Source organism: Cryptomeria japonica, chromosome 10 (assembly GCF_030272615.1).
Source record: "Cryptomeria japonica chromosome 10, Sugi_1.0, whole genome shotgun sequence".
NCBI classification, from domain to species: Eukaryota; Viridiplantae; Streptophyta; class Pinopsida; order Cupressales; family Cupressaceae; genus Cryptomeria; species Cryptomeria japonica.
The window spans coordinates 89,542,011-89,686,189 of record NC_081414.1 but is presented as its reverse complement, the minus strand read 5'-3'; the positions used below and the strand labels follow the sequence as shown (position 1 = coordinate 89,686,189).

The 144,179-nt window shown below is 36.7% G+C and overlaps 1 protein-coding gene across 1 annotated transcript; it reads right to left on the bottom strand.

The window, feature by feature from the left end:
• Window positions 1-47,475: 47,475 nt before the first annotated feature.
• On the bottom strand, window positions 47,476-112,002 carry LOC131031528 (protein transport protein SEC23 E). Its single transcript, XM_057962664.2, has 12 exons — window positions 110,998-112,002; window positions 107,293-107,466; window positions 91,193-91,354; window positions 77,978-78,120; window positions 62,883-62,958; window positions 62,550-62,725; window positions 62,351-62,432; window positions 50,237-50,314; window positions 49,734-49,895; window positions 49,366-49,629; window positions 48,307-48,411; window positions 47,476-48,107 (listed from the first exon to the last, which is right to left on the bottom strand). Exons 1-12 carry the CDS (start codon window positions 111,730-111,732, stop codon window positions 47,961-47,963), a joined length of 2,304 nt encoding a protein of 767 aa, XP_057818647.1. The 5' UTR covers window positions 111,733-112,002; the 3' UTR covers window positions 47,476-47,960.
• Between the last annotated feature and the right edge of the window lie 32,177 nt (window positions 112,003-144,179).

The following is a 144,179-nucleotide window of genomic DNA, read 5'->3' as shown; positions in this document are numbered from 1 at the left end:
AAAAAAAATTAAAATTAAAAAATTAAAAAATCATAAAAAATCATAAAAATCCTAAAAATTGGAAAATTCTACAATTCATCTTTGGAGGGGGCATGCACACATGCATCATTCGTAAATCATTTTTATCAAGTGAGTATCGAAGTCTAGGGCATCGAGCAAATTTTTATTTGAACCAACGTGTCACTAACACATTGCTTCAAAGAGAGGCAAAATGTATACACTAAATGTTGGACTGGAGAGAATTAATTAAATATAAAGATATTTAATTAATTAGCCTTTATTCCTCTACTTATAAATAAATTGAAAAATTTATTCATATAGTTCACATTTCTTTAATTTTTCCCATCGTAATTCATTTCTTCTATTTTTCCTAATTAAATGAACGAATTTAATAATTTGATTTATTTAATTAGTTCCTCTCATTAAATTTGAATTTTTAATTCAAATTGTCACATGGCTCCTAATCCATAACCACCTAACCTAACCTCTTTCTAACCTAACCCATCCAGTCTAACCTTGGGTTTAACTAACCCTATCCCCTCCAACTTCCTCATCCTAACCTCCTATGGGTTGGTTATCCTCTCTTGGGGACACATGGCATCTTTGCCACATGTCCTTCATCTCCATCCCACTTGCATTGTTGTTGGAATTTTCTAGAGATTTTTTGCCACTTGTCCCTCTAGGGATGACAAGTGTTTTATCTCTCAGCCTCCTCTCTAACTTCTTCATTTTAGACTATTGATCTCTCCAGACTAAATCTCCATTGTTGAATCCTGCCACCTCGGCTTTTGCATTGGAAAATGTATAAAAACCTCTCTTCTCAACCTTGAGGGGACCCTTAGCATCATTAGCATTACAATAATTTTAAATATCTTGAGCATTATAGCAACTTTAGCATCATAATAGAATCTTTTCATTATAGTAATGGAATTCCTTGCATCTTAAGTATAGAAATCATGATAATTTAGAATGTATCTCATTATTTAAATCATAGATTTGCATCATTTCAGTCTCATTTCTTATGTACTCATCTTGCGAATATGCAACTAAGAGCCAACCCATAATCTCACAAGGTCCTTGAGAATAGAGAATAATGGGATGATTTTAGGGAGTTTTCTAATTTGCTTATTTGTTGTACTCTCTAATGTAATGTTCCAATAAGTGTGTGTTTAATGTTTTATGGCAAGATTCAAATATTTTTGCACACATATGGCTTTCACAAAAATTATAAATATTTATATAACAAACCGAAAGAGTACCACTTGGGTCGTTCCCTCTCACCCAATCGTTCAAGAGGAAGGCCTGTCTACCTAAAAAGAAGTAAATCAAGTGTCATTAACACTTTTCTCTTGCACCCAGGGGAGAGAATAGTATGTGTTAATAGTAGGTCCGCTCGCATGCACAAGTGTGCCAAACACCAAAGAAACTGATTTATTTTAAGCCCAATTCAAAGATTGTTTACTCTAAAAAAAAAAAAGCACTCTCCTAATCTACCTCTCCAAACAAGTACTTAGTAGTTTGAGGTATTATTTATGTCTTTGACTAATCGAAATACCTTTCTTGCACTTTCACATTGTCACATGCTACAATCAAATTATCAATTACACAAAAAAACTCCAAGAATAGAGACAAATCCAAAACAGAACATCATTAGCCTATCTAGTTGAATGTGAAATAGTATCTAAACTTATGTGAAATAGTATCTATACTTATGCGACACAATGTATGTACTAATGCAAATTTCTGTATATACTAATACAATACACTGTCTATACTTATGCAACACATTGTTTATACTTATGTGAAACACTTATCTGTAGACAAACAAAATGACAAATCTGACCTTGCCAATAGAGAGGTTAGTTTTTCACAAATTATAACTAGAAATATAAACGTGATCTTAGGAGAATGTTGTATTTTTGGATGTATGCTAGGACTCGTTGTTGGTATTGAAAATATTTGATTTGTTCTTATGGTTGGTTAATTAGCTAATCTTCTTGAAAGGTCCTAACATATTATTTCTGTAACCGTTTGCGCTCTGCTAGTTGTCGAGATCCTGCACGCTTAATCTTAACACAACAAGCCATATGGTTAAAACATTGCAAATTTATCTACTTGCTTCATTTAGTAAAATTTCTCTTGACTGGAAGCAAAATAGAATCAAAAATTGAAAGGCGACCCTAGAAATAACCTAACCAACTTATAAAGCTTATGTGAAACACTAAACAAGCTTATGTTGAACGTCGATTGACGTATGCGAAATGCGGACAAGACGTATGTGAAATTATAGCAAGACTTATGTGAAAAGCCTTATTTGATCCTTCAAATGAGATGTTTTGTGACTCCAAGTGCCAAATCATGCAATTCAAAAACATTATTTAAACAACAACAAAAGATTAAAATGACCCATGAAGTGGGTCCCAACAGGCGCGCCAGAATTGTGAGTGAAAATGTGCAAATGAAATGAAAGACATTTAACAATATAAGTACACAAAATCCATTCAAACACTCAAGACTAGAAGATTCAAAAAGAAAATTAAACAATGTAATAGCAATTAAAATGCAAACTCTAGATTTATCCTTCAATTTGATGGTCCTCTGATTTGGTGTGTGCTTGTTGAATGATAGATGCCCAATTATGCTCCATGATAGTGAATTCAAGGTGGAAACTAAGCAAGATGTTATACAAAATGCTATGCTAAATGGATGTGGATGAGTAAAAGATGAGCAAATATTTCTGCATTATGGGGCTGTGATAATGAAAATGGATGAACAATTCTAAATTATGGAAGTATTAAAATGAAAGTGGATGATCAAGGAAGGAAAATGGGGGGTTTAAATAGACTAGAGGGAGAGATAGAGAGGGATGAGAGGAATCCCCGTATCCTTGAGAAGGGCATGTGTCATGGAAGCAAATGACATGTGTCCTTAAGAATGACATGTGTCATTTGAAAGAATGACATGTGTCCTTGAGGACACATGCCCATTTGGGAGCAAGACACCCAATTTAGAAGGTTCTATTTGAAAAGAGATTATAAAATAGGGGTTTTCTCATGGTTTATTAAATTTGAGATATTTTCCCAAATTTTAGGGAATCAGTTCCCCCAAAAATGAGGATATTTCCATGACTTAAGATATTTGGGATATTTTCCCAAACTTTAGGGAATTAATTACTCCAAAAATGAGCATATTTCCATGGTTTGAATATTTGGGATGTTTTCTCCAAATTTTAGGAAATGGTTCCCTCAAAAATGAGGATTTCTCCATGGTTTAGATATTTGGGATATTTTCCCCAAATTTTAGGAAATGATTCCCTCAAAAATGAGGATTTCTCCATGATTTAGATATTTGGGATATTTTCCCCAAATTTTAGGAAATTTGAGATATTTTGGGAATTCACACATATGATGAGGGATAAGGGATAGGGTTGACTAAACCCTTGGTTGGTTTAGGTGGGTTAGGCTAGAGGAAGGGTTAGATAGGGGTTAAAGTTGGGAGACATGTGGGGAAATAAAATTAATTAATTTAATTAATTAATTCTATGAGGGAATATGAGGAGGAAAGGATAAAAGTGATTTAAATAATCAAATTAGGCATTTGATTTATTTAATAGAGGAAAAGGGTCAACTTTAATTAATTAAATGATTTATGATTGTCAAATAATTAGTTAAATGAGGATTGTATTGTAATTAATAAGATTAAATATCTAGAAGGAGGGAACGTCAATTAATTAAATAATGCGTAGTTATTTAATTAAAGGCACATTCAAAATAGATAACTTCAATTAATTAAATTAATCAAATTTAGGTGTCTACAACATGTTCTAATTTAATCATTTTTTTCTCATTTATGTGACTACATTAACATTGTTGTTGTAGTTTCCTAAAACTCTCACATCTAGTTCATCGCCTTGTCATTGTGTCCACCATCTGGTGTGTGTTTTAGTGCTAGAACTTATCTTGGCATTTTCTTCTCTCTTGATTGCGAATTCTTTTCTTTAGGTCTCTTACATCACTTGCAAGTACTACTTTGGACACTGATAGTAGTGTTGGCTCAACTATTGACTATGCAAGTGTTGTGACTGGTAAGGTGGTCAATTCCTTATAGGGTTTCCTCGATCGATGTGTTGTTGAATTTCATGCTCATGGCCCAAATTTGTTCTCTGCTATAGGTGTCCAGAAATAAAGATTTAGTTCAAAATGTTGATTTCAATGTCAAGTTTGGCCAAAAAGTGTAGCCTACTATTGTGAGATCACCCTATGAGGAATTTGAAGGAGGTATGTAGGGAGAGGGATTTTTTTGTTAGTGATCTAATTAGCTCTACCCAAGAATAAAAAATTATCAGTCTTGTGTGTGAGACTTAGTGTTCCCTCAACTTGCTTTCCTCAAATAGGGAAAAAGAAAGATGGAAAATGTAATCCCACAATATTATTTAGAGATAGACATTACTAGAAACCATGTTCTATGTTAGTTGTTTTTATTCTCATTTATGTGAATAGATTAAAATTGTTGTCATAGTTTCCTAAAACCCTCACATCTAGTTTATCACCTTCCTTATCACTGTGTCCACCAATCGGTGTGTGTTTTGGTGATTCTCTCTTCATTGGGGTTTCTTGTCTTTAAGGCCCTAATAGTGGTGTTGGTTTAGTTATTGTCTATGTAGGTGTTTTGACTAGTAAGGTGGTCAATTCTTCATAGGTTTTCCTCAGTCAATGTGTTGTTGAACCTAATGCTCATGGCCCAAATTTTTTCTCATCATCACACCCAAGTGCCTCTCCTGCATTTAGTTTGAACACAACTTCTAATTATGCTCACATTAATGGTTGAGTTTTTGGCAACTGCATTGGAGCTGGAATTGATAATGTTGTCAGTGCCCTACCCACTACGAGTAGTCTTGGTCACTCTTTTGGTGCTAAAGTTGTTAATGTGAAGACAATCCACTAACCTTTGTGTCCTTTGTCAATTCTAGGAAATCTCACCTTTTAAGGGATAAACTACCACCCATCCCCCATGAACAACCTCCCCCTGCGGTGATTTGTGTGAAAGATATGTTGGAATATGAATATTTATATCTTCATAGGGGCTTGGTTTATAAATTTAATAATATCTAGCTTACCTTCTCTATTTTGCATTGAAGGGGATGCATGCCATGATCCATAGGCATATTTAATGTTCTTTTTTAATACTGTCTCTATCACTTTCTACATGGGCTACTCTACATTTACTCAAATATTGTGGATACTAATATCACAGAGCCTTTTCACAAAGACATTGTTTTAATGGTGGGGGGCAAGCTTCAAACTCAACTACATGATTATGAGGCTCTCCCCTTTAATTGTAAAAATTACTCTACAATTAACTACCTAGCTATTGATTCTCCACTTTCCTAATGCAAGGTGCTACGACGTGGTGGAAAAATGCCAATGAAGATCACTTGGTCATTCATGCCTTTAAGTCACGAATTGATGGTCCCTCTTAGGATGACCAATCTTTTCAATCTCTTGCAGTTGGTGTAACTCAAGTGAATCTCACTCCTACTGATGCATCAACTCATATTGGTGAGTCCCAACCACTTCTACTATGACTACTCAATTAATGGTGTCATTCAATTCAGATCTATTTTAGCCTACATAGGAGGTGATCATTCAATATAATCCAACTCCCTACTTCCTACTACACACATTGTCGGGGCCTCTATGGAGGAATCCTCCTCCTGTGCTTGTCCTAGGTTAGTTGACTTGGATGATGATATTTACTAGGTTGTTATAGAAAGGCAAAAGATAAGTCTTCCTAAATATTTCTAAATCTCATACTAGGGTAAAGAATTAGATTGAATAGAGTAGGGTTTGACTTTTTCTAGGTTGTCGCTTGTGGAATAATGATTACCCCAAGGGATAGAACTAGTCATAGTTGGACGATCTTGTTTCTTGTGGAATAATTATTACACCAAAGGATAGATAGTTGGATGTTCCTGTTGCTTGTGGAATAATGATTCGCCCAAGGGATGGAATTGGTCATACTTGGACGTTACTACTACTTGTGGAATAATGATTACCCAAAGGGATGGAACGGGTCATAGTTGGACATTCTTTTCTCTTGTAGAATAATAATTACCCCAAGGGATAGATCTGGTCATGTAGATGGATTTTCCTCCCACTTGTGGGATAAGAGGCGAGTTGTCATGATTGTATGATTGCATTCTCTTGGGATTAACATGGGAGTGGCTTTTGGTAGACCTATCATATTTCCTTCCCCAAACCCTAATGTGCTTGGATACTAGAGTAAATCTATGGATACATTCTAGTCAAAGAGAAGGGATATAACAATGCATATATTCGCGTGTATGTTTTGTGTTTGTATATACTCATACGTAAACTTTGTGTTTTTTATGTGTATGCTTCATGTTTGGTCCATACCTGATGTGTTTGCAGTATGTCTACTCAATGAGTGTATATGACTATTGTAAACATATTTTTATCATGAGTTTTCTAATTTTAGTTAATCTAAATGAGATCAAACCAAGAGGATATGAGCCTGTTTAGAAAATAACATTTCATTTAAGGTCATAGATGTGTGCCATGATTCTAATCCTCATCTTAATATATGTTAAATTCACCCTTGCTTTAACACAAAGAGATATCCATGATATTGTGTAAACAATGAAATACAAATCTCCAAGGATTGGTCTAGGACCTTCATGATTCAATTTGAGAAATAGAAACCTACATTGCTTGAGGACAAGCAATCTTGGGAAGGTCGGACTATCATGCCCCAATCTAAGATGGTGGTTGTAATAAATATCAAACCTTCATATTATATCAAACCCTTGGCAACTAGAAAAAAAGAATGCTTTTAAATTAAATAAAATATTTTTCTTTTGGTTTGCCAACCTCCTTTTAGATTAGTGCCTAGTTTTAAGCAAGGTTTTGTAAATAAAAAATATATATAATTAACCTTCATGTTGGTTGACTCATTACTAGTAAAGGTAGTGGTGAAATAAAGATAAAATAAGATAAGTTTATGGGGTTGACCCCCTTGGTTTGGGTGGCTACTTTGGAGGCAAAAATTCAAATTAAATAAAATATTTTCCCTCCCTTGGCCAACCTAATTGAAGAGGTATATTTTTTTGGTAAAAGGGCATATTGAGGTGTATAAATAGGAGGTTGAATGGATCAGTTCATCGTTAATTCGAAAGGAATAACTCTTCGATTTTAGAGAAAAATATAAGTAGAATTAAGAAGAGAATCAAATCTAATATAGATAACAAATTCAGGCATACAACAATTTGATATTATAGTTGTGATTTGGGCAAAAAAATAGGGAATTTACAAAAGGGGACCTTACAGTTATATCCTTGAATTCCTTGTTGTTTCTTATGTTTTGGTTGTTGTCGTGTTTGGAAACTTGGCTATAGTGATGTGTATATTTGTCTTGTTTCATTGGATTGTTTTTTGTCTCATAACTCATTAGACATATTCCATCTACCAATGAGTTGTCTCATTGTACAAGGTTCCAAGCACTTTCATGTCCTTTTTTAATCAAATAACAAAAATATTATTGTAGTTGCTCATTTACAATCTTGGTATTGATAGCCCCTTTAGTTGTCTCATTATTATGTGTTTGACGTGGACATACTTGTCAATATAAAAAAAGGTTTGGGTTCTTTCAAAAACCCTCATTTACCTTTAATAATAATAAGTAGTAGTTTATCCATAATAACACTATTTCAATGAACTGGTCATAATTGTCGCTAGCAATGGATTTATCTATTCTATACATCACATTACCATTCCCATATTAGCAAGCACCAAGGTCCCTATTGATGATCACATTGTTTAACACTTTGTACCAAACAACATTGGTCGACATCACATAGTTAGAGGTCTGTAGTGTCAAAAATTGCATACCCCTTTGTAATTTGACCTACATCTTTTATAACCACTTTGGTGTCCATTCCCCTAGCACCTAAGTAGCCTCACTTTAGGCCTTGCATCAACCTTTTCCCTCTAAGGATGATCAAGACATCTTTTGACAGCTATCCTTTATCTTTTGTTTTATGTTAGCTGTGTGTCTCTCTTATCACTTATCGTTTCTGAGCATAATTTTTCTAGACACAAGCGCATTGCACGGATGTCCGCACACCACGCATTAGTCCTACAACATCTTAACATTTGAATGACATTTTTGAGCGTGTCTTTCCACTTGTCACAGCTTGCGCATGTCAGTGGAAACAGCCCCGAATCTTTCAAACGGCTCGCCAACCCTCTTTTCCCTCTTCTCTCTTTTAAATCTATCTTTTCTCTCCATTCAACCTCTCTTCATTATTCAACCTCTCTTAGACTCTCTTACACTCTCTTGGTCTCTCTCTTGGCTCTCACAGCTTTCTCTTGTTCTTGCTCTTGCTACAACACTCTCAAGCTTTCACAATAATCTCTTACAACTCTCGTGGCTTTCTCAAGTCTCTTTGTTAATATCCTTCTATCTATTTACTTATCTCAACATTGAGCATCTTGGGATTTATCACATCCCTCTTCTATCATTTATCATTTATCTTATCTTTCATTTATTTTATTTATCTATCTAGGTTGTCCGTGGAGGTGGAAACACCAAAACAAGGGTCTGACTGAGGTAGACTCCAAAACATAACCCCCAACATTTTCCTTCTTGTTTGTTTGCAGTTTTAAAAACATATGAAGAAGATCATTTAGGGGTAGATTTCAATCATGGACCAGTTGTGAGATTCTTTCTTTTCCCTCTTCTCAAGTCATTCTAATATTTCTCATTTTGTGTTATTAGCTTATCTTGTTATTTTTCCACATTTATTTAATATTATAATAGTATCTGCTACCCCCATACAGTTTATGTGTTTTGTCTGTATTGACGACAGCGCGCCGCGCTAGTGTCCTATCTTTGCGCCCTTGTCCTGAGGACAAAGACTCAACAAAGTCATCTGGGACTCTCGTTTGTAGCCTATTAGCTTAGCTTTTCATTTTTATCCCCTAGCTCATCCTTAGTGCTAGTTTGAGTAAGGTAGTGGTGGATCGATTTGTCCTTTGAGATTTATCATCTTGAGGTGACAAATCCCCTCCTCTACAAGGTCCAAAAATTATTTAGATAGAAAACCTTTGAAGTAGTTGAAAAACTAGGATATCATCATTTTGGGGAAGTTGATTTCCCCCACAACCATATTAAGCTAAAGATAATGAACCCTACCTTGAAGTGTCTTTCAAATAAGAGGTGGTGGAGTGGGAAGAATTTTTCAAAAAGGTCATTTTGATCTACAAATTTCAAAAACAAATGGCCAAATTTGGTAAATTACCATAATTTTTTTACTCTTCCTTGGAATCCTTTGATGAGAGTAGGTTGTTCATCTTAACATGCACAAAAGAATGGTTCCTATAGACACCTATTTTTGTCCACCCAATTAAATAAATTTATATTTTTTTAATTATCATTCATCCAACTATTAATTAAATTCAAATTTAATTAATCATTTCTCCTTTTCAACTATTAATTAAATTAAATATTCAATTAATTCACCCCAACCCCCTTCTTCTATTAATTAAATAAATTATTCAATTTAATTCACTTAACCAAATTATAACTTTTAATTAAATAAATAAATCATTTTTGTTTAATTAAATCCCCCTCTCACATTTAAATAAATTAACATTTTATTTATTTAAAATCCTAAAATCCATCACTCACTTATACTTTCTACAAAATGCAAGTTGCATTTTAATCCTTCTTCAAATCTTGTCTAAACCCCTATTATTAGCCTAAACCTCTTCTAAATATTTGCACATTCCTAAACTAAGGGATTAGAGAAGAGTCACTTCTCACAAGCATTTAAGGCTCATACAAAGTATTAAAAGCCTTTTCCCTTCCACAAGCAAGCCCACATGGGTCTTTGATCAAACTAACCCACCTTTGACCCTTGGTTAAAGACTTATCCATTAATCCAACCATCCATGGTAACCCTAAAGTCTCTTCAAGAATTTAATGCTTTGACTAATCTAACCATTTAACCCTTGCACATTCCTTTACCTCTTGGATAAAATCTTTATTTGTTAACCTAACCTTAACTCAACTACCCATGGTAACAATCATGTCTCTTCAGGCATTTAACACTTTGTCCCTCTCCTCTCAAGCCTTCTCATGTTGACACTTGTCAACATGTGATTGGGTTGAGGAGGAGTGCATGGATTGAGGATCACCTCTTCCTCAAACAATCCTAACCCTTCTTCAATCAATTGAATCTCAAGCCTTCATTTGCCCATTTCATCTATAAATAGGATTCATTCCTTCATTATCAGAAGTCGCAAGTCCCAATCTCAAGATCTAGGTTTTGTCTCTATTTGTCTCTCTCATACACAAGCATTTTAGATCATAATATCATTATCAATAGCATAGCAATCTCATTGTCAATAGCATAGTAATTTCATTATCATAGCTCAATTATAGCAACATTGTTATTATCTCATAGATCTTAAATTGCATATCATATCAGTATCAAAGTACTCATTCTTTAGGTTGTCATTCTTAAGGTCAAGTGCTCAATGATCTAAGAGAAAAATCATGACTTCGGGAATCCTTAGAGATAGAGAAACAATGGAACTCTTTTGAAGGATTATTTTATTTAATTTGTTTATCAATTAAATCCTTTCATATATAATGTTTCATTGGTGTGTTATTCACATTGTTGTTGATTGATTGTCACACATTTGTTGCACACATTTTTGTCGCCCATCATGGGGCCTGTCCCTGAAATTTTTAACAATTTTTGTGTAGGTTCAAGGACAGGTTTTTAACAGAGTCCCAAAATAGCACATAAGTTACAAATTGTAGCACTTTGAGCATAAATTTTAGTGCATAGGAGCTCTGTTACAGCACATTGAAGGTCCAGAGCAGTGCATTTACGCCAATTTTCTACGTGTCAACGGACCATTCTATTATGTATTCCTTTCTTTTAGCCCATTAAGTCATCAGACTAGCACATTGAATTCAATTAGTAGGGCATAGATAAAAAATTTATTAGTGCATTGATTGCAAACTTTATCTCTTCCATGCTTTGTTTTAGCGCATATGATTATTTTGACAAAATTTGAAAATCCAAGATTAATCTGTATTATTATGTTTTGTAGGTACCTAATGTGTTGTCAAAAAACAATAATTTGAACCAATACACTATCAAAGACTAGATTTAAAACTACTAATGATGCTTGCTTGGTTAAATTAGGAATCTATCTTAATTAAGAGGTTGATGAATATCAGTTTTGCCTTGTTTTGTGATAGGTCTATGCTCTCCCCTTAGTTGGGTGACCAAAATGCCAGTCTCACTTTCAATTTTTGCATTAGGATAAAACCTTTTAGCAGGCATGCCTTCTCGAGTAGCCTATAAGGTTGGGTGAGAGGAGAACGACCTAAGTGGAGAATAGATAACACCAAGTATACCAACCCACTATAATCAAATGTGGATTGTGATAAAAAACACATCCAATGGTGGTGTTCATTGATAGCCTTCCCCTAGTATCCTTGAGATACGTAAAGATTTTTTTCTAAAGGTTGGGAAGCCTCTTGAGGGAGATTATCACTGATGCACCGAACGAACCCCTTACTAAAAACTTTTAAGTGTATAAGCCAAGCTAATTCATTTATCCAAACATTGTAGTATCACAGTGTAAGGGTGGGGAAGAATCTGCCCCTAAGAACTCACCATACTACTCCCAAGAAAATGATCTGATTGAGAAAAAATTCTCTTTGGTTCAACTTCTGGAAAAAGGCAAAAAAATGGGCACACTCTAGGGTGTGACAAGGTTGTTTGAGCTGAAGGAGTTCCAAGATGTGGGCTATGGTATTATTAATGACCCTTGAGAATTAAAAAAGTTTGACTGATGTGTCTTCATTATTCAAAACCAGTGAAAAAAAAGGGGATTTGAAAAGATCCTTGAGCATACACTCATTATTTAGATTATAAGATGCAACAAATCGAAATTGCTATCTTATTACTTGTCGTTGTATTTTTCAGACATTGTTCAGAAGATCATCCATTAAATGCTCAAATTTTTCACTCCAAACACAGTCAAAATGGTAAAAATTTCCAATCACAGAGCATATTAATGTATTTAATTCAAACATTAGCACATGCACATGGTCTAACAGTGCATAGAGGTTTTATTTCATCACAGAGAAGCAATATAGTATTGCATTGATAGAAAACATTAGTGCATCAAGTGTCAATAGTAGCACATCAAGAAAGTAGAATTTTCAACTTTCAATGTTGTCAAAACAATTCAATTACCCCTAGTGTAGTGCATATATAGGACAGCTTAGTAAACCTAGAGGATAGCATAGCACATAGATGAAACAAAGTAGCGCATTGATCTGATATTTTAGCACATTGGCTACCTATTTTCGCGCATGTACCTATTAACACCTTAGAAAATAAAAAACCAATTTTAGATACCCTTTTAATGGTTGAGATTCCTTTTATCACAATATCAGTTATAAGCTTAGAAAAATCAATTTATTGCAAGTACAACCATTTCATATAAACTTGGATCAAACACCTTAAAGTGCTCAATTATCACTCTAATCTCTAATTTTCAGCAGAGTTTCACTATCAGGATATGTCATCCTTTATCATGAAACAAGGCTACAAATTAGATTACCCTAGTCATATCAATAGGAAGGATCTTTCCTATTTGACTTAGGTATCTCATATTAAATTGCCACTCACAACAAAAATCAAAAGTTTAAAACAATTTCAATCACTTGTATGACCATTTACCGTCGACTGAAAAAAAGGAAACTTAGTCAAAAATAAATCTTAAAGAACATAAGTTTTCTCTACACAAACCACAAACTCTTGTTATAACATCGTACATTCCTACACTATTTTTGTGATTATCTACATGGTCATAAAAGTGATTTTGATGAAGAATCTTTGAGATCCTGTGTCTTTCACAAAGATCTTCCTTATCCCAATTTCTAAATAGAAGTCGTCAAATCTCCTTGTCCAATCTGCCTCAATAAGAAATCACCTATTGAAGTCATTCCTTATTCAGGGTAATCTTTCATTAAATCTCATTTAACCAAACCTTTCAAAATAGTCACAATTAGATCACTCGTATGCTTGTACTAACTAGAGCTCAAAAAAAAAACTCAAAGGAAAGGAAATGGAACCACAACTAATCATGGCAGAAAGAGAGTAAAATCCTTTTGAAAAGTATCAAGATATTGAAGTAGAGGAGATAACTGAGGAACTAATTCAAGAGGCTCAACAAGACCCCAAATTCCAAAATTTTATGGAAAAGCTTCTAGAAACTAAACTCAAAAAATAATTTTTGATATTGGCAAATCAAGGTGCTAAACTACATGATGATTTCGATATAAGAAAACTAAAAGAAAATTCCAAGAAAGCATAAATTGAGGCAAGAACCAATGATAGCAATCCATAGAATATGTTAACTCAACAAATTCAGGCTTTCCAACAACAAATGCAAGACATGCAAAGGGGAACAATGAGGAGATATGTCTTGGAAGACATTTGCCCCTATCCATTTGATCAAAATTTGAACATGATACCATTTCCACCAAATTGTGAAATTTCAAAATACAATAAATACAATGGCAAAATTGACCCACAAGACCATGTGAGATAATTTTGCACCATGAGTTTGGAATTTGCACACAATGACACCTATTTGATGATGTTGTTTCCAAGAAGTTTAGGTGGGCAATCTATGGAATGGCTATCAAAAATTATGTCGGGTATTAGAACATTCAAAAAGATGGTAAAGAAATTTGAATCTCAATATTCATACAATATTCAATACGAGATAAACATGTTTGATCTATGCAACACTAAACAAAAAAATGGTGAAACATTCCTTACATTCTTACAAAGATGGAGGCAATTATTTTCTAGATATTCTTGTCTGGTAGCTTAGAGAGAAAATATGGATATCTTTGTTGACAATCTAAATAGTGATGTGAGTTATACACTCCAACTACAATGTCCACCAGGTTTTGAAAAAATTGATCGAAAATGGCCTCAAAAGTGAGGAAGCCTTGGTTAAAAGAGGAGTATTGAAATTCTCTAAAGAAAACACAAAATTTTCCAATAATTATAGCAGTAACAATAACAATGACAAATCCAAATTCTGGACAAGAAACACGAACATTATTAATGATGGTGTAGCTGACGCACATAACATTAAACCAAAGAAACCTATCTTAAACTTATCAGGTACTACACCCTCAAACAATTGAGATAAAAACATATCTAAACCAGAACCTACACCATATCAAAGAAAATTTACACCTTTGGGGCAATCACTCGAATCAGCATTCAAAGATATTCTTACAAATAAACTCATAACGTTGCTAGATACACAATATTTCGAACCAAAATTCAAACCAACATGTTGGAATGACACACATCATTGTGAGTTTCATAGAAGCAAAGGTCATATAACAAATGATTTCCAAAGATTAAAACATTTAGTTCAAGACTTAATAGACAGAGGTGACATAATGGTGGAAGGACACAAAACAAATGATGATCATCAAGCATTCAAATATCCTCTTCCTAATTATGAAAAGGGAGAACCCTCTTCATCAAACAATAATGAGAACAAATTGAATTACATCTAAATGAAAATGTCATCAATCACATTTTGACATTTAACAACCAAGTAAATGTCATCAAAATCAAGGATAAACAAGAACATAGACTGATAAATGTGACCACACAAGGGTAGTCTAAGTTTGTATTGAAAGGCAACACTTCTAAAACATCTACTATTCCTTCAAATCATTAAATCCTAGTAGACCAATTACAGAAGGCACCACCACAAATATCCATATTAGAACTTCTTAAAATATCACCTGTGCATAAGGATATTCTAGAGAGAGCTCTAATGGACACCACAGTACCAAACAATTTGGATGTCAATCGATTCCTGGCCATGGTGGGGAATCTAATTGTGCCTCACAATCTATCATTTTTCAAGAACGATAGCGTCTCCTTAAGTCATCTCCATAACACTCCCCTCCATATTGAGGTTTTAAACATCAATATAAACATCGAATAAAACGTGTATTAATAGATGGAGGAGCTACTCTAAATATATGTACTTTAAAGCTTATCTGTGCATTGGGTTTCTCAAAAGAGGCTATAGATCCTAAGAGAAAGATAATTATACAAGCTTATGATGATGAAGAGAGATCTTTGGAAGGATTAGTGGTATTGCCCATCAGAGTAGGACCAATTCAGAAAGATACAATTTACCAAGTCTTGGATATAGAATTGTCCTATAACATAATCTTGGGTCAACCTTGGATCCGTGAAATGCAGGTAGTGCCATCTACCTACCACCAATGTGTGAAATTTCCCTATAATGACTAAGAAATATCAATCTCAGTATATTCTAATCCCTTCCAATACTGAAATAATCTCAAGAGAGTCCAAGATATCTTTGTACCACACAACAGGGAAGCTCTTGCATCTACTTCATCAAGCAGTGAAACCACACTCAATTCTTTATCCATAGATTTTGAGAAAAAGATTCAGCAGAAAGATAAGGGTATGGGAGACTATACTTTTGAACATTCTTTATGTCTATCAAAACTACCAGTTTCACCAAGATTCCATGGACAACCATCGACATTTAAACAACAATATTCATAGCCCATCAATCTCTTTGATGGTACATTTATCAAGGAAATAACTCTAGCAAATGAATCCAATGATAAAGACATCCTAAAATGCCTATACAAGGACAAAGAAGAAACCAAAGAAGCAGATTTAAATATCAAAGTACAAACAAAACAATATGGTAAAGGGTTCAACATCATGCAAAACATGGGATAGATGGAAATGGTTCTATTGGAAAAATAAAAGAAGGCATTCTAGAACCTATACAGCTTTCTTCTAAAAATACTATAGACAAATCAGGACTAGGTTTTGGACAAGACATTCTAGTTCGCACACAAGAAAAGAAGTATCTCGCAAACAACAAAATGAAGAAGCACCATGCAAATAGAAAGAGGTTGAAGTAGTTCATAAACAACAAGAAGAGGAATATGAGAAAAAACAAGAATTTTCTATCAAGAGAGAGGAAGCTACCCACAATCTTTATGACCAAATCCACATATTACAAGCTACTTCTGAAACAAATTCCAATGAATGGTAATGGGATTCGCCATATGAGGAGACTTGTGAAGATAAGGAGATTGATGTGATACAAACATATGCACCAATACTCTACGAAGGACAAAGCTTAGGGTATAGACCATTTGAATTTGGATCACAACATATCGATGACTCTAGTGAGGATGATTAGATTCAGAATGAGATAGACAATCCCGAGGAGAGTAATATCCTAGACCTCAACTTTGCTATCGCAAACCTTGGAAATATTTACATCATGACCCTTACTGCCTTAAACCTTAACCCACTAGATGATTTTGTATCATTGATACATCCTGAACTCATCGACTAGGAGCAAATAGAACCACTTAATATACCCACCTTCCAAGATGATGATGTAATTGTCCATCACCTTTGTTCAATGAATCTAGATTCATGTTCCACCATTGGTGAAGTAGTCACTGGTGAGGAGGGACCTCAAAGAGATAAATCTAGACCAATCAGAAAGAGTAAACACAATGGAAACACCAAGATATGATGGAGGCAATGCAGAAAATATTGTTTTATTGCATGAAATTTTATTACATCCAACCGGTAACAACCAAGTTACAACATACCGACTCATAGGCCTGGTAGAATAGGTCACAATCGAGACCTTGACTCTTATGATCTCTCTTCTATGCACAGTCTAGCTACTTGATTCTCTGATTGATTACATTCTAATGCGTAATTACATATATATATATATATATACATATACATATACATATACATATAGATATATACATATACATATACATATACATATACATATATATACATATCTACATATATATATATATATATATGTATATGTGTATATATATATATATGTATATATGTATATATGTATATGTATATATATATATATATATATGTATATATATATATACATATACATATACATATACATATACATATATACATATATACATATATATACACATATACATATATATACATATACATATCTACATATATATATATATATGTATATATATATATGTATATATATATATATATATGTATATATGTATATATGTATATATATATATATGTATATATATATCCATCCAAAGGATCCAGTCGGCCCAAAAGGGATCAAAACCCGAAGAACAAGACCTAACATGAAAATAACAAGGTCGGCCTCCGCCAAGAGATTCCTCTGGAAAATCCAAAGGATGAAATGTGGGTTGCGAGAAAACGTTGGCCACACACCAAAGAACATCGCAATCAATGCCCAAGGCTCCGAAAGCTTCGGAATGGGTTCCGGTAGAACACCAAAATAGGTCCAGGAAACTAGTAACAAAGGATTGTCAACCGGTAACAGGAAATTGTCATGGAAACCGGTAGCGATATCTTGTCAAAAAATGATCCAAATGTGATGTTGTCTAAAAGAAATAAGGATGATCAAGTCTTCAAGTAGAATCCAACTCCACAAGATCCAGTGAGCCAAAACCAGGACACGCAGAAAGGAAAACTGAAACTCCAAACAGAAAACAAAATAGAAAGGAAAATGTTTTTTGGTTGATGCAAGATTGCTATGAACCGGGGATGCTCCTGCATCAAACATCTGGGGTTATTGAAAAAGTGATCCTCTCACTTTATTGGGGTCAGAGAGAAACAAAGGCGGACTACCTTTTCTCGAGAAATCCAAGATGAATCTTCAATTGGTATGTCCTTCCATTTCACAAGATATTCCTTACACTAACTGCTTCGAGTACTACGCCCAATCCTACTATTCAAAATCTCTTCAATCTAATCTAGTTCCTTCTGGGGTAATTGTTTCTCCAAGTCTATAAAATTTTCCTCACTGAATTATGGTTTGTGATACTCATGAAGATCTACAATGTTGAATATAGGTGAAATACTTAGACTATCTGATAACTCCACTTCATATGCATTTCCAAAACTGAACTTCCTCAAAATCCTGCAACGTCCAAACTTCTTCATCTACAACTTGTTATAAGTTCCAGCCAGGAATCTCTCTTTTCTTAGATATACCATCACTTCATCCCCAACTTTAAATTCCTTATGTCTCTTCTTCTCATATACCTTCTCATTATACTTGTTGTTCATGTCTTCTAAATGTTGCTTAACCTGAATATGCAACGTTGCCATGTGATCTACAAAGTCTTTTACTTCTGAACTTCTCTGGTCTTCACTGCTAATGTCTCTCAACTCTAATATACCTCTAGGATGCACTCTGGTAACAATCTCAAAAGGTGTTCTTTTGGTACTTCTATTCACTGAATTGTTGTAGGCAAACTCTACTTGTGCAAGGATCAAATCTCAACTTCTGATTTTATCTCCCACTAAACATCTCAACAAATTTCCCAAACTCCGGTTAACAACTTTTGTCTGTCCATCAGTCTGTGGATGAAAAGTAGAACTGAACTTCAAATCTATCTTCATCTTCTTCCAAAGTATTCTCTAAAAATAGCCAACAAACTTAGTGTCTATCTGAAACTATGCTCTTAGGTAATCCATGCAATCTCACCACTTCCTTGAAAAATAGGTCTGCTACATGCAATGCATCTGATGTCTTCTTACAAGGTATGAAATGAGTCATCTTCAAGAATCTATCCACTACCAAAAATATAGAATCATTCCCTCTTAGTGTCTTAGGCAATCCAAGTACAAAATCCATGCGTATATCCTCCCAAGGTCTTACCGGTACTGTCAAAGGTTTATACAATCCCACATTCTAACTACTACCTTTTGCAACTTGATAAATTATACAACTTTTCACATATCTCTTAACATCCTTATGAATCTGGGGCCAAAAGTACTTCTCACTCACCAATGCTACTATTTTGTCAATGTCAAAATGTCCAGCTAGTTCTCCACTGTGTTTCTCCTTTATCGGATTTTCTCTCATAGAACTCTTAGGTATGCACAATTGAACTCCTCTGAATAACATCCCATCCTAAATGAAGTAATCCAACCATTTGTTTCTATCTACCATAACCGGTTCTTACATTTTCCAAGGTTCTGCAAAATTTGGGTCTTCATCATACAAGGTCTTCAAATATTCAAATCCTAATACTGACACTCTCATCTCTGTCAACAAATTCCTTCTCCTACTCAATGCATCAGCAACTTTGTTAGATTTCCCACTTCTATGTTTTAACACTAAGGTGTAACTCTACAAGAATTCTACCCATCTCATATGTCTCTGATTCAACTTACTTTGACTGTTCAAATACTGCAAAGCTTGATGATTTGCATACAACATAAACTCCTTAGGCAACAAGTAATGTATCCACTTTTTCAAGACTTGAACTATGGCATAAAACTCTTGATCATACACTAAATATATCCTTCGGGCATCATTCAATTTCTCACTTAAATAGGCTACGGATCTTCCTTCTTGACTCAAGACTGCTCCTATTGTTGTTCCACTTGCATCACAATCCACTTGGAATACTTTGTTGAAATACGGTAAAGCCAACATAGGTTGGTTAGTCACTTTCTCCTTCAACAGTTCAAAACTTTTGTGCTACGGTGATCCACTTGAATTCCTTCTGATCTCCTCTCATGGTCTCAGTCGTAGGGTTTCAAACTAAATTGAAATTTTTGATAAACTTCTGGTAAAAACAAGCCAATCCATGAAATGATCTTACCTCTCCAATGTTTTCCGGTGTAGGCCACTCAACAATTGCTTTCACTTTCTCAAGGTCCATCTTCAATCCATCCTTAGATATCACAAATCCCAAATAGACTAACTCATCCTTCATGAAAGTACACTTCTTGATATTGATTAGCAACTTCTCTTCTCTCAACCTCTGCAAAACTTGTCTTAACTACAAAAAATGCTCCTCTTTTGTCTTATGAAAAATCAGAATGTCATCTAAATACACAATAATAAACTTACCCAAAAATTTCTTCAATACCTCATTCATCAGCCTCATGAAAGTACTTAGTGCATTAGTCAATCCAAAGGGCATCACCAACCATTCATATAGTCCTTCATTTGTATTAAATGTTGTCTTCCACTCATCACCTTCTATGATCCTGATCTGATGATATCCACTCTTCAAATCTATCTTTGTAAAGTATTTTGCTCCACTCAAACAGTCCATTATGTCATCCATCCTAGGAAAAGGAAATCAGTATTTCACTATGATCTTGTTTATTTTTCTTGAATTGGTACACATTCTCCACTCTGCATTATTATTAGGTGCTAATGTTGTTGGTACTACACAAGGGATCAAACTCTCCCTCATCAAATCTTTCTTAAATAGCTCCTACACTTGTTTATTCAGTTCTTCATTCTCTGTCGATGTCAACCAGTGTGTAGCTTTGTTAGGCAAACTAGCTCTGAGAACCAAGTCCATGCAATGACTAATACTTTTCATAGGTGGAAATCTATAAGGTACATTATCTGAAATGATGTCGTCATATTCTGTCAGCAAATCCCTTATCTCTTCCGTGTGTTATCCTTCTAGTTCTGATCTCTCAATCTTCTTAGGAATTAAGGTAAAGCACACATTCTCATGTCTTAGTCCATCCATGAATTTCCTTCCATCTACTAAACAGATTCTAGTATTCATACAAAATTCATTCTTCAAAGGTTCCTCCAAAGGTAACAACGTTTTCTTCATCCCATTGGCCACAATAGTGTATGTATTATTCCTCCCATCATGTACTACCTGTCTATCAAACTACCAAGGCCTACCCAACAAAATATGACAAATATCCATAGGCAAGTTCTCGATGGAAGCTATCAAGAATTTCCCCAAAAATGAAGAAGAAAGGGCTCGGCTCGCAAAAATGGATAATGCTTCCTATTATCTCCCTAACCAGGTAAAACCTTTCTGGCAGAAAATGCTAAAAGTTTTAATGGAGTACCTTACGGTTGATGGAAGGTTTTTGAAAGTTTACAATCACTACTTTGTTATTCTTAACCATTTTCGCCATGGTTCTAAGATATCATTGCCATTCTACTTGGCCTCTTCCCTTAATGATAGCATGGCTGACCATGCCAAGAAACCTAATTCCCACCCTATGGCTCACCAAGGCCTTATTTTGTTAATATATGAGCATCTGAAGGGTAAAGCTAACGGTAATAGGGATGATCCCTTTGTGGAAAATGCGCACATTTTTGAGGATTATGAGGGCTCTGATTCTAATGAAGATTCTTCAAATCTTCCTCTGAATAAGAAATCAAGGGTTAGTGATGAAGCTAAAGAAGACACTGAAGAGAATGTTGATTCTGAGCAGGAGCAGGAGAAGGAGGTGAAAGAAGAGGTGGAGAATGAGCAGGAGAAGGAGGTTGAGAGTGAGGAAGGGGATGAGCAGAGAGAAGAGGATGTTGAAGAGTCAGAGGCGAAGGATAATCCCTATGTCTCTAATAACAGGGATGATGCTCAGCATAACACGGAGGAGGGAAACCCTAGGTCTGTGGAATCTACCCCAGATCTGGAAAACGTGAAATCCATTCTGAATGCTGCTAGAAATAGCACCCTGGAAATGTTCAATTTTCAGAAATGGGTGATTGATAACATCACTAGTATTCAGGATAAATAGAGAGATTTGGATTTTAAAATAGAAAATTTGATTAAGGATATCAACATTAAAGGTAAAGAGGATAATGCGGAGGATACAAGTGATGAAGACGATGAAAAAGAAATTTCGGACTGGACGGAAAGTGACATTATAAAGGGAGATTTGAAGCACCTTGAGGATGTGGTTAGGATTATCACAGAAAAGGGTGAGGTTGATAATGATATGATAAACAATTGGATTCAAAAAACTGAGAATGCTTTGAAGAAATTCATGGAGCATAGTCTGGTTGTGTTGAAGGTGTCCTCTCAAAACATGAATGTGTTGGTTGCTTGTCTAGAGAAGAACAAGCAGAATAAAGAAATGGAAATTATTGATGATGAGCTTGCTTCTAGTTCTGTTCTACACTCCTCCAGACGTAAAACCAGGCAAAATGCAAGTGAGCTGGAGCTGAAGACCATAGGCAATCAAAAGATGGAGGAAAATAAAGAACGGAAAGAGGCAGCCAATGCGATGATGATGTTGGTCAAGGATGCGAAAGAGACTATAAATATTTTCATCTAAAATCTAATTTGGTTTTAGGTTGCCAGTCTCTCACTAGCCTTGAGTTGTTCTTTTCTTTGGTTGTTGTTCTTTTTGTTGTTCTTTTGCAGCCTTTCTCTCTTTGTTCCATTTTATCTAGTTTCTCTATTTCTTATCTCTTCATTATGTAAGCGGGTTTCAGGTCCCTTAAAACTTGATTTTCCTTAATCAAAAACATTGTTCACTTACTAACAACTTATGTTCATCCTGAGTCCATGCTAGCTGATAAGGCTTAGGGTGTTTCAATCTCTCCAATTTCAACTTATTCACCATCTCTTTTGAAATAATATTATCTGAACTACCACTATCAATAATGACTTTACAACGCTTATTGAATACCTTACATCTGGTCTTGAACATATTCTTCCTCTGCAAGGGCTCTTCATCTCCTCCAGTATGACACAAATCTCTCCTCATCATCAACAGTTCTCCATCTTCTGGTTTATTGTCTAATCTAATGGGGTTTTCTTCCACCATTGTTTCTCTTCTAATAGTTTGTCTTCTTACACTCAAATGCATGATGTCCATCTACTCCACACTTAAAATAGGTTCCTCTAAATATCCTCTTGTCTTATCTCCCAAAATTCTCATTTTGGTAACCATCTAGTTCTCTCCTCCGATAGAAATTTATATCATCCTTCTGGTATGAATTACCTTATTTTCTCACTTCCTTGTCCTTATTCTGATCTATATTGGTTCCTCTTCCTCTGATATATCCTCTTCCTCCTTGAAATCTTCCTCTGGTAAACCTTCCACCTCTACCTCTCTGTCTATGTTCATGTCTTTTGTTTAACTTCTCTTCTGCCTTTAGGGCATACTAGTAGGCCTCTTCAACACTCTCCAAGTTGATCATACTGAGTTCATCTTGTATAGACATCTGCAATCCATTCAAATGTCTTTCAACTTGCTCAACTTTCTCATCAACATGTCTGTATCTGATATTCAACATGTAAAATGCTTCGGTGTACTCCTTCACACTAGATTCCTTCTGTCTCAAATTCTGCAACTTTCAAAACAGATCCACTTGATAATTCGTTGGCATGAACTTTTATTTCAACTTAGAAATCATCTGATCCCATGTCTCAATCTTCTCTTTACCTCTGCTATGTCTATCAACTTGAAAATACTCCCACCAAAGAGATGCATGACCTTTCAACCAGGTACAGGCATATTTCACCTTCCTCTCTTCTGCGGTGTTTTCAAAATAAAAATACTTCTCCATCTTTGAGATCGAATCCATCAACTCATCTAAATCTAACTTCCCATCATATTTTGGTGGGGTAAAATGAGGTTTAGTATTCGCCCTAATCAAAACCCTCAAAAACCTTTCCTCATCTGGATCAACTGTTGGTAGGTTTGCTTGTTCTGTCGAGGCTTCTTCTCCCTCGTCTTCACTTACATCTTCAATATGTCGGCCTCTTCTTTGAGTTGTCTCCATGGCTTCTAACCAGGCTTCTATTCCTTGCAACATCTCCATCATAGCAAGGTCTGCATTCTCATGCACTCCACCATTCCTAGCTCCTCTTCGTCCCATCATTCATGCTAGTCCTCTGCAGTTTCAGGTCAAATCCGCAATCCACCACCCTACAACAAAATTTAGGACACACAACCTCTGGAATGAAAATTCGCTTTGATACCACTTGAAGAAGTCACCGTTGAGGAGGGACCTCAAAGAGATCAATCTGGAACGGTCAGCAAGAGTAAACAAAACAGAAACACAAAGATATATTGGAGGCAATGCAGAACAAAGTGTTTTATTGCATGAAATTTGATTACATCCAACCAGTAACAACCAGGTTACAACATATCGGCTCACAGTCCTGGTAGAATAGGTCACAACCAGGACCTTGAATCTTATGATATATCTTGTATGCACAGTCTAGCTACTTGATTCTTTGATTGATTACATTCTAATGCATAATTACAAATATATATATATATATATATATCGATCCAAAGGATCCAGTCGGCCCAAAAGGTATCAAAACCCGAAGAACAAGACCTAACATGAAAATAACGAGGTCGGCCTCTGCCAAGAGATTCCTCTAGAAAATCCAAAGGATGAAATGTGGATCATGGGAAAAGGTTGGCCACATGCCAAGGAACATTGGAATCAACACCCAAGGCTCCGCAAGCTTTGGAATGGTTTATGGTAGATCGCTGAAATAGGTCTAGGCAATCGGTAACAAAGGATTGTCAACTGGTAACAGGAAAATGTCATGGAAACCGGTAGCGATATATTACCAGAAAATTATCCAAATGCGATGCAGTCTGGAAGCAAGAAAGATGATCAAGTCTTCAAGTAAAATCCAACTCCACACGATCTGGTGAGCCAAAACTGGGACACATAGAAACAAAAACTGAAACTTCAAATAGAAAACAAATCAGAAAGGAAAAAAATTTTGGTTGATGCAAGATTGCTATGAATCGAGGATGCTCCTGCATCAATTGGATATCATAACAAATCTTTTAAACATGGGAGTTCCAAGTCTTTTAGTCACAAAAAAAATTCAAGAAAAAAATCGATCTAATGGTGAAAACCCTGCAATGGCAGTGTTAGATCATAAAAAAGTAAAAAGAAAAGGCATATCCAATTGTGAAAACCTCTCTGAGGCACTAATGGATGAAAGACTTGACACTCTAACTGAGCATTATCAGGAAGGATCATCAATATTGATTGAGCTGACATAATCAATAAACATGGGCACTATAGAAACAACAAGGACCATACACCTGGCCGAATCATTGACAGATCAAGAGAGACCTAACTTCACAAAGTTTTTCCAAGAAAAGAAAATCAATTTTGCTTAGTCTTATGTTGATATGCCAAGGATAGATTCGGATTTAATCATGCACCACTTATCCATAGCTTCTCGGAGCCATGCCAGTAAAATAGAAGCTGAGAAAGATGCATCCACATATTCACTTCTAGTCAAAGCATAATTGAAAAAACTACTAGATGCAGGATTCATTCGGCCAATCGACTATGCAAAATGGATTTCCAACATTGGACTTGTATCAAAACTGGACAAGAGTATTCAGATATGCACGAACTTCAGAGACCTTAATAAAGCTTGTCCAAAGGATGACTTTCCTTTACCCAGTATAGATACAATTGTGTACTTAACAATAAGACACGCCATGTTATCACTCATGGATGGCATCTCAGGTTACAATCAAATCAAAATAGCACCTGAAGACTAGGACAAAATAGCTTTTACATGCTCATGGGGTACCTATTGTTGAAATGTCATGCCTTTTGGATTGAATAATGAAGGAGTGACCTATCAATGTGTCATGACCATAATCTTCCATGACATGATGCACACATTCATGGAGGACTATGTAGATAACTTACTAGCCAAATCATTCACAATGGGACACTTAGAGATCCTAGATAAAATCTTTCAACGATTGCAAATATTCAATGTACAGATAAATCTGAAGAAGTGTGTATTCGGAGTTACATCAAGTAAACTCCTAGGATACATAGTGTCAGCAAAGGGCATTAAGGTAGATCCAGCAAAATTACAAGCAATCGTGGAGATTCTACCTCCTAGAAACATCAGCAGGTTAAGATCGCTACAAGGAAGGCTACAATCCATCAGAAGATTCATCGCACAGTTGGCCGACAAATGTCTGCCTTTTACTCATTTACTACACAAGAATGTTCCTTTCATATGGGAGGAAAAATGTGAAGAAGCCTTTGATCAGTTAAAGCAATATCTGATGAATCCACCTATATTGATTCCACCAATAATAGAAAAAATGCTTCTTTTATACATCTCAGTAGGTATCATTGGGAGCTTTGCTAGCACACGAATATTCAACAAGCAAAGAAAGGGTGGTTTACTACATCAACAGGACATTGAGTGGTTATGAACTTAACTACACATTCATTGAAAGGGATTGTTTGGCTATAGTGTTTGCATCTCAAAAGTTGTGACACTATATGTTATCTCACAAAATCAAGCTTATAGCAAAGATAGATCCATTAAAATATCTACTTAGCAAAGCCGCTCTAATAGGTAGACTAGCAAAGTGGGTAATGATATTGAGCGATTTTGACATTCAATATATGGACATAAGAGCCATTGAGGGTCAAGCAATACTAGATTAGTTAGTTGAAGCACCATTGCAAGATAATCTTCTAATGCATATTGAATTCCTAGATACATATGTCCTAGAAGTTACAACACAATCATGGGTACTATACTTTGATGGATCTTAAACCCAACATGGATCGGATGTTGGAATCCTATTTGCCACTCCTCGAGGACACACAATCCCTAGATCCTACAGGTTAATGTTCCCCTACACAAACAAAATAGTTGAATATGAAGCACTAATCATTGGCATCAAACTAGCAGTAGAGTGGAAGATCACAGAGTTGCAAGACTATGGAGACTCTCAATTGGTCAATAATCGGGTCAATGATGACTATCAAACAAAGGAAGACAAACTGATGTTGTACAAGAAAACGATGGATGATTTTAAGAAATACTTTGTTGAGATCAAATTTGAACAAATTCCAAGACTCAACAATAAAGCTACAGATGCCATGGCAACCATCACCTCTTTTCTACAAATACTGAAAAAGAAGAATCGTTATAAGATCCTGGTGGAACAATTATTTTCCCCTACCTATGACAATCTCGATTCCCAAGTCGTATGCTAGCTGGTTGGTTCTGAATCTTCAACCTATGGGAAGATCTATACCTATCTCAAAGATAATACCCTTCCACCTGATTTATCCTAGAACCAAAAATGAAACTTTATCCATCAAGCAGCCCGTTACATCCTAACAGCTAATACGCTTTACCGATGGGGTCTTGATGGTACTCTCCATAGGTGTTTTGAATGTGACAAATCTGAAACTATCTTATGAGAAGTTCACGAAGGTATTTGTGGTACATAATCAAGTGGTCCTACTCTAGCCAAGAAATATTTCAGAATGGGATACTATTGGCCAAATAAGAAAAATAATCCTATCAATTTGCTAGAAAGTGCCAAAAATGCCAAATCCATGGAAATCTTATACATGCACCAGCACAGGAGCCGCAACAATTCATAACATCATGGTCGTTCTATCAATGGGGACTTGACCTTGTGGATAATATCCATATCTCCTCCTCAAATGGACACAAGCTCATAATCACAGCCAATGAGTATTTCACAAAGTGGATCAAAGTTGTTCCATTAACCACCATCACCGGCAAGAAAATATCCTCCTTCATTTTGAACTACATTATCTGTCAGTATGGCATTCCTAGTTCCATTATCACTAACAATGGTAGACCCTTCAAGAACCAATATGTGCAAGAAATTTGCAAAAGATTTCACATCCAGTGTCATTTTTCCACACCTTATTATCCTCAAGCGAATGGCCAAGTGGAAGCTTCAAAAAAAACCATTTTAAAGATCCTAAAGAAAATTGTGAACGGCACTGGTCGTGATTGGCATGTTCAATTAAACCCTGCCTTGTAGGCATACAGAACTAGCATCTGCACCCCTACCAGAGCCACACCATATGCACTTGTGTATGGATCAGAAGCCATTTTACCCATTGAGGTTGAGCTACCTTCACTCAAGGCATCATTGAAAGGACTCATCCCAGATGAGGAATACCGTGTATCTAGACTACAAGAGTTGCAGTTGCTAGATGAACGTCATCAACATGCTTTTAATCATATAAAAGCATATTAACAACGAATGTCCAGAAGCTACAACCACAAAGTAAGACCAAGAATGTTTCAGGTTGGTGACTTGGTACTAAAAGAGAATCCCCATAATCAACAGGATTGGGAAAAGAAGGGAAAGTTTGAACCAAACCGGCTACGTCCATTCATCATCATATCAGCATATGGATTTGGGACATATCAGTTATCTACACTAGAAGGGGACTTGTTTGATGAGCCTATCAATAGCATCCATCTCAAAAATTTATACACCTGAGTCATTCAATGCACGAAAAATACAAGAAAATACAAAAAAAATCAAAAAGGTGCAATAAAAGCAAATAGTGAAAACTTGGCAACATGCGTTATTTGTAATAGATCGGTTCTTCCAACTATTGGTACATATGTCATGCATCCACTTTTCGCTATCATTATCCATATATATACTAAAAAGCCTCATATACACCTTGGGCATCGCAGTAATGCCACACCATGGCTTGGTGATACTCACATATATCCATAATAAAAGGTTGTTTCTATACTGGAGGCAAAATATTGAACTCGGTGGGGGCAATCTACTTTGAGCGTAACACAATTCAAACAAACAGCAGTTGACAACATATTGAAAACAAAGATCACAAAGAAACTCAATGTTGAACATAGATCACAATTTTTGGAACCAACTTTCAAACTCAACATCAGGATCGGTAAAACAAAAACTCAATGGATGGTCTATTCTGAATCATGATTTAATCACTTTGGCAGAAAGGTTTGACTTCTGTATCTTGATTTTTGTTATCATATCTCCTAAGCGACTTATGGATGTCTTGAACTAGAGACGCGAGGAAGGAGAATGATATTTTTCTTTATCTACTATTTGTGAGTTGATCATTACTACTATGCAAATTTGTCACATTACGTGATCATTAACATATCATTGAAGACATTACGAATTTGCATAAGAAAAAAGTCAACTCTTGTCTATTTTACGCAAACAACACTCAGGTTTTCTTGGTTCCATACTACCTCAATGCGTGTGTCGTCTTGAAGTATCAAAATCCATGTAAGTTGTACTCAAGTCATCATGGTCCAATTATACCATCAATGTTTGTACTAACTTCCAACATTTTAAAAGCCCAATGATAATAAAAGAAGGGCATAACACAATTGATCGGTAGAATGAGAACTGTTAGAGATATCTTTTATTAGCTAATAATTTATTTAATTATTATCTATTATACTCTATGCTTAAGCTAAACTTAGGAATCTTATAATTCTTTAGGGTTTTCACCTTTAGGGTTTTGAGTATCCTCTTATAAGGATTCTCTCTTTGTATTTTCATAACAACTGTAATTATTGAATTGCATTCTTGTTGCACAATCAATATGACTCCTCTTTTCTAGATCTCTGAATTCTAGCCTCCATATCTTTTTTGCTTCTCTCCTTCTGTGACAGGTTTGTAGGATTTGAGAAATACAAATCTACAGAACCCAAAAGAAACCTGCATGCAAGAAACCTGTCACAGAGAAAGAGAGAGAATGAATACAAGGGTTTTGGTTCTGACAAAGAGAAAAGATGTATTATCAGAGAAAAAATGAATCAAGAATATGAATAATACAAGAGATCAATCCTTATAAAGGAGATCAACACCAAAAGGAAAACCTAACCCTAAGGTGTGAGCATTTAATAATTAAATATTAATTATTAAATGACTAATGTATGCATAAAGAGAAATCTTAAGAGGAGAGCAAAGTTAATTAATTACTTTACTCTAACACCCCCCCTTAAGATGAGCTACAATGCAGCTACAAAAAATGCAGAAGAAAGCAAAGGAACTACAATGCAAAAGAGGGTCCCGGCAACAAGGCCTGATCAGGTACCCGAATACAAGAAAATCTCTATAAAGCGGAGTAAAGGAGAAAACCCAGTGGGAAAAAACTCCTCTCCAAAAAGAGATAAAGAATCATGCTGAAAAGAAAACATGAAGGAAGGAAGGCCTCACTGAGACCCCCCAAGGACAACTTCCTTCACCCCAAGCATTGAGCGCAACTGAAGATAGCACGGAGATGCCAAAGGGTTAGTGAAGATGTCTGCAACCTGCTCCTCTGTAGGAATATACTCCAAGATGAGAGAACCATCCTGAATCAACTGCCTGATGAAGTGCATGTGGATTTCAATATGCTTTGTCCGCTGATGCTCCACTGGGTTGCGAGAAATGTGAATGGCACTCTGGTTGTCACACCAAAGAATAGTGGGACAATCTGGAGGAAACCCAAACTCTGTCATCGACTGCCGAAGCCATAAAACATCCTGACTGGCTAACACTGCTGCTCGGTACTCAGCCTCTGTAGATGATAATGCAATAGCAGACTGCTTCTTGCAAGACCATGTAATAGGACCAGAACCAAGGCAAAAAACGAAGCCAGAAGTAGACTTCCGATCATTGACATCACCAGCCCAATCGGAGTCAGTGAAGCCAATGATATGAGGGGATCCTGAAGAGTAGTGAATGCCATAATGTGTGGTGCCCCGAATATATCTCAAAATACGTTTGGTTGCTTGCCAATGGCTCTCATGAGGATCATGGGAGAACCGAGAGACAAGGTCAACCGCAAAGGAAAGATCAGGACGAGAATGGGTCAGGTACAACAGACTGCCAACCAACTGCCTGTATAAAGTGGGGTCTACTGAAGGAGTAGAGCAAGTTGAAGACAAAACAACACCTGACTGAAATGGAGTGGGGCCAGACTTGCAATCAAGCATGCCAAATCGCTGAAGCATATCAAGAGCATACTTCTCCTGAAAAATGGAAATCCCATCCGAAGACTGAATAACCTGTAGACCCAGAAAGAAGTGCAAGAGACCAAGATCTGTCATCTCAAACTGCTCCATCAAAGCTCTCTGAACACTCTGAATCATGGAGGATGAGCTACCTGTAATGATGAGATCATCTACATATAGCACTAGAATCAAAAGATCACCCTCCTGACGCTGAATATAGACTGTGTGATCGGAATGACAGCGTGTGAAGTGCAAGGAAAGCAAGAAGGAGTCCATCTTCTCATACCAAGCCCTGGGGGCTTGTTTGAGACCATACAATGAACATCAAAGTCTGCAAACCAAAGAAGTGTCCTGCAAAAAACCCTGAGGCTGCTCCATATAGATCTCCTCATGTAGGTCTCCATGCAAGAAGGCACTCTTCACATCCATCTGAAACATTGTCCATCCCTGTGAAGCTACAAGTGAAAGTACCAAGCGTATAGAATTCATCTTGGCGACAGGAGAAAAGGTCTCAGAGTAGTCAATACCCTCTACCTGACAAAACCCCTTCGCAATAAGACGAGCCTTATACTTATCAATAGAACCATCTGCAGCATACTTGGTACGATACACCCACTTGCACCGAACCAACTTTCTTCCCTTAGGAAGAGGACAAAGATCCCAAGTATGATTCTTCATCAAAGAAGAATACTCCTCATCCATGGCCCTATCCCACTCTGGGTGTCCTGTCGCCTCTGAAAAATTTTGAGGATCATCTGAAAGGGTATGACTCAAAAGACTAGAACCAGATGTCTGAGCACGAGTGCAACGAGTATCTGAAGGATCACCTACCAAAGAACCAGCTGCATCAACAGTATCACGGGCCCACTTCAGCAAAGACAGAGCAACTGGTGGTGGTGGAGATGGTGGATCATGATCTACATCATCCTCAAGAGATAAGTAATCCTCAAGAGATGAAGAGGAAGGAGTAGGCAATGAGGGAGAAGTTGGTGATGGAGAATCTATCTGAGGATAGCACTCATCAAACTGGACATCCCGTCGAAACAAGACCTCTCTGGAATCATGATCAAACAACCTGTATGCCTTAACATCCTCACAGTAGCCAACAAATACGAGTGGTCGGCTCTTCCTCTCCATGGCTATCCGCTGAGCATCAGGAATAAATGCCCAAGCCTCACTACCAAAAACTCAGAATGTAGAAACATCAGGCTTGACATGGGTCCAAGCCACCTCAGGAGTCATATGTCGTAATGCCTTATGGGGCATCCGATTCTGAATATAATTGGCACAATTGATTGCCTCAACCCAAAATGAAGAACTCATAGCTCGAGACTGTATCATACAATTTGCCATCTCCCGTAAGGTTCTGTTCTTTCTCTCAGCAACACCATTCTGTTGAGGGGTATAAGGAACTGTAAACTGATGCTGTAAACCATGCTCAGTGCAAAAATCTCTGAAAGCTTGATTGACATACTCCCCCCCATTATTTGTGTGTATCCTCCTGATAGAAAGTCCAGATTGCTTCTCCACAAATGTCTTAAACTTCCTGAAAGAGTCAAAGACATCAGACTTGTACTTAAGAAAGTACACCCATGTACGTCTGGAGAAGTCATCAATAAAAGTGAGTACATAACGGGCTCCTGAAAAAGGAGTCGGAAAGGACATAAGATCACTGTGTACCAACTCTAGGGCTGCCCTAGCACGAGAGGCTCGACCCTTAAGAAAAGGATCTCGATGATGTTTTCCAAGGACACAACCACGACATACACCATCCGTACAAGAAATCTGTGGAAGCCCAATCACAAGTGCCTGTGTACTCATCTACTGTAGATATCTGTAATTGACATGACCAAAACGCTCATGCCAAAGCCTGCTCACTGAATCTGCATGTTCTATAAGAGAGGAACCAACAGTGTCTGAACTCTCAAAGCCATCAAAACTATAAGTGAGATGCAGAATCCACACTCCCAGTAGCCACAACCAAGTCAGGATCATGAAGATCTCGAATAACCACATCATGAGGTGAGAACTCAACTGTCTTACTAGAGCCAGAGTGGCAAATCTGATAAACGGATAGAAGGTTTGTCGAAATGTCAGGAACCAAAAGCACATCCTGAAGACAACCACCATCCAATGAAACAGTACCAGAACCCTGAACGAAAAGTTGTGCCGAGTCACCAACTGCAATATGTCTAGTGCCTGTAGGAGCAAGAGCGGTGACCAAATCCTGTGTGTGTGTGTCATATGGTGAGAGGCACCAGAATCTAGAATCCAAGTGGACGCTGAGGACAATGCTCGTGCAGAAAGAGCATGACTTTTCCCTGTGGGCTGTGAAGGAGGTTGTGGTGCACTGATATTATGCTGCTGCATGGCTTCCTCCAAAGCCTCTAAACGTTTCCAACACCTGGAAACGGGATGTCCTTCCTTGCCACAAAAACTGCAAGGATCGCCTGATTTCTTCTTAGTCTTGGAGGAAGACTCACCAGACTTTGAAGATTTGCCCTATTTAGAATTGGACTGTGGTTTTGAATCAAACTTAGGTGGTGGCTTGGAGGGATTTTCACTAGCCTCTGAATCTTTCTTAGGCTTCGGTTTCTGCTTCTGTTTTCCTTTGGAGGACTAGGCTACCAATGCTTGGTTTTGTGAACCTGAAAGGGAATCCAACTGCTTAAGCTTAGCTTGCTCACGAGTCAGACGATCAGAAAAGACCTCAAAAGAAGGCATGACATGACGAGCACCCAAGGCATCCATGGTGGAATAGAAGGTCGAAGAGAAGATCTGAAATGGACCCCGAAGCTTGGAGAGAATCAGGAAAATGCACTCTGTATCAGTCTTAGTCTTACCACAACCCTGCAAGATAGATCTTTGTTGTTTGAACTTCATCAGAAAGTCCTCAATAGAAGGAAATGAATCAGGTACCAAGGAAGTTAACTCTGCCTCAAGCTGCAAAGCTCTGAACTCGTTGACAGTACCAAAAAGTCCTTCAAACTTGGTCCAAATGGCTTGAGGAGTGAGACAACCCTCAAGATGAAACTGAAGACTGTTGGAAATGTGTAAAGCCATCAATCCCATAGTCTGATCCATATTGTTCTTGTGTTGTATAATCTCAAAAGGACATGTCAACTGAGGCTGAACCTCATCCAAACAGGACCATAACCCTTTTGACTGGAGAAGAGTCATCATGCGACCCTTCCAAGTGTGGTAATTATGCGGTGTGAGAGATTCAATAGGTCTGTCTGCCATCCTGTGAACTGTGCCTCAACTGCTCTGAATTTTTAATTATTATTAAGTGGTCTTTTAGAACTAGATAGAAGATGCAGAAGGGGGTTTGATTTTTTTGTATTGGTGTTTGTAAATTCTATTTTTCCGATGTAAATAACAGAAAGCAAGAGAAAACACCCCCCCACAATGCAAAAAACTAATCCCCAGTACAAACTGAAAGCTAGAAAATGATAGAAAGCAATAACGAGTTGAGATAAAATTTGGAGCACCTGAAGAATTTTTTGATGAAATAGACTATAGATCTGGAAAGAGCACAGAACCACCTTTCCGACGCCTATTCGCTTGCAAAAAATGGAGTCTGTATGCAAAAGATATGGCTCCTGGAGTGCAAAAAACTTGTTCTGACTTTGACTGGCAAAAAACACTGCAAAACGGAAAAATCATAGAAAAAGACCCCAACAATTAGATTGGGCTCAGAACCAGCTTTCCAACGCCTATTTCCATTCGAAAATCCGAGCTAAAATGCTTGAGTTATGCCCGATTTTGTAAAAACAGCTTCAAAAGGCCCTGATAGGCCCTTTCAGCCCTCAAGGGCTAAAAAAAAGAAGCCCCTGGTCCGCTGGGCGACCAGGGGCTAGCGTTGTTTGGTGGCAGCGGCGGCGACGGCGCAGTGGCGGCGGGTGGCGAGCGGCGGGCGGGCGGCGGTCTGCGCTGGGCGGCGGCGTGGAGGTTACCGTCGGCTGCGGTGGCCGAGCGGTGGCCGCTGGGCTGGGCGGGGGCGGCGCTGGCCTTAACACTGGCTGCGCCTGCCGGAAACCAAAAAACAGCGATTTTTATAATTTTTTTTGAATTTTCCACCTCGGTTTTCGTGCCCCAGGGCCGTACGGCCTTGGGGCAAAAAAAAATTTGCCTCCTAGTGCAACTGTGTCCAAATCGGACGAATTTTATATGGAAATAGGGGTTTTTAGGCGCTACGAGCTCAACGGTGAGGTCCGTTTGGGCTCAAAGTGCACCGAAAAAAAATACCCCCTATTCCAAAATAAAAAACAGAAGACAAACACAGATCTGATACAACCAAAACCTGGATCTCAAAATCTTTCAAAAGTCTGAACAAGCTGCAGCAGATCTGGCTCTGATACCATGTAGGATTTGAGAAATACAAATCCACAGAACCCAAAAGAAACCTGCATGCAAGAAACCTGTCACAGAGAAAGAGAGAGAATGAATACAAGGGTTTTGGCTCTGACAAAGAGAAAAGATGTATTATCAGAGAAAAAATGAATCAAGAATATGAATAATACAAGAGATCAATCCTTATAAAGGAGATCAACACCAAAAGGAAAACCTAACCCTAAGGTGTGAGCATTTAATAATTAAATATTAATTATTAAATGACTAATGTATGCATAAAAAGAAATCTTAAGAGGAGAGCAAAGTTAATTAATTACTTTACTCTAACAAGGTTTGCATGCAGGTGATCTTTGGGAGCTGTAGAATTGATTTTTCTTCAACTCCAATATGGATTAAGAGCTCTAGATCTACATGCCCCTGTTCTCTTCATGAGATATTTTGAGCCTTGTTCTTCAGATCTATGTATTTGAGGGTTTGTGCAGTTGTTTTTTTTCTATTCTTGGGGGTAGCTGATTTTTTGGTACATTTTGGTGCCAGAAGGACCTCATAGTTGGATTCAGAAGGCTGATTGGACAAATTTTGATATATAATTTGCCTATTTTCAGTGACAGGGGCATCTAGGGCATGATTTTTTATTGGCACGTTTTTTTGAGCCACAAAAAATCCGTACAGATGTACCTGCAAATGTGTCAGAAAATTATTGTCAAAAAAAAATTAAAAAAATATTACCCTCTTTATGCCCTAAAAGAGGGGTTTTTTTTCTTTTGGTCGTAACTTGGGCATACGGAGGCATTTTTTGACAAATATTATATCATCGGAAATCTCTTCCCGAGCTCTATCCAGATCTGGAGGTTTGAATTTTTTATTTTTCTTTTTTGATGGTGTTTTTTTCTGTCAAAGTCAGAGGTTCATTTTTGCACTCCGAAAGACATAACTTGAGCATCCGAACTCCATTTTTCGAAAACTTTATATTGTTAGAAAGCTTGTTTTGTGTTCTTTCCATTTATATGAGCTTTCTTTCCAGATTCTACTCTAGGTATATTTTATTCAATTTTTTGTTTTTCAGCACTCTAGTGAATATCTTGGATGTTTCAAGTCTTGGGATCTCTTTCTTTGAGTAGGATGTCTCGTCTTTGGTTGTTCTTTCTGTTTCCAGTCTTATGTCTCTTTTGATCATTGTAGCATTTTATTTATGCAAACGCACTGAGATAAAGTGCCACCATGCATTGTATACTTGGGATCTTGCACATATTGTGTCTTATTGTACATGCACTACTTATAAAGTGTTATGGGGCGGTTGATGTTTGCCTTTGTTTGCCATCTACCTTTGTCACATGAGTGTTCCTTCCACGACATTAGCCTCTGTTGGCTTGATGATGATTGTAATGTATTCATCATTTGTTGTCATTGATGAAACACTCTCACACACACATGTGATTATATTGACTACTGGTGTAACTTCAATTGTTTATTCTGTCAACCGATATGTTAGAGGTTATACCAAGAGATTTATCTCTAACTGGTACTTTGTGTCAACCGGTATGTGCATAACAGACAATTTGTGATTATACTAAGTCAGCATCAAGACGAAGATCAAGATGGAGATCAAGCGGAGATTTAAGGACAATGGTTCATATGTTTTATTCAAACCGGTATTTGATTGTTCCAACCGGTATTTGATAATTTTGTGATGAGTTACCACATTTCGTGATGAGTTACTTGCACCGACTGCTTGGCGACAATTTTTGTGATGAATTATGATCACTTGTCTAGATACACTGCACCTTGGAAATGTGTTATGATTTCTTAAGGCCGACATGAAATCATAAGGTCTATATATTGACATCGCAATGAATTATTTGATATAGTGAAAAGTGTTATGTTATGTACGAAAGGAAAAAGAGTTAAGTTGAAGAGTATGAAGGAGAGAAGTGTTGAATATGTTTAGAAGGATCTGATTAAGCAAGTATTGTGCTACTCAGAACATATCAAACCATTCTTGTTGTTTTCTAACCATTACAGCAGAATCAAATACCCTAACCAGGTAAGCTCTAACAAGCTTCAGTGTATAAATCCTTTAACAGGGTGATCCATTAGTTTGGATTCTGAAATCCTCCACTGAGGTTACTCCTAACAGGGTACTACCTTTATCAGAGTATAAGCTTCTAATCAAGCTTTGGAATCTCTAACAAGATTCGCTCCTAGCAGAGCATTTTGTAGACCTTAACCGGTCAATTATCTATTACTGTATATAGTTAACTTGTGAGTTCCATCTCACCGTGGTGTTTAACTGTTTGGGTTTTCCACGTACAAACACTTGTGTTATGGTGGATGCTTTACTTTTTGTGGATGTTGTTATATCATTTTGGATTGCATGCATTGTGTTCAAAAGCTTTGTTAAGTTCATCTACCGGTTAGTGTTTGAAGTAGTTTTATTTTTGGTGTCACTAATTCACCCCCCCCCCTCAGTGCTTTTCAAGTCCATCAGCCTCATGATGTGTGTCAAGTGAGTGTTCCTTCCACAACATTGTGTACTTTATCTGCACCTTTGATGTTCGTGGTTCTTCGTCATGCAGTTCTTGTTGGTCATTATTTTTAGTGTACATGTCCCTCTCCCTTTTCAACATTATGGGGAGGTTTGTCCTGTTGTTCTAATACTTCCTTGGTTCGATTGATCAACTCTTCAAGCTTTGGTGTTTCATGTCATTTGTATCTTCGAGTTCAGTTGTTTGCCTTTGTTTGCCATCTGATTCGAGTAGTGTCATTTGAGGGCACTCATGCAGATTGCGATCTTCTCTACCTATTCATGTTCTATTTTAGAGGAGGTTCTTCAGATTAGCAGTTACTCTTTGACAATGTTTGAAGCTATTTCATGCTTCAGTGGTGTTCTTTTGAGACTCTGGTCGGTCCGGTCACTCCTTCTGGTAGCCCCGCCCAGAAACCCATGCTTCATCACCGCTTCGTACTCCCACCAGCCCCCGTTGACTGTCATCATCTGGCATCCTTCCCGACCGAGCACCCCATCGGTTGATCACTGCATAGTCCACCCCGTCGGGCTCTCGGCTTCCGACCCCGCCACCAAGACCTCCCCGATAACCTGCACTGGCTCCCGGCCAACCATGTGGCTCCCTCAAACATCGAGTCAATAGCACGTCATCAGCCACCTCGAATTTAGTACGACACGTCACTGATCAGTTTTCTGCCACATGTATAGTTCGTACGGTATTGACAGCCATGCAGGGGGAGGTGAAGTTTTTTCGACGGCTATACGGCCGTCAATTTTAAGCTCATAGATCATTGACATCAGCACCACATCAGCAGTATTTTGAAAAAAAATTACCCCCCTCTCATTAAGCTTTTCAATTTTGCAGTTCAACTTTGGAAGGCCATATCTTGCTCATTTTTGTTCCTTTTTTGGTGCAATTTTTTCTGAAATGGGCTATAATTTCATTCTCTTCGTAGTGATAAGAGGAATTTTCTAATTTTAATGGATGGATTTTTCACAATTTGCAGATCTTCATGACTATACTTGTCTAATCCCCAATTTTGCAACTTCAAAGGCTTCGTTTGGGGTCATACGACCTCCTTTTCTGGTGTCGTTTTTTTTTTAAGTACATAATTTTTCGTTTACTTTTATAGTCTGCCATTAGTTTGCAGTGATTTTGAGTATAAATTGTACTTTCAATATTTGGTCATTATTGGCTTATTTGGTACTTGTATCTTGTTTGGATCTCAATTTAGGTCACTAGCAGTATTTGTTGGAGTCTCTTATAGCCTATTTGAGGTAGTTGTAAGATGAAAATCAGAATTCCGCCTTGCTTTGTTTTGCAAGTGGCCCATTGTATACACACTAAGTATAAAGTGTCAAACCATCATTTTTTATTTTTTTTGGGGGGGGGGGGTTTCTTGATTGAGTAATTTGGGGGGGTGTCTTGTGTGATTTTGCATCTCTCTATCTTGTGTTTTTTTCATTTTGGTGTTATGGGTTCTCCTAAATTTCCACTTTTAACTCCTCATAATTATGCTTCATGGAAGATTAAGGCTTGGAGTAAACTAATGGAAAAGGGACTCATTCATTATGTAAATGGAACTGTAACAACACCACCTGATCCTAAGGTTCATCCTAATTCTCAAATTGAATGATTCACTAAGAATGCTATGGCACTTGGAACTCCTAGAAAGTATGTATCAGATGATCTCATTTTTCACATTGATAAGTATACTACAATTAAAGAGGCTTGGGATATTTATGAGAAATTGTATGGTCAAGTTGATGAAATTAAGAGCTACAATCTTGATAGTGAACTCACAACATTGAATCCCAAGGATTTTGATACAATCCAAGATTATGTCACAAAAGCAAATGAGCTAAGAGCAAAGCTTAAGGATTGTGGAATTGACAAAAATGATGCTCAATTGGTTTCTAACTTGTTGGGCAAACTTCCATCAGAGTATGCAGCCTTTGTATCTAGCTTTCACACCCATAGGTTATAATGCTCAAGGTTCCTCATACACTTCTCCCTCATTTGATGCATTCACGGAGATGTTGATACTTGAGCAATCTAAGTTGACCAAGATGGGGATTCTCAAATCTTCAAAGTCACAAGCTTTGGTGGCTAATAAAGGGAATCAAAGCAATCAAGGAAAAGGCAAGAACCAAAAGCAACCTAAGCCTAAACAAGATGGAGCACAATCATCCTCTCCGCAACAAGGTTATTCTACATCCTCACCTAAGAGGAAATCATATAAGGACAATCTTTTTTGTGCATATTGCAAGAAGTCAAGACATGATGAGCATCATTGTTACAAGAAGGATATTGATGAGTTGAAGAATCTTCTTGAGAAGAACAAAAACAACCTACCTTCTAGAATGTCTACTTTGGCTTCCAAAGAAAAGGATAAAGGAAAGGATCACTCTTTTGGGACAAATAAAGGAAAGGGACCAGCTCTTTGTGCTACTACCAGTCATGATTCAGGGAGATGGCTTCTAGATTCAAGGGCTTCTCATCATATGGCATCTTCGCAGTCTATGTTCTCTTCATTTGAGTCTTGCCACGTGCCACATATTTTGATGGGCAATCATACATACATGGATGTGATTGGGAAAGGATCTATTGCCATTGGCGAGAACTCCTTTAATGATGTGTTGTGTGTACCCCATTTGACAAACAATCTTCTTTCCATCTATCAAATCACACATGGAGCAACTAGGAAAATTGTGGAGTTCACACCTGATTCAGTTATCATTAGAGACTTGGAGACTAGAGCTATCATTACGACTAGGGTGGTTGATCATGCATCTCGGTTGTACTCTTTTTCACATTTTGGTCCTATTGATGAGGTTGATTCTTCCTATGTTGATGATTTAGATTTTGAGGAGAACTTTAGGTACTTGAACCTGAGGATTCTCACATGTGACCCCGTTCTTGAACCTTGCATTTCATCTCCTCTTCTTGATATCACATCACCTATTGCACCTAATGATGCAGCTAGTGCGATAGTTTTGCCTTCTTGTGATTCAGTGCAGCAGGATATTCCTTGTCTTCCAGCTTTAGTTGATTGGGATGCCTACTTGACAGACATTGTAGGTTTGTTTGTGGAGTCCAACATTCTAAATTTGGGAGACATCATTGATGACATTCATCTTCTCTTTGATGAAGATGATCCTTCTTCGATTGTTGTGAGGGAACAATCTGACCCTCTTGTGCATTCTCTACATGATCCTTCTTTCGAGGTTGACATGATTGTGGATACTTTTGTACAACAGTTGGCGGAGGTCTCTTTATCCTTAGAGGAGACATGTGAGTCTTTGGATCTTGTTCTACATTCTTCTCCACTAAATCTTGGAGTTCCTTTTTCAGCAGTGTGGAGCTCACCACCTTTGGAGGGGGTATCTTTCAGCATCGACATGGGGACACTTGAGCAGTTTTTAAGAGATTCTATTCATCATGAGTTTTTTTCCTACATATTGGGGAGACTTCATGGATACACCTTTGGTTTTGTTTCTTCCTAAGGGAAGGAACATTGTCCAACGTTCGTGGAGAAGTTTCTTCATACATCATTGAGCTTCTATCATTGGTGCAGATTCTGCATTGAGGGGGGGCTACATAGTCTCTATTCTTCTTCTCTCATATGGGTATTTGGGGGGGGGGGGGCGCTTTTTCCTCACATGGGATTTTGTTTCTCACATGCTTCTATGAGAGTTCTTTGTATAGTTTCATCTCCCTTTTGGGGAGGGTTTTTTTCCATTGGGTTTTTCTCTTTTTCCCCGATTTATGAGAGATTGCATTGGTTTGCATGCATTTGCAATTGTACATGGGTACCTAACATGGCCTAGTAGTCGGGACCCATCTTGCATTGCTTAGTTGCATTGTAGACTTAAGTGCATTCCCCTAAGTTGCACTTAAGGGGGGGTGTTGGTGTAATTAATTATTCATGTTGGATATCATTACACCTTACTTAAGTTTACTTAGGTATATGCATATCATAGTAGTTTGGGTATGAGACACTTGGGTGTTTGTGTCACATTGGGATACTGTGTGTAGGAGAATTTCCACCTTTTGTGGTCTTATCTTGCTATTACATTCCACATTCAATGGGTGATCCACCTCATGCGGAATATTGTATTGTTTCTCCTACCTACCACACCTATTTCCTACCTACCCTTGTTTCTTATTGAGTCACATGTCATGTTTGTGTGCCCACATATCCATATAGCCATGCCTATATAAGTAGGTTCATATTCATTGTATGTAACAATTGATGATCCAATTAATTAGTATTTTCATCTTGATAGAATACAGTTTATTCCTATCAATATTTTGTCTCTATTTTGTACTTTTCATTGAACTCTTGATCTTGGCAAAATCTCACAAATATGGGAGATACATCAAAAATGGCAGGAATCATTTCATATGCAAATAAATGTGTCTTTGCATCAAAATGGTACAAAATGTAGGTCAAATATGACACAAGGAGCTAAATTGCACTCCCTCCAGATGTTGTCATTCTAGTCGACCCTCATGTTGTTGCACCCCCAGCACCTGGATCTCCACCGAGTGGATCTCTGCGAAGTGGCCTAGTGACACCCCTACTCTTGGTCTGTGACTAACTCCATCCCAACCTGATACTTGTGGCCTGTGCATAACTCGGGGCTCGCTGATCCGCAGGAACACTGGCATAATATAACTGCCTGTAATACTCAATATCTCGAGCTAAACGTTGAATCGCCCTGATAGTCTCACCTGCGTTGGTCCCCTCAGCCACTGTCTACAATCTCTCAATTTAAGCCTTTGTCTATCAATAGCAACATCTCTATCTGCAATGATGATATCTCTCTCTACAGTTAGAGAGGAAATCTTTCCCTGGGTATGTGCTAACTACCCCTATGCCTGTCTCAATTGCCCTTGTAATCCATGTACCATAGTCTATAAGGCAGCTATCTGAGACTGTTGTTGATGGGGGGCACTCTAATCTGCACCTGCCTCTGTCTTGTTTGTGCTTATGCGGGAGCCTGACTAAATGTGCATGTTGTACCTGTATCATGTCTGGCAGCTCCCACAGTACTTGTGCCATGTGTAGGAGGGATCTCGGATCTCCTCCTTTGTGGTACTCTGACATCCAATCCCTACCTAGAACTGTTGCCACTTGCACCACCTGTATCACCTGATCCGCCTCAACCCTCACCACCACCATTATCATCATCCTTATCATCATCTCTTCGTCGGTTGGCCCCCCTCAGCTATGGCCTATCCTCATCATCATCAAAAGCTAGCACTGGCTCCTCATGACAGGACAATCCGGGTACTGCATGTGCAACAAAGTACTAAGAATACTCCATAGTCATCCCACCATCAATAACACCAGCGGCATAATCCCATATCTGTGGTGCCAAACCAAAATACTCTACACATGTCACCTCGTATGATATGGTTGGCCCCCACTCTGAAACGTCTTATTGTCGATGAGCATATAACGTTGCTCCATGAGGTACCCCCTGTACACTACCATACTATCGGTACACCCTCGTATAATGAATCTCTCTATAATGAACGATGTTTGTCCTATCAAATATCTGGAGGTGTAAACAAACGGCATCTCCCTATCATCCTTTGGCCATGGTTCACAATCTAAGTACGACCGCCATATCAATGAGTCTAGATCATCGAGTACCCGACACCAGTACTCCAATTTGCCCAGTTTACCCTGAACAACAATATCAGCATATCCAAAAACTGGTCTCTCTTTATCTTCCAAGGGTCGTGTAACAGCTATATGCTCCCACGCCCACACCTGTAACAATGTGATCCCAACTGATAGACTTGTCGCTCTCTGATACACCACCTGATGAAGCTCGCGATATAAATGTGCAAGCATGCAAGATCCCCAAGCATACCAAGTACCCTTTGTAATCATCATCTCCAATACTACTCCCCAACCAACTGAGAGTCCCTTCGACCTACGGTTGGGACATAAGAAGCCTCCAACAAATCCAACAAGTACTGATGGTAGTGGCTCATACAAATCAACCATCTCCTACTAGGGGATCTCGTAGCGGCCAATTTGATCATCATGGAAAATCTGTCTCAAAACCTTCGTACCTCCCTCCTTAATGTGCTCATATGGAACTAACTCTCTGACCATGGGGATCCTTCGAATCCGATAAACATTCTCAAAGGTGACTATCATCTCACCAGTCGCCAGATGGAAGGTGTTTGTGTCACTGTGTCGCCTCTTTGCCAATGCTATCAATAGACTCGTGTTAATCCTATACTAGGGCATCTCAACAATTGACGATAATCCACATCTCGGAAAAAGATCCAAATCAGCTTGCATCAATCAAGGAATCAAGCACCATGTCTTTGGGAATCACTCTCGAGACTATAGAACTCCTAAGTTCTCCTACAAATCATAACATATCGCAAAATCAACTTTTGATCAATCAAGTTATCAATCAAACTAATCAACTCAAATGAGATTTCAATCAATCTCGGTGAGCGCCTATTATTGATTCTCATTCATCGTGAAGACAATTATCATCTATTCTACCAAGCCTCAACACGACAAAAGCTGTCACGATCCAACATATCAAAGTCAAGGAAAAACATCAAATTTTTCATCATTTTGGGGCAGATGCGCTAGAATAGTGTGTCTAAGCGCCAAAAGGTTCAATGTGCTAGCAAAATCAATCTATGCGCTAAAACCTACTTCAAATGCACTATTCTCATCTATGTGCTAAAACAATCTATCAATGTGTTACTTTGACCTACCAATGCAATAAATTGACTAATGCACTGAAATACCCTATGGATGCGCAAGTTTATCTACCATATTTGTTATTTCATTCAATGCGCTAGAACCTACCTAAGCGCTAACAAACCTAGCCGATGCGTTAAACCTATGCCCTAGATCTTCATGCGCTAAAACAACAATCCTATGTGCTAAAACCTAATTCGCATGCACTAAATCGCAAAAACAGCGTGTGAAAAACATGAAAAATGTGCAAAAAAATTCAAAAAATTACACAAGCACATTTTTCAAGGTACTTACTGGAGGTCCATAAGCAACGGGTCGCTGATATCGCCTAACTCACTCGAATCGATGGGTATGATATGGAATCACCATTTTTCTCCACGAGCTCTCTTCTCAAAATCACATGCAAGAATGAATACAAATGACCATTCTTTTTCACTTTTTACTTTTTAAAAGAGGTAAAAAAAGGGGTAATTAAGTGGGAATGCAATTTTCCACTTGCTCAATCCAATTAATTAACAACATTTTTTATCATTTTATCAGGAAATGAATAGAGTATAAATCCATTAATCATAAAAAATTAAAAATTCTTAATAACTCAAAGAATAAAAAATCGTAAAAATTTCAAAAATCACCAAAAATCATAAACATTCAAAAATCTATCTGATTCATCTCCCGAGGGGGGATACTTGCATCATTATCTGACAATCAGCGTCTGGGGAGCATCGTTATTTGACAATCAACATCTGGGGCAAATCAAAAAAATTATCAACATCATCAATCAAATTTTTTCTTTAAATCAACATGTCGTCACACATCACTTCAAAGAGGGGCAAAATGTAAACACCTATTTCTGTCCACCCAATTAAATAAATTTTAATCCTTTATCCTTTCCAACTATTAATTGTTTAATTATCATTCAGTCAATTATAATCATTTCTTCTTTCCAGCTATTAATTAAATTAAATATTTAATTAATTCACCCCAACCCCCTCCTCCTATTAATTAAATAAATTATTCAATTTATTTAATTTAATTCACTTAACCAATTTTTAACTTTTAATCAAATAAATAAATCATATTTGTTTAATTAAATCCCCCTCTCACATTTAAATAAATTAATATTTATTTAAAACCCTAAAAGTCCATCCCTCACATCTAAATAGATAAATATTTATTTAAAATCCTAAAATCCATCACCCACTTGCACTTTCTAGAAAATGCAAGTCACATACTAATCCTTCTTCAAATCATGTCTAAACCCCTATTATTAGCCTAAACCTCTTCTAAATGTTTGCACATTCTGTCTAAGGGGTTGAGATTAGTTGGTTAAAGCATTGAGTTCTCAATGTGGAGACCCAAGTTCAACTCCCATGAGGGACACCTTTGTGTAGAATTATAAGTTGTGACTCTTGGTCTTCCATTGGTTGTACTTGTCTCATTGTTTAAAGTGGATTTCTAAGTTGTGACCTTCCATTGTTGTTTTTAGTTTGGTGCTTGAAAGGAGCTAGTATTTGTAATGAGTTTGCTCGAAAGGAGATTGTATTTGTAATAAGTGTATAACGTGGATGCTCGAATGAGCAAAAAATGAGCTTTGTGATTCTATGATACTTAATACAAAAAAATGTTTGCACATTCTTAAACTAAGGGATTGGAGAAGAGTCACTTCTCACAAGCATTTAAGGCTCTTACAAAGTATTAAAAACCTTTTCCCTTCCACAAGCAAGCCCACATGGGTCTTTGACGAAACTAGCCCACATGGGTCTTTGACGAAACTAACCCACCTTTGACCCTTTGTTAGAGACTTATCCATACCCAACCATCCATGGTAACCCTAAAGTTTCTTCAAGCATTTAATGTTTTGACTAATCTAGCTATTTAACCCTTGCACATTCCTTTAACCCTTGGATAAAAGTTTTATCCATTAACCTAACCTTAACTAAACCACCCATGGTAACCATCATGTCTCTTCAAGCATTTAATGCTTTGTCCCTCTCCTCTCAAGCTTTCTCATGTTGACAAGCACCCATGGTAACCATCATGTCTCTTCAAGCATTTAATGCTTTGTCCCTCTCCTCTCGAGCTTTCTCATGTTGACACTTGTCAACATGTGATTGGGTTGAGGAAGAGTGCATGGACTGAGGATGACCTCTTCCTCAAACAATCCTAACCCTTCTTCAATCAATTGAATCTCAACCCTCCATTTGCCCATTTCCTCTATAAATAGGATTCACTCCATTATCAGAAGTCCCAAGTCTCAATCTCAAGATCTAGGTTTTGTCTTTATTTGTCTCACACAAGCATTTTAGAAGCATTTTAGAAGCATTTTAGATCATAATATCATTATCAATAGCATAGTAATTTCATAAAAATTCAAATAAGGAAAATAAGGCTACCAGAACAGTTATAAAATTGTGTGCATGACAAACAAAGGTAAACATAGTTAAAGGTAAATAAGAACTTGTGAAAAGTAAATTATATACAATTAATAATATACCTTGAAAATGAAAATTTAAAAAACTCTCGTTATTTTACGATTCCTCCAAGAGGAGAAAAACAAACAAAAAACGAAAAAAACAAACAAACTATACTAGATGCAACTTCAACATTGGTTCAGTATGCACGAGATGGCTATGGTGACAAACTCCCACGTAGAATTTGACTCTTGCAAAAAAGCAATTTCAACTCTACAACAATGGTGTCCTCACAATATATAATTGACAGTAAAACAACGTTGATCAAATAAGACATCACATATGGACCAAGATAAGTCTTAGAAGTGGCCCAAAATGTATTTTGTTAAATGTATTCTTTACTTATTTTTTTACTATATAGCCAAAGCGACAATGCGGCACAAAAAAGCAGAATAATGAATCCACTAAGATGATTCAGAATACAAAATGGAAACCAGTATCCCCAGTTTCTGGTTACAAAAACAGATGTTTATGAAAGGAATAAGTTCACAAAATTCCTTCTTAATGTGGTGTGTTATCCTTGTTCTTAAGGATGAACTGGAAAGACCTTCCTCAAATTTTCAGGAAAAGATGTTAATATTAAAACCTCTCAATAATTATTGTTTTCAACTTCTTAATCATATTAAAGGAAACCAGAAAAAAATCTCGAGTGTACTAGTAACTTGTTTTTCCTGTGAACAAATTAACATTAAGGCAGAAAGTAAAATCGCATCCCCAAAATAGAGAGTAGAGTTTCATAATACAAAACGGAAACCAATATCCCTGGTTTCTGATAACAGATAAATATGCTCATCAATGAAACATGTCATCCACTAAAATGCCTTCTATCCGTGTTGTGAAATGCTTTTGCTCCATACAATGAACTGAACGGACTTTTCTCAATTTTGTTGTATCCACAAACAATTTATGAAACTTACTCGTGCAATAAATTTAAAAACAAATCCACCTTGCAAATATTTTATTGTTTGCAAGGCAGAAAGTACTTCCAACCAAAAGAATGATAGACATTTCTCGTAATTAGGAAAATGAAACAAATCAGTTTCAGTTCGAACCCAGAAGCTTGTAACCAACTTGGATTGAAGATTGTAGCTCACTGACAGCTCCATATATTCTCACATATGATTTGGTCTACAAGTATCAAGATTGCACGGCTAAACGTTGAAGATGTTCAACAAACACTTGCAAGCTTACATCATCTGTAAATATTATGTCACCTCCAGGAGGAGCCTCATTAGCTGAGTTATATGTTGCTGAAGGATTTAACTTGGCAAGTAAAAAGCGTGCCTGCAACAAGAATATATTGTGGTTAGTTTGGAGAAATAACCTGTAAATGTTGCTCTGAAGCAAACTAGGTGGATTTAGCAAGAACAAATAAAAGATTTCATTGGAAATTAAGGAAACGTTTAAAATGACTTCTTTTGTTAATTTGTGAAAATCATATAGCAAAATATCACAGAACAGAAAGTGAATCATAGGTACAAACCTGCGATCCATGTTGATCACAGACAACCAATCTAGGTGCAGGAAATCGTTCATTAGAAATAGCCTGCGCTTCATCCCGGGGTGCTTGCAATAACTGAGCAAAAGCCTGCAAAAAATAGCTTGTAAGAAAAGGAACATCTATAAAATTTCATGTATTAGCAGAATTTTGTACTAATAATGATTAGCCAGAAGGAAGTATGTACAACTGAACACAAGCCCACACAAAAACACTTAATAAACAAGATATCAAAGATTGAATATCTTTCCTTTGACAGTTCACAGGTTAAAAAAGATGGCTGGAAAAAGCATAGCATCAATCTTCATTAAAAATTTCACATAATGATATTCAGTTTAGTTTTGAGTTTATAACTGAATTTCCTACTTGAGAAGTAAAACCCCCCAAAAAGATGCAAAAGATGCAAAGGAAAATGTTCCAACTCCAGGGGAAAAAGAGAAAATTCAAATCTTCATGTGTGAGAAATCTCTGGCAGACAGCCATGGCTTGTTCCCATCAGTCAAAACCATGCTGCACGTTTCAAGGAAGAAGGCCCCAGTTTCAGGCCCGCTTGGGGGACTGAATTTCTTTCTACGAACCCATCTTCTGGTGCAAATGCAAGCCCAGTCAAGCAAAAGTAGAAACAAAACAGAAGTTTGCATGTTTTTGTGGGCTCTAGGAACAGAGAAGTTTGTTGGTGTCTTGCGGGAGTGTCTGTGTATTCAGCTGCAGGATGAAGCATTTGTTAAAGCAGGCAGGTATGTAGAACTGAAGCTCTTTCTAAGAACCCAGCTTCTGGTGCAAATACAATCCCTATCAGTCACTTTGAAAAGTGTACTATTCCTCATTGGGAACTTTGAAAAGAACTGCCCCAGACATCCACCATTTACATGCAATGTGGAAGACTTCCAAACATAACTTTAGTTAATTACCTAAATCTAGATTCTTGCTCCAACTATGTAGCAAAATGAGTATGAGAAATCAACATGAAGATGGCAGTGGAAGTTGAAGGAAAGCGCACATCTTTGCAAAAATACCAACTCTATACAAGTATGACATTCTTACCTCATGCTCTGGTTGATTCTGATAGCCCATGTTGCGCCATTGTGCAATGGTCATACCATGGAAAACAACAATACTGAAATAGGCATCCAACAAAAGAATACGATCTGCTGATATTGAAGCCACATCTAACAATGCTGGTTCGGGAGGAGCATTAAACGAATATGAAATGAGAGACGGCTGAATCATAACACAAGAATTTGTAACATTCTCTCTGTTTAGTAGCATGCGGAAATAAGCTGTCTCATCTGGACTGTTATTAAAAACCTGCAATAGGAGCCCAGGGTTACATGTCAACCCCAGAAAACAAATGATACCTCCTACAAGCAGCACTTTTTTAAAAAATTATAATATCCAAGAACAGTATGTACCTGTAGAAATTGAGAGCGCCTGAGATTGAACATGAACTGTGGAAATATAGCAAAATTTGAGTTCAAGCTGAAAGAAGAGAGATCATCCTTTCGGTAATCACCAAATCTAGAACACAGACGAATTAGTGACCTATCCAACCATCTTACTGCATCAAATTCCTCCTGCCAGTTATGAATTAACAGTAAGTTAAAGAATACACAAGGAATTAAATCTTGCAAAACAATGCATGCAAATCATCTATAGAGCATTAGAAAAATGGAAAAATGGTGACTATCCATCTTTTATAGAGCAAAGCAATGAATTTCTATCAACATATCAAGCACTTTCAAACTAAACTTTGAGTTTAGATCTATGCGTCATTCCTAAATGAAATTCCAAGACACAATGGTCTTTAACAATTCGATGACATTAGAAGCTGAACTCATGCATTAATAAACCATGCATGATTCAGTTCAACAAGTAAATAAAAAAATAATCCTCCAAGAGATTAAAACTTTCAAACCTCTGTCTCCATTTTGTGAGAAGCCAGCCTAGCCATTACCACAGCAGCAGTTTCCTGGTCGAATCCTGCCACAAGTTCCTACAAATGCAACAAATTATGCTCGGAGCTAAGTACAGGACTAAATACAAGATAAAATAGTAGGAAAAAAATTTCAGAATGTACATAAGAAATCAGTTGCAGGTTAATTCTGAGAAGAAACATAAACTTTAGCATTCGTGCATGTATATTTTGGGGAATCTAATAGTTGAAGTTTTTGAAAAAATAAATCAAAGTGAAAGAATAACCCTTTAAAAAATGCCCTATTCAGAGCATATGCCAATCAAAATTTGATACCAACCCTGTATTTTTTCATATATCATAATCATTTCACCTTTGCGAAATTGACTTCGATTAAAAACTTTGATTGAGAACATTCATGACCAAAGCTCTAGCTCCAGAAATGCTAGAGAATATAATCAGAACCTGAGCCCAGGAATATATCACCTAGGGTAAATAAGCTGAAACTTACAATCACATGGTGGACAGTTGAGGATCAATTCATAAGAAACGGTAGCTCTTCTTAAAACTCTGACAGACCTAGGAGAGTAATCCTTGAGGTTGATTACAGTGTAAATGTATTTCAATTTTCAATTCAAAGAGCAAGTTATATTCAATGTAATTTTTCTTTTCAAGTATATGTTATTTCACAATATAATAAATCTGATTTCTTTTCTTTGTTGCGGGTGGAGAGAGAGCATTAATATTTTCTATATCCTCTCCACAAAATTTTATCGGTGTATATATATCATGGAGGGGACCAATCAAGTGGTACCTTGATCGATCATGTCCTTTGGACATGACCGACCAAGATACCCCTTGGTCGTGTTTCTCCATAACCGATTGCTAATCGGTGCCATAACATATGCAAATGAACCGATATCATTTCGGTTGTCAATATACAACATAACAAGGCCAATGGTAATCGGTGGCAATGTTTGATAAAACCCGATCAATATTAATCGGTAGCAATGTTTGGTTTTAGCCCAATTAATATATATGGTGGCAATTAAAATGGTTTAAGCCCGATAACTTAAGTTAGTCGGTTAGTAATTCATTTAACCTGATAACATTAGTTAGTTGGTGGTAATGCATTAAGCCCGATAACCATTTAATTCATCAAGCCTGATCATTATGTAAATTAGGTGGCTATTAAAATGGTAACCCGATAATGAATCGGGGGGTTAGAACAAAACCTGATCATTATTGGTTTATCAGTTTAATAGTTTGCACTTAATTTAATCATCAGTTTGCATGAGTAACATAATTGATAGATGCTGTAACAGAATAAGGAGAGCAATTATAACATAAATATCAGATAAAGGAATAATCAGTGAGATCTGAAATTATCTATTGATGAGATAGATGATTGAATAGGAGACTTCATTTATCTCCCATTCAATCATTTATCTTACCGAAGCTATTATGTATCAACATACAGGACAATTAAAGAGAACCCTCTGCAAATGAAAGCTTTTCGAAGATTCGTCTCTAAACTTTCAGTATGCTGGTTTACTGATGCAAAGGCCTACAAACCTATATTGAGAAGATTATACAAATCATGTATGTAACAAAGACGTATGCAAGATTCTATCCCCCGTATTGTGCAATTTAGAAATACACTTCACATGTGACTGCAATAAGGAATTCTAGTGTATAAACCCATAAGAATGTTTCTAATATTGGCTCACATATGATATAACAGGAATTAGGGACGATGTATACGCATAAGTTCATAACCAACAGAAACGTTAAATACTTAATACAATTATGTAAAAGATTTTATCTTTAAATTCAGTTCCAAATTCTCATAAGTTTGGTTGTATATTGTCAAATCTTAATGTATCATAAAATCAAAGCCAAGGTGTACACGAACAATCTTTGAATAAACAAGCATATTCCATGTATTATGATGAAAAGATTCCTTCGATAGACTCCCAAGGAATTTTAAAGTCACTGTCAATACTGGCTAATCAAACTTAATACACGTGCTATCAAATGTAGAAATGATTCTCCTAAAATGCACAACAAGCTCCTTCTGGCACTAAGGTTAGTAAGAGGCCATGCACTAAAAGTTAACTTTTCAAAAGATTTAATTTTACAACAAACAAATGCACCTAAAACTGAATGCTTAAATATAAAAAATTGAACACTAGAATATGCTAAGAAAAGGGGGCACACAAGAAGTTCTCCAGCAATATAAAATCAACCAACTAATCCTATTACATCTCGAGATAATGCATAAATAGTATGCTAATCTCTATGCTAGTTCACAAATTCAAACAAGAGTAGATACAATTTTCTGTACTTGCAAATAGAACAAACAACTTGGACAGCGGAAGATGAACAGCTACCAATCCTAATTCTATGAAAGGTCACACTTGTAGGGGCCACAAGACACATTTTAGGAATAGGCTATTTCCTCAGCCCTTGGGAGAACATGTCTGCCCTTGCAAATAATCACAAAAATGGCAAGCAATTTGAGTTCCCATTGACCACCACTGCATGGTGTCATCTACTTGAAGAACTCAATAAACAAAGAAAACACTACCCGTCCAGCCAACAAAAACCATGTACTAATTGACAAACACACCTCACAACAGTGGAAATGTTCTTTTGAAAGCTTTGAGCCATGCCACAGTCCTTGTGAAATAACTCATAGAGGCTCCTCCAATGGCATTAAATCCCTCTCCATATATGCTAATGGTTCAAGGAAATCATTGGAATAAAGTTTTGTGCATACTGCTTTTGAATGGTGGAGATTGCAAGCACAACAAATAGGTTAAGTTTGAACATGCTCAAGGATCCATGGCCATTGTTGAATGAGCCATCAAATCAAATAGATATCATGCAACAGCTAAATAAAGCCATGTGAGGTTAATTGCCTAACAAGTCCTACCCTAACACAATAGAAAGCTAACATATAGCCACTTGTTTACATCACCCATAATCTTTGGAAAAATCAAATCTCTTGCTTATTGGACACATAAGACCAACCACCACTGCTTGTTGAAAACACATAGCACACTCCCATTTGTCATGGTGCACTGGAAGACCGATATATATATAATATATTACACTTTAGTCCAAAGGACCACTAGAAATTGTCCATGCATTTGCCACCTATCCACAAGTTTTCCATTTGAAAAATCAAACCCCGTTGGGAAGACAAACTAGGACCCTTCATCTTCACTCTAAAGACATGTGGCAGACAGTGAATGGACCCTGCATACTGGTTGCACCTAATTTATCCATGTCCTTATATCTACCCACAAGCCACAACACACTATACACAAAGTCTAACTGCCAATGCACTATCACTTAGAATAAACACTAAGCAACTTGCAAAAGATATGATGACACATTTTGGCAAGAGGCAAGATCCAACAAATAATGTGTCAACTAAAATATAGTCGCATGAGAATAATTGTCTGACAAAGGCCTGACTTCCAATGTAATCAAAAGATAGCATGTGTTTGCCAATGCACAATCTTTTCAATAAAGAGCTCTCTCCTCTCACAAAAGAGCCATCAACTACCAACACATGGAACCCGACTGAAAAGAACTCGACAACAAAGCACAAGCTGCCAATAACATTGCCACCAAGTGTGCCATCTCATGTGTGTGCACAAATGATTATCTGATGAGGAAAACATAACCACCATAAGCAATAATAAAGACAACGTGCAAACCAATTGCCACAGACTATCTCCCCATTGGCGATCACCATTCTATTCAAAGGATTTCACTTAAGTTGCCAGTCACGAGTGATAGCAAGTCAAACATGAATTAGAACATAAAGTGCATAGGGCAAGGAAGGACTTGGGCATACTTTATAAGATGACAACAACTTTGAAGCACAGCCAACATAAAATGATTGCTCAAAATAACACAAAGGGCCAAAAATTGGATGCTAGGGAACTGTTTCCAAGGTCCACCATGGCATAATAAGCCACAAAACCTTGAACAAATGCCCTAAATGTAAGACCATGAATATAATTAAAAACTAGTAAAACGGAGCAAAACAAGTCATGAAAACAAAAGCTTTGAACCATAGAACGAAACCCTAATCTGCATTTTCTCAGGTCATTCATAACCTTAGGGTTATTAGAACAATATAAACACCTGAATTTTGTCATTTTAGGGCAGGTGCCAACATTGGCTAAAGTTATGGGGCACACTGCACAACAAAAGGTGTGATGAGCATCTAGGCTAATCTGCAGAATTGCAGATCAAAAAGGCATAATAGGGGCAAGGCCAAAACACAGACACAACAAGAAAGACAAAGAATAAAGCTGGAACGAATAGAAACCTAAAACTAAGTAAAAAATGGAAACACAACAAGAACAAAATTGCCACATGCAACCAATGACATGGACGCACATATTAAGGGAACTTAAATTCTGATGAACAGCTCGATGTAGTACAAAACTAACTCATTGCAGGTAAAGCCCTGCAGAGAAACCCTATAGGACAACATGAAAAGATTCCTTTCTTCTGTCAGAGGTTGCATATTCAGCTAAAATGTTCTTCCTTGCCTTGAACATGCATACACTGCCCAACTAAAAGAAGAGAATGCTCACATACTGATGCATAAGCATGACCCACCACTGCTATAGAAGAAAGAACAAAACTGAATGCTGCAACTTCCTTCTGAAACAGGGCACTCGATATAGAGGGCATGTGAACCACATATATTATATGTTTAGAAACATGACTAAGCCCTTAAAATGTTTAGAAACATCATTGAAGACCAAATCATTTGGATGATAAACACATGGACTAACACATTTTTCATCATACATTGGAAAATGAAATGCCTCATAATCCATGCATTCAATACTACTCTGAAAGCTTGCCACATTATGCATATCAAGATCAAACTTGAATGCCTCAACCTCACATGGTACAGAATTACGTACCTAGCTATTCTCTGTACCACACTTGAACTCAGGTCCCAAATGAAACATGCACAAGAAAGCCCAAGCCTTGGAAAATTTGGTGGCCTAATTTTCTCATTCTCAAAGAAACTGATATGCTCAAATCATTTAGGTTACATGTGTAACCTGTTTCATTGTTGTGCCACTGTGAAATCAAACTGATTAATCTATGTGATGGAATCAACCTCAATCATAGGTTCACTGTTCTTTCCAAAAGGCATCAACTATGGCACACCTTCCATGGGGCATATACCGCACATCACATCAAAGCTTGACCATCTTCATTACAGACACTTTCAATCATTCATATAGATTGAATGCTGAAGAAACTAGGTTCAGCACTAAAGGCATCTCTGGATGAAAATTCAACAAACCTTGAAAATCTAAGATTCTCATTCATGTAAATAGCAAGACTGTGAGCCTGATGAAGACTTACAAGGCTCTTATCTGCTAAAAGAAAACCTAAATCAGACTCAACTGTAAGTTAATGCATCTATCAATTCCACTGTAACTCAAAGACCATGACTCATGATAACAAGTATTACCAACTAAACACAAATTTCTATAAATATTTGTCAAAGAAGGCATTTCAGAGATACCAGCTATGTATAACAGGTGAATTTCAACTCAATATAGAGAGGACACAGAATATCATTGGTTCATTAAAGTTTGTGCCAACTGTTAAGAGATTAATGGTGACCATTGCATCAATTAAGGACAATTAGTACCTTCTTTGTAACTACAGTTTTCAAAAAATTAGATAACATGCTAAAGATTTCCCAAATGGAAAACTTATTGAATTTGGATTGTAACTACACAGATCAAAAGCAAAAAGAAAAAGATAATGTGCTAAAGCTTCCCCATATGGAAAAGCATATTAAAGTATCCAAAGCATCACACCCCTAGATAATGATATTCTTAAAAACTAAGTTAGCTCAACATGCTTAGTGATCTAATTTTTTATTTATTTTCCTAAAACAGGTGAATTTTTTTGAATCACCTATAATTCCAACATGACTTGAAATAAATTATACAAATCTGATGCAAATTATATCTCATGAGGTATTATGCATAACCAAAGGATTTTAACTTTTAAGTTTTGTGTGAAAAAAAAAAAATTACACAATTACCTTGTGTTCCACTTTACCTCTGGTCAATGCCTAACAAATTGGACTCCTGTACCTGTGGTTGCCTTCTAATTGAAGAAACCAGATGTGACTAAATATTTTGTAAAAAGTAATTCTAAGGTTTAACCTGCCAGTCATCAATCACAGGATAAGAAATGGTGGTTGTCTAAAATTTATATGTTTCTCCTTCTAAACTTCCAGCTTTTAAATCATGTGCTTTAATGGTTGTTACTCCAATAAAACTTGTTCATTCAAGTCTCTTAATCCAGGCTATTGCCTTTAAGACAGCCAGACTAAGGCCCTTTTCATGGTGATCAATGAGGATGCAGACCATTCTTCATATTATTGTGATGCAGACTAAGTCCTTGTCCTCCACTGGACCCCATAACATCAGAACAGTCTATAATATGCAAAGTTGCATGGACACGGATACAGATACGGATACGGATATGGCCATTTTTGAAGATCCAGATATAACATTCATAAAAACACATACACATAAGTTTAAAACAATTTTCTAAGTTATTAGAGGAGATGTTCATTACTTTAAAAGCAATAAAGACACAGAATTGCTACATAAATAATTATAAGTTGATTTAATATTTTACAATATGCAAAAATAGTACAGTTGCATTGGAAGATAACCCAAAAAAATGGGTTGCTGAAATAGAAAAACATTTCATTTGTCTTCCTCATCGGTGTAGGTTCCATTTATACCAAAAAAATATATAAAAAATTGCATGATTAAAGTTTTTTTTAATTAAATTTAGGAAGATTTACATCAAATTTCAAAAAAAATCAAATCACACAATATCCAGCACGATTGGAAAATCAAGGTTTTTTGGGCATGTTTGTAAAATCAAGGTTTTTTGGGCATGTTTGTAAAATCAAGGTTTTGTGTGCATGTGTGGGTGATGTAGCCAATGTGTATCCATGCCGTATAGTATCCATATCCTATCAGATACAGACATTTGCATGCCTGGGGTGGGACAGAGACACATCCGGCTACTCGGATAATATGTTTTGACTAAGGGCCTTCCTTTTATGAGACTGATTTTATCATACACCCAGCTTGTGTATGATAATTACCCAGGGTTTACCCTTTTGAGTTCACTTACTTTCGATTCCCTCTTATATCTGGTTTCATTGTTTTCTACTTCTAATTTTAGATATTTTACTTTTCATTGGCAGAGTTACTTTTAATGCATGTAATTTAACTCTTAATTGTCATTATATAATATTTTATCCAAATAGTTTGTAAGTTAACAAAGATGCAGACAGATGTGTGGATATAGGTACAAAATGAAGGAGTTTTTTTAAACTCAAGCTACGATATAGCATGGATAAGCTTGCATATATATAAACATAAAAATAAAATAGCATGAGATCTAGATGTTGAATGTCGTATGCTTGTTTCCTGGCATACTCTTCCATGAATGAAACTATATTAAAAAAAAATTGTATAATTGTCATGTCTCAAACAACCATTATATGACAGCATTGTCTTTAGCAGATATTATTACTCTGTTTTCTGGATCTTTATTTTATGTACCTTATTGGCATTGTTATAACTTCTTTCCTATACGCCTCACTTCAAAAATGTTATTGATAGTGTGGGAAGGCTAAGATGGCAATAGCTTCAAACCAGTGAAGCATTAATCGTTTGGGGAATTAATTGGCAAATCAAAAGTATAAGATTTTTTGAAAAAATTGGATCTACAAAAAATGTAAAAAAATGAATAAAAACAATTAAAAACTACTTTTTTTTGGTATTTAAGGGCATTTCCATAGTATAAAGATATTATAAGCAAATAAAACTAAGTTTAGGTACATTGGTGCAAAATAAATATAAAAATAATAAATAAATACATTTTTACAACCTAGAACAAGAATTAAAAAAGTGTAATTATAATATAATTTAATAAATTATGTATATAATAAAAATAATAAATATAAATTAAAATATTATATATTATTAAAATATATTAATTTGAATTAACAATATAATATCAATAATTGGTTATTATAATATAAATATAATCTATTCCAGAACATATAAAATAATCATATATTATTAAACATTTATATTTATTATAATTTAAATTATAAAATATAAAATATTAAACTATTAATCCATTACAATATATTTTAAACATTTATTAAATATTATAAATTAAATTATGTATATTATAATAATTGCGTTAATAAATTAAATTATGTATATTTGTAAATATTAGACCAAATAGGTTTGATTTAATAATGTTTCACCAAATCAATTTAAATAAAATACAAGTATTAACTAATTTTAATAAAATTCTTTATTGTTTTTACAAATTTTGTAAATATTTATCAATATTTAAAATAAATCATAAATATATACAAAAGTTTAATATAAAAGTACACACATTATTATTTATAATCTGTCCAATAAAGAAATACAAATGTTATACTTATTTCACACAAATTTGTAAATGTTGTGCAATAACTGTCCAAACTCCAAAGAAACCTAAAAGCTATTAAGTCTAATAATTGGTAATTCAGGTCCATGGCGTGAAATCTGCAGTGGTGGTGATGCTCAAACTGGCTAACAATCTATGGCTAACAATAGATAATCCGTGAAGATTAAAGCTGTGAAGACCCGTCCAATAGTTTTATAAGGATGGCGCGACCTTTCTTACAATAGATTTCACGCGTTTTCACTGCATTTTAGGGCTTCCCGTCATTTTTTTTGGTACCGTTTTTTCCCAATTCACTGAGAAAATTTCAAGGTTAATCGCGTTAAAAATCGTTGAAAACCTACAAAAAATCGTTGACCGATTTTTAGCGATTTCTTGGGGGGAAAAATCGCCTAAGCTGCCGATCCACAATTAATCGCAATCAGATGCGATTTTTTGGTGATCATTGCTTCTTTGCTTCAAACACAATTCATTTTTTAGTATTAGCATCCACACTTGAATAAGAATGAATAGAATTTCTAACACTGAGCCTATTTAACACCAAGTTCTATTCATGCTAGAAATATGGAATTTTTAGACTGATCAATGTCTTTGCCAAAACCAAATATCAGTCAGTTTTCCACCCAGTGTAAGCTTTAGCTAACACACCAAGATAATAGATAGGATATCAGACGAATGATTGGATATAGCTTTGCCCAGACAGATACGGCATGGATCCAACACACTCTTGTCCAAGGCATATCTACAAAAAGGATCTTCAAAATCAGACCATTGTCTGGTGCAACAGAATATCCGTCCCTAGACAATGCCTCATGGCAAGAACCTGGCTTACTACAGCATCTTCCATTGCTTATATTGACTAGGGAAAAATCAAGTCAAGAGGGACAGACTTGGAATGAACTGAAACTTTTCTCCAAGAGAAGTATTATTGACACATTTAATTGTTTCATGTAAACAAAGAATAAATTTATAGAATGAATATGAATAAAGAAGCAGAAGTCTATTTTTGGAAAATAGGATCAAAATAAAGAATAAGTCTATTCTACAGAATAGGACAAGCATAATTTACGGACAGATCTTTCTGTTGCACCAGACATGATGCTGGAGCATCCATGTGTGTAGAGCAATCTTGCATCACCCAAAAAATACTGTTTGTTTTTAATTTTGTTAAGGTTAGGTGCAAAAAAATCAAATGCAAGCTATTATGTGTCTCCACATTCCTTGAAAAGTGTTCAAGAGGTCAGAGGGGATAAAATAATTTAATATATGTGGCCTATGTCAAATGGTAGATGTAAATCTCATGAGTGGACACATGTCAGTATTAATTATAAGGCAAAATATAAAAAAATCCCACATTTGCATCTACTTGGGAAGTGGAAAAGTCATACATACACGTCTTTAGTGGTAGAGGAATGGAAAAGCCACCTCCTTAGACACCCACTTTGAGAATTTGAAGAGCCACCTCCTTTGGTGCCCTTTTTGGTAAGTTGTGGAATCTCCTATTGGCTGTGTTGCTTTTCTTAGCAGCCATGTCTTGTTCACCAAGAGGGGGCCTGAGGTTTCCAAGAGACGCAAGAGTACTATAAATTGGGGGCTGGTCTAGTTGTTTCATCATTCTGAGTCGAGTCCTTCATTACAGAGCTTAAGAAGCAAAGCTTGTAGCTCCAGCTTGCAGATTTGTAAAGCCCATGTGGCTAATATTTTGTAAGTGTTGATATTGTAGTTCCATTTTCATTTAAGTAATATAAAGAAAGTATTGTCTTCTTGCAATTTATGTATTGTTGTTGTGTTGTTGCTGTTGGGTAGAGTAGCCCTTCATCAAGACACGCATCTATTATTTAGTATGTTCACTTACAGTGGGTGGGCAACTGGCAAATATTAGTTTTAGCCAAGACATTACTATCAGTGTAAAAAATCCATATTTTTAACATTATATTGCAAAGAAGAACAAATATTTACACAACACACCAGATCCTTGCATAAAAAGAAGCCAAATTCTAATATTAAGCAAGAACCGTTAAAATTACATGACTGCTAAATCTTGACCAACTACCCACGGCAGTATAAAAGTATTGATATCTATTAGATCATAGATATGCAAATCAATTGTAATTTTTTGCAATGCCATCATAATCACATCCCAACTATCCACTCCTAAAGAGCAGCATCCATCGTCAACGTTTTTACATGTCAGACAAAACAAAAGTAAAAAAAAAAATGGCATCTTCACCAGCTCCAGTGGGGAACAATGGAGCGCTAAGCAGAGAAACTGAGAGAATAAACACTGTGATGACTTGCTCTAGCTAGATTGTTTCTCATGGCATCTACGCTGGACTAACCTGGACTGATGATAAGAGAAAATTGGGACAACACACTCCTCCCCAAAAAATCGGCTATTCAATCACTTTTTGCAGGTGTTGCTTTACCACGTTCCTCTATTATATCCACATGCTGCCTTTTAGCCAGATCTTTGTGCACCACATCTTCAATAAGTATGCTACTGTTGCAAATGACTAAAAGCTACCAGAACTCATTACTAGCTACCAAATGGAGGATACAATTTTACAGTAAAGAAAGTTGAATTTCATTCACTTATTTAAGAAGCAAGATCCTAAATGCTTCTTCCATTAATTTTAAGGAGTTGAGGATATTCACATTTCCATGGGCAGGTTCAGGTTTTCTGTGAGTTAAAACTCACTCCTTGACAGCCAGAGGGTTGCTACCAAGCTGTGGGATACCTCCAGTAAAGTGAGAAGTAAATGAACTACTACAGACATAGGTTGGGAGATATAGTATAGGAAATCTATTGGGAGTATGAGAGTGTGATTGACAAATTTTTGGAAATGCTGAAAAGTTCAAAGAGAAAGGAGAAAGAATAGGGCACATAGATGGGGCCATATTTGGCATACTGCCAATATTGATTGTCAAACCAGAAGCACTTTACAAAACAAGGAGGCAGCCTGATGAATAACAAGATGCAACAGCATTTGTTGCACAAGACAAACAACTGGCACATCCTTGTGACTAATCCTGTTAAGATCATACAACCTTGCTATTGAGGGCCCACAAAATAGGACTACAATAAAATCAAAAATATCCCAAAGATGTCCTTATAGCCTTGGAATCAACATTTTTCAAGGAAGCTCGTATATAAGAGCTCTAGAGTCTCTAAATACAGAAGAGGGCATTAGCAAATTTATGGCAAAACTTATTGTCATAGGCTCTTCTTTACGCAAATATTGTGTGATCAATGGACCAGCACCCGAATACATCCAATATCGGTTTACACACAAAATGGGGAGCTGCCCACCTGAGAAATTTGGCTGTTTTTGAGTACTAATAGTATTGGAGAAGTATTTTATTAGTTTTATAGAGGAAATTTGATAGTTCATTTATATATCAGATCTCTTTTTATTTCCTGAAATCACATTTCTGATTTTTCAAATAAATTTTGTTTCCATAATTCATAGATCTCAATTTGGTTTGTTTCATTATTGAAAAGCACTATTTGAAATCCTGTCAAATCAATACTCGGAGAAGAAACTTGTACCACACCTCTGTACTTGCACTGCCATCCACCCATCTCCTTGTAATTGTTGTAATCCGAAGCCTGCTTTGGCCATCTGTGTGCTGGTAGCTGCATTGTGAAAATTTACACACAAAGATTTACAAAATCTGTGGACACTCTATGTTACTGTTCTATTTAGCTGAACTGACCAGAAACAAACAGGATTTAGGACATTTAACAGCATACTGTGTCTGAAACTGGATGTAAAATTGTTGATTTCCAGCTTGCAAGGCTGCGTTGGAGCGTTCACTGGGTGCAATGTCAAAAAATACTGTCAAAGAAGTCTTTTTGTCAAGTCCGCACATCTTCCAGGATGTTGTATTTCCCTGGCCAATTACAGTGTCTGCACAAGATGGCCCTTTCTGCAAAATACACCATTCATAAAACAATATTAACTGCAACATCATTTCAGATGGGAACAGCTTATTAAAACTTGGAAATAATGAGTTCAATAGCCCAAGCTACTTAAAATTAAAATTTATGAAAGACCAAAGATCAAAGAAGTGGTTATGAATGAACCTTTTCCAAAGATGCGCATGGTCCTATGATACCTTGAATCTTTACATCCTTAGAACAGTTAACTTCAAAGGTGCCACTGCAGTAAGCCAGTATGTTACTTTAATATGTTGCATAGCAGTTCTAACTTATAAAAGCATGGTAAATGTCTAAACAAAGACAGTCCACCAAAACCAACCATTGCTGAAAATCTCGACAAGTTACATGCCAGAAGTCAGCTAGACTTACAATATAAATTTCATAGAATAAACTACAAAACAAATTATTAGAATTTCACCAACAAACGAATGCCAGTGAAAAAATAATATTTGTTAGCAAAATAGCTGTGACATTATACCACAAATGATTACATAATTTATAACTTGTTGTGCAATATGTAAAATAAATACAATTATTCACTGCTCACTACAATTATTCATTACTCACTACTCGAATCCCTTCTTGGACAAGTATATTAATACATATGGTCAAAAACCAATCAAAATGTTAGTCCCATTTTTTTTTGAATTTTTTTTAATTGTATCTATAGCATTATTTTACAACGAGTATAAATGCTAGATGTGTCCTAGAGCCATCGAAAACATCTCCATGTCAAGCACTGAAAAATAACATCAATCATTTGATTCATTTCATGCAGCTCAGAACTCCCATAGCCCAAGCATAACAGTAGCTTAATTACTGTGGCTTTCTACCACCGTGTCCACAACGCAAGCAGAAGATTACTGTTATAGGAATTTTTCTCCAAGTAAAAAAGAATGTTTTTTCTCATATAAATGACCCTTTAGAATTAGAAGGGAGATAAAAGTTTTTGTTAATTGATTCTTGGTTATAAGTAAGATAAAAATATTTAAGTTACATGTAATTATCCTTACATTAAAAGAGAGGGGCTAAAAGGAAAATGTTTAATTAAAATTAGAAAAGGTTTGCAAAATAATTGATTGTTGGATGAAAAACTAAGAATCCAAAAGAAAAAACAAGGCAATTCTTTATGAAAGGGTGTGATGGTTTGGAAACCACCCCTTAAAATATTACATAAACAATTTATGAAAGGCTTGGAAATGGTAAAGAGAGAAACCAGGTTACCCGTGGAAGATAATGGATAGACATGCAGCAGGCATTAGAAAAATATTATATAAACCATTTATTAAAGTCTTGGAAATGGTAAAGAGAGACAACTCATGATATAACATACACTTAAGATTGTCCTGGCCAAGGCTGTTGTACATAACTATATATTGCATTTATTGAAATTGATTCCTCCTCAATCGTAGCCATAGTTTAAGGGGCCTATGTCATAGCTTCTCCTACAGGTGTGAGTAGGCATCCTAAAGAATTGCCTCAAATAAGTATTGATTTTGTTTTTGTTTGAATAACTTAGAAATATAAAAATAAAGCTTTGTGGATGACAAGTAATAATTTTTAAGGAAAAAATTCTAAACCCTGAAATAGGAACCCTCGAAAAGAGAATTTACGATTTTGAGGAGAAAATTGAAAAACCAAGAAATCTGAGATTACAAATCATCGTTTTTGTGGAAAAAAAGGTAAAACCCAGATAACTAAAATCTTACATGAATATCGTGGATTACAGATGAGATAATTTTTAAGGGAAAATTATAAACCTTGCGAACAATTTTTGAGGAAAAAATCGTGAAAACCCTCCCATGATTTTTTGTGGAAAAAATCAGAAAACCAACAAACAATTTTTCAGGAAAAATTGTGAAAACCCTGGGACCTGTAAGACGAGGTCTGGCCTAAATCAATCTGATAAAGGTAACGATATTCAGATATCGTGAAGATGCACTGTTTCCAGGTGTTGTGGCAACTGTTGAACTTTTGTTTGTGTTCCAACATGATGCTGGTCAAAGATGCCATCACGAAAAATGGAGGTTGAACGAGATCAACCTAGTGAAAGCATGATACAGAAGAATCTGATTAAAAAATAAGAATAGAAGCAGCTGCACAAAAAATCTTAAACCCTGGAGTGGGATCCGAGACACGAATCCCAATGCACGAATTTCGAGGTTTGGAAGAAAACCCAAAAATTAAAATTTTCTGCAAACTTAAAACCTGAAATTTTTCCTGAAAATAATCAGAAAAAAAATAATAATTTGCAAAAAATAAAAAAATACCTCTGATTTTTTTGTTAAAAAACCAGAAAAATTTTGACAATTTTTTTCCAAAAATATATAGGGGCAGAAACCCTAGGTTGGATGTACAACATAAACAGCGCCCAGAAGACACCAAAATTCCCGATGTCCACAGAATTAGCAGAAATCGCTGACTGTTTTTAAATTCCAAGGCAAATTTGTTGGCACAAAATTTGAGGCACGGAAAACGAAGCACCCAAAAAATATGAGACCAACCAAGAAAAGCTCTCGAAAAACCCACCAAGAATCTAAAAACAGAATGCAGATCTGACGGCTCAAAAATTGAGGCACGGAAAATGTGCACCCAAAAAAATATGACGACGACCCAGTTGAGGTCTCAAAAAAACCACCCAAAATCTACACCCAGAATAAAATTTCCACTTGAACTAAAGGGTCAAAACCCTAGTCGAAAATTGCAGAAACCCTAAGAAAATTTTCAATTTGCAAAAAAAAACCTCCAAGTTGCAAGCCCGAAAATCTCCAAAACCCTAAAAAAAACATGAACTGCTGCCCAACACAAAGAAATTCGCCCACGAACCAGAAACCCTCAAAAAGCCTTCAAAAAAGCAAAATCGTTTTTTTATAAAAAAACAATAAAAAAAATCTGGAATCCAAACTTTAAAGAATCCCATCGATCCGTTCTGATACCATGAAAAATAAATTGAAGGAATGATTCAATAATCGGATGATTACACTGAACGATATACACACGTATATATAGAGGTTACAAGACGATGTTCTATAATTAGAACATAACGTTGAAGTAAAAGATTGAAGAGCTAAAAGCTAAAAGCTAAATTAAGCGTGAAAGCTAAATAAAGCCTAAATGCTTATTAACTAAAAAGAAAAAACTAAATGCTAAATAAAGCTTAAAAGCTAATTAACTAAAAAGCTAAATGCTAAATAAGTCGACAACTCAAAATAGAAGATGACCGCTAAAAATAGAAGATAAACCATTATAGAAGATATTAATATTATTTTAACACTTTCAAGAGACATTTGTTTCAAATTTCTTGTTATCATGTGTCTCATTGTTATTGAGCTGCATACTCTCAACCTCTATTTAAAAAATATTTAAATTTCAATTCAGTTCTTGTTATAATAAATTACAAATATTGTTTACCTTTTTTGTCTAGAATTGTTGGCTTCATGGTAAAATATATTTTATGTACGAATTACACTAGAAACAAATAAAATTATGTGAAAATTGCATAGCTATTTAAAAAATTGGACTCTGATCTAAGCCTTTCTAAAGTATACATGGAAAATAGGGATGTGAGAACACAGAAATTTCACCACCCAGTGACTGATATTTCACTCGAGCTACTTGGAATATTTAGAGAGACCTAAAAAATTACCCATTTATTTCATAGTGTTTTACATATCATGACTTAATGACTTACCATAGCCTTGCACCTAGAAAAACTATTAAGATCTATTGTAAAAAAATAGTGTGTTTCTTCATCAAAAGAAGATATGACCATAAAAATTGTGGCTTTCATTAACCATGAGAAATTAAAAAACTATATATGTTGGTGTGAATAAGGTCTTGTTCCTAGTGTTTTGGCTAGTTCATAATAGGGGACTTATTCACATGACTTAAGTTTACTTAGGTCCTAGGTGTTATTTCTAGAAGTCTTAGTTGTCTGAATAAGACACATCAGATCTTTATGACTTTTATTTAATTCTAATTGCCTAGGTCATTTAATAATTTATTAATTTGTTGAGGTAATTGTCTTATTGTATAGGATCAAGAAACATGTTGACATCATGTCTAATCCTAACTCCCGCCTTTATAAGCAAGACATCTCATTATAATATTTCATATTCAATCAATCATTTCATGCATCCTTATTATGCAAGCTATTCTTGCCATTCTCTCTTGTGGAAGTTGTTTTGTTCTTGCAAAGATTCTGGAGGTGTTGAGGAGTCACCAATCAACTCCTACAATATAAAGTGATATTGACCTTAGAAATATATTCGAAAAATTACCAAGGGAGGTAAATACTATTATAATACTTGATAGTTCGATATTTACAATGGAGACAAAAGACTTCTTAAATAGAGAATACAAGACAATCTTTCCATAACGGAAACGATTGTAAATAGAAACATGAACAACATAATTAGAAGTTTCTAAATACTAACTAAACTATTGGAATAATTAATTCTTTTAGTCAGTTACCTTCTTTTGTGGTTCTATTAATGGTCATTTAGTTAATCATTAGTCAACTATTGCTTCTTTTATAAAAACGCATAGTTTGCTTTTTAGTTTCAAGTTTTTAGATTTATTTAGCATTTTAAGCTTTACTTTAACGGTTCGTTCTTTTTAGAACACCGTCTTGTAATTCCTTTATATACGCTTGTATATCATTATTAATTAATTTAATATCATTTGATTATTGATTAATTATTTTTCATGGTATCAGAGTGGGTCCATGGGATTTTTTAGAGTTTGGCGAATTTTTAAATAAAAAATTTGTAAGCCCTTCTACCTAGAAAAAAAAAATTCCAAAAATTTTTTAATTGTTTTTTTAATGAAAAACCACCTTGTTTGGGCGAGCTAGGGTTTTGGTCTTCTTTTTCAAGAATATTTTCGAGGGCACAATCTGCAAGATTCATCCATTTTTTCTGGTTTGCAGGATTTTTTTGCAAGGACAAAATCGCGGGGGTTTTGGAGCTAAAAGTTCATTTTTGTTAGCACCAATTTTTTGTGCAGGTTTTTTTTGTGCCGGTTTTTTTTTGTGCAGTTGTGTTTCTTTTTAGCGACAGATTTGTCTGTCGTTGGAGGTTTTGTTGTGCCCTCACATATTCGTTGGCGGCTCTGCAAATCGCATGATCTTCAACCCACTATTTTCACGACAACGACGTGTTTATTTTGGGCTCCAAAGTCGTATTTCTTCCCGCACATTTTTTCGGCACAGTGGCCTTTCTTGTATCGGGTCTAGCAGTAGAGGGTTTGCAGACAGTTTTTCTAATTTTTTTCTCATAAAATATTAGTTTTGGGTTTTTAAATTTTTGTCCCTTGGAAAAAAAAAATCAGGGTTTTAATAATTTTTTCCACAAAAATTATCTTTCTGGGTTTTAATAATTTTTAGTTTTCCTTAAAAGATTATTTCTCAATTTTATAATTTTGGCCTTAAAAAATTATTTTTCAGGTTTTCCTGATCTGAGTTTTCTGATTTTTCTCCACAAAAAATCATGGGAGGGTTTTGCTTTATTTTTTCTTCAAAAATCAGGGTTTTGTCATGTGATATCTGGTGTTTTGCCGCACGACATTTTAGGGTTTTCATGATTTTTTCTTCAAAAACGCATAGTTTGCTTTTTAGTTTTAAGCTTTTTAGCTTTATTTAGTGTTTTAAGCTTTTTTAAGATTTACTTTAATAGTTCATTCTTTTTAGAACATTGTCTTGTAATTTCTTTATATATGATTGTATATTCGTTATTTATTAATTCAATATCATTCGATTGTTGATTCAATTATTTTTTATAAACAACTAAGATGACCATTATAGAAACATTACAATATTATTTTAATACTCTCCGTTAATGGTCATCATTCTAACTATTTGACAAAAGACATGACAAAATCTGTAGGTCTTTTGGTCACAAATGCATAGAAGGCCACCCTATTCTCTTTAGAACGCTCTACGACATGAGTATACTACTGAGACCCTCCCTTGTTCTGCAAAACTTTTGGAGATAACCACAATCCTAATGTTGGGTAATAGATTTGTCCCTCCCTTTATCCAGAGACACGAAGATCAGGTTCTCAAAAAGCATCAATTTTTGTTAACAAAAAAATCGGCAAAAAAATTGAAACCACGATTTTGTGGAAAAATCGCCAAACCCTACATTGTGTCTGAAAGACAGCAATAGCCAAGATTTTGTCAAAAAATCGTCAAAAACTTTTGCAAATGAGCACTACAAGAAACCACGATTTTTGTGGAAAAAAATTTTTAAAAAAGACAATTTTTTAGGAGAAAAATGAAAAAACCCTAACACGATTTTTTAGGAGAAAATCGAAAAAACCTAGACACCAATTTTGAGGAGAAAAACCAAAAAACCCAAACACGGTTTTTGAGGAGAAAATCCAAAAAACCCAAACAATATTTTTTTAGGAAACAATTATAAAACCCAACAATAATTTTTTGGGGAAAATATTATAAAACCCAACACCACGATTTTGAATAAATCGTGCAAAAATAGACTCACAAAACCCTAGTCGCAGAAACAAATTCGAGTCTGGCAGCACAAAAGAACAAACGAGAAAAACCCTAGATCACAGATCCAGTCTGAATGAACTGAGAACCTTCGAGCAGACCACAAAGGTAAACAAAAACATTCGATTACAAATGCAGATCCCTTCCGCCAAATGCAGCAGTCCCCTCGCGAAATGATTCAGTCATCACGCGGAGAAAATAAAAAAAACTAAACACTGCAACAGCCATGAGCCACGTCCCATCAAGGCAAAAAACATAAACAAAAAAGAATGCTGTCATAAATCAGAATGTCATCACAGAAAAACCCAGAACGGGTCACAAAAAACTCAGAAACCTTGGTCGTAAGCAGTAAAGCCGACGGGATCTGAAGGACAAAACAGAACCAGACCCATCGCAGAAAAAACACGACCCATCGCGCAAACCAAAAACCTTCAAATCTTGTCACACAAAGCAAAAAAACTTTCAAATCTTGTTGCAGAAAAATCGTGTAAAAGCTAAAGATCGCCCAACAAAAAAAACACCAAAAAACCCTCACGTTTTGTGATGGAAGAAGTCAGCAAAACATTCATGTCATGAGATGAAGAATTGCGAGTCGAAAATTACCACAAGCCCCGCGATTTTTGTGAGAAGATTTCGTGAGAAAATCGTGCCAAAAAAGAACTAGAACCCTTGTGCGTGATATTCAGGAGAAAAAGTCTGCAAAATAACACAAAGCCATCACCAGAGATCCATGAAAAAATTGCCTTAGTAGACCCACGAATTTTGAAGAAACCCTTTACAGAAGAATCATGGCCCAAACAAAAATTTTCTGCCAAGGAAAACCATGATTTTTCTAAACACGATTTTGTACTGAGAAAACCCACGAAAACCCTCAAAAAATTGCTCTAACGATTTTTTATGTATCGATTAAAAATTTTCTGGAAAAAATTCCAGGCAGGAGGCCACGATGTTTATTACATATTTCACATTTATTAAATTCAAAAATGTCTTCTCAAACCTATAGGCTACATTTACCTTCCTGGTAAGAACTTTAAGATAAAGTCAACATTTGATATCGACATTCTTTCATGGCTTTTATAACTCAAAGGTGACTAAAACATTATATAAAGCAATACATTTTGAGAGAGATAAAACTTGATGTCTAGAAATACAATATAGATGAAATACTTTTGTAATTTTAGGAGGTGATTCATTGTTTGGTAAATATTGACTAGTTCAATGACTGCTTGTGTCTATCTTAATAGATTGTTTTCATCTTTTGAATTTAAGTAAATTTAATGCTCTACTAGGCATAATCGTTTAAGCCAATCTGATGCACTTCTAAGATGTGATAACCAAGAAGTTCTCCTTAGTCATCACATGGAAACATGTAGAATTTTACAACTCCCTCACAATAAACATATTTTTTGTTGCCCAAATTAAACAGTGTTTAAATATATTGTGTACATGTGTGTGTGTGTGCATGCATGTATCAGTGTGTATGTATGTGTAAAATTATTTGTAATGAAAAATGTGATGAACCAATATATACAAGAATAAACAATATTAAAAGAATGAAATTTACTACTATTGTTTATGCTATGAGTCAAGGTGTCAATATAAATTTGAAATATCCTTAAAAAGATTGTAAGAGGATATTATAGACCAAGTCTTACATAATTTGAATTTTTTTTGTGATAGGAGCACATTTAAAAGTTATAATTAAGGCTCAATGTTTAGACGTTTTGGGATTTATATGTTGCTACTATTAAATATAGGATGTACACACACACACACAGTTTTCTTAAAACTATTGAAACTGACCCTAGAGGAGAGAAAACTATGTTAACAAAATCAAATGTCATTAATTATATTAAGAAGAGAGGACAATCATGATTTCTACTAAACATGATTTCAAATGTTATTGTGGGACTTTAAAAATGTCCATTTTAAACTAAACATGATTTCTAATTTTTTGTACTTGCTATAGGAAGAGAGGATAATCATGTAGTTTGGAATTCACAGTTATCATTTTGGAATGTATTTTGAGCATGTAGATTATATGGCAGTCAATGGTAGGTGACACGTGGTAAGGAATATGCATGTCATTCACTAAGCAAGCACTATGTAATCACAAGAAAATACTTTTGTAAAATTTATGTTAAAGTTACATGTAAAAGAGAAAAACATTTATATTAATAACAGGAACTTCACCATATAAATCTGCATTAGCTTCTTAGTTGCAAATTTATGATGTGTTTCATGTAAGTTTATTATAGTGATATTTTGAATGGCAACATATTTCTGTTGAATCTTATTGTAAATTTAAAATTTCACCAAAAAGTATTATTGAAAAACAGAATTAAAGATGAATTAAATGTTGAATATATTTGTATTGCGTTGTGGGTTGTGACGTAGATGTGCCTCATGCTATTGAGAGCAGAAGCTACTTACAAGGGGAGAAATATTATCGTTCATTTTCTCCAAAAGAATGATGTTTTCCCATACAAATGACCCTTCAGAATTAAAAATAATTGATAGTCATGTGAAAATCAAAGAATCCTGAGAAAAAAGGTAAAAAAAATAAATTAAATTAATTATCTATGAATGTAATATGCTACGTTTATTAAAATTAATTCCTCCTATATTGCAGCCATAGCTTAAAAGACTCTTGTCATTTTATGACATCCTTGGTCCATCAGTGAGAACTGTTCAGAGACATGTTCCATGGACCAGCGCTGCCCCAATTGATCAAGGACAAAACCAATGGAATCATGAAATGGTAATTGTTGTCTTGTCAAAAGGCGGAGTTCCCAAGCCTTTTCCTTCTTGAACCCAGAATCCCGGAATTCCCAGTTCCCAAGCCTTTTCCTTCTTACACCCGAAATCTCGGAATCTTAGAATTCCAGGGTTCCAAGCCTTTTCTTTCTTTAACCCGGAATCCCAAGATTCTTAATTCCAAGCCTCTTCCTTCTTGAGCTCGGAATCCCAGAATTCCAGGGTTCCCGATTCCTCCCCCCTTGCAACAGGGCCCAATGTCCGACTTCCAACAGCTTGTGACACTTCCAGATGAAGTGATCAACAGTCAAGGCTCTTAATGTTCCACCAACCCCTGCGAGCATTCATGGAACTACAAGGGCACATTTAAACCTTTTTGCGGGATTGCCATCAAGTGGAGTCCAAGGTCATGCTTATTTATGGTTACTTGATGGCCTTCATGTTAGGTCTACATGCTTTGACTTTGGAATGTTAGTCAATCCACCTTCTAGAAGTACTTTTCTTCTTGGGATTGCCTTGTCAGGGTATGGCCAGGTTGCCTGCATGCACACATGTCAAGTTTGTGCACTTCCCTATCTTCCCTGACTAACTTTCCTCTATGCACGCCAAGGTCAAAGCTTCCTAACCTTGACCATTGGTCTCTCCTCTGCAACCAGTTTGCTATATATAGGTTGCTAAGCCTCATTGTAAGGGGTTCTCTCCCTACTGGTTGGAGCTATTCTCTACTCTTTCACTTCTCTTGAAGATTTGTATTATTTCTTGCATTTCTGCAACTGTAAGTTTGGCCATTGGCCTAAGAATGAATTGAAATCATCATTCTTGCCTCTTCAACTTAAGCATGTTGTGTATGTTTTCTTACCTCCATTGTAAGTGTATGTTTTGTGGCTTTCTCTCACGTATATGCTATGTTAACTTGTTTCTAAGTGTGACTTGTGGGAAACCTTCTCCCCTTTTGACATTCAACAAATTCTAACCTCCATACATGTGTTTGGGGTTCATTCATGCAACAGAAGTTTGTGCATTTTCAGGGTATTTCAATTGACTCTTTGTGTCATTTCGGGGTGGGGAGAGGAACATCTCTTATCTTGGTGCATCACCCACTTTCATTTTAGCATTTCCTTCTTCCCTTTTCCTCTGCAAGCTATTAGGATAGGTTTAGAGGTTGAATTTGGAGTGTTGAATTGATTCAACACCTGCACTTGGATTGAGAAGGAAGCTGGCCTTCTCCGGAGATTCAACCCCATTGTGCAACGTCCCACACTTTGAGGTTGTTTCCATGTTTCACGAGGTTGTTGATATAATAGCTTAGCAAGGGTACAAACTTTTGTGACAACAGGTACCTATGCCACAAATTCTTCCAGGGGTGTGAATAGCTATTCCAAAGAATCGCCTCAAATTAGTATTGAACAGTTGTTATTCAAATACATTAGATTTAAATATACTAATTTTGTAATTTAATTCTAGTAATATATAAATAAAACCTTGATTGTATTGTTATTAAAATTCATTATGTTGGGACTTATAAAAATCATGCTAAATTTGGGGACCCAATGAAGCCTCGCTTTATGGATTTCTCTTCACGGCTTTGTTTTATGGTAAGGCAAGCACATTATTGCAATTCGCTTTGAACTTGAACCCTTGAACTTTTTTGGTTCAAGGTTCAAGGTTCAACCGCTTCTCCTGCTTGTGTCGTGGCTTTGTATTGTTTTTTTAATAAGCAAGTGAGAATGTGTTATGTCTGTTTTGAACCATTTGCAAATCGGTTCAAGGTTCACATTTCAAAATGTCCCTTTCTTTTTATCCAAGGTCTCTGCTTGTTGCCTTTTTCCACTCAAGCGGAAGGGTCTGTGTGTCGTCAAGAGGGGGCCCCCTTTTTTAGTCTAGGCTTGAGCGGATTCTGATAAATTTTAATTTTTCCGAAGTCTTGTGTCTTTTCCTATGTATCTGTCAGGCTTCCTAAAGATCGAGCAGGTTCCTATTGATCTCGCAGTTGTCACTATACCGCAACCCAAAAGTGCTCGATAGTTATTCGCAGCGACATGGCGACAAACCACCAACGGTGAACCATGGCCGGCAGTTAATGCAAGCAATTCAGGCAAATAAAGATTCGCAAGTGTTTGGGGAGGCATCTAAGTTTTATAAACAATGCAATGGCAGGTGTATAGTCCAGGCCCACACCAAAACCATCCTCTCTGCATTGTCCGAGGAAGCAATTTCAATCACCAAGGTGAAGAACCATTTATCCCACATTGGCCGCGAGAGGAGACTTTTAATATTTAAATGCACAGTCGCACGCATCCTTAGTGTCAAAGCTTACGGGCTTTTAGCAAGTGGCCGATCAAGGAAGTGGTGGGCCCCCGCGTGCACGTGCATCTTAGAGCGGCCTAATTTTGCAGCAAAAGGTGAAATTAAACAGCGAGCAGGTTGCAGAAGATCGGACGGCGGTCGCTATACCGCAAGATGAAGGTGCTCGACTGTTAAAAGCCGCGACTTGGCGACTGATGGGCTGGCGGTCCAGGTGACGCCGAGGTAAGCACTGAGCAAATCATGAGGTGTCGCGTGGTGACACGCAGCAGGTCTAGTGGTGACGCGATAGAACAGAGGGCAAATGAATGTCGAGCAGACCGTGGTTTCGATGGATCTCAAAATGGACTCACCGAAGACATCAGTTTCATTGGCATAGAAGGTGTCGATGAAACTAAGGTTTCGATAAGACGTGAAAACAATTCACCGAATGCTCGGATTCATCGACAAGGGCACATCGAAGAAGTATCAACCAGTTCCATCGAAAAGTGAAGGCATCGATGAAAATGCAGTTTCGATGAGACAAGAAAATGGATAGCCGAAGAGGATGTTTGGCTGAAAGGATGATGCCGAACAAACCAAAGGAAGTGGTGGGCCCGGTGGCAATGACTAGGCGGTCCAAGTGAGTCAGGTGGCGAACCAGAGGTTGACAAGTGGCAGGCCTGACTGGACAGGTGGAGTCCAGGAAGATCTCAGAGCGAATCCAGAGAGGCCAAGTGGTGACACCATGGCATAGGCGAGAGCCATTCAAAGAAGCTAAAAGCCGAGCGATTTAGGAAGATCAACGGCTGGGTGAGATGATCCAACGGTTGTCGGCATGTTGCGATCCGAAAGTGATCGCCAAATATCCCATGTGACTTGGCAACAAAGCACGTGCGCTAAAAGGAAAGCGGCCCAAGCGTTAAGGATCGAACAGCTTGAGAGAAGATTTACGGTCATCGCTATACCGCAAGATGAAGGTGCTCGTTGGTTATCACCTGTGACATAGCGACTGACCAGGTGGCAGTTGAGGTAGCAGTCCAGGTGGGCTAAGTGCGAATCAGGTTGTGCCACGTATTAGGGAGTAGAAGAAGAATCAGGGTGGGCCCAAGTCCAGTAGCAAGTCCAAGGTGGCGGGTAAATGGATCCAAAGGCAAATCAAGATGTGCCACGTGTCGAGCCCGCGAGAAGAGAAAGTGATAGAGGGAGCCGCTCAGGCAAGGTAAAGGACGGGCAAGTTAAGGCAGATCTACAGCTGTCACCAAGTCGCAACGAAAAGTTGCTCGATGGCTAATAGCCACGACTTGGCAACTAAGCGGTGGGGCCCGATAAAGAAGGAGAGCAGTCCAAAGGAAATAAAGAACAAGTCGAGGAAGAAACAAAGAGTTTCATTCCGGCGATGAACCCAGGCGGTGATGAGGTGGCAGGATATGGGCCCCGGAATGAACCAGGTGGTGCCATGTGGCGCAAATGCATGGCAGAGGTCTACGCGGCAAAATTCAGAGGTTTAAAATATAATTTCTGACTAGTGAAAAGGCAGAAAACCGACCTGCAGAGGGATTGATGACTGAAAGATTATTTTTTGCCCGATATATAAGTGTTATATATCGTTGGAAAGATCTCAATCCGAGAAATCTGATTCTGCAAGTCAAGTGTAATAAGTCAAGTGTAACCCACGGCAAGTATTTTGGGGCAGTTACCTCGAGATCTCAGAATTTATTTCTTAGTCAGAAAGATTGGATTTTCTGCAGGCCAAGTTGTGCGAAACAGTTAATGCTGAACGATAGGGTAGTTGCTATTGTCGGAGAATGAAATATGATTTTGTCCTCCCTGCCTTCTTATTCGAGAGTCTTCTAATTTTGTAAAGGGTTCTAGATTTTTGTGAGCAAGGCTCCATAATCTCGAATTCCATTTTCTGAGTTTTTTCCCAAATTTGTGCAGTGAATGTTCTTTTTCAAGTAATAGAGTATCTTCTTGTTGTAGATGTTTTTTGTTGCAAGTCACATATACGTAAGGCATATATACAGTTTATTGGATTGTCTCTAGGCCTTTTCTTATTTTCAATGAATCCAGTCTTCAAGGGAGTTTGGGTTTGTCCTCTCACAGTGGGGAGTGTAATGGGTGTTCTTAGGTACTCTTCAAGGAAGAGTTTAAATTCTATGAATAATCATTTTGGATTCAAGATAATGTCTGGATATGTATGATCCTCCATTTGAGTTTAGAATGTATTAATGACAGGCATTGATACAGGGATATCTTTCTTAATAAATTGGATTTGCAATAGAAGTTTTCATTTTCAGTTTGATGTATGACTCCATGCCCTTGGATAAGGCACTGGTCTTGCAGATTCTAGGGATTCTCGGAGAATTTAAAATATCAAGTATCCATTTGCTTTTATGTTTGTAGTTTTAGATGTTCCACCTATCTCATGCTCCAATCTTGTTGAGATGTCAATGCAGATTTAGCCCATCTACAGTAACCTCCTTGTTGTTGAGCCTTGTGAGATCTATCTGCTTTTGTTGATGCCATATGTCTGTAACTGGTTGTATTTTATGCATCAAAGGGTGTCCCCCCCTAGGTCTTGCAGAACCTGAAGTGTAGGAGGATCATTAGGATCCTACGTTATGTCGTCCAAGCCCTGAAGCATTTCATTGATTGAGATTGGCTATTTCATAGATAGTTTGCAGGTGAACTTGGTTTGCTCATTTTTGAGACCAACACATTATATATGTGCAATTGTGAAGTCTGGAAATGAATTCTTTAAAATTAAATAAAATTAACACAAGAAATTGGCACATGTTTTAAGATCAAAACACAGTCTCTAAGCCTATTAGGGTGGGGACCTAGATCCTTGGCATGGCCAAAAGGGTGACTTCAAAAATTTATCAATAAGTCTTTGCCCCTTTCAGATTGTGATCAGTTGAATTCCTATCATTTGTAAATAACAGAACAAAACATGGAGTTCAAATTCAAAGAGGACTTACCATATTATATATTTAAGGAAGAAAGATTATCCATTTCCCATGTAATTGAGAAATACTGATGTCAGAAGGGAGATCAAAAATTTAGGAAACTCTTATATTTGACTGTCACACACGTGTAAAACAAGGTTCATGCCACTAAAATACAGAGTGCTCCTAATGCATGTTTTTCTATAAAATTGTCTCGTTTCAACTCTAGTACAAGAAAGCCAGGTCAATTTGCAAACTGATAATAATTTGCATTTCCAATGAAAATTAAAATTTAATCACCCACAGGGCTACAAACATAACTGTCATTTAAATGACATTCTAGAAATCAAAAGCAACATAGCAAACTGATTTATACCAATGTCATTCTTAAGAGAAGGCTTATCCTTGTAGAAATAATTTTACTAGTTGTCAGAGAAAGAGTTGTACAAATCAATGAACAAACAACTTTCAATTTATGGTACTACAATTAAAATTGAAGATGTCAGACAATGGCCTTATTCTTCCATCCATAAAATGATCTAAAAAGTCGTAAACTGCAAAGTAGTTTCAAACGATGTTATGTATGCTATGCAAATAACCAAATGTCAAAACAGATGTCCCCATAAATTCAGTTTGTGATTATATGTATTACTGATTATAGATTGGGAAAAATCAACAATAGGAAACAACATAGAATTTGCAATCAAAATTCCAACCTAGAGGCAGGCAAGACTTACTTGAAGGAAAGACCAAGAGACTGATTCCCAGTATCAAAAACACGTTTAAAGGAATCCTTGAACACGGAATGTCCAAAACTTTCTGCTAATACTACAAGGCCACCTGTTCTTTCTACTGCTACTTTCATTTCTGCAACCCCAACCTAAAATGTAAAAAACAACATTGAAACAAGATTAACTATTCATACAAATCATTAACCTTAACAAGAAGCAACATTCATATCTTTAGCTAATCTAACCACCAAAATAATATACTCAAAACTGTCCAACATAAATATCCCGATATATTCTAATATAAATACTAATAGATATAAACCAACATTTAAACAATGGAGAAAAATAATTTTTTGACTCAAAAGAATGTCTTATATTATTCAATATCAGAGAAAGAAGTCAATGTAATTCAGCTACAGAAAGCAGATAAATCAAGCATGGGCAAAAAATACAAGATTCTTTGTTACAAACTGAATTCCATCTTACCTTTAACGACCTGTAACCCATCCAAGAACATTCATATAGTTTCCTATGTTCATTTCTTTCCATGCTCTGTAACTCAAGCTATTCTCTCATGAGTGGATAACTTAAAAAGGCATCCAACAATCCTCCCAGGACTCATAAAAAATAGATACCCCCTTGCAGATTATGTGCTTTTTGTTTTCATTCTCACTATTGGCCCCAAAATCGCCTTGCCAAGCCCACTTAATCTTGACCATTCTCTAACGGATATCATCAAGTTTTTATAGGCACTTTTACTGTGGTAGATAATGAGGGGTCCAGTCCTTTACCACAATTTGCCTACAGTGATGATCTTCATAACACAATCTTCTTTGATTGCATTATCTTTGAAATTTTTGAGTTTTACCCAAAACAATACAACCACTCATTTTTTAAATGTTTGATAGAGCTCAAATATATTATTAGAAGGGGAGTATATTACAGCACACACAATTCCAGTGCAAACAAAAACGCAAGGTTGAAATTTTCTAATGAGATTAAATCATTATTACAATCCAGAATTCAATAACTAATGCCATCCTTCAAGATCCGGTTATGTTTTAAAAAGCTTATATGCATAAAAAATAGCATTCACACATGACAGCTGATTTCGACCTAAATTAAACTGAAAATAACTAACAATAATCTATGACAGTAAACTAATACATATCTGCAACTATGGCAGTATCTTTCATCACTATTTGTATAAAAATAGTACATTTGGCAAGTTATCATAGTATCAAAAGTTTAGTCGGGGGGTTCAACAACCTCATAGCTAGGCTCTTTGATTGTTGTGATTTTAAGTTACTTTTATCTTGTAGCCTCTTTCTAGGACTTCTTTGCAACCCCTAAAATTAATTCTATTAGGTGTACTTTTGGTCACATTTAACTATTTTGGCCATTCATGATTTGCTTTGATGTTTGGTATGATAATGCTTGTGATAGTTAACTTTTTCAACTTACAAATGACAATTATTCCATTTTCATCTAGACTGTTAAATATGTCTTCTTATGCCAATTCCTTTGAGAGGTTGCCCCAGACATAGTTCACCGTGATTTTCACTCCTCTAAATGGCATTCTCCCATTGTATTTATCCTATGAATCAGTGGTATGATGAGAAATGTAAAACCGTGCACAAGAGACTCAGATTCATCCTACCATAAAACCTGACATACATCTACACTAGAAGGTGCATCGCCATCTGGTTCAGCAAAAATCAGCATGCAGTTTTTATATCTAACAACCTTAGTCCGTTGGTGCCCCACTTAAAAATTTAAAGTCTTCACCTGCGGCCAGATTCATCCTACTATAAAACCTGGCATCCATCTACACTAGAAGGTGCATCGCCTTCTAGTTCAGCAAAAAACAAAATGCAGTTTTTATATCTAACAACCTTAGTTTTTTGGTGCCCCACTTAAAATCTTCACCTGCAGCCTCTCAGCCTAGGATGAATTTTATGTGGATTGCCTCCCCTAGCATTTTAATATTCTGAAATCAATTCAATTATTTAGTCTATCAACATCTCCATCACTTCCTCCCAGCAGAAAGGAGATTATTAGAATCTTAAAATCTTCAAGCAGGTGGAGATTCGAATATATTCAAGCCACTTAAAATCTTTGCCTGCAACCTGTCAAGCTAGGATGAATATCGTTTCTTACAAATTGTCAATGGTAACATTGTAGTTTCAGCTATTCTCTGAATCACTGACCAGTTGGCCATGGGATTCCCCCTTTACTAACCAAGACATGTTCCCAACAATCTAAGTTGTGACAAATCAACATATCCTACAAGGCACTAGGACCTATCTCTTTTGCAATCTCCAAGCGGAGGAATCTAAGGAGAACCATATTTTCAGGTGTTGTCTCTTTTGAGATCTGAGCAGAGATATATGATCACTTCTGTGGATAACTCAAGAGGGGTCATTACCACCTTTCGGGTTATCCAAAAGAAATGCATTTGGGCATCTATTTTTGAGAAGCAATTGTTTTCAATTTTCATAAACCAAGCTCCATTATAAGAGTCCAAGAGCACCAGATTAATTAAATATTTCAGTCATTGGGACATCAAGCACATGTTAGTCATTACAATCACTAGCACACTCCCAAGTAGATAAGGAGGCATCTCAAGCGTCTTACTCTTGAACCATAGAGGGTTGGCTACTCTCCCTCATTCACACTCTGGCCTACAGAGGAAGAGCTGTATTACCAATTTTCTCTCCGATTTAGAAGAATCGTCAACTGAAATATCCTTTTCTCTACTCTTTTGAAACTTATGCAATAAAAAATTTGTTTTTTTAAAACAAATTTAATGCAACAACCATTATTAGATATTCTTGGCTCCCAACTAATGAAAAAGCTAAAGAGTAATTTACGAGTTTGCATAGGAACTCGGGAAATTTACTTCATAAACAGAATTTACAATAATCGAATTCCTACATCAAACATACCATTAGCAATGGTCCAATCGCTGTCAATGGATTTTTTTCAGAGGTAAAGAAGACCTTAGACAGGGGCTTATTAGCTTCTGGCCTTCAAAGTGCTGCGATAGAGATCAATGGGTGCTGCGATTCAAATATAATGACTGCTTGTATGCTGAAGTTGATGAAAAAGCACCATGTTTATTTCAGATCGCTGTTTGAAGACCCTTAAACTGTTTCTTTACCCTCAACTGCAGATATATTGATTACCAATCATGCAGTGTCTGATATAACTCAAGGCCCTTGAAGCTGGAATGATTTTGCTGTAGTCTCCTAGGGTTCCGTCCAGAAGATCTCCTCCGCAGGGGTTTCATCCTGAGAACTTGCTTTAGAAACTGATTGCGGAGGGAATTCAATAATATTCAATGATCAATAATGCCTCTCAAATCTCATCTATGCCTTTTTATGTAAACTCTTCAGCCAAAAAGCCATCAGCTTTCTTCTTCCAATCCTTTGGTTTGGCTACTTAGGCAATTAGTAATGTTTGCCTCTTATTAAATAAATCACCACCATGAAGTACGGCCTAGGAAAGATTAAGTCATTACTTAAGTTGGCCCCCTTTTTAATGATATAAAGTGAATGATTAAATTATTACTTTATCCCCTTTATTAACTTAATGTTTAGCCTATGGGGAGAAAAAATAATTGGCTAACATTTTTATTTATTTATTTATTTGCATGCTAAGCGAAAGGGGATATTACATCAACTATGAATTTCAACAGCTACTAAAAGGAGTAACTTGATCCCTCCAACAATCATCAAATCATGAGGCATTGTATGGCAATTCTGTGGCAAATGACAAGGATTTGCCAGAGTTACCCGAGGAAGCATCCCTGACCTGAAAACTCCCGTCCCCGTCCCGGGGACGTTTCGGGGACTTGGGGACGGCTAGGGGACGTTTCCCCCCGTCCCCAAATTGCCCTGTTTTTTGAGGGGACGTCCCCGAAACGAGGGGACGTCCCCGAAACGAGGGGACGCCTGCCCTAGCTCTGGGGGATGTTCATACGCCTCGGACATCCTGAGGACGGCTGGGGATGGCTGGGACGTCCCCAATCCGTCCCGGGGACGGCCAGACGTCCCCCATTCTAAGGCCCTTAAAAAATATTAAAAAAATTTAAAAAGTTGTATTTTTTATTTTTTATTTAAATTTTCTAATAGAGGCCCCTTATTAATTCAAATTGTTATTAAAAATTAAAAAAATTAAAAGATAACATTAATTAAATTTTAAATTTATTAATTTAATTCATAATTTTGACAATGAAACTATATGGCACCAGTGTAGCCTTTGGGCATTTTGACACAGAGATTAGAAAATCTCCAAACTCGGTGAGTCAATAGAAAAATAACACCCAACACCTTTATTAAAATCTTAAAATCTTCCCCTTGACCCTGGCGCTGCCCCTTGACCCCGCAAGGGGCGATGCCCCTTGACCTCACCTTGGGGGCGATGCCCCCAAACCCCCATTGAAAAATATGGGGGGAAACTTGTTGACGTGTATTTTGTACACAATCATACACAGAATAAAATACCGACAGGCATCTTATCCTCTCTTGAGAAAATAGTCTCTAACTGCTGAAGATCTGCAAAAAGGATCAGTTAGATAGACTCCAAGGTTCTTTTAGTGGGGTCTCCACGTGTGGACAAGCTTTTTAGTGGTATGATGTGATTTGCTGTTTCCTCCAAGGCGTCTTACGAATTCCAAAGGCTCGAAGATTTTACTAAACTAAAAAGGAACTTTCAAAAAAAAAAAAAAAAAAAAAAGGACAGGGTTTAAGGAAGTCTAATCTAGCCTAACCCTATGAACGACTTAGCATGAATGAGATTTGGCAAGACTCAACCAACTTCAATTTTGCCATAAAATAACAACTCAATTGAAATTAGCGCGATCTTCTAAGGTAATAATGGTGTTCAATGCATCAAAGACCAAGGACACTACTACGAAGGTACATATCCTAGATGCGAAAATGCTTGAAGGTTAAGGACTCAAAATGTTTTCCAGTCGACCACGCAAGGCGTTCCTACAATCAGCAAGAAGCTAGTGGTTTGGATAGCGAATCCTACCAAATATCAAATCTCACACTTAGCCTTTCAAATTAACAAACTACTTTGATTGAGCGTGATTCAAGTACATCCAACAACCATGAAGATAACTTAAGAAATTTGCAACAAAACACCATAACTTCAATATTTTATTGATTTCCAAGTCATCATATACAACAATTGCTTGAATTTCTCTCTTCAAGACTCAATCTTGTTACAAAATAAAAATTGCTTCTAACTCTAACTATTATCTCTCACACTTCTTCACTATTAACTATTATCAAATGAAATGGAAAATGGGGGTATAAATAGCATCCCCAGTTACAATGAAAGGTCCAGATTGAAAGTAAATCAATGGACAAGATCATGACACCTAAACCCTAATTAGGGTTTGTTACAAATGACCTCCTTTTTACTGAACAATATTAAATACATAGCCAAATATTAAATTTGGCACAAAAATCTAGGAGGTATCAACCAATGAGAAATAAGATGTCATGTCATCTGTAACAACCTTTCATCTAGAATCTTATTCCCTTTCCAATTCTCTTTCTTAGCATATGCAATGAATTTTGTCACGATTCCTTCGATTTCTGTGCTTGGAATCTCGGGAAGATTCTTGATACTCTCTTCTAAGTGGATAACCTGATCAAATGCATCTAGAAGAGCTGTGTCCCAAGTAGGTTCAAGTTCCTTTGTTCTATCAATCAGGAGCATGGTGGCATACATCTGATCATACTGCTCATCTGTAACATCTGCGTCCTTACGAAAGATGATCTTGATTCTATCCTCAAATTCTTGTAAATCCACATCTGTCTCGACCTCGATCCTTCTGCCAAGAATGGTACGAAGTACCTCAAATACTCTGTCCTGGATCGGATTGATCACCTCCTCAACTTGACCACATCTAACACTGATGTCCTCAAAGAGAACACTCTTTATATGGAGTAAGGTTGACCACTGAAACAAACTGTGAGAATCACCTTCTAAGATCCTCTCTTGTGCTAAAATTCTTCTGGATGTGTGTCTTATAACTCTCAAGACAGGGATGACAACGTTCTTGGTATGGGCAAATGCAGCTACTGTTGCCATCAATCTATGAATAATCTCAAGAACTTGGATAGCCTGATGGGTGATCTTCGACATCCTTGTAACAAACTCAATGGCCACCGTGTGAGATCTATCCATCCAACTACATGTACGCTGGACCATATTCCTGAATCTTTCTGCTTCATTGATTGATTGAAGGGGCAATGCTTGCAATGGTGATCTAACTGGATCCTGACGTCCCAAAGGTTCATTGATGTGACTGAAATATGTCCTCCATGCACCGACCTCTCTCTCAAGCTTCCTATTCTTTTCCACTTCTTCTCTAAGCTTGTCCTTCAATGCCTCAAATGTGTCGGTGGCATCATCTAAAGTCTGCTCTGCTGTGGATGGTCCTAACTCAATAGTCTGTATATGATAGTCTTCTGCTAGGATCTCACCCTCATATTTGTCTGCTGCCGGTGTAGCTATTTGCAGTTTTCTAGATCCAGTCTCATCTCGAATCATCTTGGACATCTTTGTAGCCTTCTTCTTCTCTGTTGTCATATGTGAACGTCCAACAAGGCTCTCTAAATCAATTGCACTGTCGTCGTCCTCTATTACGATCACCTTAGTCAATCTTTCCTTCAACCAATCTGGGATATTCGATCTTGTCTCTTGAACTTGAATTTCTTTATGTACTATTTCTTCTTGTCTGGGAGGAGATGTTACTTCATTATCATTATCTAAATCATAGTCTTGGAGAGATCCATCGGATGAAACATGCTGTGCCTGTCCTTCCTCCTGTCTGTCATTCTGTACCATCGACTCCATGGACTCTTCCACTCGAACTGTTCTATCCTCTGGCCTGGAAGAAGTACCTGGTGTTTGATCTTTGTTGGCACCTTGCTTTTTCTTGGAAGGCTCTTTCTTTTCTGATCTTTCCTTTCTCTTCGAACCTCTCGAATGGAGATTGCCCTCACTGGCACATCGAAGGTTACCTTCACCTGAATTCCTAGGATTAGGATTGCCTTCACTAACACTGGCTCCACCTTCGGCTGGCTTTTCTTCCAAAGTAAAAGACATAGCTATGCCCTGTTCTCTCAACTTCTGATGCTGAACGTCTACCCATCTGCGAGTACAAGACAAGACTGGTGCCATCAAATCATCTAAATCCACGGCCTCGGGCTCATTCCAATTCAAACTTATTGTCTTGCTTTCTCTATCATATGAAGATTGGATGTGCCTGCCGTTGTCCTGAGCTTGGTCGGCTACTCTGTAAATCTTACATTTCCTGATGAAATCCAAAGGCAATCTAGAATGTATCTTTCGTTTCACTTCGAGATCATCTAGGAGATTCATCATAAAATCTTCAATTTGGTACTCATGTCTAAATCTTCTACCGACCGTCTCCTCTAAATGTCCATGTGGATCAAAACTATTCCTCCAAGCAAAAGATGAAAAAGGATACAAGGCTAACTCCTTCTCTGCGTCATCCATGGCTAAGACATTAGGACATACCTCAACTGAATTACCCAAAATAATAGGTACCTGAACTCCATTCTGATGTCTGTGTCTGAATGCCTTCACATATGCTGCCAACTGCCTTGTTACTTCAAGTAACACAATTCTGTCTGTCGGGTACCTCGGCAACATGTATGGAGGTAAAGGACATCCATACACTCTAATGTAAGTGAACTTGGGAAACTGAATGAACCAAGCAACGTACCTCTTGATGAACTCCTGGGCATCCTGAGATAATCTGTTGTGAATCCCTCCTTGCAACGTCCTTGTGATGTTCATCGTGGAAGTATCATTGATTAACTTGTAGTTCTTCCCTGGTGGATGATGCAAGTAGGTATAGGATTCACAAACTCTGACCTCGCCGGGTCCTCTTCCAATCACTCCTCTGTGAGGTAGTCCTGCATACTCAACGCTCCTGATTAAGGCATAGATGACGTATGAACTCATGTGGAAGGACTTAGTAGCCCTGAGTCTTCTCAACTGTACGTCTAAGCAATGGCTAATTATCCTAGCCCAATGTATTATACCCTTTCCTTGAACAATTACCTGGATGAAGTAAAACATCCATTTCTCAAAATAGAAGGCATGAGGTGCTCCTGTGACTCTGTTGAGCATGGTGATCAAATCTCTGTACTCCTCTTGGAAATCAATCCTGTGTGGTGTGTTCGGTACTTTGCTCAGACGGGGACGACTCTTGAGTAGCCAGTTCTTGTTGATTATGCTTAGGCAAGCATCTGGATCATCATCGTACACTGATCTGGCTCCTTCAATGCTCTTGTATATCATGTCCCTGTGCTCTGGAAGATGGAAGGCTTCACTTATGGCTTCCTCTGAAAGGTACGCCAAAGTGTTTCCCTCATTGGACACAATTGTCCTGGACTGTGGATTGTAGTGACGGGCACACTCGATCATCAACTCGTGGCACTGAATGGCTGGAGGAAAACCGGCCGCCTTGATGATGCCACTCTCTATTATTCTCCGGGCGACAGGTGATGGCTTGCCGATGTAAGGGACCTCTCGGAACTTCTTCGTGCTAAAGTTCCCCAAGTTGGTATCTCCAATGTTGCTCCACTTGGACACGACCTTGGTCTCCACCTCTTCGGTCTTCTGATCTTCTTTCATGAGAGCCGAGCGACTGGTGGATGCTCCCGCCTTTGGGGTCGCCATACCTACACAACATTTCATTATAAGAAATAGATTTTGCAATAAATAACGTAAATAAGAGAGATAAATTTTAGGAAATCTCATGATAAGTCTCTAGAGTTATCATTTCCTAGAAAACATCGATTGAGCCAAGAGAAATTCAAGAATCAAAATTTCAAAATTTGAAATATGACGATGAATAAATAAAACAATAACAATCAAATCGCCATACCTCGATAGAGAGCTAACTCTAGAATGCAAAAACAAAATTTGCCTAGGCAAAATTGAGGTATAAGATAATCTTCAATATGATCTCCTCAAAATTGACTTCGCCACCTCTGGAAAGAATGTGATCTTCAAATATCGCCTTGGACGTGGTCTCAAATGGATCTTCAAATTCGTACTTTGGCGTGGTCTTCAAGTCTTTAGCAAATTCGCCTTAGGCGTGATCTTCAAATTCGCACCACCTTTGGTCTTCAAGCATTTTCGCACTCCACACAAGATGATATTAGCGCCACCCTTTGGTTTGAAATCGCACCACCTTTGAAGTGTCTACGCCACCTTGGATAATATTCGCACTATATTCGAACACACTTAACACTTTCCTTCGTCTTCCTTAATTCGCATGTAGAGAGGTAAAATAATGATGTAGAAAATGATAATTCCACTCCCCTTTATATAGCGCTCTCATCGATTTATCCCTTAGGCCGACTTGATAAAATAAAACCATTTCAAACGATTTTTAAATGATTTGCAATGACATAACAAGGCCGACTTCCATATATGAGCGCTCCAATTCGATTTTTATTAAGTAATTAATTAACTATTAATGCCTTGCGTTTTTTAAATGAGAATTTCGATTTTAAATAAAGGCAAAAAATAATTAATAAAGATCAACGCCATATTAAATGCCAATTTAAATAAGATTTTCAATTTTTAAATCGATTTAGCATTTAAGGAAATTCGAATTGTTTAATTTGGCGCCAAAAATATGAAAATAAAGGGACGTACCTCATCGCTCTGGTCCCTTGGAGAGGGACAGGAGCGATTCACCATCTTTGGCATGATTCTTGCGTTTTCAACGTTTAACTCCTTCATTTCCACGTCCCAAATTGATCATCTGGTGGTCCTTCGAATTTGAATTTCTTTCTTGTGCGAGCAAATGCATCTTATGACCATCATCGCCCTGGTCCCTTGGAGAGGGACAGGAGCGATCCTAAGTTTTTGCTTGAAATTCTCCATTTTGGCACGATCCTTTCCTTGTGTCATCTTCCAGATGCCATTTAAAACCTTGTGCGTCCTTGTCTTAACGTGATTTTCAAAGAATGCCATGTGTTTTGTCTAACATCGCCCTTGTCCCTTGGAGAGGGACAGGAGCGATCTCCATGTCTTCACATTCATCTTGTATCTTTGACCTTCAAACCTTCATTGTAAGGCGAACAATATCATTGCTTGTGTCCTTTGCGCTTATTCCATTTGTCTTCATTATGTATTTGGACGTATTAAAGGGACCATCGCCCTTGTCCCTTGGAGAGGGACAGGAGCGATCTATTATTTCTCCTTGATCTTGGCGACTTTTAAACTCCGATCTCCTTTGCAATGTCCTTCAAACGTCGTCCTTCGCACTTCCTAACCTCGCTTCGCCTTGATCTTTGAAGGAACGTGAGTGTTTTGATAGTATCGCCTTGGTCCTTGTCCAAAGGACAGGAGCGATCTTGATTTTTTCACGTTCAATATGCATTTTTGACCTTCGATCTTCCATTGTGATGTTTTCCAAACGCCATCCCTTGTCTCGCTTAACCTCGCCTTGTTTCGATTTTGGAGGAATATGAGCGCTTTTGATAGGATCGCCCTGGTCCTTGTCCAAAGGACAGGAGCGATATGAGCTTTTACCTTGATTAGCAATGTTTGGACGTTTAAAAACTCTTGTATGTTATCATCAAATGATGGCTTGAACCTTGTTTATCCTTATGGAGTCTTGACTTAGCACGTACTTGAAGCAAAACGAAGGATCCAAAGCAAATCGCCCTGGTCCCTTGGAGAGGGACAGGAGCGATATGGTCCCTAGGTCAATTTTGGTGATTATTTAACGTTTGAAATCTTCATGCATCACCCTTCTACCTTTCCGTGGACCCTCTAAGACCTTGCGAAATCTTGTCCTTACGTAAATTTTGCCTGAAATGGCTAATACATCTAACATCGCTCTGGTCCCTTCCTGAGGGACAGGAGCGAAGTTCATCATTATGTGCTTGTTCTTGTTTTCATCAACTTGCAATCATCTTCATTACGTGAAATGATGTCCTTTCGACCTTCTTGGTTGCTCGAAACTTGTTTGCCTTTTGAAATTTACGCCATTATGTAGATATCGCTCTGGTCCCTTCCCATGGGACAGGAGCGATCTGGGTCTTAGAGTGTAAATCTCTTCATTGTGATGACCTTTACAACCTTGCGCTTGATGGAAATGCTCTAAAATGTCTTCGCCACCCTTTGTCTTGACTTAGATCGGTTTTAATTTGAGTGAGGAGCAAAATAATCATTGTATCGCCCTGGTCCCTTGGAGAGGGACAGGAGCGAACTTGCTCTTGTGGCCTTCATTTCACTTTGTCACCTTCCAAATTTATATTCAACGGACTCGTCCTTCTTCACTCTATCCGTCCATGCCTTGACATCATTTGTAACTTTGCAAGAAAAGCAATTATATCAAAAATCGCTCTGGTCCCTTCCTGAGGGACAGGAGCGAACTAGGCATTTAACACTGGTATGGATGTCCCAAAAAAATCTTCAATTTATATTCAATGCGTTCATCTCATGTTCTCCTTTATTTTTGAACGTAAACTTGCCTTGACCTTTGTCTGGATTTTGCAAAATGAAGGAAATCGCTCTGGTCCCTGGGAGAGGGACGAGAGCTATAAGGTACCTCGCCCTGGTCCCTTGGAGAGGGACAGGAGCGATTTAGTCAATATAGGTCATTTTCCTTCGTTTTTGCATATCAAATTATATTCATTTGGCAAAGCATCTTCCCTTGGATCTCCTCAAATCATTAAGTTTTCGAAATCTTGGAAGGACAAGGCGAAATTTGAATCGTAGCTCTGGTCCTTCACTGAGGGACAGGAGCGGTTTTCCTCCTGGAGGCATTTCTGTGCTCATGAAAATCTTCAATTTATATTCAATGGAAAGATCTCGCCGTTCTCCATCACTTCAAACGTAAAGTTTGTCTGGACTCTGCAAGGATGATGAGATATTTGAAATTGAGCTCCCGTCCTTCACTGAGGGACAGGAGCGATTTTGCTCCTATAGGCCAAAATAACAAGATTTTTCACATTTTAACACTTCACGAGGCGAAAACAAATCAATTCCGATGCCCAGGATCAAAATTCAAAAAAGTCAAAATTTGGTCAAAATATTCAATCGGACAAAAAAAATTCACATTAACGGTCAACACTTAGACAAATTTAAGCTCTGCATGAACATTCCAATTGAAAATTAGACCATTTTGGCGAAATCATTGCATTCAAAATTTGCATTCTAGAAAAGAAGCTCAAAAGCTCTCAAAAAAAACAACTGGATTTTGGCTTGAAAAGACAAAATTTAAAACCCTAAGGCTTGGCCCTAAATCCAGACAACTAGCTAACTAACAAAACCCTAAAAACGAAAGCGAAAACGAGCGAAAAACAAGCAAAAAGAAGGGGTCCCCATTTGCGATGGGGCGATGTGTGAAATGGTCACAACAAAACTGCATCGATAGAAGTAGGGAAAATTTAACCTCCGAGTCTATTGATATGCATATTGACAATATGAATGAATTGAAATTCTGATTTATGAATGCATAATTGCATATTGTCTATTGAGTATTAACAATGTTGTATGTTCAGAATTTACATTTTCAACTTTTCATAGTATCATACACATGCTATATCCATGTTTTATTGTTTTCATATGAATATAATGTATGTATGCACGCTTTATCCATGTTTTCATATGAACATTTAGAATTTTGAAATTTTCCTATATATTTTAAATTTTTCCTATATTTTATATAGCTGTCCCCTTTGCCATCCCCAAATTTGGCAAAAAAATTTGCCGTCCCGGAAACGCGTCCCGCCATCCCCGTCCTGGAAACTCGGGGTAACTTTGGGATTTGCTCCTTCTCAGTATCCTGACTTCAATACTATGGCAAATGTATAGATTCATTATTCAGTCAATCGGAAAGCTAAATCTGCAAGGTGGTTAAGAAAGCCATAAACATGTTGATTTGAAATATATTTGCAGAAAAGAAAATCCTTCTTCATAAGAAAATAATACGTATCTATGTAAATCTGTACATATGTAAATCATTGAAGAAATCATGGGAGATCCAATTCCACAAAAAACAAAGAAAGTAAAAGTGTGAATGCTTAAGAAATATTATATTGCAATTAGTCGAACGGAAATGCACAACAGTTCTGAAAACAAAGATAATGAGCACCAACTTCCACTTTTATGGAACTAACAGCATTTGAAAATACAAACCTGGTCAAGAGCGGATGCAAAAAGGTCCAAAACATGGCCTTGGTTAACCAGTTGTTTGGCAAGGCTTTCATAAAATTTTATAGCCTTGTGATAGTGTGGAGCTGCATCCTTGTCCAGGTCCTTGTGTGATCGAACAGGCTCAGAAAGATCTTTAGAGACAATCTGCAAAACAAGAAATGTGCCAAGAAAACAAAAACATTAGAATTTGGGGTGTGCCAAAAAAGTTGTATTGCACTATTAGAAAAGTAAAATTTATATTTTCACAATTATAACCAGATTTTATAAAATATGACTGCATGCATGATGATTGACATAATAACACATAAAGGGAGGCCTGGAAAATGAAATAGTTCAACCTAAAATCTATTTTTCAATAAACAAAATCACACCTCAGTGTCCCTACACTAACATAAGTGGATTTCTTTGTTACAATCTCTTGTCATTGATGTCAAAAGCAAATCAGATTGAACGCTGTTGTGATTACTTGATCACTGTTATTAATCAATACAACAGATAATTAGACTACTACAGCATTTGGTGTTTAATGATGTGAAAATAATACCTGAGATTCTGACTGTTTTGATAATTTTGGGGGCTGCATTTAAGATGATTGATCAGATTTCTCAAACTATCTTTCAGAACCTTTCACTCGTGCTACACAGAATAAACTAAGTTTTTCACAAATAAAGCGTTTTTTTTTTGTATCATTATTTCTGTGACCAGATCAATAATGAATAAGAGCTCAATTGTTTTAAAAGTAAAGTTTGCTTTCTAATTATCGTAAATATTTATAAGAAGGTTGGATGCTTGAATAAGAGGCCACCATGACAAGAAGTGGTTGGGAGTTAGTTACAGTTATGATCGGTTGTAACTTCTTGAACAGTTTGGGAGTAACTTCCTATACGGTTAAGAAACTCACTTTTTGTATTTTATATGTGCATCGTTTCATTCGGTGTATTGGTGATTGATACATGAGAAAGCAAGTTAGTGATTCAAAAAAAACACGTATTGTAAAGAGAGTTAGTATTCAGAAATGTGTTTGATATGTTGTCAGGCATTCATATAATGCTGTTGAATATGGAGAAGAAGCGATAAAATCAAAGCACAGTAGCCATTATATATTTTGGTGAGGATATATTGTTCAGAATTCCTTAAGTCATTTTGTTTTGGAATCCCATTTTGACTGTGATATATACTATCATCTTTAATGGTTGTCTCAAGTGCATGTTCAGAGATTCTCTGAAGATCACTGAAAATCACAGAGGTTGAAAGGGTTTATTTGCAGGGTGCAGATTGGATTGTTTCAAGAAATATTTGAAGACTCATATTGATCTGTTTGTAATTTCTCTGAAGGGTTATATTGTCATCATTTGAAAAACTTTTATTCACCTACCTTCAAACTTTGTAAATCACATTATTACAGTTTTGATTATGTCTTATATGTGATTCTCTTTTGATTGGTGCTATAAGGGTTCTGAGTTGGTGCTCAGATTTACAAGATTGTGACTAAGAGGGTTGGTGCTCTCTAGCAGAGATTTGGTTTGGGTTGGTGCCCAACATTATTGTAAATAAATTAATTGTGAGGCTGGATTAGGACAGAAGATCCTGGCAGCATTTCTCACCGTGGTTTTCCCAAATGGGTTTCCACGTAAAAATATTGTGTTTTGTGTTCTTGTGGTTGCATTACTTTCAGTTTCAGTTGCTATAACTTTCAAATTTCAGTTTGAAGTTGATAAAAGATTTTGGATTAAAGATTATTAAAGTTTTACAGCTACTACTTTCATTTTCTCCTGACATCCCTAGCTTAAAAGGGGTTTTTCTAAACATACTTTCATTTAGAAGCAGAGCTCAGAGAACAAGAAAATTTCCCAGTATTTCTGACTATTTTCTAATTTTTCCAGTTATTTCTAATCTAAAAACTTGAAGCTATGATGCTACAAGTATAAAGCATGGTATTAAAACATTAAGTACTTTCAAACTCAGCAAATACAAGCGAGCATTTCTGGAAATAGAGTAACTTCTACCCTAACTTACCACTCAGTGTAATGTCCCCTACTAAGTTTATACCTGCTTTAACCATAATTAATCTATTTCTATGTACTTACGAGTTAAACTAACTTGATTAAGAGACAAGTCTATCTTAATATGAATCAAACTGTGATATTTTATCTTTCTTTAGTCTATCAAGTATTTGCTCATTTACCATGCTAGATAATTAATCTTATTCTGATTCATTATAAATCATTTACATATTTATTAATTACTAGTTATATGAAATATTATGCATTACAGCAGTGCAACTTCTAAAAAATATTATGATAATTATAATTATTATATTAATATCTATTATTAATTTATTATATCAATATCTATATTTATAACCATTACATTAATATCTATATTTATATTGTTATTAGATTCTGCATATGATCATTATCGAGCTTCAAATCTTAATCATCATATTGAGCACATCACCGAGCATGCCTCCAAGAACAAGGATGTTACTGCCTGTAACTAAATAACAGTTCTGATCTGATCGATGGAGATCATTAGTGATGCAAACCCAACCTCCTCTTATGAGTGTAAAATATAAAATATATATAATAATTTTCAATCTATTCGAAGGTTCCCAATCGGTGACTCTGAGTTTCGGCACAGCTTAGGAATGGGCTGCACTCGGGCTCTATAAGCCTGCCACTAAAATCTGATTTGTAATTGCCTTATTCTTTTATGTTTATTTCAGAAGTATTTCCCCATTATTCCCCCCCAGTTAGAATGATACTGATCTTATTCTTATATCTCCAAAACCAAAGGGTTGGCATCCTTTGAGGTTTGACTAGTCACATCTCTTCTTGATCGGTTTCTTCATAACTATGCCTCCCTTAGACAAATCGCATTACTTCATAACAACCAGTTTAATATATTCAACTCACCCCTTTACTTGTCTTAATTGATGTCCTGCTAATTGGTATCTGATCTTTTAATCGTACCTTATAATCAGTTAGTTACTGATTCTTACTAGTAATAAATATTAATTAAATAATAGTATAAATAAATAAATTTCAAATAATCATTCATTGATAATTATTATATTAATTAATAATAAAAATTATTTCTTTTAGGATATATATATATATATATATAACGATCAAGGAGGGGACATGACACTCAGCATAAACAAGTTTATCTTAGTTTATAGTGCAGACGGCACCATAAGTACTCTTGAGTACTTAGCAAGTCTACTGCACAGACTCACCAGAAATGGAAAAACAAAATGGTAAAATGTGGAAAAAAATGAGGGAAAAGCAATAAAAATCTGCCATTTTTTGCCTTTTAAGCAACTTCGGCCATGCTATTTCCTCACACATTATTACAAATTTGATTGTATTCAAGACAGCTTTTAGGGTCAAATGTGTGCAATTTTTGGATTCTTAGTCAGAATTGGTCTTCTTTTTTTTCCTTTTTTTCAAAGCTTTGGAATGTTAGGATTCCCAAAGATACTGAGAGGGGGGGGTGAATCAGTATCTTGCCGGTTGACAGATTTTCTGACCTTATTAAATAATTTGCATTCCAAAACAGTGTACCGGTAAACAAGAATTAATGCAGTAAATATGAACAATAAACACAACATAGAAATCACACCATAACACAAGATTTTTGGCGAGGAAACGCGGTGTGGGAAAAACCTCGATGGGATTTGTGACCCACAATATTCACTCACTGGCCAATGAATGGATATTACTTACAATAGTGTGCCTGCACATGCAGGAAGGCCAACTGCCTAGAGCTCACTGCTCAAATACAAAAGGAAGTCTCACTGACTTACAAAAAAAAATGGATTATGGAAATCCAATGTAATGTACTGCTACAAAAAGCATCTGCTATGCCAGGTTTAGTACTGGTTTAAGCTCATGCAATAACCATAAACCTTTCTCCAAAATCTGCCTTTATATTTGCTCTACATATCCATCCTATCATCTATCACTTACTTACAAAATGATCTACAAGATCTCATACTTATATATGAGTCTTATTTCAATATGCCATGTCGTCTTACAAAAAGATATTACAATTAAATACAATATACAATAATCAAAATCCTGTCGGCTAGGGTGCCGGTAAACATTCTTGTAGATGCCAATGAACTATCTGTCGGTGTAGAGTCTGTTGGTGTCGGTGCCTGCCGGTGCCATAAGATTGCAAGGTTGCCATCAATGACAATAACTTCAATCACCTACAATTCTCATTGGAGTGTGCAATGCCAACATGGAATAGAATAATTTCTTTCTAAAATATTATATTTAGGTTTTTAAGCATGTTTTCAAAGCATTGAATTCAATTTTCATAAATGTAATACTAACTTAAACTATTGTGTATAAACTGTGTTCCACCAAGTTTCGGGATGCGGGGACACATTTCAGTGACAAGATTTTTTGAGGCCATTTTTTTGGACAGCAAGGGACAGCTATATAAAAATATATAAACATTATAGAAACATTCATCATATTGCCATATACATAATAGAATCTTGAAAACACAACAATCTTCATGTTATTGTTTACAGTGTCATACCTAAGGACACGTCCCCAAGCTGTCCCCAATACAGGGACACGGGCAGAAAACCCCGTGTATCATAGTTTATAAACGAAAAATGCTGAGATACCGGTTCTTGGGGAAAAAGGTTGGGTCCGGGTCTTAGATCTTGCCCGGTCCTGGTCCAAGCCTGGTTCTCCTTGGGTTCCACCCGGGTCTTGCCGAGGTGGCTAGGTTCTCTGTGGGTCTGGACCCACAAAGAACCCGGCCATCTGGGCAGGACCAGGGAGAACCCAGGCAATTCTCTGTGGGTCTGGACCCACAAAGAACCCGGCCACCTGGGCAGGACCAGGGAGAACCCAAGCAAATCCAGGAGAACCAAGGCCCATGGGTTCCCAAAAACGGGGCCCACGAGTCATAAAAGTCAAAAAACAATTAAAAAACAACTAAGTATCATTTATCTGTTATCATTTATGTATCATTGTATGGGAAAGTTACATTCTATCTTTCATATTTGTATGTTTGAACATATATAATTTTGATGTTTGAACATATATATAATATATGAAATATATATAATATATGACATATATATATATATATATATATCAAAGTTGAACTACTCGCCACTCGGCAAAACTCGTCAAAGCCTAGAAAAAAAAACTCAAAAAAAACTCGGCGAAAAAACTCAGCAACTTAAAAACACGCTTAAATTTAATTAAAAATGCATTTTTTTTGCAAAATTTAATGAGAAGATGCAACCAATGAGTCAATAAATGTGAACACAAAAGAAACAAGCTGATTCTAGATATATTTAAATGCAAAGTATCTACAAAATCGCATCCTCATGAGGAATGTTGATGGCTCGAAGCCTGGAAGCAAAATAGTAAATAGTTTTTGTAAAACCAAAAGTAAATACATCATTACAATTACAACTTCCTCTTCCCAGCTCTAGCAAAAACTAGGGGAGAGGTAGAACTAGAGGGTCTAGTCCTAGAAGTCTGCACTGGGCGTGACTCGCATGAGGCACGTGACTATGCCTCCTCGCTCGGTATGGTTGGCTCATCCTCCATCCTGGCTGAAGCTATGTCTCCACTTGCTTGTGGCACTGGCAATGACTCCTCATCATCATCCTCTTCATCCTCAATGTCATCCAGCATGAAACCAAATCTACCCCCCTCCTCCTCCATAGCCTGCCTCTCGAAATCAATGATGTCATCCTCGGAAAACAATGGAGTTTGCTCCTGTGATGTCCAATCACTATAAGGATTTATATCATCCAAGTCAATTGGACCACCTTCTACTTCTTCTACCTTCCTTACATGCAATCGAAGATTATATTGCACGAAAAAAAGGTCATTGAGGCGTTTCTGCGCTAACTTGCTCCTCTTCTTCGTGTGGATTGCTTCAAACAAGCTCCATTTGCGCTCACAATTGGATGAACTACAAGGCTGACATAAGACTCTAAGGGCAATTTTTTTTAAAACTCGCCGAGTAAACATATAGAAAAAAATAAACGTTAAAGAAGTGTTTAGTTAATATGGTTATTAATATTTAATAATAAACTATTTTTAATGAAAAAACTAAAATGGTATACCAAAAAACTGATGTAGATAAGACCATCTCTGCATTAGGATTCACTACATAGTAAAAGTAATCAAAACAATAGACACATAGAAAGAACATGTTACTATAAACTATATTTGATGAATTATAATATCATTATAAAATCAGTAACACCAAATACACAGTAACAACAAATTATATTAAACACATCTCTGTAGCGGACGAGTTTTTTTTTAAAACTCACTAGGTTGTTGGCAAAAACTCACCGAAAACTCAGCGAGTTTTTGCCAACAACTCGGCGAGTTTTTCCCGCGAGTTTAAAGTGGCAAAAACTCGACAGGGTTAAAAACCCAGCGAGTTGTAAAGTCCGACTATGATGTGTGTGTGTGTGTGTGTGTGTGTACGGACGTACCCATACCCGTACCCAAGAAAGAAAAAAATTGCCAAATCCACAAATCTGTATCCGTATCCATACCTGAATCGGTAACTTAGCGAAAATGCTGATTTATCCGGTGAAAGTTTAGAGAATAAAAAATAGTAAATTTTACTTGAATTATTTAATAGTATTGCTATTCAATTACATTTGAAATACATTTTATGTTTGTTTTACTTTTGCATCACTATTTTTTAATTTTAATCATTTTTTGTTTTTAAACATGTTTAAAAGATTTTTATGAATGTAAGGCTAGCATACAATGGCTTCAACATTAGAAAGTGGAAGCCAACCCATCGTTGAAGGTCACAAGGATGCTACTTGGAAACATGGCACACGAGAACCAAACCCAAGGACTATTGTTTGCAACTACAGTGGGTAGAGAGATTTGAAGCATCTATTACCTTAAATACCACCTCACACATACTCTCTACCATGATGTCAAAGTATGTGCAATGCCATTAATGAGGTAGAATAAGAAATGAACACAAACCTAGGATTGTTGGATCAAAATAAATTAGAGAGGATGAGGACAAACCTAGCCATAGCAACAACCATTAATCTCAACTTGTCATGGAAAACAAAGGTGGATATGACAAAGATTCTAGGGTCCAATCATGATCATACATTAGCAACAAATCCATGCCATCTAGCACAAAAAAAGTCACTCACATGGCATTTTTGTACCTTAAACCACAACTAGAGCACAATCTTTGCTTCAAGGTATAGCGTGAAACAAAGAGATGCCTGAGGAAGAAGATAAGACTTGTGCTAGATTTTGATATTATAACCATCTTCTTTTCAACGTGGTGAAGAGTCCATTCTAAAAGTATTTGGTCACAATGTTGACAATTGCAAGGAAAGGGTACAAGGCGCTCTCTACACATGACTGAAGTGAGTGATTGCTCTAGAATGTTGTCAAAAATATAAATCAATTTTGAAAGAACAGAAGAGGCAATGGCACAAATTTGGCTGCAGCATACTTTCAAATCGGTGGGCAAATTTAAGGAACCACAAATTTTCTAGTGGATTTGAATGGTGAGATGGTGTTTTTGAAGTCCATAAATGCCTCGGATAAGATGGTTGAGGTGAGCACTGAACATGTGGTGCAAGTTGTAATTGATGATGTACTAATATATGTGTCAACCAGAAAAAATACTTCAAGAGAGGCATCCATCACTTTCTTAGACCACTTGTGTCACCCATTAACTTGACCTTCTTGTAAAGAACATATGCAAATTGATTAGGTGAAACCAATTGTGGAAGAAGCCAAAAATGTCACAATATATTTATAATCACCCTTGAGTTCTTAACTTGAAAAGAACTCACAGCAAAGGGAAAGGGCTTGTGTGAATGAGTGTAACAAAGTTTGAAACTAAGTTCCTCACGTTGCAACAAAATTATAATGTTTTGACATAATGTCGAAAATTGCACACCCTTGCAATTTTCATGTTATGTTTCAGGATCACTTAAGTGTTTGTATGTCTTACTATGTTTTTAGATTCATTTGACCTTTCCTTGGCCTTTTCATACCCTAGGGTCAACTTGTGTTTAATGTTTTCATGTGTTTTTCTCCTCTCTATGTAAACCAATGATATTTTTGTATTTATCTCTATTTGTGTTGGCATGTGAAATCTTCAATGACCTATTGTACTTGGCCACAAGCATAATGCACAAACGTTTGTGCAACACAATAGCATCCACTAACTTTACAATTGTACGACTATTGTTTTCTTCCAAATTTGCCATCTTTCTCTTAATGACCAAGCTTTGAAACTAACTTGGGTCGAATCCTAAAAGCCAATTCTAGCTTTGATAGAATAGGGTCGGCCCTATTTAGGAGCACATTGAGTGCGGCATGAGGTTTAAGGAGTGTCGTGAGGTATAGGGCCTAGCCCTACACGTTGAAGAAGGGGCCAGCCCTTTGGGCGGATTCCAATGTTGCCTAAGGCAATTGGAATCCGCCTATTCCTTCCTAATTACAATCAACAAAAAAAACCCCTTTGGGTTAGAAGCACAATTCAAGATGCAGAAAAGTTTGCACAATTCAAGATGCAGAAAAGTTTGCAGCTCCTAGTGGCACTTTCAGATAAAGTAAGAGACCTCAAAAGCTCCCTAACTATGTTGTAATGATGTGCAACATCATTGAGGCTGAACCATCCAGCATAAAAGAAGCTATGAACCAGCAAGCATGGAAGTTAGCTATGGACAAAGAGTATCAATCCATCATCAAGAATGATATGTCTGGGATGTTGTGCCTAGACCTAAAGGTAAGTTTGTTGTTTCTTCCAAATGGTTGTTTAAAATTAAACATGTTGTTGATGGTAGTATAGAGAAATATAAAGCTAGATTTGTAACTCGTGGTTTTTCTCAAAGGAAGGCATAGATTATGAAGAAACATTTGCTTTTGTTGCTATATATACTTCTATTAGAACTATTATAGCTATTGTTGCAGCCAAAGGTTGGAAATTACATCAAATGGATGTAAAGACTGCCTTCCTTAATGGTGTTATTGAGGAAGTAGTCTATATTGATCAACCTGAAGGTTATGAGATTCATAATAGAGACTCATGTGTGCAAATTGAAGAAAGCTCTCTACAGTCTCAAGCAAGCCCCTAGAGCTTGGTATGAAAGAATTGATAAGTACTTAGTCAGTTTAGGATTTTATTAGAATGATGTCGACCCTAACATTTACTTTATAAAGTATTTAATGGTGAAATGCTAATTTTGGTTCTACATGTTGATGATTTATATCTAACTGGTGAAGACAGTCTCAACATTAGGTGTAAGAAAGAATTAGCTACTGAATTTGAAATGAAGGATCTAGGTCTAATGCATTACTTTCTAGGGTAAGAAGTGTGGCAAAGACCTAATGAAATTATTCTATGTCCATGTAAATATACTATTGATATATTGAAAAGATTTGGTATGATGGATTGTAAACCTATGTCTACTCCTATGGAAACTAACTTGAAGAAGTTGAGTATTTCTGCAACTAACTCTGATTTTGCAGATCCCTCAAAGTACGAGCAGTTGATTGGATCCTTGATGTATCTAGTCAACACTAGAACAGATATTTGCTATGCAATGAGTGCACTTAGCCAATTCATGAACCAGCCAAAGCATGTTCACTTGGTGGCAGCCAAGCACATCCTGAGATACTTGCGTGGAACAATTGGCTATGGGCTTAAGTATCCAATCAACACAGCAATCAATTTGGAAGGCTACTCTGATTCTGATTGGGCTGGAAGTGTTACTGACAGAAAAAGCACTTTAGGAATCTGTTTCGGTTTGGGTTCCACTATGATCTCTTGGGCCAGTAGGAAACAGTCCTCAGTTGGATTAAGTACTATAGAAGCTGAATACATTGCTTCAAGTGTGGCAACTTGAGAAGAAGTTTGGCTTCGCAAGCTTTTTGCTGGGTTGTTTGGACAACCTTGGGAATCCACTATTATTTATTGTGATAATCAGAGTTGTATTAAAATGTCTAATAATCCAGTGTTTCATGACAGGTCAAAACATGTGGAAACTCATTATCACTATATTCGTGATATGGCACAAAGAGGTGCCATTCAGCTGAAATATTTCAGCACTGATGAACAGGTTTCTGATGTTCTCATGAAGCCTATAGCTCGGGTGAAGTTTGAGTACTTCAGAGAGAAGCTTGGAATGGCAATGCAAGGTGTAGTCACCCTCTGCGGGCAATGCAAGGTGACAGCATGTCCTTCTCTGGGAGAAGGCTGAGGTGTAAGACCTCTTCCACCCTCTGCGGGCAATGCAAGATGGACATCATGAAATGAGTTCATGATATTTATGTGTTTGCATTGCAGGTATACTCTATAGAGCTTATAGATTCATCCTTGCAGGCAATGCAAGAAGAAAGTCATGAATGGATCATGACATATGGCAGATATCGTCCCTAGCTAAGAGGGAGTGTTGAAAATGTTAGCTAGTTCGGATACCTGATTATCGAATTTTAATGTTGTCAAATGACAATTAAATTCATGTGTGTTATCTCAATTAATTTGTTATTGGGCTGGACCCAAATGTAACATGGGAAGCAATTAATTATGTTATTGGGCTGGGCCCAAATGTAACGTGGAAAGGCAATTCAATGACTATTGGGCTGGACCCAAATATCTAACGTGGGAAATGTATAATGACAATACAACATTTATTTATTATCATGCAAGCCGACTTGAGGATGATTAGCGCCAAAAGGGTGATATATAAACCACTTCAAGATGAAGTCATTCACACAATCATTTTATCAAATGCTATCTGCTCTCCTAGCAGCAATTCCTTCTCATGCGAACTTGTATAAGGCGATTGTGCAAAACTCTTCAAGGTTGAATGTGGTGAAGTTGTCAAGGTTCTTCATAAGGTCTCTTGAGCGAATCTGACCTGGACATCTGCTGCTCCTCCTTATCATCTGCTGTTAATAAAGGGCTGCATTCATCACTGATATCTTGAACAGCAATGTAAGATAAGTCATTGCCTTGTAAACTGTCTATATTTGAGATAATACATATCACATTTAAAGGCTGGGTTTTTTCACCTCCAAGAGGGAGGTTTTCCCAGGGTATTGGTGTCTTGTGTCTTGTGTTTATTACTGTTACTGTTTATTCACAGTCTGATTATAATCTAATTGGTTAAATTAACATCTGATTGCTTAAAATCAACAGTGAGATCAGTTGTAATCCTTAAGACACTTAGGTAAACAAAACAACTTTCTCCCATTTTACAGCTCACACCTTTAAGGTAGATGTTTGTGAGTCAAGCATACCTAGATTCACCGTATTCAAAGAATGCTAATAGAAAAAAGATCATACACACATTTTTTTATGACATCCTTGTGAAGAGAGCTACAAAAATCATCAAAGTAATTTCAAAGTTCTAATTTGAATTCTATAATTTTCATTTTTTAATGCATTTATTTTAATTATAATTTTAGATTGTTTGCACGTGTCAAAACCTTTGGTGAGGGTTTTGTGCTTGGTGGATGGAGGACAAACCTCAATGGAATACATTTATGAGGACATTAGAAAAGGCCATGGAGACTATCCAAAACTACAACAGGGAAAATGGGAACAAATTTGATCTCAATTGGAAGATCATTGATCAAAGGTGGAACAATCAACTCCACCAGCCCATTCATGCAATAAGGTACTACCTCAGCCCAAAGATTTTCTTCTCAAGTGACTTCAAAAAAATAAATGGGGAGGTTATGAAAGACCTTTTAACATGCATTGAGAGGCTGAAAGTAAGGTTAAGGTGACGAACTTGATTATTCAGAAGCTTCAAAATTACAAGTAGGCTAGGACGAGACCTTTTCCGGCACTAGCTATGATCCACACAAACACCACGTAATAAAAAATTGGAATCTTTAAATTTTACAATTACTGAACTTACAAAATTTTGAATATCTTAATTGCAAGTTTGTGGTGGTAAGATTAGGGTGGAAATACCTCAAATATTAAAAAATAGCCCTTTGAATATTGTCTCAACCTTGTAATGCTTCTAAATGTGAGTGCAAATATAATTTGTATGAGATCATTCACACAAAAAAGCACAATAGATTGTCTCAATGATCCATTTTTTGTGCAATACAACATTCATCTCCACACATGAGCCTATAGACTTGGATAAGACTTATCCATACGAAGAGTAGCATGCAAAGAATGAGGACACCTTGTTTACAAAAGGTAGGATTGTTGATTTCAAGAAGCAAGTTATAGAGGGTGTAGCTATAACAAAAATATTAAACATGAGGCAGAAGAGGAGTCATTGCCATCTAGTTCCATTATGGAGCTGCAACCTTCTAATATGAGAGTGGTGATGTAGGACAACAAAGAGTAGGCCTTCACCCCAATTTTTCAGTAAAATGGAGAAGAGGAAATTGTAGATTGTTGTAACTTGCATGCATAGCAATTTATGATCATGATTTTCAATGACAATTATCATATATTCATGATACATATCATATTTGTTGGTTGGCAATTATATTTGCATCATGCTATAATATTGTAATCTTTTTGTGTTCAAACATAATAGAAAACATTTACAAAACATTTTATAGACTGATTTGGCACATTCTGTAATTGCATTTAATTAAAATTTATGGTTTTTTAAGGAATTTAGGTATTTTCAAGTTGATGAATTTTCGCCAAGTCGTCGAGTGTAATGTCCCCTATTAGGACTTAATTTTCCCTAGAATTCCTAATGAGATACAGATTAACACCTTGAATTAGAGTCGCAATATTTGATAAATATGTAACTGCTGCTTAATATATCTCTTCTGAGCCTGCAACTCTTATTATATCAGATGCTTATCCTTCTCCTTGCTGCTGTTTTCTTGATTATTCTTATTCTATTCTCGTTATTGATATTTCTTTACTTCTTCTCTATACGTCGGTATGAGTGTGTGTCTATTCTTGATACCTTTTGTCTGATTTGCTTGATTATAAGTCTGCTACCACAGCTTCCAGGTTCAAGTCTGCTGTTGCAGATCTCTATCCATACTATTAAATCATATAATATTTAATCTTCTTTAATTCATGCTATTTTCATCGTATTCACATTATCTTAGTTGCAGCCCATGAATGATCACTGCTCTGCTTAATGTCCTTGCTGCTCTTCTAAATCTGTTCTGAATAAGAGTGATCTTCTCTTCTGCCCCCCCTTCTCACTCCCCTTCCTCTTTCTTTCATACCCACTCATATGTCTCTTCATAACTGAGGTGTCTAGTCCAAAGAGGTCAGCCTCTTCCATAAACAACTTATATTTATTTTAATTCTCCATAGATGGTGATAGCATTTTAGGAGTCGGCCTTCAAGCAACTTCAATTTATTCTTAATTTTGAATTCACCAAGGCACCACATAAGGACGAGTCGGCCCTTGCATTTTAATTACCCATACAAATCTGTGATTAGTTTGCTGTGACTAAGGTTTTATCATTGCTGCGATTAGGGTTTTACCACAGCTGCAATTAGGGTTTGATACTGCTGCAACTAGGGTTTGTTACTGATGTGACTAGGGTTTATAACTGCTATGAGGGTTTACGACAGGGGCATGACATCAAGTCCAAGTCAAATTTGGCTCTGCCAAAACTTTGGCCGAGATTAAGTTTTTGAGCTGCGCTATAAAGCATCTAATTTTTTGGTGCAATCTAGTATCTTCAAAATCAAAAAAGCTAACCAATAGGAGCACAAGGCAATTAAGGGTGCTCAATCAGGAAAGTGTTAAAAGGTGAGCACTAGGCCAAAATTCCTTTAGGATAATTAAGAAAGAATCAAAAGAAGAACAAATTAATAGTTATAAAGATGACATAAAAAAGTTCCTATAGAAATGTGTGACTTAAACTATTCAAAATTAACTCAAGGATTGAGATAAGAGATTAGGTGGAATACTGGTTTGAAAAGTTGAGTTTTACCATCTAGAATAGTAAGGTGTTGGAAAAGGAAAGGAACTGTACCACGATAACATTGTTCGCAAAGGATATGGTTAGGCAAGGGAAGCATAGACAGTAAAGGAGAGAGCAGCTAAGATTTTGGAATATCAAAATCCATCAATCAGAAGCAAGGGGAGAAAAAAGAATGACATAATGCAGAAAAACAAAGGTGTGTCATATAGCATATAGAGAGGAAACTTTACAAAGGGAATGTTTGTAAAGATGGGGGGCAGGCAAGAATTGTCAAGGAAGCATGTTATGGGAGTCTGGGACTTCTTCCCCAGACTCAAAAGAAAGTTATTTTTTATGATATAGCCCTTCAGAATCAAAAGGGAGATAGAAAATAAAATTTATTATGAACCTCGAGTTAAAAAGGGTGGATAACAATGAATATTTTAATAGATTCCTTTTTTAAAAGAGGAATAAATATATTAATTAATAATTATCAAAGGATGCAGTAATGCTCCTGAAAAGCAATTTTTTGGCCATTTACATGTGAGATGTTGGTGTTGTCATCGGGCAAGGGTCTCCATTCATTGTGCTCCTCATATGCAAGATTTGCAAAAGTTGTGTGGCAAGACCTGCTCAACTCATTGTGATCTACATTTAATATATAATATAAAATATATTTGGTTAGCGACAAATAAATAATTTATAATTTTATAAATAATAGATAGATAATAAATTAATTAATATATATATAGATTGAGAAAATTATTTATTTATAGTTGATATTGAATATCTAATAAATAAAAACAAATCATGTAGAAATATGTATGTGTGTGTGTGTCTGTATCTGTGTTTGTGTGTATATATATCAAAGTCAAAAAACTCGCAAAGCACTCACAAAACTCATGAGTACTTATGAGTCAAAGACTCAAAAACCTTGGCAAGTTGGTCACTAATGATTCTTTGCAAAACTCACAAGAAAGTTTTATTAAAACCTGTAAAAAACTCACTAAAAACTCACATTTTTTATGAAAACTCTCCTAAATGAACATATAAATTTGTTTTTTCACCTAATATTAACAACCTTTTATGATTTTGCCAATTTGGGCATGTCATCAGCAACAATTGGCAGCAATTTTGGGCATGCAAACATAGGTGGATTGAAGGGCCACCCAAAGGAAAAAACCAAATAAAAATCAATTTTCTGAAACATTTTTATAAACAAGAAAGTGCCAAATACTTAATTTTACCTTTAAGCAATAAAATTGGGGAAAATGGTTGTGCCATGAAGGTTTGTGTGGTTTCAAAGGCCTCAATTTGGGCTTGGTGATGAGGGTTACCTCTAGAACCTTGAGCATTGCCCCTCGAACGCATTGGGGGTGTTGCCCACAAACCCCCACAAGGGGCACTACCTTGTTGGAGGCATTGCCCCCAAACCCCCATGAGGGACACTACCTCTCAGCCCCATTGGGATCTACACTACCAAACCCCCACTAGTTATTGCAACCTCTTGTCCCATAAGAAACTTGATTCCAATGAGAGGGTGAGGAAGCGAGGTATAACTCTTGAGTGTGCTGACTTATATGTTATTATTGCCCAACTTGCCAAAAATCTTTTCAGATGAGGCAACTTCTACATATGACAAATCTAGTGGAAGCAGCATTGTAAGTCATTTATAGTGTGAACTTGTTTTTGGTCTATGATGTGTATTAAACTCTAATTTTGGTTTATACATGATTGAAATCAGTAATATGTTCTACAAGTTCAATAATATATGGTTTTGAAGAATATTTTTATTAGATTTATGCAATTTCAAATGTTAGATAAATTTGCCAAGTCATTGCTGAGGTTTTCCCTGAAGTTTTCGCCAAATCTGAGTTTTTAAACTATGGTATATCGAAATATATGTACATGTGCATATGTGTGTATGTGTGTGTGTCTGTATGTAAATTTATATGTAAATGTATGTATGTGTGTGTGTATAGATTGTATGGCAGAACCCAGCTATACCAAACCAGCAGGGAAAAATCTGGTTCCCAAACCCAAACCGGCAAGAAAGGAAATTGCTGATCATTTAATTGGCTAAATAATATAAGAGAGCTTAATATGGTACCAGACTAGAAAAAATAATCCAGTAAAGATTTAAAAAAGATGGCATAATTATCTTACCGTGCCTGGCCCTTCTGTGCATGGACCACCAACAAGAGCTATAATTCGAGCTCCAGTTCCTGGCACGCATGCACCTAGTAACCCTGCTGCAACACTTAGTGCCATACCGGTGCAACGCATTGCCCTATTATTTGCCTCTACAGGCCATTGATCTCTTTGTAATTCATCAAGAAGCTGCAACAATAAAAAAACATTTAATCAAATAAAGCCTTCATTTTATTTGGACTAAATAAGTCTTAATATAGCATATAATCTCCATTGTACACTTACATCTTATTCTTTCAGAAAACAGCTGGCAAAGTCATATTCTTTAAATAAATATAAAAGTAGAACTCAAACTCACTGATCATTTGACAGCAACTCTTACATCAATTTGTTTCAATAAAAGAGAGAACTCTGCAAGGTTTTTAAAGAAAGCTCTTTATAGACAAAAATCAAATTCCATTCTTGTTCTTTCATGCAGGAACGTCAGCTGCTTTCTTTCTAAATTTATTGAAAACCAGATTTTCCAAAAGTTCCATATAGGCCAAAAACATTCAAATTAATTAAGATAAAATTTTCTATTTATAGATATCTGCCCTCAATCAAATTTAACAGCAGCCCTTTGTGCACATACTAGGACTGGTCTAAGAAGGTAATAAATAAGCAGATCTATAAGAGAAATTACTTCAACTCTCTGAATCATGCTCACACTACTCAAACTCAAGAAGGATTTGCCAAGGAAAAGAATAAGATTAGACTTGCACTGGCAAAAACTTGATAATGACCACTAAATTAGAGAGTCAAACTACCCAACTCGGGTTAATGAAACTGTAAAATTTCATAAAATTCATTTTGATTACAATTTCATAAGTGGTATGGAACAAGGCCAATAGCTTACTGGGTGATTTTGAAACCAGCTAAGAGTATTGCGACCAAGACCATTGCAACAAAAGAAAATCAAGATAATCATCTTACAACATAGAAATCCTGCACAATCTGATCCATTGCATCTCCAAGATAAAACAAAAGGTTTAAAATTAACGCCCAACATCCACATCACAGTCATGGTTTTCAATTCTCACAAAAAGCCATATCATTAAACATTAAAATTAGTTTCAGTATTATTTATAATTATTGTTTCAGATTACTTTGAGAGAAAATATCCCTTTTTTCTTGGTGACGAGCACCATGGAAAAATGAAGAAATGCATGGTGATGGGAGCATTTTTGTCGAAATAGACTCTTAAATTTTTAGAAGCACCCCCATCTTCCCCAAAAAAATTCTATTCTTGATCACTAACCATCCATGAAACCTTTTACCCAATATGAACTTCCAATGTTCTTTTTTATGTCAATTTCTTAGTTAGTCTAAAACTTGGCGAAAAAGTTTTCCCACCAGTACAGAGTCCAGAGTCCAATTAATTCTGTTGAATAACTGAAAACTCTTTGCAAGAACAAATTTGAAGAATGACTTGCCAAGTAGGGCACAAAAACATGCCATAAAGAACAGAAAGAATGAATCCCCAAGCTGGGCTACAAAATACATCATACCAATCAGAAAGAATGAATCGCCAAGCTGGGCTTAAAAATACACCATAAGGGGGTAGTGTAAATTCTTTCATACAATTTTTGAGTAAATCTGCACAAATTTTGTACCCCATCTAAGAGAACTGCATCATTACTTTGATGTCAGTCGCATAACTAGTCTGAAACTTGGCCAAGAATTGAACCCACCAATTCAGAGTGACAAGTACTTAGCCTGCTAGTAAAAGTAGACGCCTTGCTGACTCCATTGTGAAAGCAAACTCAGAACAAATTGACCAAGTGTGATCAAATATATTTGGAGTAAATCTGCAACAAATTTTAGACTGGTTTCATAATTAGTCTGAAAAATGAGAAAGAGTTGAACCCACCAAAGTAAAATTCAAGATTACTCTTGTCATCAATTAGAGTAATGAGATTGAAGCTATGTTACCCTGAGTTTCCCGGACGGGGACGGCAGGGGACGGTGGGACGCGTTTCCAGGGTGGCAAATTTTTTTGCCAAATTTGGGGACGTCAGGGGACGGCAAAGGGGACGGCTATATAAAATATAGGAAAAATTTAAAATATATAGGAAAATTTCAAAATTCTAAATGTTCATATGAAAAAATGGATAAAGCATGCATATATACATTATATTCATATGAAAACATGGATAGAGCATGTGTATGATACTATGAAAAGTTGAAAACATTTTAGAATGTAAATTCTGAACATACAACATTGTTAATACTCAATAGACAATATGCAATTATGCATTCATAAATCAGAATTTCAATTCATTCACATTGTCAATAATCATATCATAATATTTATTAATTTTAAATTTTTAAATGTTTAACAATTTGTCAATTTAATATTTATATTTATAATAAGAATTAATTAAAATTTTAAACATTTGATATAAAATTATGAATTAAATTAAAATTTAATTAATGTTATCTTTTAATTTTTTTTATTTTTAATAACAATTTGAATTAATAAGGGGCCTATATTAGAAAAAAAAATTTAAAAAAATTGAAAATACAACTTTTTCTATTTTTTTAATATTTTTTAATGGCCTTAGATATGGGGGACGTCTGCTGTCCCCAGGACGGATTGGGGACGTCCCAGCCGTCCCCAGCCGTCCCCGGGACGTATGGACGCCCCCAGAGCTAGGGCAGGCATCCCCCGTTTCGAGGACGTCCCCTCAAAATGCAGGACACTTTGAGGACGGGGGGAAACGTCCCCTGGCCGTCCCCAAGTCCCCGAAATGTCCCCAGGACGGGAACAGGGGTTTTCAGGTCTGGGACGCATCCCCGGGTAACGTAGGATTGAAGGCATCATTTGAAAAGCAGATTAAGAAGGAATAAGAGCTAGGCTGAAAAAGACACCATAAAGGAAAGTCTAACTTTACAAAGAGATTCTTGAATAAAACATGCACCAATTTTGGCCTGAAATTAAGAGAATTTCATTATAATCAGTCTAAGTTACTCGGCATCTGTAGAACCCAATTCAGAAAACTTGGCAAGTCGGTAATACTAGTCTCGTCGAGGACTCCAATACAAAAGCAACATTAAAAGCAAATTATCCAAACTAACTGAAAAACGCACAATTCGTGACATTGTGTAACCTGATTCCTATACGTTTTGAGTAAATCTGCACCACTTTTGCACCCCAATTGCGAGAATCTCATATTTGTTTTGATGTCAATTTCACAATTAGTCGCAATGTTGTGAAAAAGTGAAAGCAGCCAGTTCATAGTCACGAGTACTGAGAAACGAGGTATGGATAGTGTGATTTCATAACAAATGCAAAAACGAAAGAAGATATTGACGAGCTGCACTCAAAATTACACCAGACATAAGACTGCAGCTTTGTTCCTAAATGTTTAAAATAAATCTACACTAGATTCCGTACCCCAATTGACATAATTTCATAATAAGTTTGGCTATAGATTCCATATTTCGTTTTGATGTCAATTTCATTATTACCGTCAAGCTCGTCCAGCAGTCGAACAAATTGACTGCCTGGATTAAAAATTATGCCAAATAACAGTGTAGTCGCATAAACATTTTCGTCGGAAATAGATCCGTAGTGTCCGATAAAAGAATTTTCTTCTTTTTTCTTAACATCTACAAACTCTGGACAATCTTGTGCAGCAGAAAAACAAAACAAAAGCACCAAATGCCGGGAATACTCACAGAATTGAGCGTGTATTCGCAATCAGATGCAGCAAGCAAAAACCGATTAATCCCAGCAGAGGTCGTACCATTGGCAACCCCTCCCTGCATTATCCCGATCGGAGCTCCCTTAGGAAATCCAGGACGGGCCCCGCCGAGGCCAAGCTGGTCCAATATCTGCTCCTTGGAAACCTCCTTCGATCCTCTAAAAACATATGTCTTAAACAGATCGGAAAATCCGAGCTCGTGAACGTGCACCTGCGTTCCAAATGTTATCAGACCTACAAGCGCAAGCTCCGGCAGCAAGCTGATCGCCTGACTGAGCGCCGACTTCACATACCCTAATTCCTCTTCAATAACACACGTATCCAGAACGAATAGGAACACGGGTGGCAGGCTCTTCTCGCCGGAAACCGCATACTCGATTGTGGTATATTGAGGAAACAATTCTGCCGGCACGTTGCTCTCGTTGATCATGGAGTAATGTTGAGGGAAATGGTTGCGCTGGAAGCAGAAGGGGCAAATCCAGATCTTGGCGGTGTAGTCGACGCGGCTGTAAGGGTTTAAAATGCAGAGGCAGGATTTGCAGCGCAGAGGAGAGTAGGGCAAAACGGGCAATTCAGGCGCTGGGCGAATCGGAGTGTAGACTGTGGCCAGCGGCACCACACATTTACTCGCCTCCACCTTCGAGCTCGGCCACACATTCCACGTCATACGCACTCCGTCCGCGCCCTCCATATCTGCGAATTCCGCCATTGTTACGATTGATTTTTAATACAGAATTGCTGAATTTCGTTCGATCTTGGAGGTCCGAGGATCGAGTTTGCTAGAAAATCGTGTAGACGTTTTTGTCGTGGATCCGCTGAGCCTAGAACGATCCACGACTCGTGTTAATTTTTTCTTTTACTGTTTGGATTGAGAATGCGTGGGATTTATGTTGCAGCAGCGGTGAAGTTATTTTCTGTTTCTGTTTCGGGGTTTTCTATATTGAGAAGCCTCTGATTTTTTTGGCTGTAGGTAACCTATAGAGTGGATTTTTTAAGGCGGCTTTATAACGTTGGGGCTTAGGAATTTGATGGTCACCCCTATGAAAATTTTATTATTGTTTGGTCATTTCAATGTCTTCGTATAATTGTAAGGAAAATTAAAAAAATTATATTTAAATATTTTTATAAATTTTATCAATCATATATTAAATGAAAAATATATATTTTTAATAAAGAATTTAAATACTCTAGTTATTATTTTAAAACATATTATTTGTATAATTTAAATTAATTAATTATTTTTAATAAAAATTATAATTTTTAAAAATGTCATTAAAAATAAAATATATGATAATCTGATATGAAAGATGGAACCGTTATATTTTATTGATTTGAAATTGAGATACAAAACATAAAATAAAAATTGGTAATCAATTAATAATTATTAATATTACATATTGATATAACACTAATGACGCGACTTGGAGGCAGAGCAAATGGCAAGGCAAGTGCAATAGGTTTCCATCGACAAGGGAGGTTTAAAGGAGCAAGAAGGAGGGAGATTCAACATGCAAATGGCATGGAAAACATCTTGTCATTTGCTACAAGGGCAAATTGCATCCCCATGGGGAGAAGAGAAGGGTACCATGCCCATGAAGAAATTGAGAGGAAAGGGTTCAATTGCCCATGGTGCCCCAACTAGAGAAGAAACATTGTCTATCAATGGAGCAATTACAATAACAATGGGTATTGGATGAACTGAGATTTTATTGATAACAAAGGAAGGAAACCTAATCAAGATTAGTTTACTTTCAAATGGCCACAAAGTAAGCAATGATATTGTGGTCAAAAAATCCCGATAGTAGCAAGGCTTGACTTCAAGATAGAGCTTTCTTCATTAAATGGACAAGGCAAGGAGCTTCAAAGAACAAAATCTCAAACTAGTGGAAGAAGTTTCGGGAGACGAAGTATGTGCTAGGGCTTTATCAAATGATTTTTTTCTAATTGAATGTAGGTCAGCAGATTTAAAAGGGGAAATTTCACAATGAAGCCCAATAATGATGGAGGATTTAGGGTTTTACATTAAGGAATGGGAGCCACACTTCAATCCAAACCATGCACAAGGTAGGAAAAACCCTAACAACAAAAAGGCTTTATGATCTACCTATAGAATATTGGAGTGGAGAATCATTGTGGATTAAAGATGAAGAACTAGGCCCATTCATTAAAATAGATAAGGAGCTTTTTGAAGGAGAGGATAGAACCTTTGCAAGAATTTGTGTGGAGATAGATCTCATTGATAGTTGCAAGGAAGAACTGGAAATCATCTCTAAATCAAGTACTTGGAAACAGAAAGTGGTTTTAGAATAGCGTCTAGAAAGGGATAGAGCAAGGCCTCTAGATATCCCATTCATTCAAAAGGATAAAGTAGGTTTGGAAAGCAATAGAAGGGAGGGGTCTAAGAAGGTTCCAAAGGAAGAAAATAAAAATAAAATAGATAATTTTGGTAGTCCTTTGAAAGAGGGTTTGGTAGAACCATGCTCTAAGGAATCTACACAAGGTTGTTCTAGTGCAAATGGGAGGTTAGAAGGAGAGCTAAGGATAAATACAATGACAATGGTTAATTAAACCTTGGTTGTAACTCCAGATCAAGCGAAACTAAGAGGTTTTGAGCAAGAATTTTTGTTGCCTTTTGATCCTCTAATAAGCTCAAGTCATAAAGAAGTGAACGGGATGAGAACCAATATCTTTGAAGTCACTCTTGCCCAGGAGCAATAATGAATGAGGTATCTCTCGAAGAAAATTTAGTTGTAAATGATATCTATAGGTAGAACAGGCATTGAGAGGGGTGGTGAAGCAATTGATTCTATCAAAGCCCTCTTTGGGATTCCTAATTTGTAGCACCTCAATAAAGGAGTTAAAGTTGTTGAGCTAGACTCCTCTGATGATGATGAAGGTTGGGACCCCTCAAAGGCAAAGGAAGATGGAGTAGACAGAAAAAAAATTAACCTGAGAGAAAAAGGGAGAGGAACCTATCACTACCTCTACAATAGTAAAATTTAAAATAAGCCAAACAAAAAAAAGCAAAGAAAAAAGCTCTGGACTATGGAGAAAGGAAGAAGTTGAGTAGGAAATCTCTCCAAGAAAAGTGGAAGGTAGATGGGGATGTGGAGGACCAAGTAAAGATCACTTGACTTATAAGATCAATGAAGGCAATCACCCTTCCCTGGTTTCCATGAGGATCATTACATGGAATGCCAGGGGAACAATAGTTGGTCAAGTGCCAACTAGAAAGAGAAAAGGTGGATATAGTAATTGTTATCTCCTGAAATTGCACCCTCACCAAGTTGCAGAACTTGGTATTTTAGGGAAACATGGAAACACTCCTAGGTTGTGGATCACCTAAAAAATTGGAGTGAATCTCTAGATGAGGTTGGCTCCTAGATGTTCAATCTGGGTAGCACCTATACTACTAACTTGTAGGGGTAAAGGGTGAGGAAATGCATGAATTAAAACACCCTAAAATTTGAAAAAAATGAAAAAAGGTGGTATACCAAGATATCAAACAGGACCTGCAGAATAGCTTGCAAACACGGGATAACCAATGAGAAAGCTTCATGTACACAAATCGATCTTATATGTCTCTTGCATAAGTGTTTCATAGGAAGGCTTGAATACTTAACCTCTAGAAAGAAAGATGTCTCTCACGACTAGAAAACTTGCATTTAACACATCCTATGATTTGCAAGATACATATTTTCTGCAAAAGGTGCTATCATTGAGACAAAAACTACAAGGAAAAAACAAAGAACTTCACAAGTAGTCATATCAATCAACTATCATGCACACAATAAAATAGAGACTGTGAAGGCACAAATATTGCTTATCTCCATTAATCATCAAGGGATTCACTGTCATGCATGTCCAAAAGAGTTACAAAAGCATGTTTATGCAAGAAGAACTCCAAAATCACTAAGTGCCAGAAAATGCATAAAAATGAGAACTCTCCCCAAAAATGAGTTACAAAAAGAGAATATATCCTCTTCTCTCTCCCTCCAAAATCCACCAAAAAAGGAAACCCCAACTGATTGGGGTCGGATGCATTCAAAATGCCTCAAATCTAGGGCCTATATTTTCTCCAAAAGGTCTACACATCAATGAAAAAGTCAAATTTGACCTTGTCAGCATAATGAGTCCTCAATACTACCCCAAAAGTCCCTTAAAGCAATTAAAGCCTACAATAGATCCTCCACATAATCCCAAACTAACTTAACCTCCTTTTGAGTCTTAACACAATTGGCAAAACATATTAAAATCCCTTCACCACTTGTCCAAAATGCACTCCACCCTTTCTACTTGCATTTACAATGCTCCTATACGTGGTATTTTTATTATCATAACAAATAACTAAGTGTCTTATAAAAACAACACTTAAACATTGTTTGCAAATGAATGATACATAAGACAACCCATGGTGATATTAGTCATAAGGTGTATTTTTTAAATACAAAGGCAAAAAATGTCATATTCCCACCTGTCAGCATCTTTAGGATTGCTAATCCTAAACAAAAGATTTTTATCTCTCATTTTGTCCTTGAGCTTCCTCTGGAAGCCTCACCGACATGCTTTAGTGCTGCCATCACTAGGGTTTTTCTACAGTGAATGCATTTTGAACTAGGGCCATAGCGATTTGTAGAGAATTCATTGCAGCAGGACATGCGTAGTAAGGTAAGGACTCTTTTGATAGTGATATAATTTTTCATCGATGTCATTTCTATGTATTATTTTCAGTGAACTTTCTATTTCATGACTGAGATTACATGCGCGGTTGACATCTCTTTGCAAAACTTAGTCTCTCATTTTTTTTTTTATATGAAAACATTGGAATTTGTCAAATAGTTGTCACACCATGTTCTTTGATTTGTTTTTGTTGAGGGATTTGGTCAAACAGTTCATGTGCATTTTCTACGCTCTTCTATAGGTCGCACAAGAGGGAACCTCACCAAACAGTTCACATGCCTTGCTATTTTTTTTTTTCTTTGAAGAATCATGTCAACAAAAATCAGATACGTAGTCCATGACTCCACATTTTACTTATGCACTTGGTGGCAGAGACAAATTTTAGCTTTAAAACTAAGGGACAAGGGCATTGGCGTGAAAGCTTCTGAAGCCTTTTCAACAAATTGCATGCTATGTTTTTGGCGTTTGGTTTAGTATAGGCTAGGGGCATATGAGCTTTTTGCTTCACATCAACCATTATTGCATTCTGTGAGATGACGTGTTTTCCAAGCATTTTGTCAAACAAACTCAACTGCTTCCACTTTAGATGATTATTTGAGGATTTGTCGCCACTATAAAAGTTTTCTAGGTGCTTTGTTGCATTACTTCATGTGTCTCAGCATTACCCCCTTATTGTCTACTTTAAATAGACTGAGCTTCCATGTTGTGTTGCCCATACCTGGCTTAGACTATATTTTGTGCTTTGGGCTGCTTTTATTGATGCTTTGAAGCTGCTCCATGTCTTACTGTCTCGCTCTCACAATTATTGTGCCACATATTGTCATTTGAACCTTATTAATCCACTTAAATATGATGAACTTGAATGGCGCCAGTGAGGGGCTACTCTTCAAATCATTAAACTATGATGTCTCATGTGCAAAGGGCTACTATGACTGTGTAAAAGATCAACTACAATCTCTTGATTGTGAGAAGCTTCATACTTTATTGAAGCTTTGTCATCCATGATAGAAATTTTGTTGTTGATGCTTTGAGAAGATTCTACCAGTTTCTTTACGCTATGTATTCATTGTCCCCAGGGACCTTAAACATTGCTTACTTGTAACCCTTAACTTGAGGATTGATCCACTAATCCATATGTAATATTTACTATGCACTATCAACGAATAAGCTTTAATAGAGGCTATCACTGTTTACTAACAATATCATCCTAAGATTATTTGTATTGTAAATACAAACTCTTGACAACATTCCTTATAAATCTAAGTTGTGAGAGTGATTTCTCTTTGATCATTACAACCGGTGATCATTAACATTGACTTCTATTAGTTCTGATCCAAGACTTCTCAACTCTTATGACTTATGACTGATATTTCAATTGTATGTAATGTTTTGTAGCAACACCCTTGTCATGGAAACTTTATTGACTGTGATTTTTCTTGAACAATGAGATAGTCTTTAGTCCTCATGAAGGCAACTGGACTATGACAGTCATTATCTCCCTATTTTGCATTGTTGTTTGTGTCACTAGCAGTGATACTCTGTTTTGACTACTTTGTGCATTATTTGACCACTACATGCACTTTTATGAGGATTTTCTCTTGATAGTACAATCTTGGTTTGATTATCACAAACCCAAGGATGCATGCTCTGCCTTTATTGATACAAGCCCTAAACATCTCATGCCATGATACTATCTTAAATCAGTATAATGTAGCCTCCATGATATTTATTTTATTTTTGTAAATGTAATAAGCTTGGAATTGGTTGGTAGTTTTGTCTTGATTAGCAATGTTGCTCATGAATGTACACTACTCTCTTTGAGGATGCTCTCTGGTTTTGAAGTTTATTTTATTTGCTATAATTGTGCTTTTCCCTTTGAACTCATTGATGTTGTTCACTGATTGGCTTTTCATATGTAAGCATGTTGGGCTCAACCCTTGTGGGAGCCACATTTTACCTTGCATGCTTAAATAAACACGATTGCACCTGTTACTGTACATGGAACAAACCAGTTAGAAAAATAAATGCACACAGGGGCTAGCTTATGCATGTATGGGTAAATGTTCATGTTTAGTATGTAACCTTTCATCGCTTAGAACCTTGTTCTAACTCATTATTTACACTCTATGCAGGAAACATGAAACCTAAGGACCAAGGGAAGCTAGGAGAAGCGAGGCAACACCATCAGGAGCAGATCAAACCAACAATACCAGTCATTCACGCAATGACTGGTTACCCCCTTTACATGTTCTTATTTTCAATATTTACTCATTCATGTATAAATGATCCTTATATGCATTTATTTGAGCAAAGTCAGTCTCATGACTTGTTGTGTGAGACATGTATTTTATCTTCTTCAATAAAGATTACATTTCTTCAAAAAGACGTTCAATCTTTTTATGCTTCATACATATCAATGAAATGATTTTATTTTTGCAATTCTTTATTGGTGTACTTGAATGCAACATAGAGAGGTTATAAAATGTACCATTTGTTTAAAAAAACTTGGTGGCTCTACTTGATTGAGCCTGTAGGTGAAAATCTGGTAACATTTTTGGCGATTTCTATTGTATGTCTACTTGCTAGACATGAGAACTAGTAGCCTTATCCGTTGATCGGGCATAGAGTCACTTAACAAACCTGACTGAGACACAACTTAGTATAGAAAGTAACCTTGACTGGCTTGTTTAAGTACAAGTTTAGGATTTATGATAGTGAAGTATGAGACTTCACTATCATGGGCTATGAATATACACTTGATAGGCTTAGTGAAGGTTATTTCCTGCATTAGGTTAACTCAAAAACTTCCTACATGGATTGCTGCCACTTTTCCTAACTGATTGGATATGGATGTATGATTTGTGATAGTAAGACATAAATCTTGCTGTCATAAATGGTATATGCATGCTCAATCAGTTAGTAAGGGTGACAATAGTACAACTTAACAAACCCTAACAACTTGACAGATTGAAAACTTGGAGACTTATTGAAAAAACATGAAACCTAAACTAAGACTACTCTAATGTGCATGACAACACTTAGGGAAAGGAAACATGCGACTATAACCTACCCTAAACTAACAGCAAGGCAAAACCACTTAAACAAAACCATTTACTGGAAAGTTGAAATAACTGCCCTTTCTTCTCAATATGTAGTGATTTGCATGCATGATGGCTACTAAGTGTAAAGCGGAAAAATCGAACCCTAGTCGTTCTCCCCTCCCCAACTCCAAGGAGAGAGAAGGGAGAGTCACTAGGGTTGATGGTTTTCACTTAGGGGAGACTTTACATTCAAAAGAGGGGTTGAAACCCACAAGATCCAATCCCACGCAATGCAAGATTGGATTCTATATGAGTTTCAAGGGTTAAGACATCAAGGATACCCTCTTTTGTAAAGAAATGTAGATAGAAAGATTGAACTAGGAATGCATGAAAAGTATTAAAGATTTGCTTATAAACAGAGATAGGGATATGGGATGAAGCTGCGGACCTGGAATTAGCAGTAAAATGTCGAGACGGTGCTATTCTGCAAATTTGAGCAAAAGTTGACGGGACGATGGCGCCCGGCGTGCACACGGTCCTCCGAAAAATCCGCGAAACGAAGGTGGATCTGTTCGTCTCTGCACAAGGATTCCAGATCTTCAATTACAGCCGCGTACCTGCAACCTACACACAGAAAAGAGAGGACGATTGGGGGGTTAGGGATGAGGGGTTTGCCTTTAGGTCAAACCCCGGTTTTGGAATTAACCAAGAAATGAGAATGTTGTAAATGTAAATGTTTGTTATGTAAACAAGTACTGATACCTTGTTGTAAGAATGTTTGTATTCTTACATGCGAAGGTGTAATGTATGTTGTATGTAATGTGTTGTATGTGATCTCCTCTTCGATGGTTGAATCCTTGTCTTGAATGCAACACTTAGCCTTGAATGGAGACTTAGAATGTTCAATTGCTTGAAGGAATGCTTGAATGCTTGAATATTGCTTTCGCGCCTTTGCACACATATGTCCTCCTCCCTTTTTGAGAGAGGAAATGTAGTTTATATACTTGTCAATTAGGGTTAAAAGACTGATTTTCCCGACCTTAGGCCGACTAGGAAGTACTATTTTCCAAATTGCAAACATAAAGACCCGAAGCCCCATAGGAGACCGGGCCCAAAATAGGGTCGGGGACCAGGGCGCTGGGCGCCATGGTCCCACCTCCCGGGACAGCAGGGTGCAAGGAGGATCAGGCCAGGGTGCTGAGAAATGCAGTTTTTGGTGTCATGAACAAGTTTCGGGGTCTCCATTCAGGTTCCGTGTTGCATCGCCATCGTGAAGACCCAAATGTAGTCGAAATTGCAAGTGTCGCAATTTTAGGACGCTACATTTAGCCCCCACTTTAGCGGGAGTATAAGCGTACGCCAATACTTCCGGTAAAGTACAAGGAAACAACATTGAAAAACTTTCACCACGTCAAGGAGGCCAGATACACCAAGCCCCCAGTGGACTAAGGATCTTACGACTTCGATTGACAAAGTAAAAGGGAAGATCACGAGGGAGAACCATGACTGTCAGTAGTAAGGTTCCCTCACTATGAGTCATGCAAGAAAGATATCAAAAATTTTCAAGGCAAAGCTAAATTTGTCAAGAAATTTTCAAGTATCTTGAAAAGATATGGAAGGGATGTATGCCCCCCTACGTTAAAGCGATCGCACACGCCTCATCGGGGGTGATTGCTTTAAGGTAGTGATACATATAAAAATGAGAAGGGAAAGGAGCACGTTATCACAAGGATTTAGCCCCCAAGTGTGAGATAAGCCCAAGGATAATAGACACAAAACACAAAGCACGAGGTGACTTCGCTTTCCTCGGGGTCAGTATGCTGTATGATAATTCATGTATATCATATGTATGTATGCATAATTGTTCTTCATTCCCCAATCAAGGAAGGTCACCTAGAAGAAGGGAACACATGTGTCTTTTGAGTCAACATGAGAGAGACCAAGAGATCTCAATGCTTTGCATCGTCCTCAAGTAGACAACACTAAGGACAACAAATAGAAGAATGAGAATAACACATAGAAGAAGTAACAAAAGAGAGGAGGAGAGAATCTGCTATGCTAATGAAACTAGTCTAGCACGTCATCTACCCCCCGATCTTGCTGATCAGTATTTCGAGAAGGTAGGAAACACGCTAGAGGAGGAACATCCAACACAGCAGATGGAGCTATCACAAGATCCAAACAAGGGCTATGTTCATATCCCAAGTCGCGGTGTTCTTGTCTAGGAGCTAGGATAAGTGCTTTAGAAAATGCGTTAGATAAATGGTTATCAACATCAACATATTCATATTCACTATCAGAATGAACAGGAGTAACATTTTCATCATGAATAACATTTTCATCATGAATAACATTTATATCATCATCAAGATTTATAAAAATAGGATCTTTAACTCGCACAGGATCAAGACCATCATGCATCTTATGTTTAGGAGATTTTGGCTCAATCGTCGGCTGAGGAGAAAATGGAATAATACTAGCTGAAGGTGTTTTGGGGGATTGCAAAGTTTGAGAAGCAGCTGCCTGAGCTCTAAGACGACGCTTTCGTCGGCGTTCACGTGCAGAACAATTTCGTCTAGTCTTAGTAGGAAGTTGAGAAGATTGAGGAGGAGGAATGTTCTCATCCTTATCACTTGGGTGTTTAGGTTGTGGTCTCTTAGGCTGGATAATAGGAGAAGAGGAAGGTCTCTTCTCTCCATAAGAGGAAGGAGGAGGAACTGCTCCGTATAAAGGAGGAATATTTGGTTTAGGAAGGAGACCAAGTCCATCATGACGAGGAGGTATAGGTCTGCTTTTAGAAAGTTTATCAGACATAGACATAGTCACATCCATAGGGATGGGTTGGCAATCTTCTTGAGGAAAGACATTAGTTTTATCTTTCAAAGGAAGAACTTCCTTCTCAAGAACGATAGGAATATCAAGTTTGGGTGTTCTAGGTTCACTTAGAGATAAGATCATATCTGTTTTCCACTTTTGATAAGATTTGAAAAGATGATCACTTCGCGGTGGAAGAGATTGGAATTGTTTAGGCCAAAAGTAATCAATAGGAATGCTAGAAGTTCTTTCAGCTGGTTTAAAGAGACTATGATTGATAGTAACAACTTCACCATTATGGGGAAATTTCAAGCACTTGTGAATAGGAGATGCAATAGCTTTCATGGAAGATAGCCAAGGATAGCCTAGCTTCACACGAAATTGTTCGGATGATGGAATAATAGCAAAGTCCACATCAAGGGTTTTGTTATGGACCTCAATAGGTAATGTAATAGAACCAATTGCAGGAGAAGAAAATGCATCAAATAGTTTCACAACCACATTTGTTTCATCATAGATCACTTGATTCAATTGCAAAGTAAAAAGAAATTCCTTAGTAATGACATTAACCATGCAAGAAGGATCAATAAGCACTCCACGACAAGGTGTATTTTTTACTTTTGCAACTATATATAAAGGACCATCAGGTGCCCTGATAGTTTCACTGGAATCAAATGTGATGGAAGGTTCTTTAGGGATTTTCTGATGCTCCACAAAGTTAATCACATTCGGAGTCATAGGCACGAGATCATCAGGTGAGACAGAGGAATCAGTAGTATCAATCACATTAGAGGTATGAGAAGGCAATGGATCAGTAAAAATCTGAAGATTTTGGTTAGGAGGAGCTACAGATGTGTTGCCTTTATCATTCACACCAGAAACAGAGATAGTATTATTATCAATCAAATCTCGAATTTTACCCTTCAAAGCAAAACATTTTTCAGTATCATGCCCAGGATGACGATGAAATTGACAAAAAGATTTGTTATTAAAATAGGGTGAATTAATCTTTGCAGGATCTATTTGCCTTATAGGAGGAAGGGTAAGCACATTTTGTTCCAATAACTTATTCATAATACTATGCAATGATTCATTCAAAGGAGTAAACTTTCTTTCTTTCTTGAAAAACTTAGAAATAGGAGGCACACCTGATGCCGCATTCACATTGTTGTTGATGATGTGTTCATTGAATTTAATGGACTCTCTGTTCGGTTTAAACTTCCCAAATGGTTGTTGACTACTATCACCCTTATCACTCGAAGCCATAGGATTTGCTTGTTCCATTTGACTCACAGTCAGTTGATAATTGTGAAGAGTTGCGCACAACTGTTGGAAAGAAGTAAACTCAGAAAACAGAAGTTTATCTCGAATATCTTTTTGTAAATTAGAAATAAAGATTCTTTGAATATCATTGTCAGGCACTGGAAAAGAAATTTGAGCATACAAATGCTTATATCTACCAATGAAATCAGTCACTTTTTCTTTAACACCTTGTTTACAATGCATTAAATCAATCAAAGTAACTTTAGGACTTATATTGTTTTGAAATTGTTGAATAAAAGCATTTGCAAGTTGTTCGAAAGAAGAAATAGAATAGGAAGGCAACGAGCAATACCATTGTAGGGCTTTATCTCTTAATGTTCTAGTAAACAGTTTTGCAAGCAACCTTTGGTCATAAGCAAAATCGGTACATATTGTTTGAAAGGTCTTAACATGTGTTAAAGGATCTCCCTTACCATTATAAAGCTCCAAATGCGGAATTTCAACATGTTTAGGGGGGATAGCTCGAACAATGTCAAGAGAAAGTGGGCTCGCAACATCAAATGTGGGCACACTAAACTTAGATTGATTCATAGAGGCAATTTGTTGCTGTAAAGAAGAGACAGTTTGTGCAAGATTGTTAATGGTTGCTTCAGTCGAAGAGTTCATATTAGACGTGTTAGATTGTGATGGAGGTGTTATGTTATTGAAAGAAGGTAGAGAGTAAGGTGGTGGGACACTATGATAGTTAGTCACAGGAGATGATTTAAAAGGAGGAACACTACAAGGAGGAATGGAATGGTTAAATGAATTGCCCCCTTGCGTCATGTTCATTTGTGGAGATATAATAGGGATACTCATTGAAGGAATGAATGAAGAAGTCGGATTGAATGAAGGAAGAGGGTTGATTGAAGAAGAAGGATTGCCCCCATGACTAGTGATCATAGTAGGAATGTCTTGTGTTGAAGTAGTCATTATGTTTGATGTAAAAGTAGGTATACTAGCAATAGGAGTCGTCAAAGGAATAGAATGATTGATTTGAGTAGGAGGTTGTGTATAACCTAAAGTTTCGGCACAACTTTTCATCGGCATCACATTCGAATCCACAATGTGTGCAATACCACGCAAAATATCAATTCCATTCTTATCACTTTGAACCATACGTTTTAGACCCTCAATTAATGAAAGAGCTTCGCTATCGGGGTATTCTTGAGACATCCATTGTCGAAAATCATCAAATTGGTTATCCAATTTCGAAAGTTGTTCTACAGAAACCTCATGGAGAGATTCTTCATCATTAAGAGGATTAGAGGAATTACCCATGTCCTCGTTAAAAAGGCCATTCAAATTAGGTTCCATCTCCTTGGTAATTACACCTTGGAAAGACTTAATTCTAAGGCTTCGTCTAACGGGAATAGTGTAAGTAGGGCTTATTGTTGTAAAACTCATGCACTAAAGAAAGAGAGAAGATTTTGAATTTTAGAGGTAGCAAATTTCAGTAAAATCAGCCAATCTCCTAGATTTAAGTTGTTAAATGCAATCAGGACAATCTCCCAAAATTTCGGAAAAAATGTCCGGGACCGTGGCGAACGAAGTGCACACGGTCCTCGCAACTTTTTTCGAAATTTTCAGGGATGAAAGTTATGATGATTTTAAAGCTAATCTAAAAAAATTGAGTGATTTTACGATCTGTAGATAGGCCAAATTAAAGTTGCAATCTCAAAATTGAACCCTACCAAGATTGTCGAAAAATGCAAAATTTGAATTTTGAAAGAGAGAGGGAAATTGAAATTTTAAATTTTATAATTTTAGAGGGAATGTGAAAAGCAATGCAGGCTTTGAAATTTAAAAGTTGACTCGATTTCATGCAAAATTCAAATTTGAAAGTGGAAATCAAGGTTGTTGCAATTAAGCACTTAATTTCAAAAGTCACAAACTGCAAAAATTTGAATAAAGCACTGAAATTTTGAATGAATGCTAACACACTTTTCAGATTTAGGACTGTAAGAAACACAATTTTGATATGAATTTCAATTTCAACAATTTTTGAATGATTATAAGCCTTTATCCGAGCAATCACTAGACCAACTTTGACTTTAATTTTGAGAGTGTTAAAATTGATAAAATCAGCCAAAATTCTGGATTTTAGCAGAAAAATACAGTAAGATCTAGCTCCCGAAATTTCGGAAAAAATGTCGGGGACGATGGCGCTCGGGGTGCACACGGTCCTCGCAACTTTTTTCCAAATTTTCAGGGATGAAAGATATTGTGATTTTATTGCGGAATCCAAATTTACAGCCGATTTGGAGGTGTTTTGATTAGTGAAATTATCAGTCAAAGGTTGAATCAAGAAGGTCTTAAAAATTAGGGTTTTGACATTTAACCAATTAATTTTCAGAATTAAAGCACAAATATGAATTGACAATTTGCAATAGAAGGGTAGATCTGAAACAAGCATTAACAATTAAACATTTCACAAGTTTAATTACTAAAAAGAAAATTTTAGGGTTTTTATGCAATTAGCCTCTAAAATTTGCAAAAGATCAAACATGGAAATGTAATTAATGAAGCAAAATTTTCAGATCTAACCATGAATAATCAGAATGAGGATGTTCACGTCGGGTTCACCAAAATGTAAAGCGGAAAAATCGAACCCTAGTCGTTCTCCCCTCCCCAACTCCAAGGAGAGAGAAGGGAGAGTCACTAGGGTTGATGGTTTTCACTTAGGGGAGACTTTACATTCAAAAGAGGGGTTGAAACCCACAAGATCCAATCCCACGCAATGCAAGATTGGATTCTATATGAGTTTCAAGGGTTAAGACATCAAGGATACCCTCTTTTGTAAAGAAATGTAGATAGAAAGATTGAACTAGGAATGCATGAAAAGTATTAAAGATTCGCTTATAAACAGAGATAGGGATATGGGATGAAGCTGCGGACCTGGAATTAGCAGTAAAATGTCGAGACGGTGTTGTTCTGCAAATTTGAGCAAAAGTTGACGGGACGATGGCGCCCGGCGTGCACACGGTCCTCCGAAAAATCCGCGAAACGAAGGTGGATCTGTTCGTCTCTGCACAAGGATTCCAGATCTTCAATTACAGCCGCGTACCTGCAACCTACACACAAAAAAGAGAGGACGATTGGGGGGTTAGGGATGAGGGGTTTGCCTTTAGGTCAAACCCCGGTTTTGGAATTAACCAAGAAATGAGAATGTTGTAAATGTAAATGTTTGTTATGTAAACAAGTACTGATACCTTGTTGTAAGAATGTTTGTATTCTTACATGCGAAGGTGTAATGTATGTTGTATGTAATGTGTTGTATGTGATCTCCTCTTCAATGGTTGAATCCTTGTCTTGAATGCAACACTTAGCCTTGAATGGAGACTTAGAATGTTCAATTGCTTGAAGGAATGCTTGAATGCTTGAATGTTTGAATGCTTGAATATTGCTTTCGCGCCTTTGCACACATATGTCCTCCTCCCTTTTTGAGAGAGGAAATGTAGTTTATATACTTGTCAATTAGGGTTAAAAGACTGATTTTCCTGACCTTAGGCCGACCAGGAAGTACTATTTTCCAAATTGCAAACATAAAGACCCGAAGCCCCATAGGAGACCGGGCCCAAAATAGGGTCAGGGACCAGGGCGTTGGGCACCATGGTCCCACCTCCCGGGACAACAGGGTGCAAGGAGGATCAGGCCAGGGTGCTGAGAAATGCAGTTTTTGGTGTCATGAACAAGTTTCGGGGTCTCCATTCAGGTTCCGTGTTGCATCGCCATCGTGAAGACCCAAATGCAGTCGAAATTGCAAGTGTCGCAATTTTAGGACGCTACACTAAGAAAAGAACATATACTAAGAAATGTTCAACAAATTGATGCACTAGCTCATGAAAAAGGTAAACAGATTCACTTACCTCCCTAAACTAATCATATATAATGATATTCAAGGGAGGATAAATGAGTTGAGCATACTCTTGTTTAGCTACCATTGCATCCACAGTGCCATCTTCAGCTAAAACTTCATGTGTAGGTACCTTATTGGACTCCATGCTAGCTAAATATCTGATAGGGAAGCCTCTTGAACAGACGAAACTTGGGACCTCCTTGATGATCTCCTGGTTGTCAAACAACCAAGGCACCTATTCACACACTTGCTTTACATACTACTGCTTCAAATGATCACTCATTCCTTCAATAAAGGAAGGAAATTGTACAAACAACGAAGTGACTTCTTCCATCACACTTTCAATTAAATCATCAGCCTTGGGCTCTTTAATACACCAGAAAGGAAACTTATTATAATCCTCATTATCACTCAAAGAATGTTGCAATTCTGACTTGTCTTCCTTAATGAAGGAATGCAATTGTTCAAACAATGATGAAGCCTCTTGAATCCAACCTTTAATGGGTATATCAACCTCCAACTCTTCTGTACAGCAGAAAGGAAGCTCCTCCAACCAGCTATGACCTTGCAACTCAGGTTCATGATGTTCGACTCGTTGTTTCAGTACCTCTACAAGTTGTCATTCTAGACCATCAAGGCTATCAAATTCTTCTAGTTCTTTGCCATCCAGCTTTGAACAAAATTGTTGAATTATGTCTAAGCACAATTCTCTAAAAAGCTTAACATTAGCTTTCTCTTCTGTAACACGCTCAAATACATCAAAATTCATATCCTGGAAGAAGGTATTGGATTTAGTTTTATGTTGTTCCTCTAAGTCTAATGCTCTATTATCCTGCTAATGACCATTGGTCAGCAACTCACCACACTGTCTTATGTCTTCTTCTTGCCTTGAATCCTCATCGTTGTCAACAAAAGAATGTAATTCATCAATCCAAGCTAAAGGTTGGACCTCTACATCAGCCTTTTCCACTTCATCACCCTGCTTTTCTTGAACATGTTACTCTGGAACAGTACGAGCTATTTGAAGCTTCTCTTCTTTCACATAAACTTTCTTTTTTTCAAAACTCTCCTTATGTAGATGACATTGATACTCTTAGTAAGCCTGACTTCCTTGCACCCGAGCAGATAAAAGCTTTATTTTCTCCTCCCTGGCAGCTATATCTCCTTTAAGACCTTCTTCAAATTGTATCTTCTGCATGTTCAACTCTTGACCACAAAAAATGGCTTGTTCAACCATCTCTTGCTGCTGCATAATGACCCTTTTTCAGTTTCTTAATGTCAACCAGCATCCCATACATGTGAGAAAACACTTTACTAATATCATTGAGCTTCATATAATCAATACTTTGGCCCAGATCCCACAACACACGGTCAAATTGTTGGATCATACCCAACACATTCTACTAAGGATGCTCTTGAGGTTGATTATGTAAATAGTCATGATTGTTGGCATAAAAAACCTCCTTTTGAGGTTGATTTTGATCACATAATGGTCGATAATGAGATTGAGCAGGGACGGGAGGGTGGAAAACATGATGAGAATACTGGTATTCTGCTATTATAGGGTCATTTTGAACAAAACTTGTAGCATCCTCAACATGATATGGTTGATAGGAATACGTAGGCACACCATTTTCACAAAATGGTGAATCAAAATATATACTACCATTATAGTGTTGATAATTAGACATTACAAAAGTAAAACATGAAGCACGAGCAAGTCTGAACAACAAAATGTATTCAATTACAGGTACTTGGGCTGCTGAAACCAGCTAATATATGATTGGAGTCACCACAGTGTTACTTGAACTACCTCCAAAGGCTGTTAATATTGAGAAAACACCAAACTTCTCAATAATTTCATGGTTTTAATGATGCACATGTCTGATTTTCCCACATACAGAGTCGCCAAATATGCTTCAATAACCTCTTGGAAGGCTTGAAATCTGCTGGTTGCACATTAAAACTAGCAAAACTTGTAATTTCTTTACTGTCCTGATTCAACTGTCCCACCGAGCGTGCCAAAAACTGTTATCTCCTGAAATTACACCCTCGCCAAGTTGCATAACTTGGTATTTCAGGGAAACATGGAAACACTCCTAGGTTGTGGGTCACCTAAAAATTGGAGTGAATATCTGGATGAGGTCGTCTCCTAGATGTTCAATCTTGGTAGCACCTATACTACTAACTTGCAGGGGTAAAGGGTGAGGAAATGCATGAATTAAAACACCCTAAAATTTGAAAAAAATGAAAAAAGGTGGTATACCAAGATATTAAATAGGACCTACAAAATAGCTTGCAAACACGGGATAACCAATGAGAAAGCTTCATGTACACAACTCGATCTTATATGTCTCTTGCATAAGTGTTTCATAGGAAGGCTCGAATACTTAACCTCTAGAAGGAAAGATGTTTCTCATAACTAGAAAACTTGCATTTAACACATCCTATGACCTGCAAGATACATATTTTTTGCAAAAGGTGCTATCATTGAGACAAAAACTACAAGGAAAAAACAAAGAACTTCACAAGTAGTCATATTAATCAACTATCATGCACACAATAAAATAGAGAATGAGAAGGCACAAATACTGCTTATCTCCATTAATCATCAAGCTATTCACTGTCATACATGTCCAAAAGAGTTACAAAAGCATGTTTATGCAAGGACTCCAAAATCACTAAGTGCTAGAAAATGCATAAAAATGAGAACTCTCCCCAAAAATGAGTTACAAAAAGAGAATATATCCTCTTCTCTCTCCCTCCAAAATCCACCAAAAAAGGAAACCCTAACTGATTGGGGTCGAATGCATTCAAAATGCCTCAAATCTAGGGCCTATATTTTCTCCAAAAGCTCTCCACATCAATGAAAAAGTCAAATTTGACCTTGTCAACATGATGAGTCCTCAATACTTCCCACAAAAATCTCTTAAAAGTAATTAAAGCCTGCAATATATCCTCCACATCTTCCCAAACGATACTGGAGCACCTAGGACTTAGACTACCTAGTTTTTCAATTTCAGCTTGTACTAACCCTAGCCAAGTCAGTAGTGAATAAGGACTCCAGAAGGGTCCAAGAGTTAGTGTTTTGAGTCAATGTAGGCCTAAGTTGAGTTCATTCTTCTTAGGTTTGTATTTTTGTGTAAATAGTGGGTTTGAGTAGGTAATTGACCTTCTTGATGGTAAAAAATGTCAAAAATTGGTATAGGCATTAGGGAGGGTTAAATTAGTCTTAGGAATGTTTTAAAAGCCATTTGTGATGACTTGGAATAGGTCTCATAGGTTGGAAAGACCAAAACATGCAAAAGTGCAAAGTTGCAAAAAGTTGTCATGACAACTTTTGTCCTGAATTGGTTAGCGATGGAGTTAGGGATTGTTCAACACCCTAGGATGACTCCACACATGGGAAAATCTATAAGTACCCTCTCTTGCACAATTACCAAGGTTGGAGAATGTGCCATGTAAGTTCAACAATCTGAAACTACTCATTTTCAGACTAGTTGGCAACATTTTGGCTTGATTTTACTCATTTTGTAATTGAAAATGGACTGAATCCATTGATCCAGCAATGGATTGAGTTTTTATAGTGTGGTATAGTGTTTTTGGTTCAATTTCAAGTTTTGTAAATAGTTTTCATTAGAGTTTTCTTGCTTTAGTTTGCAAACAACCAGTTTTGGCTTGTATATAGCAGTTTTATGTGAAAATGGTTGTCCCATGAACTCCACACATGCTGCCATCATGGCTTGTTGGGAAATGAAGGGAAACCACTTGTATAGTGTACATATGTAGGGGCAGATGCTGGAGAAGAGTTTCAATATGACTGTCACCTTATTCTAGGCGAGTCCATGAACAATCCGGCTAGAGGAAATAAGGTGAAAATGTGGTGTAAAATGCAGGGGTGAGTACCAAATCACTATCCAAGATTTTGGAGGGATCCATGGAGTTGGGAAAAAGTTTCCAATGCAAGGAGATTCCTTGACAAGGTCATTTAATGATCAAACCCCAACTTGACCATTCACTGTCGGCTAGAGGCCTAGAAAACCCTTCAAAACCCTCATTTTGGGGTTAGCATATTGTATGGTGGAATAAGAAGCCAAAACCACAAAAATATATTGAGGTTAGGTGAACCATTGAAGGAAAACCAAACTTTCTAGGGGGTATTTTGGACCATTTCCTAAAAAAAAGGGTTTTAGGAGGCCTAATTGGGCTAATTCCTTGTAGCCCTTTTTCTAGGCAAGATTTTGAAATCGGTAAGAAACCCAATGATTGCAAACCTCAAATGGACCCTAAATGCATTCAAAACATAAAATAAGACACCTCCACACCTCTGCATCATCTCACAATGGTAGGAGGTCAATTTGACAACTTGAAGCCAAGAAGCCATAATTGAGCACATGGGAAGCACTATGAATTGGTAGGGTTCCTAGCCAAAACACTTGAAGCAAACACCTTGGGAAGGTAAAGAGTCAAGCCCTAGGAGATACTGAGAAGGAATTGAAGGTCTAGAGAGCAACTAGGCCTGGTGAGTTGGAAGAATTGAGCAACACCAGCTAGGTGAAGTGTTAAGCAAACTAGGTGAACCCCATCACAAACTAACTTAACCTCCTTTTGAGTCTTAACACACTTGGAAAAACATATTAAAATCCCTTCACCACTTGGCCAAAATGCATTCTACCCTTTCTACTTGCATTTAAAATGCTCCTAGACATAGTATTTTTATTATCATAACAAATAGCTAAGTGTCTTATAAAATCAACACTTAAACATTGTTTCCAAATGAATGATACATAAGACAACCCATGGTGATATAAGTCATAAGGTATATTTTTTAAATACAAAGGCAAAAAATGCCATTTTCCCACCTGCCAGCATCTTTAGGGTTTCTAATCCTAAACAAAATATTTTTATCTCATATTTTGTCGTTGAGCTTCCTCTGGAAGCCTCACCGACATGCTTTGGCGCCACTATCACTATGGTTTTTCTATTGTGAATGCATTTTGAACTGTGACCATAGCAATTTGTAGAGAATTCATTGTAGTAGGACATGCGTAGTAAGGTAAGGACTCTTTTGGTAGTGATATGATTTTTCTTCGATGTCATTTCTGTGTATTATTATCAGTGAACTTGCTATTTCATGATTGAGATTGCATGCGTGGTTGACATCTCTTTGTAAAACTTAGTCTCTTTTTTTTTTTTGATCTGAAAACATTGGAATCTATCAAATAGTTGTCATGCCATGTTCTTTGCTCTTTTTCGTTGAGGAATTTGGTCAAATAGTTCATGTGCATTTTTTACGCTCTTCTACAGGCCACGCAAGAGGGAACCTCGCCAAACAGTTCACATGCCTTGCTATTTTATTTTTTTCTTTGAAGAATCATGTCAACAAAAATTAGATACATAGTCCATGACTCCACATTTTACTTATGCACTTGGTGGCAGAGACAAATTTTAGCTTTAAAACTAGGGGACAAGGGCATTGGCGTGAAAGCTTCTGAAGCCTCTTCAACGAACTTGCATGATATGTTTTTGGCATTTGGTTTAGTATAGGCTAGGGGCATCAAAGCTTTTTGCTTCACATTGACCATTATTGTATTATGTGAGATGACGTGTTTTCTAGGCATTTTGTCAAACAAACTCAATTGCTTTCACTTTAGATGATTATTTGAGGATTTGTCGCCACTGTAAAAGTTTTCTGGGTGCTTTGTTGCATTACTTCATGTTGTCTCAACATTACCCCCTTATTTTTTACTTTAAATAGACTGAGCATCCATGTTGTGCTGCCCATACCTGGCTTAGACTATATTTTGTGCTTTGGACTACTTTTATTGATGCTTTGAAGCTACTCCATGTCTTACTGTCTTGCTGTCACAATTATTGTGCCATATATTGTCATTTGAACCTTGTTAATCCACTTAAATATGATGAACTTGAATGGCACCAGTGAGGGGCTACTCTTCAAACCATGGAACAATGATGTCTCATGTTCAGATGGCTGCTATGACTGTCTAAAAGATCAACTACAACCTCTTGACTATGAGAAGCTGCATACTTTATTGAAGCTTTGTCATCCATGATAGAAATTTTGTTGTTGTTGCTTTGAGAAGATTCTATCAGTTTCTTTACACTATGTATTCATTGTCCCCTGGGACCTTAAACATTGCTTACTTGTAACCCTTGACTTGAGGATTGATCCATATGCAATATTTACTATGCACTATCAATGAATAAGCTTTAACAAAGGCTATTACTGTTTATTGACAGTATCTCCTAAGATTATTTGTATTGTAAATACAAACCCTAGACAACATTCCTTATAAATCTAAGCTGTGAGAGTGATTTCTCTTTGATCATTACAACTGGTGATCATTGACATTGACTTCTATTAGTTATGATTCGAGACTTCTCAGCTCTGATGACTTATGATTGATATTTCAATTGTATGTAATGTTTTGTAGCAACACCCTTGTCATGGAAACTTTATTGACTGTGATTTTTCTTGAACAATGAGATAGTCTTTAGTCCTTATGAAGGCAAATGGACTATGACAGTCATTATCTCCCTCTTTTGCATTGTTGTTTGTGTCACCAACAATGATACTCTATTTTGATTTCTTTGTGCATTGTTTGACCACTGTATGCACTTTTATGAGGATTTTCTCTTGATAGTACAATCTTGGTTTGATTATCACAAACCCAAGGATGCATGCTTTGCCTTTACTGATACAAGCCCTAAACATCTCATGTCATGATACTGTCTTAAATCAGTATAATGTAGCCTCCATGATTTTTTATTTTTTTTGTACATGTAATAAGCTTGGAATTGGTTGGTAGTTTTGTCTTGATAAGCAGCGTTGCTCATGAATGTACACTGCTCTCTTTGAGGATGCTCTCTGGTTCTGAAGTTTATTTTATTTGCTAAATTGTTCTTTTCCCTTTGAACTAATTGATGTTGTTCACTGATTGGCTTTTCATATGTAAGCATGTTGGGCTCAACCCTTGTGGGAGCCACATTTTACCCCACATGCTTAAATAAACATGATTGCACCTGTTACTGTACATGGAATAAACCAGTTAGAAAAATAAATGCACATAGAGGATATATTATGCATGTATGGGTAAATGTTCATGTTTAGTGTGTAACCTTTCATCGCTTAGAACCTTGTTCTAACTCGTTATTCACACTCTATGCAGGAAACATGAAACCTAAGGACCAAGGAAAGCTAGGAGAAGTGAGGCAACACCATCAGGAGCAGATCAGACCGACAATACCAGTCATCCAGGCAATGACTGGTTACCCCCTTTACATGTTCTTCTTTTCAATGTTTACTCATTCAATAATAAATGATCCTTATATGCATTTATTTGAGCAAAGTCAGTCTCACGACTTGTTGTGTGAGGCATATATTTTATCATCTTCAATAAAGATTACATTTCTTTGAAAAGACTTATTCAATCTTTTTATGCTTCATACATATCAATGAAATTATTTTATTTTTTCAATTTTTTATTAGTGTACTTGAATGCAACATAGAGAGGTTATAAAATATACCATTTATTTAAAAAGAAACTTGGTGGCTCTACTTGATTGAGCCTGTAGGTGAAAATCCGGTAAAGTAATGTTATAGGAAACAAAACTAAGCAATAAAGGAAGTGATCGTTTTTTAAAAGAAACTCAAATTTTGGTAGGGAGAGTGGGTCTACTTCGAAGGATCTTTGGGTTGTTTGGTGATGATATGGAGACCCCAAGTGGTGTTAGTATAAAATATTGTCAAGGGCAAACATTGGATGATGTTTACAGGTTGAATTCTGGCATTGTAAAAAGGGGAAGTTGGACAAAAATTGATTTATTCATTTCATCTAGGCCCCAAGATTTTCACATCATTTGTGGAGACTTTGGTGCAATCTTGTACAACTTTGACAAACCGGGAAAAGTGCAAAGTAAAATGTAGTCCTAATCAGACTTTGAAGAGTGGGTTGAAAAAAGTCTACTGATGGAAATCTAGTTCTCTAATGAATCTTACATCTAGAGCAATAGAGAGTTGGGCTTCAATTACATAGCAAAAAAGCTAGATAAATTCTTTTGGAAAGAGAATTACCATTTGCGTTGAAGAGAAACATACAACCATGATCCAGATCAAACCACTTCCCAACCTAATTAAGTATTTTGGGAGATAAAAGGACTTACACATGTCCCTTGAAATTGAGAATATGTGGATTGAGCATCCTGCATTTTTTGGTTTAGTAGAGAAATGGTGGCAAGAGAGCATATTGTATGACACAAATATGTTCTAGGCGGCAAAAAAACTAGAGTATGTCAAGTAGCAACTTAAGGAATGGAGTGTGCTTCATTTCAAGAACATCTTTGAGTCTAAGAAAGCAATAAAAGAAGAGATAGATAACCTTAATAATATAGTTTTGGGTATATGCATGAATGAAGAAAGTTTTTTGAAGGAGAAAAGGTTGATGGGTGTGTTAATCACATCAAAATACTTTGGGGGGGGGGGGGGGGTGGGGTTGAATTAGTAGTAATTGATGAATTCCCACCGCAACACTTCTATGCCATTAGCTACCTTTAGCTCACTACCTCTAGCACACTTTCTGGCTTATTCAAATGTAGATATATTCAACTCATTGCTTCTTATATGCATTAAGCATTTATTTACACACTTTTCAATCACCTCAATTGCATGCCCTTTACAATGATTTGATATTTCATTTATATCCTTCGTAAGTATCGAAAACACCAATTAGGTCGACTTCAAAATAACATATAAATAAAACGTGTAGCATCACACCAGTCAGTCGTAAAATACATAAGCCAAGATAGATAACACATTGTGGTTCAAATCAAGGCTCAACTGGGTCCAAAAGATATCTCAGTGCATCTTCCAAAGTGACACAAACATATAGAACCATGGTGCAAGCTCAAACAATCTTCCCCCAATCAACCAGATGTAATATGCGTGCAACACCCAAGAGGTCAACCTGAGAACTTCCACAGTGGAGGGGAAGTAAATGCGCCCTAAACTAGGAGATAAGCGGGACCTAAATCACATTAGCACGTATCTCCATGCTGACACAAACCACAAATCATTGGCATAAATATTCTAAGTTGGCCAGATGAACACTAACCCTTCCATACATTTATTCCAAACCAAAAAGGATATCAACAATACTTGGAACCAATATGAAGAGCACACACATGCAAAATATGACATACAATGTCATTCCTATACCATCCTTTCACATTGTCATGTTTAATTGAGCTGGTGCAAATAACCAGATCCTAAAACCTAAGTGTCCATTGCAAACCACTTAATACAGTCTTGAGATATAACAATTAGATTCACACTTGTAGTACACCTAAACACATGAAATTTGTGGAGAAGTATTATACAGACAACATGATCAAATCCTCCAAAGATCGAGGATAAAACATTAAGTATGAAAAAATATGAAGAATTACTCTGATCTGTCGTAATAAGCAACAAAACTATCTTCACTCTGCATGCCCTAGAAATAATTGTATTGACTTTTGTGACTTGAAATGAGAAACATACAAACTACATATCCTCCTCTATTTTACTTCCAAATTGAAAGAACATATCTTTAGATGTGGAGAAATAAGGGAAATCTCCTGAGACAAGATACCAAAAATGGTACAACGTACTTGAATCATTTCATTACAATAATCTATCAATCAAAGCTCATTTGACATCCAACCATGAATTTCAGATCAACATCTTTGACATCCAACCATGAATCATAATTCCATTAGGAACATATACTACAATAGTATGTCAATCAAGGCATATTTGACATCCAACCACGAGGATCAAAAGCAAGGATATAATATAGCATTACAACTCTTCAACTCGACATATTATTAAGAACAACATACAACCATAGGTTGACATTAAGGATAACACGTTGTCACCATATCTACACTAGTCTTGCCCTTAGTCATATCACGAGTTATCTGCACCAATCTCTTATTTAGTCATAAAAGTGTATCATTGGTTAATATATCATGGGTTGACATCAATGACAACACTGCTCCATATTTGCAACAAGGTGAATATGAAGTGTTATTGGCAAGGGGGGAAACTTATTGGAGACAAAATTCTAATGAAGTGTGGTTAAAGGATGGTGACAAGAATACAAGGTATGCAAATGGAACTTTCAACTTGGATAAAATCAAGAATATACATTCCTTATTAGATTTATCCTTTCCACAACTAGCCAATTGAGATCTTAAATATTTGAATTTTACCAAATAATCTTCAATGGTAAGAAAAGAATTGTTGAAAAGTGATGAAAAATTTGCCTCCAATTGTATAACACAAACCTCACTAACTAAATCAACAAATCCTTGTACTTATCCCATACCTACTTGGGTGTAGTACACTCCTCAATGTAGAAGAACAAGTTATCAACAAAATGCATAGCAATCAAGGCATAGCCTCATAACAATTGTTCTTGTGAGAAAATATCTTGAGCATATTCCCTTGAAAAATCAAGTTGTTGGTCACCCAAGGTAGACCACAAACTCTTAAACCAAAGTAAATACTGCATTCTTACCTTACATGTGTGATAATTATTGGAGTGAGTACCTCGAAACCTAGTTTAGCTATTAGGGCAACAATTACCAAAAGAGAAAACAAAATAAAATAATAAAAAAATATGGTGTGAAACCTCCCAAATTTGAATCAATATTAAAAATGAAGCCTTCCCCTACAAAATAGAACTTATCCAAAAGATAATGTGTCCAAGTAATAAGTGATTATGCTAAATTTGTAAGAATTGAATAAAATATGCCTGGTGTTACATCTAGAAAAAGTGTACGGATAGAATGATAGAGCTCATGAATGCCTTTCAATTATCATCGGAATAATGAAAATCTAATCAACTAACAAAAATTTATGAGATCAAAGGTCCAAAAGGGGGAAAATGACTTCAATTAGCAATAAAATGCACATGTAGAAAAATCTAAAAAAATGACCTACACCACTACAAAGTACACAAAACCATCTTTTCCTCAATATATCATTTACAAAATTTCAACACCCTAGTGAAAAGTCATTGTTGAAAGAAAATAAGGTGCAATTTAGGCACTAGGGAGGCCAAAATTATCTCCTAACACTAAGTAGCTAGTTCCTCCATAAGATCTTAGGTGAGTTTATTTTTAAAGGCCCGTCGCCAAGTGGTTGGTGGGTGGGTTGAGTGGTGCTTACACGTGACCATGGGTTGGTGAAACCATAGAACCCACCACTAATCCTAAAAATTGTTAGCAAAAAATATTAGAAATTTTTTTTTACCACACTGATAATTGTACCTAATATATGTTAGTAGTGCATAGAGCCATAGTGTAAAGAGTGATGCAAATTGACCCAAGCATTGTGAAAATGATAGAATATGTCAAAAAAATGTTGATCATATAGAACATGTCATAGAATATTCTCTTGCAATTTTCCAACAAATGTTGATGCCTATATTCATTGAAAATTGCCATGGAGAGAATTAATTAAATACGAGTTATTTAATTAATGGATCCTTAATTCTTCTACTTATAAATAAAATAAATTGAATAATTTATTTATATAGTTCATTTTTCCAAAATTCTTCCCATCATTAATCATTTTCTCCATTTGACTAATTAAATGAGCAAATTTAATTAATTTGTCTTATTTAATTATTCCTTCCCACTTAATTTGAATTTTTAAATTCAAATTTGGTCACATGTCTCCTAACATAAACTACCCTCCTAAGCCTCCAACCTACCATCTAACTTGGGGTTGAACCAACCTTATCCCTTCAAACTACTCCTATCCTGACCTCCTATGGAGTTGTCTCTCCCCTGACAAGGACACATGGCCTCCTTGCCACATGTCCTCCCTCTCCATGCCACTTGCCCTCTTGTAGGACATGTGTGGCATTTGTTGGAGATTCCCTTGCCATTTGTCCTTCCAATAATGGCAAGTGTCATATCTCCCCAAGCCTTTCCTAGCCTCTCCATCTCTCATTGTCCATCTCTTCAGGCTTAATCTAAACTGTTGAATCTTTCCACCTAGGCTCATACCTTGGAAAATCTATAAATACCCCCACTTTCATGCATGGAAGGATCCTTAATCTTGCATTCTGAAACTTTACATATGTATTGAGCATAGTAGTATCCATAGTTTTTGCATTTAGCATAGTGTTTATTTGATTATAGCATAAAAACCATGTTAATCTAGAATCATGATCATTCATCTCATTTTCATTTAGATCATAGTATAGCATACTCGTTCTTCAGGTTGTCATCTTGGAGGTCCATGCTGCTAAGAGCCAATCAATAGACCAACAAGGTCCTTGGAGATAGAGGACAATGAGACACAATTGGGGAGTGCTCTCTTACTTTGTTTGTTGATTAATTCCCTAATATAATGTCCTATTGGTGTGTTAGGTGTTTTATTTGATTAATTCACATTCCTAGCATATAATGCCTACAGTTGTATGATTGATGCAAGCAATTGTACGACTCTATGAAATAATAACAACAAGACAAAAAAAATGTCTCTAAGGACATGGGGTAGAAGTCCTTAATTTTTGTGATTTGATAGTTTATCTTAGGATTTTTGGCCCTTTAAATTGCAATGGAAGGGTTTTTTTTGGCCTAAAGTGCTCCAAATAATCATCTACTTCCAATTTGGCAACCACCTCGCAACTCCAAACCCTTATATATTTGGACTCACAAGCCTAATTTGGGTGAAACAAAAGGCATGATTGGCTTTATTTTACTCCTTATACTAAATTGTGAGATCAAATTCACTCCAGCATGTATCAAAATAAACCTACAATATAAATCCACAAAAAGGAAAACCCCAAATTTGTAATTTTTTTCAAGCTTTTTCTAATTCTCCAAGTCATCATATGATGCAAGAGAAGACCATACTCAACTTTACTAGATTCACCAAGATCTCTCATCTAGAAATATCTCTATCCTTAGATCTAAGAAGGGTTTTTCAAAGTTGTAGTTTTGATACCATGTAGGAGCTAAAGATTAGCTCAACACCCTAGGATCACTTGCAAAAACAAAGACAACCTTTCACAAGAAAGTATGCAAGAAATGAGTTTGCTTGATATTAAGATCTATGAGATATGCTACAAAGTGTACAATGGCCTTGCTTATATAGGTAAAATGAGTGATGGGATTAAACAAGATGTTGACACATGTCTTAATCTTGTAACATGAGATAACTTAGCACACAAATTAAATTTTAAAAGATAAAATATGATCTAATTGACAACCAAGACTTCTATTAAGATTCCTAGGACCTAAGTATTGGGTGAAAAATTTGTAAACTCAGGGAGGTTTACAAAATGTGGGTTTTCATGACAATATGTGAGATGATCCCTCCTATTATGGTGAAAACCCACATTTTGTAAACCTTCTTGAGTTTACCAAATTTTCACCCAACAGTTTTTGGCAACTCTGTTGGGGAACTTCCTTTGATTGTTGGAAAGATTGAAGGGGGTAGAATCCAGAACTCTAAGTGTCGTTATCATCCATTAGGCTACATAGTCAAGCAACAAAAACACATGAAAGACAAAAGGATGACAAGACTTAGAAACTAAAAACAACTTACTGAAACAAGACTCAACTTTGTGCAACTGCACTTATTGGAAAGAGAAACTAACCTAACCTATTGATTAACTAACAAGAACTTCTTCAAGTGAATCCATTAGCTGTTACTCCAAAGTAGTTGCCTTTCTTCAGTGAGGTAGATTGTGTTACATGATCATAGACTGCTAGGTGTAGATGAAGCATGAGCAATAATAACATAAGATGATGCACCGCTTCTTGGAAGAAGCGAACAAACTCACCTACCACCTCTAATGGGTTATATGTATTGCTGCTCCAAATTGAATCAATGAGCCAGGATTGCTCCTTCTCACCTACCAAAATAGCTTTGGCCTTCCTCTTAATTGTATCTTCATGTTCAAGAACAAGTGTGGTCTTTGATGTCATGTTGACTTCCAATCAAGCTAGATGTCTTATAGGACATCCTCTCGTTATGATAAACTTTGAGCTCTTCTCACCTACTATGCCTTTTCAATTTATTTCTCAACCACAACCTCATGTTGAGTGGAATGAGTTTCTTCTTGCAATCCAAGTGAAAATAGCTTTGGCCTTCCTCTTAATTGTAACTTCATGTTCAAGAACAAGTGTAGTCTTTGATGTCATGTTGACTTCCAATCAAGCTAGATGTCTTATAGGACATCCTCTTGTTATGATAAACTTTGAGCTCTTCTCGCCTACTATGCCTTTTCAATTTATTTCTCAACCACAACCTCATGTTGAGTGGAATGAGTTTCTTCTTGCAATCCAAGTGAAAATATGGTTGCATAGCTTGCGTCATCATGTTGTTCACAAACTTCAGATTTGTGAGAATTGCGATCAAGACTTAAGAAAAACTCCTCTATTATGCTTGTGAAAAGGTCTTCATCAAGTTCCATGTTATCTTCCACATGCACAATATGTCCAAGTTCATGACTTGGAATATAGATACATTCTTCTCATTTTGTTCAACTTGACTAGTACCTTCATGCACGCCCATCTTTTCACATCTCATTATGTGATGATCGCCCTTCACCAACACCTTTGAAAAGTGGCCTTCAACCTCTTGATGTGTATTCCCCATGGTATCTTGCTCAACATCTCCTTGATAATGCACTAACCAGATATGCGAGTTGCTAGCTATGTCTACTTCCTCCTCTTGGAAGAGATTAGCAATATCACTTTGTTCAAGTTCAGAGTTCCCCACTACTATATTCATTGATGGTGCCTCAAGTACAAGCTTTTCTGGTGGTGAAGGAAGCTTGTTCCGACTCCTTGCATCATAATTGGAAGCATTATTTGGATAAGTCCTAGGGATATCTCTGTAAGAGATAAAAGAAGAACCTTGTGATAAGTGCTTCTTAAAGGCTAACACTTTATTAGCCAGCCTTTGCACCATGGGATCTGTTCTCTTGGTAGACAATGATTCCAAAGGAGAATTTTCTCTGGATCCATTTGACTCTATCTTTATCTTACCCACAAGGATAAGATCATTTTCAACCTCAACTCCTAGGGCTTGTGCAGTTGCAAGGTCTCTTGGAACTATCGTCCTCAACAAGAAACTCTCCTTAGGCAACTAAGCTTTAATGAAGAAGCACTTCAAATTTTCAGCAGTGGTTTGAGCCACTATTGTAATTTTGTTAAATGACTTGTTAAAATTAGCCACAAACTCCCGCATGGGTTCCTGTGGTTCTTTTTCATTTAAGTCAACTATGGTAACAATGCATGAGCATCTTCTGTAGGCTCAAATCTCTCTTCAAACTTTGTTATGAGTGTTTGTCAATTGGTGATGGTTTGTCGTGCAAGATGGTAGAACCGATCAACAACAACACCTTGTAATGTCTCAATGAATAACCTCACTAAAACATATTCATGCTCCACACCAATAATTCTACATGTAATATAGAAAGTTGCAATGTGTTCATTTGGGTGTTGCTTTCCATCCCCATATAACTTGGAAATATTATTCTGCGAGCCATCAGGAAGAGCATGAAGAGGTGAAGTCAGATTGAATGGACCAAAAGCATTCCCCCAAGGACCTTGGGCAACCATATTTCATGTCCATTGTGAAAGATTGACAATCACAAAAAAAATTACAATGAATAGGACATTGGTGTACTTCAAACACAAGCATGAGGCCTTTGGATGTGTATCGTATCCCCATCAAAGTCACCAAAAAAATATTGGGTGAAAATTTTCTAAACTCAGGAGGGTTTACAAAATGTGGATTTTCACCACAATATGTGAGACAATCCCTCCTACTATAGTAAAAACCCACATTTTGTAAACCTCCCCAAGTTTGCAAAATTTTCACTAAACATTTTTTGGCGACTCTACTAGGGAACTTCCTTCGATTGTTGGAAAGATTGAAGGGGGTAGAATCCATAACTCTAAGTGCCTTTATCATCTATTGGGATACAGAGTCAAGCAACAAAAAGACATAAAAGACAAAAGGATGACAAGACTTAACTAAAAACAACTTATTGAAACATGACTCAACTTTGTGCAACTGCACTTATTGGAAAGGGAAACTAATCTAACCTAGATATTAACTAACAATAAGAACTTCTTCAAGTGAATCCATTAATTGGTACTCTAGAGTAGTTGCCTTTCTTTAGCAAGGTATAGTGTGTTACATGATCATAGATCGCTAGGTGTAGATGAAGCACGAACATTAATACCATGAGATGATGCACTGCTTCTTGGAAGAAATGAAAAAAATTCATCTACCACCTCTAATTGGTTATACGTACTGCTGCTCCAAAGTGAATCAATGAACCAGGATTGCTCCTGCTCACTTGCCAATGCATCTTTGGCCTTCCTCTCAATTGTATCTTTGTGTTCAATAAAAAGTGTGGCCTTTGATGTCTTGTTGACTTCCAACCAAGCTAGATGTCTTATAGGACATCCTCTTGATACGACAAACTCTGAGCTCTTCTCACCTATTGTGCCTTTATCAATTGATTTCTCAACCACAACCTCATGTTGAGTGGAATGAGTTTCTTCTTGCAATCCAAGTGAAAATATGGTTGCATAGCTTGCTTCATCATGTTGTTCACAAACTTCAAATTTGGGAGAATTGCCATCAAGGCTTAAGCAAAACTCCTCTATTATGCTTATGAAAAGGTCTTCATCAAGTTCCTTGTTATCTTCCACATGCATAATATGTCCAAGTTCATGAATTGAAAATGTAGATACATTCTTCTCATTTTGTTAAACTTGACTAGTACCTTCATGCATGCCCATCTTTTCACATTTAATGATGTGATGATCCTCCTGTTAGACACAATGTACCACTGAGAGGGGGGTGAATCAGTGGTTCTCAAAATTTTCCCTTTAATTGTCCTATGTGAGTATACCGATTATCAAATCTAACTCAATGTAGACTTACCAGTTAGAGGGGAGACCAACACAAATGCAATCACACACAAAGGGACATCACATAACACCAACATATACGAGGAAAACCCAAGATGGGAAAAAACCTTGGTGAGAAATGCTGCTGGAGACTACTGCTCCAATCCAGCCTCACAATGAATCTCTAATTACAATGTTTAGGGCACCAACCCAAGGAGCACCAACCCCTAATTTTAGGGCAACAACCCCTGATTTAGGTCACCAACCCAAGGAGCTACAAGCCCTGCACTGAGCTACAACTTAGTGAATACAAAGTATAATCATTTACAAGTTAATAGCCTTGTTACAAATGGATTTTGTAACACTTATGCAAATCTCTCTCTTGGATCTCTCGTCTAGTTCACTATTGGTTCTCTCTCTACCAATTCTCTCTGTTGGTTGCCTCTTCTCTCAATAGCTCTGTTGCTCTCAGTCAGTTCTATCTTTTGCCAGTTCCTTCTTGCC

What these genes read in the sequence shown, in the direction of transcription:
- LOC131031528 (XM_057962664.2), bottom strand. Translation starts at nt 111,732, where the DNA reads ATGGCGGAATTCGCAGATATGGAGGGCGCGGACGGAGTGCGTATGACG. An exon ending in TTGCATCCGCTCTTGACCAG is followed by an intron (nt 78,121 to 91,192) that starts GTTTGTATTTTC and finishes TTTACATTTTAG; the next exon opens with GTTGGGGTTGCAGAAATGAA. An exon ending in TCTCTTGGTCTTTCCTTCAA is followed by an intron (nt 62,959 to 77,977) that starts GTAAGTCTTGCC and finishes GGCTTACTGCAG; the next exon opens with TGGCACCTTTGAAGTTAACT.